Genomic DNA, 102,566 nt, shown 5'->3' with positions numbered 1-102,566 from the left:
AGGGGGAGTGGAAAGGAAGGTAGATGGGAAGTGTGTGTGTGTGTGTGTGTGGGGGGGGGTAACCCTGTGGTTAGTATGTAAAATAAATGAAAACAATTAATAAAAAGTTGAAAAAACAAACAAGTGAGCTCAATAGTTGAAGTGTCTTAACCATAAATCGCAAATCTTCGCTGAGTGTTTTCCTACGACTGGTTCCTATCCCTATTTCAAGAAGGATCGGATATGGGGACAAATGAACAGGTAACAAGACCACTTAGTCTGAGGGACTGAATCTCAAGGCAAAACAATTCATACACGGTTCAGAAAGCCCTGGACAGGGCTTAATGAACACATTTCAATACCTCTATAGCTCAAGTGTTGTGAATAAAACCTCTCTCACACAACTGTGTAAGACCCAGGAAACCAGGTCAGGGAGTTCTGTCTTGACAGAAATGTTCGTTTAGTTTCTTTATGGTTATTATTCTCAAGGTGATGGAAGAAGCCGTTTCTCTCTGCCTTTGTGTCAAGCATTTAGTCTTCTTTCCTATTTCTAAGTTGGCTTGTCTTCTGTCTTAAGTGAAGATACATATCGAAAGACTTGGCAAATTAAATCAACTCTTCTATCCTGAAGGATGCACTGGAAATTCTTGTTTGTTTCTTTTACTTGTGGTAGAGCAGTCTTGTAGCATTCCCAAGAAAGGCCGGAGAGACTTGTTTCAGAAAATAGGTCATCACTGACTTCAAGTCAGAAGGGCAGCAAGACCCTCAGGAACCTCAGAAGGGTAAATTTGCATCTTTCTGCTCCCAGGGAAAGTGAGGGGCATCACAGAAAAGGGGCTAGTCCCTCCTATGAACAGACTCTGAAAGGTACCATGTTCAGAACCAGACTCGCTCATAGAATACTGTTGTCTCCACAGCCTCAACGATAGCCAGGGCAAGTTGCAATGAACTTTCATTTAGAAGAAAAGCAAGACTTTCCAAAAGATGAACATTAAAGCTTTGCTATGATCAATTTGTTTTGGGATCAACAGTCTACAAAAAGTTCTGTGGCTTATGTTCAAATCGCAAGATCCAATCTGGTGTGCATGCAAGGAGGACTTGAATATCATAGGAATGGAGCATGCTGGGAAACGTTTGTTATGTCCAGAATCGGCACACTGTGGTCTTTCTATAACAAACCTAGTAAACACTTGTATAGCTAAACTTCACGGATGAAAAAAAGTCATGATTTATCACTGTTCTCATTAAAATTCATGTCCTGGATAAGTTTTAAACCTTAGCAACTAACCATAATTACATACAAGAACAGTGATCCAATAAAGGAAAGCACATAGAAATCTTATTTTCTTGATTCAGACATAACTAGAAAACTGAGTCATTTTTTATTTAATCTTAAAATCTTTAGTTTGGGAGCTGGAGAGATGGCTCTGTAGTTAAGAGCTGGGACTTGAGTTCTATTCCCAGCACCCAATCACTGCCCAATCACCTCCAACTCCAGGGGACCAGACTCCTCTGTCCTCTGCAGGTACCAGCCCTCACATGCTTATAAACAGACCCGCAGAGACAGATTATTAAAATAATAAATTTTTAAAATAAAGGTTTGCAGGCAACTAGCGAAATGGTTCAGTGGTTAAGAGCACCGGCTGCTCTTCCAGAGGACCAGGGTTTGGTTCCCAGCACACAACAGAAGCTCACAACCATCTGTAACTCTCCTTCCAGGGGGTTCAGTGCCCTCCTCTGGCCTCTGCTGTCACTGTCTGATTGTGATGCACAGACATACATGCAAACACCCATACACTTAAAATACAAATAAAGATCAATTAAAAAGATGTTCTCAGGTTTACTAAATGATTTCTAGCTTGCTATGGCCAAGAAATAAACTTTGTCATGATCTATGACTCTTAAATGCTTATCTTCTTAGACTTTAAATTTCCAGCCATAAATGCTACCTATTTTACTAAACATACTATTACTGATAACACTACTATTTCTAGATACTTAGAACATATTAGTTTAAAATTAACCAAGAAGCTCCATAAGACTTTGCATTTCATTGAAATAGCAAATACTTTAAAAGTAGTTTATTTTTAAAAGTTCAAATTTGTTTGTACAAGGCTTTTGTTTACATAAAGCACAGATAAGCAAAATGCCAAAAGCAAAAAATGTAATCATTTTACAAAGTAAAAAATGTATTAATTTTAAAATCAAAGAGAATTTTATACATGCATATTATATGAAACCCATCCCTCCCTCCAACTTCTCCCATACCCCCAACCCCTCCCTCCCACCTTCATGTACTCTTTTTAATAGCACTGAGTTCACCTAATGCTGCTCTGTGTGTACAGGCCATCTACTGGAGTACAAACAGCCAATGCAGTCTTGAAGCCAACTGGAAAGCTCCCTTACCCAACAGTCATCAATTGGCCAGAGCGTGTCAGCTAGGGCGGGACTTCATAAACCTTCTGCTCATCCTTGTGTAGATATTAAAATTTTAGGTTTTATGAAATGTTCTAATTAAGTAGTGGTAGAGTTCCTAAATTCTTTTCACATTCATTGACCATTTATGGGAGACACTTATGTAGAAAAGGGAGACTCAGCTGTGGAATGGGAAGTTAGAAACCACGGGACTTTGGCCCCAGCTCTAGCAGTAATACATCTGATGCAGTCAATACTATTTCTCTTCAAATGAAGGAGTTGAGCTACAATTGTTTTTTTTTAATATTTATTTATTTATTTATTATGTATACAATATTCTGTCTGTGTGTATGCCTGCAGGCCAGAAGAGGACACCAGACCCCATTACAGATGGTTGTGAGCCACCACGTGGTTGCTGGGAATTGAACTCAGGACCTTTGGAAGAGCAGGCAGTGCTCTTAACCTCTAAGCCATCTCTCCAGCTGTAGGATTAAATTATAAGTTGATTTTGTTGTTTCAAGAAAAAGTTGTATAGCTATGCAATAAGCTTATTATTTGGAATATTTAGTAAAAGTATTTCAAACAGTCATCAGACAGAGAGAACATCTTCCACCAGAGGCTAACAGGGAGTGGGGGAGTATCCTTGGGAGCATGGGTGTACATTTGCTGACTAACTGCATGGACTGGGTTATTCACAGATGTCCTAAACTCATCTTCTTGTAGATGAAATTCTCTGTCCTGCCTGATCCCAAATAAACACACAGAAGCTTATATTCATTATAAACGGTTTGGCCTGTTGCTCAGACTTACTAATTAGCTCTTTCAACTTAAATTAACCTATAATTTTTATCTGTGTTTAGCCACATGACTTAGTACCTTTTCTCAGTAAGGCATTCTCATCTTGCTTCCTCTGCTGGCAACTGCATTTCTGCTTTTTCTCTTCCCAGAATTCTCCTAGTCTGGTTGCGCCCCTCCCATACTTCCTGCCTGGCTACTGGCCAATCAGCGTTTTATTAAACCAATGAGTGACAAATCTTTACAGTGTATAAGAGCATTATCCCACAGCATTTTCTCATGAGGAGGAACATATACTGAGATTACTATTTTCGAGAGGATACATTAAAAACAGATTTCAAATGTTATACCCAAGGGCTGCTCAGCATCCCCACTATGAAGCCTATGTAGGGGACACTCTGTAGAGGAATGCTGTAGCTGATGACTTCCCATTTGTTCTGATTCTGAGTCACATTCGTGTTTAACAATGCTGTTGAGACATATTCCAGATCAAAGTACTGTTGTGAGATTAGTATTCAGGTTAGATTCAAGATACAAAATACACACACACACACACACACACACACACGTGAGATAAACAGGTGCTGATAAGTCACTTACTCTAGACTGGAAGGAAATCCTATCTCATTTATGCAGGAAATTAGTAATTCTAGCAATTTTTTCTTGTCTTTGCCTGGATACATGCAATGATGGAAAACACGTTGACCCCTATCATCTACCCACTACTGTTTTGGATCATTTAAAGAAGTAGAACTTTCTTATCATATATTAATACTTGAGCCTTGCCATAACAACAGTATATCATCTGATATTACTTAGGGTAAAGATAATTATAAGAATAAAGTCTTAAAAACAATGATTCTTCTTCAGATGTGTAGCCAATTTTCCCTCCAAGGTCTTTTCTTCTGGTACACATTTTCTGGTTACTTCATTTTCTTTTGATGGTGTATAGAACACTTAACATTTTATACCCTTACCTTAAATGCTAAGATAAAGAATAATTCAAAACTGGAAAGGAAATCCCACTTTAATGTTCTACAAAACAAGAGCCTGCACCTTCAAATTCCACGCCATGTAATTTACAAACATTCTAAGGATAATGGTCTTGTTCAGGAATGTCACTGCAAGTGTAGAAAAGCCAGAAAAATGACTGGCTCATCTTCATTAGACAATTCATATTCTGAATAGTATTTTGCAAGTCAACTAATTCAATATTCAAATTTTAGACCTACATTTAGAATGAACCAAGAATAACCCAAAGCTTTAGATAATGTAAATGTAGAAATAACTGTTGAGCACAGTAACATAAATGACATTTGCATAAAGGTATGTTTTATGTAATAGTATACGTAAAGAATATTAATTATTCAAATCCATTAAACGTTCAAATGATGTTTCTCTTGAGAGGAGGAAATATTTAACAACTCAAAGGCAGACCAAATGAATGCACTGCTACATATGGTAATTAAGACTACATCTTAAAATAAATGTTCAGTATGTAACAGATTTAAAGGTAGCTTTGAAACATTGTGGCTGTCCTAAATCTTTATTTTTATATTCAAGAAGATGGAACTATTTATGTCATTCCCTTCTATAATGTTTTCTTATTGAAGTATATAATTTTGAAGGTTTCATCTAAGTTTTTCTATTATAAATGAGTACCAAGAGACCAAGGTCTTAAAATATCAATCTTCTTGTAGAAATTATATCACTCTTGAAATCTGTGGCATTTCTTCCCAGATGTTTGAAGACCTCAAGTACCGTCAAAATTATCTCTAGTATGGAGTAGAAACCAATCCCTGGAAGGAAATGTCCTTTATGATAAATTAAGGACAATATTATGTGGTCAAGATATCCCGTAGGTCAAAGACAATGCAAATGATCAAAACAGTTCATGGGATGTTTATGCAAATTAAGAGACCACCTCCTAGGGCTGAAGGGTTGGCTAAGTGATCAAGAACACTTGCTCAGGACCTACGTTTGGTTTCCAACACCCATGACGGCTCACAATCGCTCACAACCCAACCCTCTCTTCTGGATTCTAAGGTCACTGCACATACATCCATGTGGATAAGACACTCATACACAGAAACCTGAAAATTGAGAACTCTCTTCCTCAGCTGGTCCCTTATGCTGCTTGAAGGAGTTAACGCCAATTCTTGGTTACTAGCAAGCTAGCAGAACGCAGCTGTAGTATGCTAGATGCCTACCAGGCCATTGAAATAAAGAACGAACGCAAAATTGATTTGCAGTATAGATATTTAAGATGTTTCAGCTAGTGCTTGTATACTATTTAAGCAGGAATTTGGATTTGCAATAAAGAGAAAGTTGTGAAAATTTAAAGTTACAACTTACATGATTGGCAGAAAGTTTTATGATCTATACATAGAAGTTATTTCATGGCCCATGGATACCAAGTTCTTAAAATCATACAACATAAAGCACCAAATCTGGATGACTGGATTTTCAACTTTCAATTAATGAATATATTGATACTGTACACAATTACTTCTAGCAGTTTTTATGCATAAAACTAAAGTTAAGCAAAAATATTCTCCGGACACAGTGGAGGTAAGTAGATTTGCTCTTGTACACTTGGAAACTAGCGGGCTTGTTTCCTGTTCTGCTGCTGAATAGTATTGTAAATATGTGATCTCTCAGAGAGGACGCTGGGTGTCACAGGGAAAAATAACCCAGAGCTCTGGCACATAAGACTTATTCTAATGTTCACTTGGTGACAGCTCACCGCCACCTTAGTCCAGTTAGTATTAATGCATTATACATACGAAGCATGAAATGTACAAATGGCAGCTGCTTCCCGATTCTTCTCATGGACACTAACATGTCCAGGTGGTCCTCAGGTCTATTAGCACGGAATTCCATTGCTAGACTGGTATATTCCTATTGTAACCTCAATTCAAAGACAGCTATACATCAAACTGAATGATTATTTTTAAATAATAGAAATATCGCTCAGAGTAACTCCCATGACTCTACTATGGTAGGAGACAAGAATGTGAACATGAATGCCATGTATTACCAGTTTCCTCCTAAGCATTTACTCCAAAACAGCAAACACTGGCTCCTCTTTCCCTTGGATACTAAAACAAATTAATATAGCCTGTTGAACACTGCTAATATTTGTTACCCTTCGTTGTTTCACATGCCTGCTCCTGTCAACTAAAGGAAGGGAAAAAATAGCAAATTTAATTAAATTTGCATCTTACAATCAGACTTAACCCCCACCCCCAGTAGTTTAAGTACCCCATACTGAAATTTTTAGAGAACAGCAAATTCCTTAAGGTTGTACTTTTCAACTGACCTGACTTCAGTCCCTAACTTTTTATCAAGAGTACTGACACCTCCAATTGCTGCGATAAGGCCTGAAGTTGTTAAGAGCACCCTTTTAGTATAAAAACTGGCAGTCCTGTCAATGGCGATTTTGCAAAGCACCCAGTTTCTTCTTGATCACTCTGAATACTTTTTATCTTCATCAGCCAGTGAGCACTGTGGGGCAGTGTAATGATAGCCCCCTCATTCAACTTTGAGTCTGAGACTTAACCTTCTTTTGAAGTTCCTGTATTTGAAGAGAGCTGCCACAACTCCCCTTGTTCTCTGGCATTAGTCAAGGTCCATGTTTTAACAGATCTAAAACATATCTTTTCTGTATGTTTGTAATTTTTTTTAAAAAAGTATTTATTATGTATACAATATTCTGTCTGTGTGTATGCCTTCAGGCCAGAAGAGGGCACCAGACCCCATTACGATAGTTGTGAGAGACCATGTGGTTGCTGGGAATTGAACTCAGGACCTTTGGAAGAGCAGGCATTTATCTTAACCTCTGAGCCATCTCTCCAGCCCCGTTTGTAGTATTTTTAGAAAATGGGATGTACTTTCTAGTTGGCTGTCTTCATCTGAGACTTTTGATGTGGCAGTGGTTTCTGGCAGATTTTCAGAAATACACTAGTTATCCCAGTTCCTTCTAACACCTTCTCAGCTAGCCACAGGAGAACAACACTCTGTCCAGTTCCTTACCTTATACACAGAACACTGTCCAACCAGTCCCTCTTCCACTGTGTACTATGAAGACAAACCCATGTCTTAAGGAGCAAGCAGTCTTAAGCTCACAATTATTGCTCAGGGGCAAAAGATGCTCATCTAGCCTTACTGAGGTCCCATGCTCAAGACCAACCTCCACAAAACAAAATGCAGTGGCTCCAGCTCCTTAGTATTAGACTGACGATACCTTTTTATTTTATTTGGTCCTTTAGCTCTTTTGTCACACACATGAAATCACTGCTCATGGGCAGCCTTGGAATTTTATCTTGAAGGGAATGTTTCTAAGCCTTTTCTCATGCTGTGTTCTTACTGCCTTTGCAGTGATGACATCTGAAGATTTCTTTAAAATGGGAGACGCTAAAACCTATTCCATGATACTAGTCTTTAAACAAAAAAAAACAATCATGTATGCAAAATCAGAAAGACATTTGGTAGCCAGAGGGCAGGAAGGGCTGTGCAGTATCAAAAAAATCATTTAACCGTACTAACATTTCAGATGTATGACTTTCAAAGACAGTGATTCTTACCATGTCCTGAGCACAACACACTTCTTCCTGTAGTAGTAGAACACCTTAGCATTGTGGGCAACAGAAATAGACTCTTCATTTATATTGTTCTACATATAAACCACTCTCAAGGCATGCTATAGCCAATTTTTTTTAAAAAAAATTCCCATCTAAACTGCAAATTCATGACTCTGATCTAATGTTGACCACTTGATTCAAACCGACAATGAAAACTACTGGATGCATTTATGTGCTGCCTCTTCCAAATCTGCTCATGGTATGATCCAAGTCACTGTCAAATGCCATTAAAATCTAACGTTTCCAAAGGAAAGACATCTCATATCTTAGTCTCTACAGATTTTTTTAACTCAGAGCCTCACATATGGCAGGGCAAGTACTCTATCAATGAGTTAGAGAGCCCCAGATCCTAAAGATTATCTAGTTAGTAGATACTTCCAAGTCTTTATAGACTATAAAACTATAGCTGAGAATACGTAGGCATTCCTGTGTCCACGTATGTATGTTTTCAACAACTTTGTGCAAAACGTATACCACAAATGCAAATCTATGTGAAGCGAGTCTTCCAGGTCATGCTCAGACACTCATGTTTTACAGGCAATTGCATAATGTATCGGAAGATCTATGTTTGTAAACGATAGGATTCAAGGGTGATGGAGGAAGGTCATTGGCTAATAAAGGCACTGCCCTGGCCCATTTTATTGGTTAGAAGATAGGTGGGAGGAGTAAACAGAACAGAACGCTGGGAGGAAGAGGAAGTGAGCTCACAGTCTCGACAGCTCTCCTCTCGGGAGCAGACGCCTGAGAGAGACGCCATGCCCCGCTCCCCGGATGAAGCTCCTACCCAGGATGGACATAGGCTAGAATCTTCCTGGTAAGCGCACCTTGGGGTGCCATACACAGATGATTAGAAATGGGCTAAATTAATATGTGAGAATTAGCCTAGGAGAGAATGGGCAAAGCAGTGTTTAAAAGAATACAGTGTCCGTGTAATTATTTCGGGGCATAAGCTAAGCCGAGCAGGCGGCCGGGGTGCTGGGGATGCAGCCCCACCACTCTTAAGGGTATCAATTTGATGGTTCACAGGAAAAAAAAACCCTGACATCTGAAAGCTAAGTAAAAATGCTTAAGATTTTCATGAAGTTACAGCAAAGGATAATCATTTCAAAGCCCAAATGAGTCAATTTGTACATTTTATTTCCAAACTGAAATGATAAAATATACCAATTAATTCATCAACAAGTGTTTAATAAAGTACCTGTGGATAAATGGTTGGCTTCGAAGGTAGTGCAAGAAGTTAAGTAAACTTTCAGCTCTTAAGGAAGATTACACTGAAGAAAAACGTCAGCAAAAAACTCCAGAAAACAGAGTTTTATCATGCATGTCACAGGATGCTCAGATCTTTGTATTCAAAAAGTTAAAGGACTCCCTTTTGCAAGTTACTAGCTTCTGTTCCGCAAAGCCAGTCACAGTTCAGCGCTGTTTGTGTGCTAGGGTGTATATCTGCTACACTAGTAGAGGACAAACTACATAGCGAGCTATACAGGGCAAAAGGAACAGAAATAAACATGGGGGAAATAGGAAATGTATAGTGTAGGTCACCTTTTTTGTATGTAGGATGGAATTTTAAATGAATCCTTTCACTTGCATTTGGGTTGACATCTGACATCACCAATTGTAAAAACAAAACAAAAATCTGTCTAATAGGCAACTTTCCTTATTTTTGATGCTTCTGGATAAAAGAAACCATAAAACTGGTATCTGCTTAAAATTGTTGCCTCTGGCTCTTAGTAATTGGATCCAGCAAACAGAACCTTTTCTAAAAAAATATACATTGGGGTTTGCCTGCATGTCTGTGTGAGGTTGCCACATCCCCTGGAACTAGGGTTACAGACAGTTGTGAATTGCCCTGTAGGTGCTGAGAATTGAAAACCAGGTCCCTTGGAAGAGTGGCCAAAGTTCTTAGCTGCTGAGCCATCTCTCCAGTCCCCAAATATTGTATGTATGTCTGTACATATGTATTGTTTTTTATGTATCTGCATGTATACCTGCAGGCCAGAAGAGGACATCAGACCCCATTACAGATGTTTGTGAGCCACTATGTGGTCGCTGAGAATTGAATTCAGGACCTCTCAAAGAGCAGTCAGTGCCTCTAACCTCTCAGTCATCTCTCTAGCCCAATATGGCCTATCCCGATTTGTTAATGAGGCATGTGTAATTGTGCTTTGGCTGATATTTTAGTCACTGAAAATACTTTTCCACTGTGTTTTCTAGTCTACCAGTTGCTGATGGTTATGTAGAAAAAAATCAATTTTATAAATTATTATGGAAAGATGAATTCTTCCTTGTGATATCAAGGATTTGAATCTGGTATAGATCAAACAGTGCAGCGTCTGTTAAGTTTTGGACACTGTAAACTTGTAATATGAAGAGCCATCTTTACTGAGGTGGTACTTTGAATTCTGTAATTTTTTAAAAGTCCTGAGGATTTTATCCATTTTGGCTATCTAAAAAATACTTAGAGAAAGGTGAATTTCATGTTCTTGTATATTCCTGATACATAAACTTAGCATTTTCATAAACATTTACTTTTCAGAGATGATCTAGGCAATGTCAATAAGATTTCATTCATATAAAGAAAGGTCAAAAATAAAAACTAGAAATTAAACCCCATAGCTTTCTCCGTTCTCTCTTGCTCTACTGGTGGTTTCGGCATCCAAACACTTGAAACACGGTATTTTCACTTAGATGTCAAAAAAATAAAATAAAACCAGTAACCTTCAATATGAACTATACAGGCCAGCAGCTGAAAGTAAATTTCATAAAGACAAAATAGGTCTAAAAGTTCTGTCACGGGATTCCTCACCAATTTCTCAGAGAACAAACTTTTTGTTGGGTCCCAAGAGTGCCTCGGGATATTACTTGTAGTGTTGCTCCCACCCATTCAACTTTTCTCCTCTGGTTAATGCTGAGGATGCATTTAAAACCAACAAGGAAAAGGGCCCACTGTGGATCCATTAACCTATTTACTGATAGCTGGAAAAAAAAATCTAAATTTAGTCACACCATTCAGTGTATTTGTGAAACTTCAGGCTTTTATCGATGTTTTTCGTGTTGAAGAAGTCTGACAATTTCAAATCAAAGTCAACACTGCAGTGAGGAGAGCTTTTCTACTTTATTACAAAGAGAAGAAGCCTTTATGTGGTCAGAAAATACAAGATTGATCTTTTTCTCTTCCTATGAAACGCTGCTGTTCAAACAGCCAGAGTGAATTGTCTCAGTTCACGTCTTGAAGTCCCATCACATTCACTTGGGTATGGATGTCCTTGGCTGCTGAAAATCTGGCCCTTTAGTGCACAGGGCGACAAAGTCCCCTGACCAGCAGTTCCAGAATGTCCCATTTTCATATATTGCATCCATGCACACCTCCTAAAAATGAGGTACAGCAGGGCAAACATTTTCCAAAATAGATGTCATATATATAATATATACACATTCGTACATACATACCTTTATTCATGTGATGTCCAAAATTTAAAAAAAATGTACACATTTATTACAAAATCGTAACAAAGACTGGACAGTGTTTTGCTCATTCTGGAAAGATGAAGCTCAGTAACAACACAGCCCTGGAAACCATCCAGAGACCGTGGCAATCTCTTTCTTCTACAGTCATATTCTTGCATTAAGCCTGGCGAAACTGCCTTTCAGAAACAGAAGGGGAAGTAAAATGAAAGAAGCAGCCCTTGCTCATCTTTCCAAATGAAATACGAGAAGGATCTTCACATAAAAATGCACAAACATTTGTTATTTTATTACCAATAGTGCTACAATGAACAATGCAAATTTTGTGGTCTAATTTTGTTGAGTCTTTTGTGGGTTTTCTTTTTTACATTTAAGAAACTAAATGGTAACTTCTGTCAGTGTACTTGCTTGTCTTTATAGACCCAAGTCTGTCTGCTGGCAAAAAGAAAATAAACGAAAAAATTCAGACCCTGCTCAAACTAGAGAAAACAAATTACAAATTTAGTTGTTGGGCAGCACATAATTGGTAAGGCAGGACCTCAAATGGTGACCCTTTACGTAAGCCAATTGCCAGATCCTCAATGAATTAAAACCAGGTTGCCTGAGCCACATCAGTTCTGCGGATCTGTCGAGTACTGTGCTGAGACAGCCATACCCCAGGAAAGGGAAGTCTTTTAGAAGGCTTGCTGAGCAGGGTTGTAGTTGAAGGTGGATGGCAGGTGAGGCCGTTCTTCTAATTTGTCATATTCCAGATGGAACTCCTATAAAAAGAACATCAAAACTTGAGAATTTAAATTATTTCATAAACCTCTTTTAAAAAGCATTATTTAGTGTGTGTTTGTGTATATGAGAGAGAGAGAGAGAGAGAGAGAGAGAGAGAGAGAGAGAGAGAGAGAACACGCAGGAGCAGGAGTGAAGGTCAGAGGACAATTGAGATGTAGGTCTAGGTCTCCCACCTACATGAGGACCAAACTCGGGTAGGCCATCGGTCTCCTTGGCAAGAACTTTTACTTGCTGAGCCAAGTGACTCTCTTATAATTTTTTTTTTTTTGGTCAAGATATATTTACTATAAGAATAAAAAAATAAGGGGCTGGAAAGATGGCTCAGTGGTTAGGAGCACTGCCTGCTCTTCCAGAGGTCCTGAGTTCAATTCCCAGCAACCACATGGTGGCTCACAACTATCTGTATGCAGAGAGAATATTGTATACATAATAAATAAATAAATAAATATTTTTTAAAAAAGAATAAAAAAATAATTCCACATGAGAGTGAACACAGAGACACTAGATCTTTGCCCTCGTAAGTAAAGCAGTCTGAAGAACAGTAGTGCCCTGTGCCTACTGTCTACTGTACGTGAGTATCGACCTGCTGAATATAAAAATCAGTTACTTAGGAATGTGGACTCATCAAAATTCTGTGCAAGTTTGTAATTAAAACTAAAAAAGGAAATTATTATTGCTCTCTTGCAAAAGACCAAAAATTATAGGATGTTTAAATAAAGCCTATTTTAATGAAGTACAAAACAAAACAAAAACCCTAACAGTTTGTTCATGTTTAAAATGAGAAACTTTTCAATTTACCTTGATGACAATTTTTTAAGCAGTTATTCTTTAACCTCATTAAAATCTCAGGAAAACAATGAGCTGAAAACACACATACCTCTAGAACTCCCACTTCATAAAAGTCATAAAAGATAATTTAATGGCCATTTAAAACTAGATGATAGTTTTGGTGTATGATTATCGGAAACCTAACTGATTACTGATTTTAATCGAAGTGTCCAAATCTATTATGGTTTTTATTTTTAATATTTATTTGTGGATAAGGGGGCAAACACATCACAGCGCATACAGATGACACGCTGGCTTTCTACTTCCACTGTGTAGGTCAACTCGGGTCTTCCCGCCCGTTGGCAAGTACCTCTACCCAGGGTCATCTTGCTGCCCCTTCTCTCTCTTCTTTTTTTGTTTTTGAGACAAGGTCTTGCCAGTTTAGGCTGGCTTTGAAACTCCCCACATAGCCCAAGGAGGCTACAAAGTCACAAACACGCCCACCCCAGCCTCCTGAATACTGGGGTTACAAAACCTGGCTTCAAAGGTTTTAAAATTTAAGAATTCACCAGAGATGCAAATATAACTGCATACAAATCCAAATACTTCTGTAACCACAAAAAAGGGGGAGGCTCTAAAATTACTCATTCTATAGCCTGAATCTAACTACCACAAATTATTTTAAAATCTCTCTCAAGTTATTAAACCTCAACCCACATTATTTACTGAGGATTAAACAAGCACCCTTAGCAACCATTGGTTAACTTATCCTATTGTGTCTGGTATCAAACTGACCCCATGATGAATGCTTCCGCTGTTAATTAAATACAATTTGCATTATTTAGTTAAAATAAGACCTTAGGCAACAGTGATCAAGCTTTTCGACACCAAACACATCAGCACACATATAACTGACAACCTACTATGAACCAAAACTAAAGACAGAGCTCATTTTTTTGTAATCTTTGTATGTTTCTTGGGTAAATTGGTATTTTATTATACTGAAGACTAGGATCCAAACTTGGCAGGATCTGTCTTTCCTAGTGTAACACATGAAGGGTTTGTGTGTTTTTAATCCTAGATTCAAAACAAATTTATTTCATTATACGCTTAAAATAACTTTGAAAACATTAAGCGTCTTCACAATTGTTTATAACCAAGGTACACTGTGTGACTTTATCTTTTAAACAGATACTTTCCATAGGACTGAGAAAGGCACAGGGCTATTCACCCACTAGCAAGAAGGAGCAAACGGCAGTCGCCATCCTTAAACTCCTGCCCATGGCTGAAGTTGAGTATCCACATTCACATTAGCACAATTTTCCCAGTTATTCTTTGAAATGAAAATGCATCTGCGTCTAAAATATACTTAGCATAAAAAGCTTACCTGCAATTTTGACAACGACAAGCTCTAAGTTACATTTTACCCATCCATACTAGCAAGATACACTGATTTATTAGTATTTAAAGAGTTTAACCTCATGAATATTATATCCTATTAATATTATAAAAAAGAGACCAGTTTGAACATAGGAAGCATAAATACTTTAATATTTAAAAAATATTTACACACTAACTAGAAATATTATGGGTCAAATCTTGTCTTTCATCAATAACCTTTTATCTGTTATCTGTTTTCCACATATTTTTATTCTTCTTAAAGTAGCTGAACCTTGCATCACTCTTACCTCTTTGCTCTTTAACTACATCTAACTTCAATATCTATAGTGTTTCTTTTACATGTCAATGTGGCCTTATTGGAGGAAGAGTGTCACTGGGAGTGGGCTGAGATCTCAAAGGCCCGCAGAGCACCCTGTGCCTACAGCCTCCATTTGTTCAGTACTTACAGAGACACAGCGCCGCACCATTACCACACTATGTACACATCCTCACAAGTAAGATGCAGTTGTGTGGTATTGACCTCACTATTCCACAAACTCTACAACAAGCCCCGTGGCTGATGTGACAATGTCACATTTATGAACATTTTATAATTTTATGAAGTCTCTTAACAGAATCACTAAAATGTCTTTAATACTAAGCAATCTTATGGAAAGGTCTGAATACATCTGTGAATAGTTATTGTAAACTATACTTCACCATAACCAATTTTCACAAATGCTCATTAATACCTGATAGAAACCAACAATTCTCATTGTTTCCCTTCACGATGGAAGAATTTTGAAGAATATCAATGCAGGCAGCTAACATATTATTTAGAGAGCTTTCTTAGGGAATAACTTAGATACTAACTACCACTTAGAGTTTATTTTCCTACTTCACTAATATTCTTATGAAGTGAAAACAGTTGTTCAACTATATTAGGAGACAGGTAAAACTTAGCAAAATTATTTAACAAGCATATGTCATAAATAATCTTTTATTTTATATAGGAAACATTTTCCTTAAAATAACATTGACCTAAACTGGGAATTATTTCTGCGGAAATAAAAAGCTCTAATATTAATGTTTATGAATATCTTACATTATGAAGAGAAGATGGTTCTCAAAAACTCTTCTTTCTCACTTGATTTCCTAACAAACACACAATCCAAATTTTAGCTATAATTATATAGCTATGTATTGCTTAAGTGCATTCATTTTTGCATGTGGATTTAGAATTCAAATTATTGAGCATAAAGCTTCAAAAATGAATGTAAAAAGCTTCGGTTCTCCTCCAAAGACCTTGTCTCTCTGATAGCATGGCCTTGGACCAGAAACAGCATGCTCTCTAGAATAACTTGGGAGTAAGTATTCATTCTTAGACCCCACCCACAGACCTGACTAGATCACACAGTAGAAGGGAAGGCTCTGCAATTTGTTTAACTAGTTCCCCAGGTAATTCTCATACAAGCTAAAATTGGAGAATCACAATTTAACCAAGAAACAATCAATGGGAAAATTTTCATGTTTGGAAGAATAGCAGTAACCTCCAACAATGATAAAAGTATCAGAACTACTAACACACACATCCACCATGTGCCAAAAGGAAACCCCGTATGAAGGGTATGGATGTGTACGCATAGAATTTCATTCAATCTTCATGATATCCATTTCGAAAAAAAGAACAGAGTTACAGAAAGAAAACTTGTACGAGATCAAAGCAGAAATGGAAGCTAAATTCTATATTTCTGTTATACTGTTTAAGGAGAAAAAAAACCCTATTTTAAAATATACTAATTTAAATACCTCTATTTAACTAAAATTGTAAGAATATAGTCTTTGAAACTAAGACAATATTTTCATTAACTATAGCTGTTGAAATGACCAACATAATCTAAGGACTAAGCACTAACCACATTGACTACCGACACACCGAAAAACAAAAACCAAAATAATTTTTAATCTCTTCTGTATTTTCTATCGGATTCATATTTTTAAATTTCTTTAAGTTTTATAAAAATTATAAAAGTCCAAACTTTTCTATGGTTTATATCTGATAACACTTCAAACTATCTTAAAATGTAAAACATTCTACCAACTTATTATATTGAAAAACAATGACCCCAAAGCAACAACTAAAATATTGCCCAAAGAACTAATTTGTCAGAAATACTATTCTTCTGTTTAGCTTTTGTAGCACTAAGAATCTCCGACGGAAAGAATATTCAAAGACATAGAGTTGGGAGTTCTCTGAAACTAAGTGTGGGTTATATTTACCATAAAAATCTCTTACCAAATTTAATGAATTTTCTATTAGTGAAATGAGTTGTTTCTGGAGACTTCTATGAGGCATGGCAAATATCTGACACATTATTGGAATAGACATACTGTTACATATTAACAAGCAAAGGAAGTTTTTAATGACTACAAATATTCATACATTTTTGCACATGGAAAAAAAATATACCTTAGCTACTTTCCTCCAGTTCAGACAGTCAAAGAAGTAATATGTTCCTCTCTCATATGTATTGGTTTTCATTGTGGGCTCCATGCCTGGTGCTCTGGTAATCCACACTCGTTCTTCTTTGTGGTATCTCCAATCACGGTTAAAACTTCAATTTTTAAAAGAGAAAGATAGTTAATTTTTCCTATGACCCATGTTAAACACTTATACATGTGGTAAACCTTTCTCAGAAAAGTTATATCTAAAGTATATACATATGGAAGCGTCTTTATCTGGCTCTACTATTAAGTATAGATATTCAAATACAGTAAGATAACTTCTTTTGTTCCAAAAGCACATTTTTAGTACAAATAATTTAATTAAGTTGAATAAACTTTATGTAGACAAAATAATTTAAAAGTTATGAGTGATATAATAAAACTTGGGCAGACCAAAGAAAGATAAAATATACTGAATAAATGACAGAAATTGAGGCACACTAAAATAACAGCCTGGTGAACTACCTTAAGTTATTAAGTAAGAAGTCAATTTGAATAGATTACTTAAATTAATCACACAACTTTACAGTCATGATGACAACAGAATAGCCATTTCATAAAGTTTAATTTTTAACTTTAAATCATAAATTGTCAAAATCTCTAAGAGGATATCATCAGAACCCAAGTGATGATCTATAGCACTTAGAAACTGGATAGCAACATCCAAAGGAACAGATGTCCCCTGATGATGGACTTCCAAGTAAATACATGATTTCCTACAAACAGTTTGGTAGCTCACAAACACAAATGACATGACACAAAGCCAAATACAGATATGAGTGATTTGATACATTTATTTATGACTAGATTAAAAGGAATAGGTATTAATCCTCATTTCACAAAAATGAGAGGGAAATAGTGAAAAAAGCAAAAAGTGAATTCTCTCAACTGAGAAATTTTAAACCTGACAATTCAGTATCAACATAGAGGCACAGGCATGCAGTGTCTTGTCTATTTAATAATGAAATGACACATATAAAATAACAAGATTCTGTGTCTATTCATCATAAACATCTGTGGTTCTTCAAGAATCACAACCAAACTCATTCAAAAACTTCAATTCACTAGGCGTGTCACTTCATATAGTTAGAATTAAGTCTGAAATTCTTTTTAGGTTATAGTGATTATACAGCTGCAATATGCTTTCAATGTAAACAAAATTCATTCTACTAAATATAAAAATAATACCCAATCTCTCCTTTATACTTTTGTTGTTCCCCGGTGGTCCAGGGAATGACTAAAGCCTGGAGGTGCTAGGCAAGCACTTCACCACTGAACAACATCCCTGTCAACAACTTCAACTGGGCAAGGAGGAGAATTTTCAGAGAAAACAAAAAGTTGCAACCATCATCATTTTAAACACCTTCAGAACATCTGAGCTATGCCAGGAGAGAAAGTGGTAAGATATTCTGAACATACAGCTCTACTGCAGCTAAGAGTTGTAACACATCTCCTCCATTCATGTAATAGAGATAGAAGAGGAGGTCTTCTCCGTATCGGCCAAGCTTGATTGCAGCCAACTATAAAAGACAAAAAGATTGTTATAAACTGTAAACCAAATGTAAAATTTAATTGTTGCTACTAAAATAGAAATTGGGAGGATAAACAGAAATCTTTACTTAGCACAGACAACTGTCATTTCATAATTATGCTGCCAGGGAGTCAGTTTTCCAGCATTTCTTCATCTAAAGGAATAAAGTTACTTAGTGAACCCTAATCCTAACTCAAAAGAATGAGTGTATATGTAAGTATCCCATGGAGTGCCACCTACACAGACCTGTAAATGCTGAATCTATATGCAGTGATTCACAAACCATTCTGAGATTTCCAGCAATCACAGATGGTAAGTACAAAAACCATGAAGACATTGCTCTATTTTGTGTAAAGGGATGGCTAAAGGATAACCTTTTCGCATTTACCTACAAGGTAGAAAACAGCCTACGTAAGTGCCACAGCTCAAAACCTCACATTAACAAAGTATCCACTAGTCGCTTGGCTTCTGTGCATCATCCCAATGCAGTCTCCCCTATTATGTTCCCATGGCAGTTGTGGATGTAGGGCATTCTCCAGCACTTCTCACACTGCACTAAGATTTTGGAACACTTAGGCAACTGTAGCCTCAGGGCTACAGTTCTGGTGGGGCACAGACAGTATGAAGAGGCTAACTTCAAAAGGGTTTGTGGTTTATCTGGATAGGTTTGTAAAGAAGTAAAAGCTTCCTTAATCATAAAACCAGAGAGTCAGGAGAATAAGGACCAAACTTCCCAAGTCAATTTATTGTCATCAACTATGGTTACTATGGTTATAATTAATAATTGCAGAAAATATCAGTCCTAACAGTGTTTGGTTTTAAAAGCAAATCCCAAAACATTAGTATTGTTAACAAAAACCAGAATTGTTATACATAACTGAATGAGCATACAAAAGCATATCCCAAAGATTGCTACTAGACTATCATGCTGTCTGGCCTGAAAATGATATCAGGAAAGGAGATAAATCCACACTAAGAACAGTATGCTACACTCACCTTATCCCTAATGTGAATGTTCGTTAAATATTCAGATGGAACATGGAAGTCTGTATAATGAAAAAACATTCTCATTAACTGATTCTTAGAAAACGTTTTTTAAAAGATTCTAAACATAAATAGATCCTCCTACCTATGTCCTGAGGCCGACAAGGCGAAGATGCCCAGGGTGATGCAAATTTGGGGTAGAGATTTCTGAACAAGAGGTAAAAAAAAAAAAAAAAAGAAGCCACTTTAAAGAATAAAGCAGTAAAATATATTTATAACTTAATTTTGGTAAAATAAGTTTTAAAAAAGACTTCAAATAAAAACTGAGCATCGTTCCTGGTTCCCTTTCTGGAGTTTCCTGCAACTTTATAGCAGAAAAATGAAAAAGGGTTGCTTCCTTCAGCACTCTATCAACAGGGTACATAGCACAGAAAATTACAATATACTTAGGTACATAATTTAAATGTTCTACTTTCAATTAGCTATAATTAACAATGCTTTTAATTCATTTATACATCCTTCTCCAATATAATTACTTTCCATGTATACCTTATTCAAATGTGTAAGCATTAGGAGCAAGATTTCATACTCACCAGGTATTTGTTTATGTGCATGCCTATTACAGACACCTGGAACTTTCCTAGGTCCTCTGAATACAGTGAGTGAACAAAGACTGCTGACACCATAAAACTTACTTTCGATTTAAGTATATGGTGAATTGGATGCGGGCAAGAATTAACATAATAAATAATTTATTCAGGGAGGGCTTGAAAGTAGGGAAATGGCCGTATAATTAAGCGAGGTGGTCAATTTAAATAAGATTTGACAAATTTAGATTTAAACAAATAAAAAAGAATATGATAGAGATAATCTCAGGTAATTATCTGGTAAACATTGTGCCAGTAAAGGGAAATATGAGAAAAACTAAGAGACATCTGGACACGAGAGGCAGAATAAGAAGACTAGTGAAACCACAATGATGAGCAAAGGAAAGAGCTGCTGAGGTAAAGCAGGGAGAAAGAAGGAACAAGGTGAACAGGGGAGGGCTGCTCTACAGGGAGTTCTTAAATAGAATAAACCTGCAGGTGGTGTTGAGCATAGGAATAGCCTATCCAGAATGATTGCCCTGAGTGCAACATAAAGCTGTATAGAAAGGGGAGAAGGAAATCCAAGACTCCCTGCCTTGTGATCCACTGACAAACTTCCAGGCAACAAGCCAGAAGGGCAGCAATATAGTAAAAATGTAGTGAAAATGTGATTTGATTCCGTATCTATCTAAGGACTGCATCTAAGGGAGAAGGAAGGAGAGAACTAAGATAATGCTAGGTTTCTCCAAGTATAACCGAGACTGAAAAGCATTGACAGTGTGGGCTGGAACCAGATCAGTTAAGAGGTATTTAATTGGTAATGGTACCTAAAGTCTCAAGGACTTCAGGAGAGAAGTCTGGAATGTTCAATTTACATGGCCCTTCAAAGCACAAGATTAGACAAGATCATCAGGAATAAACGAGGACGAATTCAAAGGTCAAGGACTGGCGGTGTCACCAGCATGGGAAATTGAGGGGGATGAGCTAAGGTGACCAGGTGAGAAGAACATCTTCAAGATTAAGAGAAAGAGCATTTCATGGTGCACTTGATTTACTTGCAGAACATAGTTTAGCGGAGTGGTGGGAGCAGAATCCTAACTAAAATGGGTCTAATAGACTGCGAGAAGAAAAATTAGAAAAGTTAAGATGATTCATTTGAGATGTTTTGCTTCAAAAAATAAATTAAAACTGTGACAGTAACTCAGGAGGTTGAATCAAGATAAAAGTGTTTTGATACTAATGGAAAAATAAGAGTTTCCCCATGTGACTAGAAATGGCAAAACAGAAGTTTTGTGAGTTAGATGGAAATACAAGTGCCTGCAATATTACTCAGTGAGAAGCAGGAGGGCTTAAAGAGCCACCCTAAGTTATACCAGCAAGACCGTTTTGGGGTAGAGTGCTTGCCCTACATTTCTATAACCTCGCTTGAGATACTAGCACCAGGGAGAGCAGAAAACGTTAAGATTCACACTCATGAGTTTTCAAAAAGTTTTAAGTAGGAAGCAGGGACCAAATACTCTGGCACAGGTGTGTCAGATTAAGACTAGGGTAGGACCAGGTGGATGCCCTCTTCCATTTGCTTCCACTTTTCTCTGTAAAGTAGAAATTTAGCCAGGACATTATTTGAGAGTTATGGACTGGAGAAAAGATACTAATAGCTTGCAAAAACACAAAACAGTCACATGGGATGTAACAGCAGCAAAAAACAGAACGAACAAACAAACAGTCAAAAGCAAAGAAAAAGTTGTAAATGGACTATGCATATCAGGTATGAGGATGCCTGCAAAGTTAAGAACTCACTTTGAAGCTCCAGAGCACGAGTGTAAAGCACGAGCAGACGATGAACTGTCACTCTTCCACACCATCCAGTACATGGATCAAGAATGAAACAAGCAGACACAACAAGGATAATGGGAAGAGGAAAACAACTGAGAGAAGGCCAAAACAATCAAGAGTCACATAAATCAGATATTACAACTGACCATAAAATGGTGAGAAGGAAGTGGAAGAGGTAAGAACATCAAGGAAGGTAGAAGAATAAATGGATGAAAAATCCCAATAGAATCAAATGACTAAAGAAGTCACAGCACGAGAGAAAAGGGAAATGGTGATGGTTAGAAAGCAGGGCAAAAGTTAACCTTATGAAGAGGCTATAGTTCCCTAATAATGACAAGATCGATGCAACAGATAAGGATTTAGCTTGGGGGTGGGCCCAAATTCCTTGTAGATAGATTCTTATAGAACAGTATTTCTCAGTGACTATGGGCTAATAATAGAAGGAATGACCCCAAGAGTTAAGCAGGCAATAGCAAGTAGTAGCAGATAATAGAATGTGATGATAATAATTAAGTACAAGTTTGAGGCTGTCCAGGGCAGCAAAGGATATGCCTACAATGCTGCCTCGATTATTTTGTCTTAAAAAAGAAAGAGGTAACTTTATGGCGACCACTAAATGCTAGAAGTTTATTTACAAATATGGAAGAAAAAAAACCACTTACTCAGGAGAGTTCAGATTGAGGCCTAATGTTGTTAAGTCACTTCCTAAAGCAAGATGTACCATTCCTGGGTCTGTCTCTGCTGCCCTGATAAATGTTAACAGGCCAATCATTCCAAATTGGTCCGTCACCATCCCTTGAGGAATGTTAGTAACTCGACCTGGTTAAGAAAAACAGTTATTTTTATTTTCTATTAGGGAAAATAGTGAAAATGTACTTTAAAATATCTGACATATTTATAGAGTCCCACCATCAGGTAACACCTGGATCCCCTTTTTCTGCTGATTATTGTTTTGTGTTGTTGAACTTTTATCTCCAGGGAATTTGGGTCCATCTGTACTTGAAGTCGTCTTCCCCGATGTATTCAAATTCTAGTATTGAAAAAAGGTGTGACATTAAAAAGTGCTAACTGTGCAAGTTTAAATTTATCAATATCATGCTAGCTATTCACTATTATATTCAAAAAGGTAGTAATTACCTGTTTTCTACTCAAATATTCTGTTCCCCTAACTGCCTCATGGTAACCAAATAAATACTGTGTCTACACATGACTATAAAAGACAAGAAAGCTAGAGAAAATGGGTTTTTTATTTTTTTTTTAATTTCAGATCATAGATCACAGGGGATGGGGGACACCTTTCTCTCTCACACACTTTAGTTACAGTCAACAAGAGAAGAATCACACAGACCACAGCACTTGAGCCATTACGACAGCCTCTGAGGAAAACTAGGAATGTGCGCACTTCTTAAGTCACAGATGTCCTCTTACCCAACAATCCTCTGGACAGTTTCGCTTAGCAATACCCCAGCACACATACAAAAAAAAAGCTACTTGCAGTGAATGGTAGAAGAAATCAACACCCTTGTTAAATCAGGAAGAAGCTGAGTCGGCTGAATCAACACAGGTATAAAAATGTGTATAAAGATTCTTCAAGGAGAAAACTTACTCAAGAAAAACACAGCTCCTTAGAAGTCTATATTATCAAACTTCATGGGATCCAGCTGACAGGGACTACAATAAAAGTCTAAATTAACTGACAAGTTCAACAGAAATTTGCAAACCTATATGAAATAGGAAAAAAATAGGCTATCTTCTAGTTACAAAGCTTTCCACATTCTTCAGAAGTTAGATTATTACAGTGTTCAAAATCAATAGTTCCGAAGCAGTATCTAGTAAGTAACTGTTAATGGAAGACCAGTCTACAAGGAGAACACTACAATCACATACATGAATCTCCGGTACTTACAGATTTGCTGTCGTCATTACTTGACGTTGGATCTTTATAGCTGGAACCAGGTAATGCTGGAAAGTCTTCATTGTGTATTGAGAAGTCCTGGGATTGCTCATTTGCAGGTTTTGTTACCATTCCAACTATGTAATGAAAATAATCCAGAAAATTATAATTGGATCCATAATATTGTCATACAAATTACATAAAAAGTTAACTTTGTTCATAATGTACCAAGTTTTTTATTAAAGCATGTAAAATGATAATCCAAAAATTAGTATTCAGGATAATAATAAAAAATGAAAATTTTGATTTACTGCTGAAAAAACTCAACATATAAAGCAATATAAGGAAAATAAGTGGTTATCCTGAAATTCTAATCTAATATTCTGTATGTGCTTAAGATAGGATCTGATATTGGTAGGTAATATTAGCCAAAATGTTGGCTTACAGGCTAGCTTAAAATATCTGACTAGATGTCATAAACACGTTAGCTGTCAAAATAAAAATGAACACAATAAAAATTTTAAAAAATGTCAGTATTCTACGTAAAAGTGACTTACAGAGTGAGCACATTGCAACCAATTATAAAACAATTCCACTTTATTTCTCATTTTCTTGGACTCCATGTTACAGATGTAAAACATGCAAGAACTGGGAAATAATCTTCCCACTATGCTTGTCATTAGTCAGGCCCTTATTGGAGAACAAAATCCAGTTTGGGGCTCCACAATTCAAGAAGGAAATGGAGAAACTAGAGATGGTCCAAGGAGAGCAACGGGAATGTTTAAAGGGATGGAAAAAGGACCTATGAGGAAAGGTTAAGAACATTAGCATCTGAACTGAGACTCAAGTAGCCAGGTACTCAACTCCCAGGGCAGGTCACATTTCGTTATTTTGGGAAAACAGAATTGGAAGCTTTAAAATATAAAGCTTTCCCTCTACACATTATTTTTATTCATATTCAGGAAGTACAGAAATTGAAATCCGTGACTGATAATGGAGAAAATATGCCTATTTTTAAAATAACTGACAAATTAACTCATCTAATTACTGTCTTACTGTTGTTCTTTATCAGGTCTCACGCCCTAGAAACAATGTCATAGAAATGTCTAAACTGTTATGTCTAGACTGTTAATGCAGATGATACTCCCCTAACATGTTTTTCAGCACTACTAACAAAATTCTTATCTTACTAGAGACTGTAAAAAAGAGTAATTAGGGATATTAATGATGGTCAAGAATCTATAAAACTAAAAATCTTAAGCACCGGTTCTTGAAAGGGATTTCAATCTTTCCAAGAGGCCATTTGCTAATCACGTCTAGGAGGGTGTGTCACAATGGATGTTGCTGGCATGTGCTAGGCTAAAGCTAGAACTGTACCAAATAGTCTATGCCCTCACACCACCTGCTTTCTGAAGAGAAATCCAGCCCCAGTGTCAACAGTGTGACTCAGAGAAACACCTCAATGCAGTCACTGTTAATCTCCAGGAATATAGCCTCTTGAAAACTGTGGGGTCAACTAACAAAAGCCCAACCACAAAAATAATCACTTATATATAGCAAATTAAAACATGAAGAACAGAAAAAATAACTTCTGAGTACCAATGAAGTCAAACATTTAGGTTACAGTACAAACTTTTAGCAATGAATCATGTTATTGTGGATATATGGGGGAAAAGTTTTCAAATATGAATTCTGACGAAATAACACTAGCCTGATTTGACAACATAAACACATATGACCAACACTGAGACACGCATGTGTGTATACACATGACTATAACCTTCAATTGGCCATCGCTAAAAATCTTGATTACCGTAAGGTGCTCTTCCGGCCAAGGGGTTTATTAATGGGGTGGGGTTACCACTTCCTTCCCTTCTATTTCGGTCTGCTAATGCTGGGAAATCTGAAAGGTCCAATCCTGTCACATTTTCACTGCCATCTAAATGGTAAGAAAGAATAGTCATTAATGATTCTACAAACATTTAAAATGAGATTATAAAAACCAAAATATAATTGAAAACAACAGGTGTCTTCTTCCTTAATAATGCAGAGTGGTGTGATAGATACACAGGTAAGATACTGTGGACTAACTTGTGTCACTGAATTTTCTAATAACTGAGGAAAGCAGTATGTAGTCAGCACCTTAGCATACCCAATTCTAGAGATTTAAAAGATAAAGAGTAGGGTTATACATTATATCTCCCAATAGAAGGGGCAATAAAAACTTAAAGCTTATTAGGGAACAAAAATTAAACTTTTTAGATATAACTGCTTTTTTCATTAAAACTGGATGGATGGGGCTATATCTGGGTTAGTTGGAGATTCAACAGTAAGGTATGGTGATGACATTACCTTCCCGGACAAATGTCCAGACAGACTCTGAGGCAAACAGTAGACAGAGAACCCCTGATACTTCTGTCTTGTACACTATTAGTTTGAGATAAAAATGTGTACATATGTATGTATATGTTAGCTACAGGCAAGGATGGACTATTCCTGTCTCAAGAGCAGGTGGGGAATATAGGAATGAAGAAAACCTAATTTATATTACCTGTTGATACACAGTAGGCGCTCAATAAATATACTGGATAAAGAATTTATTCCTTTTGCATTAGATTGCTACCATTAGAAACAAACATTTAACTGAACTTCCCTATTTTAACCGTTTTTCTCTCAACTTTCAGTGTTCTTAACCTTGCATTCGAATTTTAAATCACTTAATTTTCTATCTACAATTTATCCTGTACTATAATTTTTCTTTAATCTAGGTTTCTCCTTGTTTTATAAGCATGTATAGTTTTGGGGTCATTTTCCAATTAATTTTGATCTTTCTCAAAATATTACAATTATAAGAATCAACTATCATCTATCCTAAGATTAACTGACTTTTTAAAAAAGACTTTTATTAACACACCAAGGTGATAAATTTAAAACTACAAAGGGAAAGGGAAAGTTAAACTACCTCACACAAATTATTAAAAAAAATTGTGAATTTTCCATTAAAAGTACAATATGGATAAAGCAAAAGAAATGAAAATCTTTACTATTTTAATTTATAAAGTAATATCTCTCAAATTATGATTAATTATAATTTTTCTCCAAGTAAAAAATTAACTTTTAATACACATTCTTAAGTCTTCCAATGTCCAATTAAAAATTGACATGTATTAGGTGAGAATATAATTTAACCAGCAATTTATAGTTTCCCAAATGTAAACTTAGAAAAAGTCTTGAAAACAATTTTTCCAGTACAAAACCTAAGAATTTAAAATTTCTAAAACTTTATAGCAGCAAAATAAAACATCATTCCGTTGAAATGTAATAAGTAACCTTTCATAATGATTTCACATTAAGTATGAAAGTGTATACTTTAATACACTTTATTGAGGTATACAACAAAGTTAGTATACCCTAAAATCACCCCAGAAAACTCTAAAATTTAAATGCTTATGATCTTCCGTTCCTTTCAATGGTTTTAACCTTGGTTGATCCACCTCAGCTGTTCAACAAACCACCTCAACACTCAGAAGTCAAAAGCTTAGAGCTCCCACAAATGGAGGCTTCCTGTCAAGTCTCTTCTCATGTCAATGCATGTTCTACCTCACAGACTAGTCTTTCACCTATGTTCCACCCAATAACCTGTTATCTACCCCTCCAGTCATGGCAACACCCCTTTACTTTCTCACTCACAGGGGACAGGGGCAAAGAAACCAGCACCACCACTCCAGAGCTACCTTCTTCTGTCTGAGCAGTTGGGAAAAGGAACCAACAGACTTTAGTTTTTACCAAAAATGAAATTAGTTTGCAGGTAGCTCCATCTTAAATAATACTGGATCAAAATATAAGGGTTCAATGTGAAAGTGTGTATTAAAGCTATTGTAAAATGGCCTCTACAGCAGACTCCTTTCAACCTGAGCCTCTATGATCAGAATGTCCTGCCACCCAACTCAGGCTACACTCCTGTTCTCAGGGTCAGGGCCAAGAATAAGAAGAGTTCTGAAGAAGAAAAAACCAAACAAACCAAGATTCTGAGGCACAAATACAGACTAAATTAGTATTGACTCTTTACATATTAAAAAAATGATGTTATGACACAAAATCCTACATTACAAGACCAGGTCGGGGGAAACACTGACATTGCTCGCTACCGTTTAGCTGATTCCTATCTATCCCTGGCAGTTTTTCACTAAATTCAATTCTACTATTTAAAACAGTCAAATCCTGTTAATGTTTAGAGAACAGTATGTTAAACTGCTTGTATTTCAGAACTCTACTGTACTTTTAGTAGGGTACTAGCTCCAGAATAAGCTTACCTGTTCCATTAAAAATGTTACTTGATAAGGAGTTATTCATTCCAAATGCCTGATTCCTGTTCATTCCAAATCCAGACATACTGGGTACATAGAAAATAATTTTAGATATACAGTAAGAACACTAACTTAGAAATGAAGAAAAACAAAAGTATATACTTTTGGTCTCCTCATATAAAATAACAATGTTTCAAAACCAATGCTAATTTGAGAGCATAATCTTCATTTTTATTTAAAAATTTTTCTGAAACTCTTCAATGAACAAGAAAGAACCAAACAGTTTAAATAAATTAATTTTAAAAACAAAAAAGAAACTTACTTATGAATGTTGAAAAACGAAAATTAAGGGTACCATTTTATGGCCTTAGTGCACTATCTTGCTGGAGAAATTCACCTTTCTCAAAATGCAGGTAGGTTTAGGATCCCTCCCTCACCCCGCCTGAACACTTGCTTTCTCTTCTCTGATTGGTAAAGCTTGCTTTTCAGTGTTAAGTCTTCTCTTCACAACCTCTGTATTTCCCAACTACTCATTTCCACGAGTTCATGTCTTACCCTTTCATTTGACCTGAATTAAACTGACCAATTTTTCAAAAACTGAATTCAGTGTTCTAAAACACATCATTTCATCTCTATATAGCTTAGTTTTCATGTACCTAACAGAAAAAAATTTTCTTAACACTCCCAATTTTAGTGTACAACACAATTTCTGAAAATTACAAATAACCCCTCTTTCTTTTTGTATAAACATAAGCAGGACAAAACAAAGAAACAAACAAAAAAAGGAAGGAAGGAAGAAAGGAAGGAAGGAAGGAAGCAGGGAGGGAGGGAGGGAGGGAGGGAGGGAGGGAGGGAGGAAAGGAGGAAGGAAGGAAGGAAGGAAGGAAGGAAGGAAGGAAGGAAGGAAGGAAGGAACGAACTGCATTTAGAAAAAGGCCAGATAATTAAGAATGTGAGTAAGAATTACTAATGACGGCTGCACACAGAAACTGCTGTCTCTATCATTCAATGATCTTCTGAGAGGTTCCTATGCCGGTGAAAGCACCTCTAAGCAAGTGAAGGTGACAGCTCTAAAGGCTCTGCCTAAATCTGTAAAGCTAGCCACCTTTTGATGAGCTATGCAGTTAGTGGGCCACTATTCCAGGGCAGAGTAGGGGAGTCAAAATAAACAAGTTTTTCCCTGATTGCACTAGAGCTGCTGGTTGTATAGGAACCCCAGCCACGGATTCCGAATCCAAGCGAAGCCATCTCATCTGAGTATCAGTAGCACATATAGGCAGGGATGGAAAGCTCTACTACAGTGACACTTTACAAGCAAAGTATTTTCTGAATAATTAAAATGTGAAAAATAAAAGTAAAACTTTAAATCTAAAAATATATTCACTGAACAAGAATGCAGAAAGATGTAATAAAGTTCAAGCAATATGGTTAAGAATCTATCAAAAGGTAAAAGCTGTAAAACCACGATGCAATAATTTATTAAAAACTTAAGATATGTAGAACCTACATAGACTAACTGGAGATTATGGGCTAAAGTTGAAGAGGATGTGAGCTAGCACCCATTTTAGTGCAGATTTGACAGCAGATAGAAGAAACTGATTAAGATGGATGTGGGAGCACCAACTAAGTGAAGGTTCTTTCTTTCACTCTATAGTTTTTCGTAAAAATTCAGTATAAACATAGTATGACATGTGATTCAAACTTAAATGTTCTTTTGCAAGAAAGTCTTACATTTAAGACCCAACTCTAGTGCTACCCAAACCCTGTAAACATACCAACAAAATGAATCACTGTTCTTATTTGTAAAAAACATGCAATGGATAGCAAGAAATAGAAGGAAACATCCCAGGGTTTTTTTGTTTTGTTTTGTTTTCAAATTCTAGACACAAAATTTAAAAGAGCACTGTTTGGAAATAGTCTTTTATTATGAGCACCCAAAGTACTTTAGCCCAGAAGGTATCTAAGCGATGCATAACTAACGCACGGCAGTAAAAATCAAGTACATTTTCCTCCAGTTATGTTCGTAAACCCAGAACTCTTAGCACCCAAGCACATAAACTTTACTTAATAATGAATGGAATAAACAATAAAGATTTGCCTAGTGACAACCCATGAACATTCCCTTTCTAATACGACCATCAACAGAAAGAATTAATGTGCTTTGTAAAAGAGTAACGTCTTTCTAAGAACATGTTCTGAGTTTAGAAAGGGTTAAGGATTGTGATGGGAAACACATCTTAGCTCACAAATAGACGATAAACACACCTGTGAGACAGGAGCCACAACTTAGAAACAAAGGGCTGGATATGAAAAGGCAAACCTGAAGATACCCCCCAAAGACAATTATATGCAGTATCAATAAACATCTTACCTGTTCACAGTAAAAGGCTGTCGAGAAGGCTGCTGCTTTGGCATACATATTATGCTGGGCGAGCTTCTGTTGGGGCTACCTAACCCTGAACTGCTCATGCTATTTGTCCTGCTAGCAATTCCAATGCCCTGACCAACCTGGGAGTGGTTCATCATATTCCTAGGATTCATAGGCAAAATACCCCTGAAAAAGAAGTCCATACACTAAATAAGCTCTCTACAATCACTCATTATAATTCTCTATAAATAATCAATTGCTTTAACCCCTAGAATTTCAATTACACATTCCAGTTGTATTCCTACTCTTATAGTGGAACTAAAAAAGGTGCCATCATAGATGAGAACTATTGGGACAACAATGATAAAAATTATAAATGCTTTTCATATATATTTAAAATAATTTCATTCAAAATTCCTGTCATCTTATTCTCTTGATGTTAATAATACATATAATCTATGTTATCTGTTTTATTTCACTCTAAGTAAGCAGTAGAGGTGTGGTGAAGGGGCAAGCAAAGAATACAGCTATCTGGGGAGTCATCTTAAATTGAACATAATTGAGGAAGAGGTAGATAGCTTTTGCAAAAGCTCCCCAGGAGGTGATTAAACCTGATCCATTCAGGTGACAACTAGCACACAGCTTCAAGATCAAAGCGCTACACTACATTTATCACTTTGCAATGACATCAAATGAGCGTAAAAACTGTTTTCTTAGTGAAAGGCACTGAACCAGAAAATCAAGTAATTAATTACCGTATTAAAAAATTAAAAGCTTGCTTACTCTACAAAATACATTCTGGAAGTATTCTGGTCCATTAATAAATACCTGCTTGGAGATGGAGGCGTGTGAAGTGACATTGTTGGTACCCCTGTTGTTGGCGTGACGTGGCTCGGTAACTGAGTGCCTTGTGATAAGCTGCGATTTAACTGAGGGGTATTGTTGCTCATCCCCCTCATTGGAAGGCCTAATGCACCTAATAAGAAAATTCAGAAGAAGGAAATTCATTGCCATCAGGAATGAAATTGGTATCCATCTTCTGGAGTTGGCAATCTAGAACACTTTAAAATGATCTAATATTCATCTCACTGCAAATGGACTCTGATTTTCAACAAAAATTCTAGTCTAAAATTTAGTATTTTGATTATCTTTTTGTATTCTTTCCACATTACTATCTTACGATAAGCTATGTTAATTATAACAAATAAGATGTTACATAACACAAACTGTTCTCAGATTCATTAAAAGCATATCTGTGAAACTGGCACATACAAATATGCCTTTAAGAAATTCTGCTATCTTGTGTGTTTTGTTTTAATTTACAATTAATGTACACAGAAAAGACATTCATAGCCGGGCGGTGGTAGCACACACCTTTAATCCCAGCACTTGGGAGGCAGAGACAGGGGGATCTCTTTGAGTTCGAGGCCAGCCTGGTCTATAAGAGCTAGTTCCAAGACAGGCCCCAAAGCTATAGAGAAACCCTGTCTCAAACCCCACCCCCCACAAAAAAGAGGGAAAAGACAATCATTCCCATCTTGTCATAGTATCTTAAATCTTGTATTATTTTTTGCAAATCCACTTGAGAAAATCTATTTAATACATACTTCTTAACATTGCAATTTTTACAAACCCAATATATAATATTTTGTAATTTCTAAAAAATCAATTTGATATAGGTATGATTAAAAAATTGAAGTGATTCAAAAATATTTATTCAACCTATAAGGCTCCTATATTTCTCTAGCACATCTAGGGTCAGATACAGGAACTGACATGTTGCCTGGGTGTACTTTTTAAGACTACTGAGATCTGCAGTTCAGATATAAGATTTAAAAATATTAATCAAATTGGACAAACTTACTTTTTACATGCTTGACACATTATTATTTTCAGATGGTAAAAATATAAATTATTTTGAGATTCAGAATGGAGAGTTAATATTCTATGCATGTTCATCTTCCTCAAAGGCATACAGGATCATTTGTGTTGCCATCCTATCTGTCTATGAAGGCCTCCTCTTTCCTTCATCTTTCTCACCCGCGTGCTTTCAGGGCTTTCTTTTCATCTTGTTGAAAACTGACACACTGGTCAATCAAACTTATTTCAAACTGAAGCTAAATAAAGAAAAAAGGCTGACCAGAAAATAATGACTTTAGTGTTGGGGATTTAAGTTGATATTTTTCCTTACTGTTTCAGTTTTGGGTCTAAGCATTACAAATCTCTTTAGAGTCTGAGTCTATGCCTTTCACATAGTATACTACATATACCATACATACTCTTTCTTAAACACCTCTGTAAAATGTGTCTTTTGGCACAACATTGTTCTCACAGGGACTCCACTAACAGCTACTTGAAACTCTCTGAATCTCTCTAAGCCCCTTGGAAGGGAATAGACCTAGAGTGTCCACTGGCTTGCCACTCTATTTTATTTGTGTCTAGACACTGTTGTGGTGACCTTAATAATGCTACAGCCTACTATCATTTTCTCTAAATCTGGAACAAAATAAGGAAGAAAAGAGATTAAAAATCAGCCTACTCAAGATTCCTCCAGAAGAAACCGTGTTTTCCCTCCCTCAACCGTGCAATTTTCCTATAGGTCCTGTGACTGGCTCCATAATAAACCATCAAAATGGTAATTTTCCTTTCACACATTTCCTGGGTGGCTACCCTGTGGCATATACTACACAATCTGTTAGGGAAACAGCAGTGGGTAAGACAGAAAAGGCTCCTGAACTCAGGTGCTCTCTACACCTAAACAGTGTCTTAAAGTCAGCTCTAGATGAAAATGTCCAACAAGAGTGTATCTGCCAGTTATTCATTGCCAAAGTTATAGGTCTTAAAGATCACCCATTCTCACCTACTCTGTCTACATTTTACAGATAAGAAATCTGATCCTTGGATAAGTTAACTGACTTCTCCAAGGCAACAACACAAGAGAACTAGGACTAGAATTCGGTCGGATCTCTTTAACTCCTATGTTCTTGAACGGCAGTACCATGCTAGGCAGAAACAATGGTGTTCACAATGTGAGTGTCCAATAACACATTTCGTCTTATTTTTTCTTTTCCAGCCTCCTTTTGGATGTGTTTCTAGCTGTGGGATGTCTACCAATCATCTTTGCATCTGCCAATCCTAAATTTTCTATCTCGTCTCTCCTCTCCCATTCTAGTCTCCTTCTTTTTAATACTTGTCCATTCTCCTTTCCTTTTCATTATTCTTACATTGGAATTCATACATCCTCCAAAATTTACTATCCTTTTGGCCTCTTTAAAGAAATCAATAGGTCCTACAAAGACTTCTTTGCTTTACAGTAACTTTCTGTATATGTATTTTTCTGTCTGTTCTGTATAAGAAAAATTTCTAATTTTAGAACTATTTTAAATATTGTACATAATTTGAATACTGGCAGAAAATTCTGGCCAAGAAAACAAGAACAAGTAATGCTTTTTATTTTAACACTGGCCAATTCCAGTTAATTTATAATTAGTGGTGAAGGAAGACAATCTGAAGAAAATATACTTCAATGTTAGCCTCCAAATTTATCTTGGTTAAACACAGCTAATAAATCCAACACATTCATTTTGCTGAAATATCTACAAAAGATGAAAAGAAAAGAATATATACTACGAACTATTATTACCAATTCTTAAATATTTGATAGTTATCCAAAGTTTAACTTAAAAACGGAAGTTCTTTAAAACAATAAAAACACTCAATGAAAGCATACAGGCGTTTATTTTTAGGAGACAAAATACATTATTACTACATTGGAGATACTTGAGTTAAACTAAGACTAACTGAATAGGTACAAACAGAGGGGAGATTTAATCTTCTAATTATAAATAATAACACAGAGTCATCTCCACAATATCAGGGCAAGAATAGAGCATGTAAAAGGAAATCTCAAGTGACTGTTGCTGATGGCATAAAAGAACTTCAAAAGGTGAGAATACAAGCAAGTGTGTTTGAGCTTGCACATAGGTGTCTGGGAGGTGAGAATGAAGTCAATGACCTAACAAACCACTTCTTTTTAAAAAAAAAAAAAAACCAAAAAATTTTATAAGGAAGATATTCTTCTACCCCTATTTTTACACATAGAGAATGAAAAGACAAACGTCAATTGAAAAGGTTATGGTGCTGAATCAACTCTTCTTTCAGGAAGATTCTGGGTATATATTTTAAATAGAGTCCTACCTCTTATTTGGCAAGATATGCTTAACAAATAATGAATTAAAGTCTTCAAGGATTCTTTTTCATAAAACCCTAAGAAAAAGTGATTAAGCATCCCAAGCACTGGTGACAGGCCCAGTCAGTACAGATGTCCCCAAGCGGTAGAAAAAATAAGCTGACTTTTCAAAGTTGCCCCAACATGAGCGTCGTGGGACATACGTGGCCTAATATAAATGTACATAAAGTTTTTAACTAATGAAAAAATGTAAGTATTCCACAAATGATTTCTATTAAAAGAACAGCTTCACAACCAGTACGTTAGGTACTTATAGCAAATTGTTTCATCCACAGAAGTCCCTTTGCTAGAGATATAAACCTGAGTGAAGCCCTGAGCAATCAGTCGCCTTTCATTATACCCAGGTGTCTAGACTTCCGGAAAAGTTCTGTGCCATGCCCAAACTAACAATAGACACAGTGCAAAGCAGAGCTTGACCTCCATGACTCTACCTACAGCCTATGCCGCAGATAATGATTTCATTCTGCTATTTCCTTCATAAAATCCAAAGAATTTACAAACAGAAAAAAAAAACTTCTTAGATCAGCCAAGTTTTACATGAAGAGCTAAAATAAGCCATTAAATTGTTTTCTTAGCATCACAGCAGCTGAGCTGGAGCAATGGCTCAGGGCTAGGATGACATACTGATCTTGGAAAGGACCTAAGTTGGGTTTTGGGCACCCACAATGAGAAGCCTTACAACCACCAGGAATTCTAATTCCAATAGATCCGATGCTCTCTGGTCTCCATAGGCTCACACATGTGGGTGCACACAAACATATATAGAAATAAAACTAAAGTTGAAAAAAATCACAAGCAACAAATCAGAAAGGCATCAATCCAGTTTGTGATTCCTCTCACAATTGACATTACTTGTATGTTCTTATAGTTGTTGCTGACTGTTGTTTCTTCTTTAGAAACTGTAGCTTACTTTAGTTTTGGGGAATTCAGGGGTCACCAGTATAATCTCTACCCTAAACTATCCCAGTCTTTTTAGAAGGGACAGTGTTTCTGGAACCACTGTTCTATAGTATTAAGTATAACCATAATTTAGTCTTTAGAATTCTACCATGACCCCAAAGAAGAAAGGTTTTCCAACATTTCACTGCTTACTCTGTGTATGATTAACAATCATTCTTGAATCCCCCTCTTCTCTTCCAATCCGTCCCTGTAACTTCACTATTCACACTGTTCACTAAGAATGCCTTCCCTTCTCTTGCATACTACAGGGAGGGATATATAACACATATACAGAACAAAGGATTCAGTCAGTCCCTGTGTTTGAATACATATACAGTAACTCAGTAGGCAAGAGATTAGAAAAGTTCTCCTGGAGACTATATGCATGTAATAATGATCACGATTTAAATAGGTAAACAAGATGGTGGCAGGAGTGTTGCAAAATCAGGTGGCTACAGATAGCATGACAATTAAGTCTGAGAGAAGACAAGCTGTATGAAAATGAAGACAGGTGAGCAATGTAAATGTGCTGTCTACAATCCCTGATATTCAGGATGTCTAGGAAACAAGGGGGAGGAAAAAGGAAGAAGAAAAATTACAGATCTGAAGGAGAACCTGCCTTACCCAAACTAAGGAAATACCAGATGAGAAATATGGATGGAACACACTGGTTTCAAAACTAGCTACAAGAAGCTGCTGCGAACCACAGAGAATACTAGCCAGCAGAGCTCCTCAGGACCATTTCCCATGGTGCAGTGACACACATTTCCCAAGGTAAACTTGGTATTCTTCTTCAACCTAAGTTTCCAGTGTCGATTGTGGACACCCATTCACAAAATGATACAGGTCTCAAACCTTATAAAAATGCTAATTTTCTCTTCTCAAACTGCATATAGTAAGTTGTATAAACTTTATTTCCAAATATCCCAAATCTGCCTACTTCTCAGCCACTAGCCAAATTCCTAATTTCTAGAGTCTTGTCTCTTAATCCTTCCCCATTCAGTCCACCTTCTACACAGCAAAGTGATGGTTCAAAATGAAACGGCACCATAAAAACTGTGCTACTACACTTAGAACATATTTAAATTACTATTTTTTATTTTACATTTATTTATTTTGTGTGCGAATATAAGCACGTGTGTAGAGGTCAAAGGGCAACTTGTAATCTGTTTTTATTTCCATCAGGTAAGTTCTCATGTCAACAGGCTTGGTAGCAGTTGCCGTTACACACTGAGCCATCACATTAAGTCATCACGTGGGCTGGATTCTTTAGTTCTTAAATTTTATTTTTTTCATGTATATGGATGTTTAGCCACTTCTGTGCCTGGTTCCCAAGAAGGAACTGGAATCACAGTTACAGATAGTTTTAATGTGTCACATGGGCGATGGGTCCTCTTAAGAGTAGCCAGCGCTTGTCATCTCTGAGCCATCTCTCCAGCCCTCTCTGAATTCTTTAGTGATTTTTACCAGACTTCCTATAATCCAAGATACTCACTCTCTCACTGCTCTCTTCTCATCTAGTAAACTGATTTTCTGGCTCTCCTGTCATTAAATGACTTATTAGATTTTCCATGCTTCCTGTACCCAAAAAGACCCCTCAATATCACTCATTTTAGGGACTATCATCCTCAGTCAGGTGTCCACATTGCATTTTAATCCCTGAGAGACAGAGCTGTCCTTTTGCTCGATTCAGGTAAAGCATGAACCCCTCACTCATCTCATTAGCTTGCCCAAGTTTTGTACTATTCATTACTAGGACTCTGGTAGTTCCTTTGCCTATGTGTTTATTCTGTTTCTTCCCATTAAAGTACTGTGAAAAGTAGGAACTCTATTATTTGTTATAGTCTTGATTAGATCTTGGAATACAACCACATTCAGAGTTGTACTCAGTAAATCCATAATGAATGAGTAAATCCTATCACAATGTCTTCAGTAGGCAGTTCAGTAGATTCTTGGTATCTGCAGATTCAACACTAGTAATTTCTATGCAAATGATTCACTGGGTCATTTCAGGTTTCAAAGACTCTCTTCTTAGCTCATGTTCAGAGCACCACTCTTATAAAGAAGCCTAATTCTGGCTCCATTACTTGTCATCTATATGACCATGCAAGTTCCTTAACACTTCATTGAGTTGGGAAAAGTCATGCACAGTAAATACTGAAATATTAGTGTTCCCTCATATTTTTTGTGCCCATGACAGCTGAAGGAGTCAACAATCTTAACAGTGAAGAAAAATGAGACAATCTAATAAATTGACAGTTTTCACCAGAAAACAGACATAAGGGGGAAAAAGTTATGATACAACTTTGATCTATAATTTGGAAAGTTATGAAAAATTTTGAGGTATATTCTACACAAAAGGGAAGATTATACTTTACTATTATATGAAACCAATTAACAACCAGAAAGTTTGCTATTCCCTACACTGTTTCATACTAGACCTATGTAAGGCCTTATACTATTAGTTGATCTACTTATCTTCCTTGTTATAAATTCAGCAAATATTTACTGTGCTTTCCATAAAACAAAGTACTAATAACACAAAGACAATACACAGTAAGGAACTGCAGCATAGCAGTGTGCCTACACAGAGGAAGGGAGAGTGGTATCATCTATATACATCTCTGGTATCGAGAATGATACTATGTGTATTAGTCACTCAACAAGCATGTTAAACTCAATTCCTAAAGCAACTGCAAGTTACTATTCTGTATTTAACAATGTCAATATCATCAGTTTTAAATCATGTCAATTGTGCTCTCTTGCTCTACAAAGTATACTATGTTTATACATGAGTTTCAGTCACAAGAATTAGATACACTATGTCACCACTCACAAACCAGCAGTCGAAATCCTAGAAAGATTTATTTCTTTCTCAAATAATGGCCTGAGACCTTTCAGAATCCAGACAACTATGTCTATAATACAGCATCAGGACAGTTAGTTATCTAACTGCTATACATAATACACACTTTAGATAATGTTTCCTTTTTCTCCACTCCCAAGATTGTAAATACTTACGCTCCAACTATGCAACTACTTCATTTCAATGCAATGAAGATTTAGCCCATTTCAATCAGTACACAGTTTTACAGAGCCCAGAGACAGGAAGGCTGAAAAATGGCTCAAATCTTATGCACACAATTAGAAGACAAGTGGAGAACATCACGCAACTTGAACATTATATGCTTTCTGCTGCTATAGTTACCAACTGCTGAGCAAAATCTACACGAACCCTCAGGTGAAGTTGTATATTTAGATATGATCATATTATTCTAGAGCCTGAAATCATAAAATCCTCTAGTCCAGTATTTTCTGGATACTTCATAAGCTTATCACATAGTTGTTTCCACCCCAATCTGACAAAGCATACATCCAAGAACTCTTGTTTCCATCCCTAGAGGGTCCTCATCCTGATGTTTAATTTCACTAAGTTTTAGCAATGGAACAGAAAAATTTCATTCCTCACTTCCACTATCTCTAACTTAAAAAAAAAAATCAAGACTAAGCAAAAAGTTGGGAGTATACAGTTCAGTCTTTGCCTAGCATGTGCAAGGCCAAGACTCTATGTCCAGCACCAAAACCTAAACATAAGCCTCAGAACTCCCAGTCCATGTAAGGCACAGGCAGGAGGATCTGAGCTCCTGACTAGAATGGCTGCATAGTAAGACTGTCTCAAAACCTCAGTCACATATACAAACAACAACAAAACCCCAGAGAGAGTTTACATTTGAACAGCACAAATCACTAATAAACCTAGTAAACTACAAATAGAGAGTTAATGGCAGTACTTAATAGACTGAGGTGAGAAAAGAATTCTTAGGTTCTATCACTCTCAGTGTATAATTACAATAAATGCCACAAGGATATTTCTAATCCAGTCCCCTATTAATTCGTTATTTCTCTAACCTTCACTAGTCAGCTCCTCACATTTTAACAAATACAAGGAAACTTTGACCCCTTAAGTCTCACAATGTAGCTTGTGTTCTCTTGTTTCACAGTGTGTTTTCAGACTACCTACTACTTAAATGATGTATTTGGTCCCCTGGGGTCTCTTATTAAAGGAACTGGCAACTAGGCTGTCTTTTGTCACTAACTGTAAATTCCAAATGTGAACCCTGGAAAACAGCTGCACGCTGAGCTAAAACAGTTATCCTAGTATTCATTTTTCAGTAGGCTTTTTTCTAAAACGTCAGTTTAAAATATTCAAAATGCTGCTTCACCAACTTTATTAAATATAACCATTTTATAAATCAAAGTTCAACAAAAAATGTTCATCATACATAGCTTTTTTAAAAATTAGAAAGATATTTTTTCTAAGAAAAATAGATCTGCTTGAGCAGCAATCTTTGTATGTCCTTCATACCAAACAAAGCAAATTAAAGAAAGTTGGAGTCAGTAAATATCTGCCATGCCAAGGACATCACCACCTTCCAAACAGTCCATCCCAAAGCAATGTCACATCTGCGGGTTAAAAAAGCTCTGAGGTCTAGACAGCTGGTTGCAATCACTACTTTGAAATAACCTCACTTTCCCAAACATATCTTTTATCCATTTTCTATCTTCTTTTTACTATGATAAACTATGGGCTTTAAAAAGCAAACAGGCCTATGCAGTTGCTGCACTGAAACAGAAGAAAGCTTTAAACAGCTAGGCATTTCTCCAGGCAGGCTTCCCAACAGGGTAAAAGTCACACCACAAATAAGCTAACAAGAACATGTTTACTACGAGCTATAATATTGCCTCAAGGGGTAGGATTAAACATTTGTTGATAAAAAAAACTCCCCCTTTTCATAGAAGGTTTTAAAATATGTTCTTGCTTAAATACGAAATTTGTATTTACTAATTCTGCATTAGCAAACTGTTGCAGAGCAAAAGAAGAAAACCATGAAAGACCAAAAAAAAAAAAAAGGATGAAAATAATGCTCATCTATACAAAATATGCCACATCCCCCAACTTTGACATTGGTCAACAGGGTGAAAAAGTGGTTTAACACACTGTTTTGACACTTGTCAAAACTTAGGTTCTCCTCCTACAGGGCGAGTTTCAAATCAAACTAATTTTGACTTGAAACTGATTACGACAGTGATCAGATACTTCCCTCTACAGTTTGCTGGTAACTTAGAACACTTTATCCCAGCTCCCACTGACAGCAGCAATAAGAAATAAGCCGATTTTTTAAACTCTAACAAAGATGATAAAATCTTATTAGTATGTAACATTTGGAAATTTAATTTGAAAAAAGTTTTATGATTTTGAGTTTTATAAAATTTTATGTGATGGTAATAACTAACATTTATTGAGCGCTTACTATGCGCCAGGCACTGTGCTAAGCGCTTTAAAAGTATTATAGCACTTTGTAAAATAAAACCTTACAGAATGAAAAGACCCTCAACTATAAGTAAAAATTTAGGTGTTATAATCAGGAAAAACCAAAACAAAAATAAATAAATTAGTATTTTCTACTAAATGAAAACTATTTCTCAAACTGTTGCTAAATGGGCTTACTGCAATAAATAGGCCCAAATCTAAACAAATTAAACAATAAACAAAACCAACCAAAGGCAAAAACCTTTAACTTTCTCTAACTGAAACATAAAAATGACTGCTTTAAACTGTTTAGAAAATTTTCAAGAAACTGCAAGAGAACATACAGATATACATGATGTCAAAGTAAATTGCAACATATCCAAGAAATAACAATTTAGAATTAGTAAGACCCAACATAATGAGGTTTCCTACACAAGTAAAATAAAATTTTGAAAATCAACTATCTTCTGCTAAGCCCTGTAGTAAACCCACAACAGTAGAATTGTCTGTTCTTTAATTTTTTCCTTAAATATAAAGTATCCCAGAATAAGTACAAAATTCTTACTTTGTTGCCCGTATAAACTTGCCCCAAATTGAGACAGCTGACCTGATGTGGATGGTGATGCCAGCATCTAGAAACAAATTAATTACATTAGAGCATAAAGGAAGACAGAGCATTGCAGTTACAAGTCTATACTTCATACCAAAAACCTAAGTCAATTTGACTACCATAACCAGATGAAACCAAACTGTGCAAACAGAAATAATTAGTGCTATGAGTTTTTTTTAAAGTTATATTAATGTATAGCAACACCATTACTTCACTTAAAAAAAGCTAGCCTACTAATGAAAACATAAAGCTAAAATCTCAGTCAACTTTATAAATTTATGTGACACTGAGTTTAGAGTATACATTAAAACAAATTCTAAATTCAAACTATTACCAAAATAGAAAATTTTGTACTTTATAAAAATACATGCTGATTTTTATATTCACACAGCTATATAAGTAGAGAGAAAACATCAGCAAAAGACGAGTAAAAAATACAAACAAAACCACAAATGTGGTATCTGATTTATAAGGTCTCTCATTGGATGATGTGGACTTCTTTGTATTTGCTGGACAATGAATGCACCTGAATTTAATAAAACAACGTTGTACTTTCCCAGAAGAATATAAATTTTTTTTGGAGCGGAGATGGTTTTTTGAGGCAGGGTTTCTCTGTGTAACAGTCTTGGCTGTTCTGGTATCTGCTTTGTAGACTACGCTGGCCTTGAACTCACAGAAATCTGCCTGTCTTTGCCTCTTGAATGCTGGATTAAAGGTGTGTTATACCACTGCCCAGAAGAATATAAATTTAATGGCATGTTACATTTATAAATCATGCTGTTTCTTTTTTTATTTCTTTACAGACAGAAACGCAGGAGTGCCATTTATAAAATAGATATTGAGGTAGAATAATTGAGGACATGTAAGCCAATGTCTCAATATTCCATTTTATACAACCATGGAAACATTTTAATTAAACAAAACATACGCCATGAAATCAATAAATGTATAATCTAGTGGGAAAAGAGAAAAAATTATGCAATTATATTCCAAGGTAGTGCAGCAAAGGCTAACACAAAAGTAGAACATCACTGAAAAAAGACCACTCTGCCCAAAGATAAGGAAATCAGTCCATTTCTGTGGGGTGTTAACACTGGATGAAGAGGCATCTCTTAGACCAGCAACATGCAGGTAGTGCAAGATTAATGTCATAATCAGATAGCATGGTAAGAAATAGTGGTGACTATGTAATAGTGATGAGGAAAGGAGATGACACTTAGTCCTACTGAAGAATATCAAAATGGGAAATAGAATGTTGGGGGCAAGAGCCCAAAGGGTCTTCTTTAATGTCAAACAAGATGGCTGCCAACTATAACAATAAGAAAAAAAGAATGTTAAGCAAGGAAATGACAAGAACAAAGTATGTGCTTTAGGAAGGAAATGAATAAAGAACTGGATGGAACTGGTGAGATGGCAAAGCAGAATAAACGCGGAACTGTAAACAAGGTATTACAGCTTCAGGAGTCACTGTGTTATCTCTGTGCAGCCACAGAGAACAAGGAAGTCCTGGAGTTCCAAAGGAGGAAAACTAAACGCGTAGGTGGAGACGTGGTGCACTGACTCTCAAGTTTACAAACTACACGTGATGGGTGTTATCAGCCAAGGCACAGCAGACCCCGCAGAGGGGTGATTATACACCACTCTAAAATAGCAACCGCTACAACAGAATTAATTTCCTAAAGAGGCAGCAACTCTGTGTGTGTGTGTGTGTGTGTGTGTGTGTGCGCGCGCGCGCGCACAACACACATATTCTTTCTTACATCCAGGCTGTGTATTCTAGACAATTAACATTAAAATTATATAACCTTTATCAATCAACTAGGTCGAAACATGGTCAAATTCTTGTTAGGGACCTATAGTCACTATTGATACCATATTAACTATAAATATTTTATAGACATATTAAAAGTTACTTCCAAGCTGCATGAAAAATTGAATGAGATGTATAATTTTTAGTAAACCTGTAGTTGGCGGCAAAAGGTTTATATAAAATAGTTAAGAATCATGACTTTGTCACCATTATTAGCTATAAAACTGAGAAAAGAATTGTTTTTGAAGATTATATGAGACATTGGCCAATATAACTATACGACTTACAATGAACATAAATATCTTCAAATGCACACCTTAAAATGATATTCTTCTAAAACTGTATGCTTACTGAATACTTAATGCCAAAGAACAGACATTTTAGTGGGCTTTCTCATAAAGCCCAGAAATACGCAGTTAAATTACACGCACACTGGGTTGAGCACTGAAGGAGGAGAAAGTGAGAGGGGCTGAAAATAAATGTAGAGATGCCTTGAGACTCTCCGGCTCGTCATAGTGTGTGACGTTAGACATCACTTCCTACACTGAAAACACTCAAGTTATTAAACAGTGCATTTCAAGAACACAGCAGCTTCATGAAAATAAGAAATGTACCCTGGCAAAGCACCAACTACCATTAAAAGACCACAGAAACTTTATGTATTTTAAGTGCTAAAAGCTAATCATAAAAAATGAATTTCTCAGAAAAAACATAAAACCTTAGACCAAGAAACAGATTACGCTGCAGAATGCAGTATAAGTAGAAATACCCCAGTTTCACAGACTCAAAGACGGTAAAAGGTGGAAAAAGATAAAATGTTATGTTATCTGTAGAATGATGAAACCATCGTCATTCTGGTCTACCATGTTCCCAGTTTAAAAATACACTATGCAACATTCATTTCTCAAGGACTCTACACTGAAGCCAAACAACACAATAAAAACTTGTAGAAGCAACCCAAAGAATAATAATAGCCTTAGTTATTTATTCTAAGTTCTTAAATGGCCCCTTTCCCTGTTCCTAATGGGATCAACACATTAGAACTTTGGTTACTGGCTTCAACCGGGACGCCACTCTGCAAGCCAGGCTGACCTCAGAGTGCAACCCCTCTTTCTTCCATCTCCCGAGGTGGAAAGCTCCAGAACCACATCTTAAAAGTTAATTTCATTAAATAAAATGTAGCTACAAGTGACATCTGTGCCCAGTAACTATCTCCAGAACCACATCTTAAAAGTTATTTTCATTAAATAAAATGTAGGTACAAGTGACATCTGTGACCAGTAACTATCTCCAGCATTAAGTCCTCCATCTCCTTTATGCTTCCTAATGGGGATGACTTCTTGTGCTTACTCTCGCCAATAAATAGATCTGCTATTATTAAACCTAACTTACAAATTAAACAAAGTTTGGTGGTGGAATTAAAATTTTAAAATAAAATTTCTCTAACAAGTATTAAAAATAAGTTTAAAATTATACTTTAAAGTTTGGTCCAATTTACTTAAAAGAATGGTGATAATTTCTCTACTTCCTTTGAGTAAAAAACTATTAGCTTTTGACTGTATCTTATCTACACAAAGGAAAGTATATTCATGCATGTATACACATAGACTAAAAGAAAAATTTAAAATTAATAATCAATGGTTTAAAGAAATGATACCAATGAAATCAAACAGAAACAAAGGAAACAAAGACTAAGAAGAGGCAATACTACTAAAAGGAATAAAAGAAACAAGACAAAAATAAAACTGTTTAAAAAAAATCACAAAACTTGACAGCTTATGAATCAGATACAGTAAAACTAATTTACATATATAATCTTTAAAATGGTAAAATAGTGAATTTTCAATTAAAGAAAAAAAGGATAGTGTGTGTGTGTGTGGTGTGTGTGTGTGTGGTGTGTGTGTGTGTGAGAGAGAGAGAGATAATGAGAATATATCCCTAGAGAGAGACAGAGAGAATGAGAATATATCCCTGGAGAGAGGGAGAGAATATGAGAATATATCCCTGGACAGTTCTAAAGTGCAAAGTTACAGAAAGACACAGGACTGAACTGGTTCTAGCAATTTGACACTCGAGGGGCTCTATATGCACTAATACCTGTCTGTATAGCAAAGGCACTTCCACATAGTCACCCAAATGATCTCTCAAAACAGCATTTTTAATCCTCAAACTTACTTTTAAAACTACATACATGTGCATGCTTGTATACACACACACACACACACACACACACACACCAACAGATTAACTATCCTTCAGTAATTCGAAATTCTAAATCCAAGCTCCCTCCCCACAAAACCACCCAAAAGCTGAAAAATCTGAAAAAAATTACCACAGTCTTGATGTATAAAAAGTTTTAGAACTGGTTGGGGTATTTGGGATTTTAGGTACTTTTAGTCTGAAGTATTCTGGATTAAGAAATACTTAATCCATATGCTAATCTGATGATTAAACATTTTAAAATTATGTTGTAGATAGTGAAACTGGATGCTTCATAGATACGTCATTTTCCCATCATTTTACATTTTAACATTAAAATATTGTTTAAAGATAATGCAATTGTTATTCTATTTTTTTAAAATTCTAGAAATTACCTGACATCTAATTCCAACTACTTTGGAATATACTCTGCTTTATTTGTACTTATACAGTGAGTTCCAAACCAGCCAGAGGCAAACAATGACCTTATCTTTAAAAACAAAAAAACCAAAATCCTGACATACGCACCCAGACCATATTCTATTAAAATGTATAAGATACTTTTAAAGATTTTTAACATTCTATGTGTCAATAAATGTAATTTTCAACAGTATCTACTCCCCTTCTCTTAAATGAATACAGAGCATATATTTTCTAACTACTTCAGATTCTAAGATGGCTCTAACGAGAGAGATAAAATTCTTGCCCCTGCTAAGTTTAAACTCCAGTGGCTTAAACAATAACCAGGCACTTGCAGGCACTGATAAATGCTATACATTTTTCTAATAAAGTTTTAAAATTTTCATCTTTATTGTTTATTTTGTCTGCACATGTGCACATGTTTGGCTGCATATGCCCCAGAGCTCTCAAATGGAGGTCTACCATTTGTGGGAGGTCAGTTCTCTCTGTCCACCATGTGTGTCCAGAGCTCTCAAATGGAGGTCTACCATTTGTGGGAGGTCAGTTCTCTCTGTCCACCATGTGTGTCCAGAGCTCTCAAATGGAGGTCTACCATTTGTGGGAGGTCAGTTCTCTCTGTCCACCATGTGTGTCCAAACTCAGGTCATCAGCCCATGGGCAGTAGGCACTTTACCAGCTCAATCATCTCCATGGCCCTGATACTACAGATTTTTGAAATGCAGAGAATGTAAAAGATAATGGGCTAGTTACATAGTACTGCACCGGTGTTCCAGATGAGAAACTGAGGTGCACAGAGATGGCTTATTTTGCCCTAGGACACAATGCGTAAATCACGTAGCTCAAGTTTAAGCTCATATTAGATTTTCTACAGCTCACATTCAGTCACCAAAGTGATTAAAAACACTTTATGGAAAATGTATCAGCTCTCTTTAGTAGCAGACACAGTCAGTCGGTAAAGGTGCCAGCATGCATGTGAAAAGCAGGCACCCCCATGTATACAAGCCCAGTGTTGTGGTGAAGGAACCCTGAGGTTTGCTGGCCGGCCAGCCCTGCCTAATCTTTAAATCCAGGTGTCTGTGAGAGACTCAAAAAACAAGGTGATGGCTCCTGAGGAATAATGACTGGGGTTGACTGCTGGCCTCCACAAGTAAACACATAAATACACTCCCACCAAAAACAATCCCCTGCCACCACCTGCCCCCCCTCCCAAAAAACCCCAAAAGAGCAATATTCCGCTACTGAGCTACATTCCCAGTCATCCTTTTGAAAGGAGGTGAATATTGGTACTGGAATTAGTACTGCTGCACACTAATGAATACTCTTTCATAAAAAGGGATAGAGAAGACTTTACCCAAGATGTTAAAACACTATGAAGTCAAAGCAACTCAAACTGTTTTAGTCTTAATAGAGACTCAGTAGGATTTTAAAAACATGCTCGGGAGCACTGCAAACTTTTAGATATTAAGGGGATCATCTCACCTGGTCATTAGTAAATATTCTAAAACTCGGAGGTAAGCAAATTACCATCTATGAGCAAAATCCAGCCCACTGCTAAGTTTTGTTGAATGCATGACTGACAGCCATTTTTACATTATGGTTATGGAGCATCCCTCATTCTGCCTCTCAGTCTACACAGCCAAGTTACTACCTGCTTTTTAAGAAAAAGGCTCTCTGACCCATGATCTATAGCATAAATGTAAGTGGATAACACCATAGAGTCAAAACGGTATCTGCCACCTTAAACCAGAATATGTTTCTAATGGGCATAAGTTATAAATCAAGTTATGAGTCAAAATAGGAAAGTCTTAGGGAATGTTCTAAACATACCTAAACCAGAAAACATTAAAAAAAAATCCCTTGGGCTAGGGATATGGCTCAGTGGTAGAGCACTTGTCTAGCATGTACAAGGCCCTGTGTTCAATCCTCAACACACATGAAACAAACAAAAAGCCCCAAAATATTGGAAATTGTTTGCAGACACAATTTAACCTAATTTAAACATTATACAATGTAAACATATATTAAAAGATTACATGGTAATCCTTTAATATGTAAAATTTTTGTTTTGTGTAGTATTTATTTTTAAAGAGAAAATTTGAGGAATCATTTTTAAGAAAAATGATAAATACCTTTGTAATATAAAAACCACAAAGAGAAAATTTTGAGAAGATACTTGTAAAAACAGAACTCAAGAGCACATCAATGTTGAAACATGGAAGATGAAAAACACAAGTATTACAGAATCCACAGAAGGTCAATAGTCATATGAAAAGACACATCACTCTAAATGTATGCACTCACATTTAGAAATGCTTTAATATATATACACTGTTTTGGTCTGAAGTGAACTGTCTGTCAAAGGCTCATATGTTTGAGCCAAATGAAGGCACTGTGAGGAGCCTTGCTAGAGGAAGTGAGGCACTAGGAGCAGGCCTTCAAGTCTTGTAACCAGGTCCCACTTCCTGTTCACTTTGCCTGCTTCCTGGTTGTGGATTGCTGTGATTAGCTGCCAACCCCTACCTTCACCCACTGGCTCCTACAGCTACACCCTCCCTGCCAGGAAGAATGCATCCCCTTGAATTCTGAGTCAGCATAAATCCCCTTCCTTACATTACCTTCCTTAGGCATTCTGTCACAGCAATGAACAAGGTAACATACATCGAAACAATAAACTTCTTTGGTCTATTTGCCAAGACTTATGAGCTGGTATTCTTAAAGGCACAAGGAACGCTAATGACATTAAAAGTTTTTAAACAGATTCCGATGGAATATGTCACCATGTTTCAGAAACTTAAATCATTCTAAGAATTTTGAAGAAAATATCTGAAGTATAAAATTAAAGTCCTAGCAGTAAATTAGTCCTAACATGCTTTGAGTTTTTCTGGTCTATATATCTATACTTTTAAAATTTACATAGTCTGCCTGTACTGTTTGCAGTATCAGAAACAGCAGCAATCTTTGGTACCTGTTATATTGTTATCATCATTTTACAGCTAAGGAAATAAAGGCTTTGAGACATTCCTGCTAGCAGGCAGTCAGGACACAAACCTATTTGTACTGCTTTTGAGTTCAAATTCTTCGCCTATTTTATTACTTCTTAATTTAGTGCCAAAAGTTTCATGAAGGAAAATATTCTGTCACCTCTATATTGTAAGCCCCTGGGTGACATGGATATGCTAATCCTGATTTAAAATCATAGTAGTGATCTTAGAAGACATACATTTCTTGTATAAAGTTATTTTTATATGTATTTTATGGTTTTGCCTGCATGTATGTCTGTACATCACAGGCAAAAGAGGGCACTAGACTTCCTGGAACAGGAGTTAAGTCTGTTGTGAACTGCTATGTGAGTACTAGGAGTAGAAGCGGGGCCTCTCAATGCTCCTAACTGTGAGCATCTCTCTAACCCGGGCAGACATTTCTGTTATTCATTGTCTACATAAGCTCAATTTTGGATTTCTGTTTAAATCTTCACACGTTCTCAACTAAACCCATCATCAGCAGATTTATCCCATTTCCCTAGCACACTCGGCTTTCACTGTATATCCACAGTCAAAATCAATATCACACCCAAACTGTCTGCAACACTAGTGACGGAATGCAAGGCTTCGCTCACTCTAGGCAACTGCTTTACTGCTGAACTCCACTCCTCATTTTTTAACCTATAAAATCAACACTTAAATCATTCAAGTGTAAGTAATAATTCATCATAATTCACATCAAATAGCAAATATCTTTGCAGTTAAGAAACATTAAAAAACTAGGTGACATTACTTCCTAAGGTTTTAAACGGCACACTAACAATAAAGCCAGAGCACATGTAACTTGGAAGGAAAACTGATGATTTGTTTCTAAAACAACAAAATTTTCAAATAAAAATGAGGATATGGGATAACCAAGTCCTAATGTGAACCTAGGCTTTAAATAAAAACAAGGACACATTATAGTTACATACTCAGAACTGAGAGCACTGTTAGGTAAATTAGGGAGTAGCAAATCCATAAAGTATTAAAAAGAAAGAAGAAGCTGAACAGATACAGAGGATCAGAATATTAACTGGCTTGACTAAAAGGTATAATATACAAACTAGATTAAAACGATCTGAACAAATAAACTTATTTTAAAATATCCTACAAATCTGTTACCTTTCATGTGGAATAGATTACTGAGCTATTGGCCTTCCAAAGCACAGATCTCTCTAGTATATAACCTACACAATGGCAAAGACTGTACTATCTGTAGCTGAGGAGAGACTTTTTTTTTACTTGCGGGCTAGAATTACAGTCATAAGATTACACAGTTAGGACAGAGTCTATTGAAACTTGCTATTTTATGTACCTTGAAATCTGTACGAATGTGTTCACTTAACTTTTTATGGGCACTTGCTTTATTCTAAAAATACTTCCTATGAAACAAAAACCCCAGATTTCCTCAAAGTAACATTATTTAGGCCAGGTCTCTGAGAATTTCCTCTAACAACATTATCTAATCTCAGCTTAACCATCACCGGACACTAATGTCTCCCATTACAAGGCAGGGTTTTTATCTTTGTGTCCCTATGGGCTTACAACTATGCTCAGCACAGTCACTAAATCACAGACAATCCCTGGAATTCACATGCTCCTCTTCAGGGATCTAGAAACAGGCACAGGCTGCTGAGGAAACATAGTGTAACTGATAACTTACATCTTTCTCTGACCGATGTGGGAACATAGAAGACTGGCTGTAGTACATGTTCTCATCATGGTAGTCGCTGTCCACCCCCTCTACAAACTTCTTTCTTGAAGCACCAAACATGCTGTTTGTCACCTAAACAAAAATATTACTTTCATCAAGAATAGTATTTTGGAAAAGTCCGGCTTTATTTTCCCCGTATGGAAACAAAATGAGTACTACTATGATGCTGAGACAGAGTCACTAAGTGCTGGGACTGTGAGAAAGATGCAAATCTGACTACATGGTATCAGCTCCCACCCAGGCCCTGAGAGCAAGAAGAAAACAATTCTATTAACTTTTATCAAACTAAATCACTTATTCTTGGGAAAAAAAAACTCACAGCTCAAAATATAAATTTTCCAAAAACAGTTAAGTTTTAAATCTTCACATATATTAATTACAAACATCAGTGTCTGTCAATACATATCCACTTTTAATATTGTTTAAGAGCATTTTTTATTCATCATGGGAAAGGCATTCTAAAATTTTATGCTAAGTCACAACTATCTCATATAAAACAGGATAAACTTAACATGATGGTATACATTTACAATATTTTATTTACTGCTTATTTTTTGGTTTTAAAGTTTTTATAAAAACATTAACAATTATAACTTTACAACAAAACTAGTAAAAACCTGTGCTAATTTTTATGTTTATAAAACTAACAGCTTGCCAACATGAAGTTTTTTGTTTCTATTTTGTTTTTAAATAGGTTCTTACTATGTAGCCTAGAGTGGCCTTGAATTCCTAATCTTTCTACCTCAGAGATCTGGGATTAAGAGAAGGTGTCACTTAGTCTGGCCAATGAGTCATTTAAGGCCATTATGTCTTAACTCGCTCCTGCCAATATTCTGAAGCTTAGAGTAAACCGAAATGCCAACATCAGAGATTTAGAGAGACTTGAATAACATAACTACATTGTTCTAAGTATACTCAAGTCAACTTTAATGTCTTACTTACTCACGGCTACGGCTATTCCTTCAAACAAAAACTAAATAATCTTAGAGAAGAACCACCAAGCATGCCTACCCACCAAGCTTCTAAATACTTTCTAAGCATTCTCTAATAAGGACAAAAACATCCTTTCCTGGGTTTAATTTCAGAAAATGAAGAGTTATAAAAAAATGTAGATCCACTACATTAGAATTTTTACTTGTTTTGCAGACATTAAGAATACAGCTAATTTTATTTATAGGATCTTTGCTGATGAACTCTAATTTTAAGAAAGAATAAACATGGACAAAAGCATGTATATCATACGTAGTTAAATATCTAGGCATCTCCCGTTAAATTTACATACATGAATGAACTCAAAATGATAAAGTAAACTTTGCTTTGAAAATATTTACATAACATTATCATTAAAACCAATTCTAGATTCCTAAAATCCCGAAACTGAAATGAATTATATAGAATAAGTCACCATGTTTAATACCATGCAAATGAAATGAATCCTCTACTGTATTTTCTGAGTGTGGGGGTTGTGCATAGAGGGAGGGAAGTGGGGCAAGAAGGAGAAGGGAAGAGGCGGAGAAATTACATATTAATGAGAATACTAATCATTCTGACATGACTTCAATAACAACAAAATAGCAGTCACTGTTCCCCAAAGGTGAATCCTGACAGGGTTAGGTACAGGGATAATATACTTCTGATCCATGGCAAGATAGAAAGAGGAGAAAGATGTTATTACTTTTCCTTACAGCTAGATTATTGTTAAAGAATGGGCCTTTGTTCTGTACATAATGAGGGACCAGGATAGAAAGATGTTTTGGAATGAGTAGAAATAGTAAAAATGAAAAGAAAACAAGAAATGAAAATAAAAGTAGCAGCAGGAGAATAGCTGTAGAAAAAAAACCCTTAATTAAGAGACCAATCCCTGAGGGGTATGAGGGATTTATCATAGACTGCATTCAATGGTGAGTGTGAGAACTGAAGCCCAAGGTGCCCGAAGGAGCTATACATCAAGTACAACTTTGTAGGCCTGGAGGCCTTTGCGTTTTGCCCATGTGAGATGGAAAAATTGAGAGTTAGTGGTATTTGGGGAAAGTTCAAAGAGTGACATTAATTTACCATGTATGTTTCTAAATGATTCTAGGTTATGCTGTGAAAGAATGGTCTATGTGGGATGGAAGCAGGAAGAGGAGTTAGGAAGGTGGCGAGGAAGGGTGATGGTTTAAGACTAAAAAGGTAGCAGATCTGGTGAGTAAAGTGGCTGGATAAAGGACAAACTCTGAACAAGAGCAGATAAGGATGGGTAGGTGAGAGTGGCATTAAAAAGAAAGTTGTTTACATTCTCTTCCTGCAAAAAATAAAGAGAATCTAGAAATCACATTCTATCAACAAGAGAGTATGTCAGTATTATAATGAAATCCCTAGTTATCACATATAAATGAAAGTCATTTTGTAAATAATTTTTAAAAATAGTTTTTTTGTTTGTTTGTTTTGTTTTGATTTTCAAGACAGGGTTTCTCTGTAGTTTTTGGTGCCTGTCCTGGAACTAGCTCTTGTAGACCAGGCTGGCCTCGAACTCGCGGAGATCTGCCTGCCTCTGCCTCCCGAGTGCTGGGAATAAAGGTGTACGCCACCACCATCCAGCAAAAATAGTTTTTTTTTTAAATTTAAATTAAATGTAAAATTAAGTAACATTCCCTCTTTCAATCAGAAATAAGTATTGTTACATTCTTTGATTAGGGGCTTGCATTGTAAATTGACTGACTCTTGATTCTTCTACCAGCTCATGAGAACAGAAGCATAAACATTACCCTAGGAATAATGTTACATATCAAAATTAATATTTCTCATGGGGGAACATTTAATTGAAAAATTTTCATCATTCTTTTGACTCCATAAGAAGTTATATACTTTTTAAAGCACACAGAAAGGTTAGCTTATACTAATATTCTCTACCAATCTCATTTTTCTTTTTTTTTAAATCACTCTTAGCTGATTTTCTTGTTTATTTTCCTACCATGTACCCTACTATACTCATTTATTTGTGTGTACAAGTGTGGGGGGGGGCCATGTTACACACCATACATGTGAAGGGCAAAGGACAGCTGGGGGGGTGGTTCAGTTTCTCTGCTTCTATGTGGATTCGTGGAACTGAACTCGTCAGACGTGGCAGCAAACACCCTCACCAACTAAGGCATCCTGCTGGCCCAACCTATGCATTCTAATGGGTGAGCTCCAATCTCATTTTTCTAAAAGAATTTTATCTCACAAAGTAGTACAGAGAACTATGCTGGGCAGAATGAAGTATATTAAGCTGGCTTGGATTTCTAATTGTATTATTTTATGACTTATGAAGGCACAATACCAACAACAAATTCCTGCGATATTCTTGGCATTTAAGTACACCAATTCAAAGCCAAGTTCAGTAAATCTGAATAATTACAAAACGTATTTCAAAACTCTCCAGTTTAGATAATCTAACCAACAATTTCAGAGAAGATGTCTAAGGATGGCTGTGATGGAGAAACTAGGCAAGGCTTTAAGGTTTCTAAATAAGGGAAATAAACTAGAGTACTTTATAAATTTAATTAGGAAACATGCACATGGTTTTTACAGAACAGTAAGCAAAGACAGGAAAAGAGAAAAAGTAGGGCACATCACCTATGTATATACCCAAAGAATAGTAATATTTAACAAACAGCACACCTTTCACTGAGATCCCCAGAGGCCAATCTTTCTTGAGAACTAGCATGCTAGCAAATGGGCACAAGCTCAGCCTGAAACATCCTTTCCATGTAAGGAACCCTTACCTACTAACAAATACACAATGATTTCAAAACCTTTCTCACATCGCAACTGAAGGTTCTAGCAGCACATTTAAGCACTGCCAAGCACTTCTACTCCCGAAGTGTAACTTCATCAACAAGAACAGACTTAAACTGATGTGCTAACTCATGTCCTCTTCCACTTCCTCCACACAACCAGTAAGCGCTGCTTTCCCTCGGCTCTTATTCCTCCTGCCATGTGTCTTAGTTTATGTTCTAGAGGCTCACTACATGAACCCCAAGAAAAGTTGTGCTGAATCATGACAAAGCTAGAATAAAAGCTCTAGTCTTGAACAAGCTGACAATCTGATTAAAGACAAATTTGTGAATAAATTTGCAAATTCAAATACAAGATCATTTAATCTGTCCAAGGAGAAGTGAGTGCAGACAAAATTTTGATCAAACAAACAAAAGTGGGAGAACAACAACCTTGGACAAGACAAAACACACACTAAAGGCTCAACAGTGAGAAAAACCTAGAAACAACGGAACATTCAGTACATCTGGGTGTTCTGGCAAACAATAATTCCAATACCTCCCCGACCCTGCAAAAAAAGTCCCCAACCCACCCAAATGAAACAAAACCCTTTCTATACAGCTAACAGAACCGGCTATGGAAGAAATAGTAGGTGAGAAAAGCAGGCCCTTGAGTGCTAAATTAACGGGCAGAGCACAACAAAGGAACAGAGTACAAACCTCTAGGTTGGGTAAAGTAAGCCACTCTTACACTTTACTGAAATCTACGTGATCTCAACAACTAGCCCAAGCCAATCAAGCTCTGAATACTAACTGAAGTATCGACATCACCTCCAGTCACTTACGAGCACAGGCAGTCCAACAGTATCCCGAGAAGTATTCACCAGCCTGTTCCTCGCACTCCTCAAACCTACTTTCCTCCATCCACACAATTTAAGAGATCGTTTATGCTCATGGATCTGCTGATCAAGCTCCTTCAACCACCTGCCCAGATAGATAAGCTTAAAAGCTCCATGTAATATATCTCCCTGACCTCTCCTCACAAAATCCTTCCACCATTTAATTACTGAAACACTTTCAGTTGCTCCAATTCCTTTCCACCTCAGTGCCTTTGTACAAGCTGCTTTCTCACTGTCTTCTTTGAAATTTTAATGCCAATTCTTAATCAGTGAGAGAAAGCAATTTATCATAACTGTAATTGTAAAATGATACTTTTATCACCCTGTATCAGGCAAAGCCAGGTGCTGCACACCTTTAATCTAAGCTTTCTGGAGGCAGACATAAAAGTCAGACAGATCTCTGGGTTTGAGGGGCCAGACTGGTCTATATGGTAAGTTCCTGGGCAGTTGCAGCTACATAGCAAGGTCCCATCTCAAACAAACAATGTGCCATCATTATAATGCTATGAAGCTAACAAACAATTAGCATCCCTTATTTTGTATCTGGGAAAACTCAAGACCAGAAGTTAGGTTATTTGCTCACCGATAAGTACATATAAAGTATAAGTATCTGATAAGTACATAGATAGGCTCTGATCCTAAACTAATAAGGTTTCCCTTTTACACACTATGGTGACCCACAGTCAAACATAAATACAACTTATACATTACTGTGTGTTTTTCTTCATAAAATGTAAAGGGGGTAAGAGTCAACATCATCATCAATAAAAAAGACAGTCCTTATTTTGTGATTGACAACAGAGAAAGTGCGGGCTACTACAACAAAGCTTACTGTATCTGAAAGGTCACTGTAGAAGACAACAGTCTCTACAACACTGATCATACCTATTTTAAAGAAACTTAGATTAATCTTAAGAGTAAAAATGTTTGAACAAACATCCCTGTGTTAACTGCAGAGTAACTGACTGCTGCTGCACATAGTGGTGCATCCCCAACTTCAGGAGCAAAGGAAGGAGGCCTGAATCTGACAAAAAAGGCAAAATAGATCAACCACTGGGCTGAGGCTGGCGTTCAGTTGTAGGACTGATGATCAGCAAGACCTTGGGTCTGACTAATTCCCAGAACTGTGGGACTGGGGGGGGGGGTGAGAAAAATTACTCAAGGGAAACTTCAAGTAGAAAAAAAAAACACAAAAATTAATATATATCAATTTTCCACATTCCAAATGTGAAATTTCTAGAGTAAATTTTACTGTAACCAAACTCTAACTTTTGTTATGAAGCTAATGATTCAAATGTTGTATGATAAATACATAATACTCATAGAAAGTGGAATAAATCTATTATGGCATTCTTTTCTTGGGGATTTTATGTAGTAGTATGGGGTTTCCCTGACAACATGCTGATGCTGGTACCCAGCAGAAAATCAATTAGCTCACAATGGTAATTAAAAGGTATCTGAGCTGGGTACTATGGCTTGTTCCTACAGCGCCAGCAAAGAAGGACAGGCTGAGGCAGGACAGCTTGGGCCCAAGAGTTTATAGCACACCAAACCTACAAAGAGAGGCCTTGTCTCAAAACAAACAAACAAAAAAACAGAAAATAACAAAAACTGTTAGACAAACAGAAAGCACCACAACCACCACCCAAACCCTAGACTGGTTTTAGCATGTTTCACTGTTTCATGGGCACCAAATTTTTTTCTCCTAGCTATGGAGTTTACATTGGCATTGCATTATCAAAGAAAAGCTAAAAGTGTTAAATGGAAGGACAAGTTAGTAGCAGAGAAACTCCTAAATTCAGGATACAAAACAATCCCTTAAACAACAAAGAAATGTCCCACTGCAAGTAGTTGAAGGTGTTTCTCAGAAGGACTGGGGACAAACGGTCTGACATGTTGCTGAAGGATATGTATTTCTACATGGCACTCAGAAAACTAAAGTTTTAGAACTCAGGAAAGAGAGACAAACTACTAAAAAAATTTACATTTGGGAGTCTGTAACGTCAACAAAATACTTTGTATTCCAGTAATCTATGACTCACAGATACCAGAAAAATGTCACCTATACTAGGTGGTATCAAGAATTTGTTTCTCCTGGGTTTAATTTCAGATGTCTTGCTGTATGCTCAAGGGTCATGCATCTCATTGTGTGAATTACAGGAAACAGAAAAGAGTTTAGAAGCCCTGGCTGAACCGTGTGGAGATAACATGCTTTAACTGCATCCTACTTATTTTTGCTAATGGCAAGCCCAGAAGCACAGAATGTCCCAGTCCTCCTGTCACACTTAGAGGAAACATGCTGGAATTTCTCTGTTACCTGCTTACCATCTTAGGGAAGAAGAAAGCACACTTAAAGCTAGTAAAAGCTTAAAACCCGCCACCTCTTCAGACTCACAGGGCAAAAATTGTGGTCTTTGGATTTGCTTTTTTTTTTTCTGAACTTGTGTTTTCTTTACACTAGACTTTTACCTGATAATTTACAAAATAGCGTTATGAAGAAAACACAAAAAAAAAACATTTCTAAACTAACAAAATGACTCACTAGCAAAATGGCCCCATCCACCCTCAAAATATAGATGATAATACCATGTTAAACCCCAGCTTTCCCCACCATATACTTACCTGTGCAACTTCTTTCAACATTTGCTACTCTGGGGATTGGAAAGCTCAGAGCTGGAGGCTGAAGTGAAGAAGGAAAGGTTGGAGGGTGAGCCATGGCACCAGCCCCACACTAGGAGCTCCCCTGAGATATTACAGCAGGGTTGACACCATAGCTCTGAAGTTCAAACTCCAGCAAACGATAAGAAAGGAGTCCAACCAGAACATGATAAACGGTGGGATTCTTCTGCTCTTTGAAAAATAAGGAAATCATGCTATAAAGATCTGAATGTCCAGTTTCAACATTATGACTCCTGTTTATCTCTTCATTATTACCCAACCCCAGAATCACTTTCAGACTATGTTCAAACATGTTACCTTTCCACTCCTTACACACTCTAACACTACGCTCTCATCGTGCTAACGTCAATCAACAGAAGGGAAGCTGGATTATACAGTTCTAACTCCTACAATGGACCAGTAAACTGTTTAAAATGAGAGAACTTTTGGTTTAAGTATTTCTTGTGAAGAAATTAATTCAAGTGTTCTATGTTGAAAAAAAAAACAAATACAACAACAAATAAGGGCCTGTCCATGGGAGATTCACATCAATCAAATCAAATGATAAAATTTTAAAAGTTTAAAGGGAGTGAGGTGGCACACACTTTAGGTAGGAGGGTCACTTGGGAAAAGGCAGTGCTAGGGACTGAGATCAGGGTCTTGCGATGCTAGACAAGTGCTTTCACCTGACCTATACTCACTTCCTAGTCCCTACTCACATTCATAGATGTACTTGTTTAATAATTTAAATGCTAAGTGATTTAGAGATAAATGCATTCCATTATAGCCTATCCTGTGCTAGCTCTATTTCCTTTCTACCACTGTCCTCCTCTCTTACTGTGTTCCTGCTACACTGGCCCCTTGCTGTTCTTCACATACATCAGGTACGTGACCAGTTTAAAGATCTTGGTTCTTGTTAGGTCCTCCAGATACGGTATTCCTCCAGATATATCCAGCTTCACCCATTTCAGCTGTTCAATCATCTCTCTGTCTACTTACATTTCTCTTTTTTTTCAATTGGAGACTTTACCCAGTCCTTCTGTCTTTTGTGACATCAATGTCGTATCATATACACTGGAGAATGTCTCAATTTTGGTTTAGATTTTTGCATAACCAGACTGAAATTATGCATTTCAATGCTGTGTCACCAAAAAAGTGCTCTGCCTTTCTCTAGTTCATTACATGTACTTCATGTATTTCCAATATGAGTGAATATGATGCTATACTTATTCTACATGGCTCTAGCCTTGAACTTGGTTAAGCTGGTACACCCTTGAGTTTTTCCTACTTCTGCCCTTTAAAATAATGATGTTTTCATGTTGGATGAGCCAGGAAAGTTATTACATTGATAAATAAGTGCTTTATTTGCATATGATGGTTGCTTTGTACTGAAAGCAAACAAACCCTGAGGCATGATTAAAAAGCAAACTGCAATCTTATTTGGGACAGACAGGAAGTCAGGCATAGATTTTAGCTTTTATCTTCATAGATTTAGGGTATACAGAAATGACATCATAATGATGACAACATTTAATGAGAGCACACATCCAGACACTGCTGCAGCACTTACTACTCCGGTATTCTACAGCAATTTGCTTTTCTCTCATTCCTTCTTTATTTGTTAAATTGAGTACTTTTACAAGGTCAATCGTCAGAAGATCACACTATTAAATGTGAACTTGTCAATGACGGCACATAATCAGCCCAACATGATAGCAGAAGAATTGAAGGTTCTTCTTCTACCCGTCGCAATTTTAGAGAATTAGCATAGTACTTTTATCCCGGCAGAAAGGTTTTAAAACTTAATAAGCCACATAGTGTCCCACATATGGTCTTTACTTTTTGGAGAAAGAATCAGGTTTTCATTAAAAATTGTAACTTCAAGTAGGAGAATGAATGACAACTGTTTAGGGTCCTATTATATACTGGGAAAAGAATGAGGAAGGAGTGAATTCAAAGGAATGGATGACAACTCGGAATTTATTTACCGATCTGTGTATTTCTTTTTCTTTCTTTCTTTCTTTTTTTTTGGGGGGGGGGATTTTCGAGACAGGGTTTCTCTGTAGCTTTTTGGTTCCTGTCCTGGAATTAGCTCTTGCAGACCAGGCTGGCCTCGAACTCAAAGAGATCCGCCTGCCTCTGCCTCCCGAGTGCTGGGATTAAAGGAGTGCGCCAACACCTCCCAGCCTGTGTATTTCTTTCTAAATGATCTTCTGTAAGTCCTGCTGTGATAGCTTTGTGTTGCATATTATACAGAGTTTTTTACAACAGAAAGCATCTAAGCTTCATGTAAATCTAGTCTCACTATTCAGAATGAGTCATCTATCTTCTCAACTCATTTATCATTTCAGAGAAGGAAACCTTAAAACTGTTCCAACCAAGATGGACTAGTAGTAAGAATCTCTCCTCACACTTTAAAAATGGATAAAATACAGAAGCAAATGGACTGGTAGTTCAAGGCCTACTCAAGCCATACAGAAGGCCCTGTCTCAAAAAATAAATAAATAAATAAATAAATAAAAAGAGGGAAACATATTAACAATAGCTCTCAGGTACGGGGCTCAGTAACTGCCCTTCCTAACTGACTATGCGAGTTTGCCAATGTAACAGAGGAACAGGGAGCCTGGTGGGCAGAGTCCCCAGATCTGAGTATTAGAGCTCAGTCAGCATCATGCATAGAGCCTAAAGGAAGCCAACTGAAAGCTAGGCAGGAAGAAGCTGCACAGGGAAACAGCTAAGGAGAACTGGAGAAGGACCCCAAAGGCTTTAGTGCAGTACTGACCAGCAGAATGGGAAGGTGCCATAAATGGTATGGGGAGTGAACCATCCGAGAAGAACCAAGAAACTGATCCTAAAGACTCTACTGAAATACACATCATTATTGTTCCCAGAAGCCATAGCAGAAAAACACTCTAATTCAAGAGATGAGTAAAGTACTCAGGAAAACACTAGCTTAGTAGTTGAAGAAAATCAGCCCTACCTAAAAGCTACTGTTTCTCTTTAATGAAATTTTTTTCAAAAGGAAAATGGGCAGACAGAGGCAGAGACAAGAGAAAAATCTCATAAGGAGCAAATGATTTCTAAATAATTTAACTCCACCCCCAGGAAACCTCAAGAATTTTAACACAAATATTAAATAATATATAAGACAACAAAATAAAATTACCAAGGACAAAAAATTATGCAAAGGAGCAGTAAAATAAAAGAGTAGATAAAACATATAGGGAAAACTCCGATAACTAACAGAAACGTTCTATTGATTAAAATGACATAGATGGCAGAACTAGGGGACAAAGACAATGACAGCATAATCAAATGCTAAGTGCAAAAGGAGGTAGAAAAGAAATCAGCATGCTAATCAGAACATGGAGACACTGCGGGTCAAAAACCCATTTAACAAAATATGAGAGGGGGAAAAAGAAAAAAAGTTAGAGAAGTAAATCAATAAATGAAGGGAGAGTCTAAGGGCAATTTACATATATGTAATTGAGTCCCATGGAACAAAGCACCGAAAATATTTGAAGAACCAAACCAACAACAACAATCCCCTCCAAAAAAACAAATGACAATTTGATAAAAACTATAAATGAACACAACAACTTCCAAGCACTGGAGTCATGGAGAAAATGATGCCATAATCAAAAGCATATATTTAAGATTATCATCGGTAAGTTCAAGGCCTTACTAAGGTCTACAGAGCTGAGTTCCAGGGCAGCCAGGGCTGTTAGGCAGAGAAATCTTGTCTTGAAAAGATAAAATACAAAAAACAAACAAAAAAGATTTATCATGATAAGACAAAAAGTCTTAATCCTTAATACAGACAAAGAGAAAGATACACATAAACAACTAAAGATAACAATCACAGAAGAAATAAGTCAGGAAATAGTAGCATACCATTTTTAAATTGTTTGATGGGCAGACTGGCTGTGCCAGGATAGATAGGTACACCTAACACTCTCCATCTGCCTTCTTCAGTCCCACGCACTGGGATTACAGGTCTGTGCCACCAGGCCTGGCTAGCATACTATTTTTTAAATTCTTTTTAAAAACTACCAATATTCAATTTCTTACTGAGCAAAAGTGGATTTTAAAAATAAAAGGAAAAAACCGACAGGAATCATAATAGAATTCATCACCACCAGATAGGCATTTAGAAGAAAACCCTTTGGTTTTCTTTTAGTATGAAGGAAATGATACCCCAAACAAAAACATGAAGAAAACAAACAAAGAGGTGAAGTGGGGGAGGAAGGAGGAAAAAAGAGAAAGAGAGTAGAAAATGAAGAAAAAAAGAAAAAAGCCAAAGTATGGGTAATATTGAACAATTGAAAACCATGATTACCCTGCCCCCAGCAATCACTAATAAAATATGTAACAGAGATTTAAGATGTAGGAAGTGAAATTTTAGTCAGACCTAGAAAACAAACATGGATGTATGGAAATACAACAGACCACTGAATCACAAAAGCGCTCTAGGAAATGCCCATCTATCCAATCAGACTCTACTTACTGTTTTAACCATAGTCCAGTAGTATTCTCAGGTGGGAATACATAGACAAACAGTGAAAATTAATAAGCACAAGCATTTCCATAATTAAATATAGTGCTGAACATGGAAAGGAAACAGGAAAACAGAGCACTCCAAAACATTTTTTAGCACATAAATAAATAATTCGTATCACACTAACTACATTCTCCAGTCGCAAAAGGGATTTCAGAAGAAATCAACAGGAAGTAACAAGAAAAGCTTGATGCAAATTTGAGGCCAGCTGGACTACTGAGTGATAACTTGCATAAAAGACAGCACAGGAGAAAGGAGTGAGGGGAGCAGGAAACAGAACGCAATATCCCTGCAACCACTTCTTTACCTCACCCACATGTTATACATAAAATAATCACCACGCCAGCATCCTATTTAATGGTGACAACCTAAAGCTTTCCCTGTACGGTGAGTAACAAGAGAAAGATTACAACTCCTCAACAATTTCTTTACAGAAACTTATCAGAAATACTCATCAATTTAGACAAACCAGGCACAAAATAAAACTAGCTTTTAAATGATTCTTGGTAGGAAAATACAAAAACTACTAATGAGTGTAAGAGTCAAAGTTCTGCAGTGATGGGTATAAAACTCAACTTGAAAAAAATTAGCTATTTTAATACTAAGACCTATATAATATACTCCTTTAATGTACCATTTATAACCACAGATCAAAGTGGTTAGGAGTAAATATGAGTGAATTTAAAGGTCTGTTTAAAAGGTTAGGAATTTGACCTAAAAATATCCTAACACATGAATTTACAGATGGATAGAAAACTATAAAAGGATCATCATCCTCTCCAACCAAAAACAAAGTCAATAATTCCACTCAAACTCTGGGGATTTTCTTAGTTTCAAGTCTTTAAAATATCAAAAATGTGTCAAAAGACTCAGTAAGACCAAGGTTAACAGATAAATATCAAACATAAAGCTATGACAGTTTGAAAACAGAACAGCATTGTACAGCCATGTAACAGATAACGGGGACAGAAAGCCAGCACTGGTTAGCTAGGGCAGGACTGATGGTAAAGGAATATTGGACTTCTAACTCATACCTTATTATGATCCATTTCAGATAGATTTAAACTTAAAGAGGAAAGGCAGAATTTAAAATCTTTAATCTCAATAGGGAAACATGTCTCAAATATAATCTCAATGGATTGTGACATTATCGAATGACCAAATACTGATCATATGGATGAAACTCAAAATTGGTATACTCTCAAACATAATTCTCAAAGACCACTTGGGAGTTGACAATTCAAGAAATCTAGTATAATCGTTTATTTAATAACTTCCCTAGCTTCATACAGTCCCCTCTTTTATTATTTTCATCCAATGTCTGGAAATCCATGGCTTGTTTTCTGGGGGTACCCCTGGCTCTGTTCTCCCTCCCATTTCCGCCTGGACCCTCTTTCCAATGTCTGCCTTACACACTGCACCATTCTGACTCCTTTCTTTTTTTTTTTTTTTTGGAGTCAGGGTTTCTCTGTAGCTTTGAAGCCTGTCCTGGAACTAGCTCTTGTAGACCAGGCTAGCGGGCATTTGACTGCATTCTTTAGAGGTTGAGAACACTTGGACATTCCTCTCACAGGAGGTAACGGGATCTCTTACAGTCATCATAGAATTTGGCAAAAACTACTTTGATTTCCAACTAGTCAATAATACTAACCAAAACATCTGCTGAGTACTGAGTGTTTCTATTCAGTGACTGATCAACATTGAATTGTTCTGTCTTTTTAACTACAAATATAGATAAACTGAGGCTCCCAAGGATATCATCTTCTCAATTTTATTATAAGCATGTCAATGGGTTTTGATTTGGCTGTATAGCTGTTTTAATATGGAACTCAGAAAACTCTAAACACAAATGAAGCTGTAATCACTGATGCTAGCAGAGAAAACTCTGCTTGCTCCTATTATTTTATACGGCTCACGCCGATATTTGTATGAGTAATTTCAAATTTAATAATGAATACTTTCCATATTCACAGTTGAGGCAAATAGCTACTTTTTTTTCTTTCTCTGAAGAAAACAGTATTTTTCATGTAAAGGCTAGGGCCTAAATTCTCAAAAGGAGGATATAGTCCCAAAATAAATACAAGGTATGCCACCAGATACTTTTACATCTTTGAAAACAATAGTATCTGACACCATTCAAATTACCACTGTAAGACATTAGGCCTAACAGATTCACTTAGCAGAATTTTTTGGTCCTAGGGCAAGTTTATAAAACAAACACACACTACATCCCAAGACACTAAGGGTATGCATAAACTATCAGTTTTATTTCAAGGAAACAAGTCCTTCAGAAAACAGATGTCATGGGGCAGTTGAGATGGCTCAGGCGGTAGAGATACTTGCTACAAGGCCTGAGTTCAAAAGCCAACTCCAACAAGTCATCCTCTGACCTCCACCACGTGGTTTTGTATATGTGCACACATGAAACAGAACACAGAAACAAACATAATTAAGAATAATTAAACAAACCTTGATGTCATTTTACGACTTCAGAAGAAAAATGTTTGCATGTAACACAAAGGAAGGCTAGATAATCTAACAGTGAGCCAATCACTGAGGAACTTGGGAGCTCATTTAACCTGGTTATTAGTTGGCCACAGAAACATGGAAAAAAAGAGACAGAAGGTCAAATAAAATACCAAGCTTTACTTTTAAAATTTTAGGTTATAAACTCCAAGTGACTTCAGCTGCTGAAACTGTGACTGTGGCACACACTGCAATATTACATTGCTATTACTATTACTATTATTCTACACCACTTCTGGTAGCAGCTGTAATATGCAAAAGAACCAAATATAGAAAGTCATCATTTTGAGTTTTAGCTCACTCTTTTGCTTTGCATCTCTGTCTAGGGACAACAGTTAGGGCCCTTTGTTGTCAAAATTTTCAAGAGCAAAAAGAAAACTATGACCCAGTTCACTAGATTTAGTCTTTTTATTTTTTAATTAATTTTTTTCATCTGCTTACTGCTGCTTATCTTTACTGTATACCAAATAGTAACAAAGACTAAAGCCTACCTCCATCATTACTCTACCCACTAGGTCTACTGACAAGTTTCTCAACTATTAAGTACTCATTTAAAAACAATTCCCACATATTTTATTCTACCAAGTGTTCTCTATATTTCTTTTCTTTCGTATTTTATATATTTGAAGATGCACAGACAGTAGTAGTAACACATTAGAAGGTACCCCGTACAAGCTAACTGGCACAATTAAGACTCTAAGACATCATCAATTAATTTTAAATGCTGAATTATAAAAATGAAAAGGGTTAATTCCACCAGGCTTGGTGGCACACACCTTTAATCCCCAGCACTTGGGAGGCAGAGGCAGGAGGACCTCTATGAGTTTGAGGACAGCTAGTCTAAAGGGCAAGTTCCAGGACAGCTAGGTCTATAAGGCTACACAGATAGATCCTGTCTAGAAATTCTTTCCATGGCTTAGTTATACTTAGTTGGAGCACAAAATCTTAATCTGTATATAGCAATACCTAAAACTTACCAAGTAGAAATACACCTATCTAACCATTTATGGATTTAGTAATTAGGTTAATTTGTACTTTATATTACACTGGGAAAGTGTCTGGGGTTTAGGTAGGCTGAAAGTTGATTTTTCCTATACAAAACAATGGAATTTAAGGCATAATGTCAAAACGTATGAAAACTACATACATAATAAAAATCAAACTCAAATTAATGATTACTTATGAAATATAAAAAGCAAAAAAATGAGATATGGCAATATCTCCGTAAGTATTACGAGCAAACTGGAAATACACACCTGTTAACAACAACACCACCCTCACATTTGCACTTTTACTCACTAATGAAGACCACACAGCACAGCACTAAGGAAAAAGTTATGAAGGTGAACTTTCACACTGGACTTCTGTGTGTTCCTTCAACAATTTTATGTGGAACAAATTATTTTTATTGCTAAAAGATAAATGAAAGAAGGTTCTATTCAGAGTAAAAACCTTGGAACTACCACTAGCTGATATCTAGCATATTTCCCCATTTCTTCCTTTTAGTTTTTTCACTGTAACTTTACTCAAGCAACATGCTGAACATCTCTAGAACAGGTGCCAAGCTTAGGTACCGGCAGCACCAAAATAAACACATACGGTTCCAGTTTTCAAAAAGCTTATTACATACAGAAGCACTGTCTTGCAATTTTATACAATAATAAAAACCATCTAATATGCAAACTTCACTACAGTAGCCACCAGCAGATGTTTATTTTTAGTATGTAAAATGTGGCTTGCATGGCTGGTAAACTCAAACGTTAATATCATTTAATTTAAATGAGTTTACGCAGCCATTTGTTTCTACTTTCTACAGAACTGAACAGTGAACATACACAGGAAACTTAAGGAAACCAGATGGCTGTTCTGTGCTAATCTACAAGTACATAAGATCTGATAGCATAGTAAAAAAAAAAAAAATTATAGGACATGAGCCCATTACAGGACAGCTTCTAGAAAAATGAAAATCAAATTACTGAGTCATGAATAAGGGTTCCCAATCCATGAGAGATGCAAATAATTAAAGCCTGGGCACAGGATGAGTTAAAGCAGATTTTAATTACTAAACAGACAAACCCAGCAAAGGTAATTAGACAAGTGGCACTGAGGGAATAAAAATCATGTGGAAGATCAGAATGAGGAAGTCAACTAGATGCCATGTTTAGAGCTTGCCTAGGAGAGAAAGCCACTGATGAGCCAGAGCGGTAACTAAGATGGTTTCCTTATGCATGCTCATAGCGATGGGGAGATTAGTGTACACTACAGAAGGTAAAACAGTACAAAAAAAAGATTTTAAAAACCGACATTATGTTCATTTTCTTATGAAAGCTCAATAACCCTTCTAAAAATCAATGAATTATGAACCATTTAAATAAATTGCTTTCCTAACTAATTTATTTATGCAACAAACTTCATCTTCTATATTTAAATATCTAACTGGGCTTATTGACCAAACATACAAAGTAGATACTACCACAAAAATCAGTACTTTAACTCACATGTATCTGAAAGTCATTATAAGGACTATATGGAAATGAGAATTAGAGAAATAATCTTGTTAATCTCAAATACTGGGCTATTATCAGGATGCTTAAAGAATCAAATTCCAAAACCAAAAGCTCTCAAACAAATGAGAAGTTATACAAACACAAAAAGTCTACTTTAACAATGAAAACAACAAAATTTCTATAAAGTAAAGATGTATAAATTCCAATGTGATTTCACTGTAGACTATACAAACTCCTAAGAGCAACTAAAAACAATGTTTACTTTGGTGACTCAATGTTTTGTGATTGCCCAATACGATCTTAATAAATCCATCCTGATGCTAGATACAAAACCATGCTCCCATGCATAGGTTCTTTCCAGGGAGGCTTCAAAACAAAAGAATTTTACAAATCAGACTTAAACAGCTATTTCTAAAGTTGTTTCAATGTACACTGGACAACACTGTATAGCAATAAAAGGCAAACAGGAAAATATATCCAGCTGGCAAAAGCCCAAGAATACATTTTTTAGGCAAGCTTAAAAACTTGTATTATTTGCAAATTATGTGGAATAAAGTACTTTTAGAATAGTATAGGAAGAAATAAGGAATGCTTTTCATGTGCAAAATATAACTGCTTTATTCCTTTTATAAGTATAAATTCTGGAATTTTATATGAATATGGTTCCATGACACAAATTAGCTATAAGGTGTAAAATCAAACAAAATTTCTGTATTAACACTTCGCAGAAAGGAAGTAAGCGCCTCAATGCTGCATAGCAAAGGATCACACCGTTCTTCACATAACTTAACAAACCTAACAAAGATGAAAAGCCCAACAAGTGTGACCCATCTAAATCTTCCACACTGTTGAAGGTGATTTCAAGGCAGTACGAACTAGCTACATACAAGTACAAATAATTAGCAAAGGCCAGTCGGGTCTAGGACAAATCAGAAAAGGAGACTATGGAAGACCTGACTCAGAGTAGTCTCAGCTCACTCTGCTTATTAACATAATAACAATCGGGCCACAGTCTTGATCTCAAGTTAGGTGAAAGCTCTAGGTTAGATACAGAAGCGTTCTTTTACTGGAGATAGTGCTCCAAATCAGAAGCCAAGGCTTTTAATCAAAGGCTCTTGGCTGACATATACAATAAAAACTCACTTTCAATCTTCTCCAGTGTTCACCTGCCTCAAAGCAGGGAAACAAAGAATTAGTTTCTCAGAAACATATGATTAGTGCGAGAGTGAGTGGCTGTCCAAAGCCCGTTTATCACACTGACTCCTGGAGTGAGACGGAACAGAGGGATGGATACTATCTGTACAGGACACCCAACAGCTCACTCTACATGAACTTTACTCAGTATTTAACTATCGGATGAAATAAAACAAGTTTCCATTTAAAACTTAAAACACTATTCTTTAAAAAACAAATCAGTTCAATAACACTATCTTTAAAATTCGCCTTCTTTGAAAGCACAGGAAGAACAGCAATATTACAAGTCCATTCTCTTTTGAGCATCCCGACATAATTATAGGAAGGATGGAAGTGTTAAATCAGTAAGGAAACAAGAATCTGATGTTGTAAGAACAGCAAGTTAGTGACAAATAAGACAGGATCTGGGTCATGATACATTCCTAGATTTCATTTGTATTTCTTCTATAACTTTTCCAATGCTGTCTACGTTTCACTAACACATAGTATACAAAATATAACCCCAGGCTTACATTTCATTCTTTCAGAATCATGGATAAAAATAATACTTTATCAACTACTGTCTTTGAATTCAGCCATAAAATCATATATTATATATCAAATAGTACTAAATTTTGGCATTTACGTCCGAAAACTTGTTCTGGTACTAAATATACATTATAAACATGCTTTACTTTGGAAAATGTTCAGTTATTTCAACCGTCAATTTTATTATATAATTTTCAAACTTACAACAAATTTTGCAGGAGGTGTATCCACTGTAATCAGCTAGTTCCAGTTAAATATTATATGAACACAGTTCAATATAGTCATATGACAAATACAGAAAGAGGAAGGAAAAAGGAAAAAAGTCTTACCTGGTAGTTTCTTTTCTCAGATAATGTATGTCCATCAGTCCTCACCATAGAGTCGTGTCCTTTCCTCACAGTACTGGAGGCAATCAAATACAACTGTCACTCAAGGGTCGTGTCACAGGAAGGACCGCCCACCAGTTCTCCCTCTAGAGTGGAATTATCCAAAAGCCATCAAAATTACTAACATGTAAATACATATAACATTAACAAAAATATTCAACTTAACATACAAAATGCAAAGAGAACCAAAAGTAGCTGTCTTCCATCTAGCCCACCTTTGCTCGAGTATTTAAAGGAGGCGACTGAGCACTAGAGACTGTATAATATAAAAATTTCCGCTCACACCTACCCCCACCATTATGTCAGTCCTCAGACATTACACACAAGGAAAAAAACTTAAAAGTGAAAACAAGTTGATGGAAAAGAAAAAAAAAACAAAACCATTAACCCCTAACATTTCTTTTAGGTACTAAATGATCTCTGGTTATTCTACGAATAGTCAGTTACTTCAGATTCTGTTATTTAACTAGATGCTCCCACCCCAATGCCTATACTTCAATGTTAGTAATGTAAAATATTTACACATTGACTCATATCACCCACAAAGCTTATTTTCACATTGTAAGATGTAAACACATCATATTTTTTAAGACAACTGTTAGGTTAAAAATCCACTCCAATGTTCTATCAATATCAACTCCAGTGATGAAGAGCAAATGCCTGCCTTTCAGCCCCCCTATTCCATACACACTGCAACAGAATTCACTCTTTGGCATGGGAGAGGAGTTAATGATGCTCAGCTCTTAACCTGGGTATACATTCTGCATGTCAGATTTAAAAAAGAAATTGAAACTGAGGTAAGAATTACCACAAATGTTATTTTAAAAATATAATGAAATTCAAAGTTCAAAGATGCAAAGATATGCATATGATATATTTTCAGGACAAGTAGCTTTATATAAAACATTTACTCATATACTACTTAGAAAGTAGTATATATAGCTACTGAACTAATAATGTTACTATCCATTATAATTTTGCATTCAAATTTAAAGCAACTTATATTTACTATCATATGAAATGTACAGTAGGATGAGATAATAAAAACAGCTAATCTATAATCCATAAATAAGGTGAGGACTAGGGAGCTAGCTCCGTGGACAAAGTGTCTGCCTTGCCAGCATCAGGACTGTTTCCATCCGGAGAACCCTGTACCAGTCTGGGGTGGAGGAGGGGCAGACAGGCAGATCCCTGAAGCTCACTGGCCTGCCAACCAACATATCCTAATCAAAGTGCTTCAGGTTCAGTGAGAGAGCAGCTCCAACTGAGGAAGGACACCTTCCACATCCACACACAATTGTATTATACACATACACTAGCACCACACATACAGTCTTTGCATTTTTATATAGTTTTAAATTATAGATATGCATAGACATATGTCTGTGTATAGATTTGTGTTCATGGGAACAGTGCTCAAGAGACCAGAGGAGGGTGTTGGGTACTCTGGAGCAGGAGTTACAGGCAGTTCTGAGCCATGTGATGTGGGTGCTAAGAACCAAACCCAAGTCCTCTGAAAGAGCAGTATGCACTTGTAACCAATGATCCATTTCGCAAGCCCCACAATTTAAAAACAACAAAACCCAAATTAGTATTATTAAAAAGGGCAAATACAAAGTTTTAAATATGTATCCATAACCTCTAAAACACAATTTGTTAAGAGGATAATTTTTAAATGAAAAACTAACATTATTGAACAATGTTCTACAAAGAACTGATAAAATCAATCTACTAGCTCCTATTGCCTACATAAAAAAAAATCATGAGATTGCAGAAGCTATGGTTTTACTCAGTTTTGACCATCATACACAGGATATGCTGGACTGAAATACTTCAAGATGCTCAACTCTATGCAAAAGTGTAAATGTTCACTAGAAACTTTGTATATGCTTTTAGAATAAAGTATGTCTCTCAAAAATAAGTAGTTTTTAAAACTCATTATATAGTTACTGCTATAAATGTTATCATTTAAACTTTTTGCATTTATCATTTAATTTATAGCACGCTTGAGATTGAACAACAGAGCCTTGCAAATGCCGGGTAAGCACTCTACCATGGTGCTATATGCCTGAGTCAGGAATTGGGGTATTTTAAAGGAGAAACTACCAAGCAAACAGATGTCCCATAACAATAATATGACACATATTTGGCTTGGCGGCCACAAAAATAAACAAATAAATTGATAAATTAAGCATATAGCTCCTAAATGGCAATCTTGTTTTAATATTAGGGTATAATAGTATTAATAAAGTTCTTTGATAGGATCTACCTTAATGTATTCATGCTAACTGAATTCAGTGGACAACAGTCTAAAGTTTAAGTGACTATGTTATAGAATAAGAGTGTTTTCCTCTTTGAATATATTGTGTAAAATTCCAGTTAGTACACTTTCATATTACATAAATTTTATCAAGAGATATATTTACATCTAAAAATAACAAGGTAACATTTAATACCTTAATGCCACACAACTTTAACAGCACATACTAATTATACAAAAAATGACAATTAGGAGTAAAATTTTATGAGCTAATAATTTAATAATAAAAATTAACATTTCATCATGACAGATTTTAATATGAAGGGAAATTTTATTTACTTTTTGCTTTCTTCTATATTTATTTCAAGATTCTAACCAGGAATAGGAACTAATATTCTTCTATTAAAGGAGCATTATCTCTTAATAAACAAAAGGAGAAAAAAATTAAAGGTATTTTTTATGTGCTTCTGAGCCAAGTATGAAAAATAAGCATCTGTCACCACTACCTTCACCCTGTTATATTAAATAAAACAAAGAATAATGCAATGCGGTGATAATTCACATAAGGAGAACGAAATGAGGTTCAATAAATGAAGGGGGACATTACATAATGTATCTAAGGTTGTCTGTGGAAAGAAGAAAACAAGCACCCAGGAACAAGCAAGTCATTTTCCCCACGTTTATACATAGTTTTCCCACAAAATCCTACAAATAGTTAAGTTACAAAACTATGTTATTTGCCAAAATACAATGAAATTTTCTATTAAGAAGAGCTATCTTCCATGAAAGGAAACAAAAAGAGAGAAACTAGGTGTATTTATCCCAGCAAACTGTCTGAAACAGCAGTTCTGATGTACGAGCACCAGTCAGTTCAGGGTACTCAGAAAGAACAAATGAAGCGAGTGCTCCCAGACCATTGTAGGAAGGGCTCTGACAATGACAGGATGGCAGAGTGGAAGCCAGAGTTCAAGGTTCTTAACAGTCCAAACAAGTTCCAAGTCAGAAAGAGGAAAGAAACAAGGTAATGAGGATTGGCAAACAGACAGAAGGATACAGAAATGAAGAACTCCAAGGAACTAAACAGAGAATTCCTATTAAGGTTTAAGCTGAGTAATGATTTGTATCTGAATATGAAAATGTCTGCAGAAAAGTATTCTGAAAACTTAGGAATAGTGGAAGCAATCTTCAAAGCTCATGATCAGGTGACTTTGGCTTGTTACGAGACAGGTTGTTTTTAACTTAATTGTTCTGTCTACAGTTTGCTCCTGGCCTTTATCTTTATTCTGTATTCCTCTCTTTATTTCTTACTCCATGGCTTGCTGTGTAGCTTAAAGGAGCTTAAGGGCTCCTGTTGTTTTCTCCTTCTGTTGCCTCTTATTTCTTTTTTTCCTCCCAGATTTTCCCTCCCATTGATTCTCTTTTCCCGGGAGCCCTGCCTGTCCTTTCTTGTCACGTGACAGGTCATTCAAATATGTTTTAGACCAACCAGTTATTCTATATTCTAGATAGGCCAACTATCACAGCTTCACAGAGCTAAACCAATGCAGCAATTCTTTGCATCATTAAAACAAATGTTCCACAGCATAAATAAATATAACACATTTAAAAATGTGATTTCACAGCACAGTGGGTTCCATTTTGAACCCAAAGAAGTTAAGATACCAAAGTTACGACACAACGTCCATGGAGACCTAGCTGCTTACAGTGACGGGAAGTTACCAAAGAGAAAAATGCGTGAGAACTTGCACGCACAGGGCCATTTAAGTCATTTGAAACTGAAGCCCATACATCAGACAAGGGAGCTACAGGATTTGATGATTGTCTCTGCTCTGCTTCAGTCTTGCCTTGGTCCAGTCTTCCCTCACTGTGTCTTTATTTGTCTCTTTTGGAATGTTAATGGGATTTTGTGCCACTGATGTTGGAAAGAGTTAACATGTTTTCAGGTTTTACAAGATGGTGCTGTGAACAGATTATCTTGAGTGCCAGAGGAAACATTACACATTTGGACAGTGTAGGGACCATTGCAGATGAGGATCATTAAATGTCTATCCTTGAAATGACAAAATGGAATTTTTCCATGGTTGACCATGAACCAATAGTGGCTGGGGTCAGAATGAACACATGAAGTTCCTTTCTACAAAATGTTATTAGACTTACAATTTAAATTATGACACTTCAGATATCTGGAAAATGAATACAGAACTGGAGTGAATGGAAAATTATTTAGAAGAACTTCAATAAAAGCCTTTCAGTTCTTTCTAAAAAAAAAAAAAAAGAGCAAAAAGCTCATGATCAGGCAACCAGAGCAGAGAAGGTAATGAAGGAAAGCCCCAGCTAACAAATAAAAGAAGCTTTAGAAAAAGACTGTGGAGGACTGTAAGAAAGCCCCAAACCAAGCTGAACTGCACCCCCAAACAATCCCAACCACAGAACATAAACCAACCCTACCAACTCGCAAAAAAGAATGCAACAGTAAGTATGTGACACTTACCAAAAGCAGGAACACTAGAACTCATAGTAAGTTGAAATAGAGCAAATGAAAGAAAATTCAGCAAGTGGATAAATGGTGGAATTACTAGGTAAAGATGTTAAAGCAGGTATCCTTAAGTATATTCTAGACTTTCAAATATACATGTTAATGCAAGGTTTGCCTGGCAGCAGTACAAATAGCTGACAGAAACTCAGTTTCAAAGTCCAGCAGGACTGATGAGGAGTGGTAAGTAAAGCCGACTTTGTCAAAAAGTAGAACAAAGGCCAGAGCAAGAGACACACTTGAAGACTGGCTCCAGTGAGGGCTACTGCCTCCTCCAAAGTTTCCTCCTCCCCCTCACTATTCACCTTGGATCCACCAGGGTATTAGTTACAGAAGAACCTTCATAAACTGATCATCTCAGGAAATGATATCACGTGGTTCTCAAAGATAGGAGGAAGCTATACTTTACCAACTTCCTAGGATTCCGGAAGCAGTCAGGGTGATCATCAAACAAGGTTTGTCAGCACAAACAAATTTCTTTATGGTTACAATTTCCGTCCCTTTTTCTTGGATGGTTTACAAATCCAGCACTACAAACAGTGCTAAAAGGAAAATTACACACTAAGGATCTTAACCACCCTCGCCCCAAAAACCAGGGAATAAACAATCCCAGACAAATCAAAATCAAGAGGGAAAATACACACTCATGAACACACCACCACTTCAACAACAACAAACAGGAACCAACAATCACTGCTTATTGGTATCTCTCAACATCAATTCTCCCTCAAACTGGGGGGGGGGGGGCACAGACTAACAAAACAGATGTGTAAACATGTTTCAGTCATTCCTCTACTGCATTCAAGAAACACACTATCATCAACGACAGACATCGCCTCTGGGTAAAAGGTTGGGAAAAAAATATTCCAAGCAAATAGATCTAAGAAGAAAGCTTTACTATCTGACAAAATTGACTTCAAACCAAAGCTAATCAAAAGGCACAGGGTAGAACACTACATACTCATCAAATGAAAAATCTGCCAAGAGGCCATTGTAAATCTTAACATCTCTGCACCAAACAAGGGCAACAAGTTCATACAAGAAACATTACTACAGTCTGTGTCACATATGGATCCTTCACACCAATAGCAGGATATCTCAATATCCCACTCTCACTAATAAACAGGTCATCCAGACAAAATCTAAACAGAAATGCTTGAAGTTAACTAACATTATAAACCAAATGAACCTAACAAATATTTTCAGAACATTCACACAAAATTACACTTTCTTCTCAGCACCCCATGGAACTTTCTCCAAAATTTACCACACAAGTCTCAACAGACACAGGAAAACTGAAATAACACCCTGCATCCTACTTGACCAACACCAACTAAATCAACAACAGAAACAACAGGAAGCTTACAAACCCATGGACACTAAACAAGCCACTACTGAATAAACTATTGGCCAAGGAAAGGAACTAAAGTCTTTCTAGAACTGAATGAAAATGAATACACAACATACCCAGGCTTATGAGACACTATAATGGCAGTTCTTAGAGGCAAGTTTACACAGCACACTAAGATGGAAGGAAGAAAAAAAGGAAGAAGAAAGGAAGAGAGGAAAGAAAAAAGGAAGGGAGGGAGGGAGGAAGAAAAGAAAAAACTGGAGAACTCTCATACTAGTAACTTAACAAACTCAGGGATAAAATCAACATATATATATAATCAATTAAGTTCTTTGAGAAAAACCCTTACCCAAATTAAATAAAAGGTGGAGAGTATATCCAAATTAACAAAACTAGAAATGAAAAAGGGGACTTAACAACAGACACCAGGGCTGGAGAGATGGCTCAGAGGTTAAGAGCACTAGCTGCTCTTCCAGAGGTCCCAAGTTCAATTCCCAGCAACCACATGGTGGTTCACAACCATCTGTAATGAGACCTACTGCCCTCTTCTGGCCTGCAGACAAACATGCAGGTAGAACACTGCATATATAATAAGTAAATAAACCTTTGAAAAAATCCAAATAATCATAAGAACATACTTTAATCAGAAAATAAATGAATAACTATCAGAAAATAAATGGATAACCAAATCAGAAAGTAAATGGATAACTATCTCAATGCCCCTTACCAAAGTTAGATCAAAGTCAGCTAAGCGATGTAAACAGACCTATAGCTTCTAGTCAAAGAGAAGCAGACATTATAAGTCTCTCAATCAAAAACATCCAAGGGCTAGATAGTTTTTGGCACAGAATTCAACCAGACTTTCTAAGAATTTTTAATGCCAATACTTCTCAAATTATTCCACAAAATGAAAACAAAAGCAACATTGCCCAATTCATTTTACAAGGCCACAGTCACCCTGATTCTCAAACCACATAAAGCCCAAAAAAAATTATGAACATAGATGCAAAACTGAAAAAGACACTTAGTTATGCCAATAATATATGCTGGAAAAGCAAAAATGTAAAGTTAAACAAATAAATTTTTCTTCACTGGCCTTAATTCACAAAATTGTTAAAGTGACTCAGAAAAGTAGACACTGATAGATGATTTTCCCAATACTACTTTTTCTCCAACTACAGTGCTCAGTAATATTTCAAATAATTGGAAGTTTGGAGGTAGTAGCTAAAATATCTGTAATTTAATCATCACTATACACTCAAAAGTTAAAGGTTGCATTTAATGAGGTTAAATAGTTGAACCAGTTAGCTAAGGTTGGTTTTGTTATTGTTGTTTGCTTGTTTAATTCAGTCAAAGTATATTCTGGATTGGCTATTAATTAGAACCAACTAAAAGATCTGACCAGTTTCACTGAAACCAAATAAAAGCCAAAGTAAATGCATTTAGCCAAATAAAACATAGGTAACTATATTCTAAATGCTTGGCTTCATACCCACAGATAAGTGGAGCTCTCACCTGTCACCAAACAAGTTACCCCCGCCCAAGAAGATAGAAAGCTACAATTAATCAAATGCTGGAAACAACTAGCTGTGGGATGTCCAGAGGCAAAGGATATATTTACAGATTCTGCACAATCCCTACATATGGCTAGGAAAACATAAAGGAAAGAAGGAGAGAGCCAGAGGATGAGGAATTCTGCTGCAAGATTGCATCTTCTAGCTATGATAGGAGAGGTTCATCCTTGGAATCTCAAAGATAGGGCTGCTTAAAGACTGAACTATGACACTACTAGCTGACTTGACATGCTAACATGGATGGGAGAAATCGCATAGAGTCCACCCACAGATGAAGAGCTACCGGCAATTAAAAACCTAAAGTTTGTGAAATTACAGAACTATGATAGTAACAGTGTTTTCCTTAACAGGCTCTAAAAATGGTCGTATGTCAAGCACAGTGACACAAGCCTCTAATCTTCTCAGGAAGATGAGACAGGACAGAGTGCAAGGCCGTGCTTGCTGACAAAGTGAGTCTAGGGCCAGCTTTCATTGCCTTCGGGTAAGAACTTGACAACCGCAACCTGAAGGAGAAAAGGTAGTCTGCTTACAAACCGAGGCTGCAGTTCATCTTGGCAGGGAAGCCACAGTGGCGGGAGCTTGAGAGAACTGGTCACATTCATCCACAAGACAGTGAACTGTAAGGCATGCATGCTACTACTGCTCAGTTCTTTCTCTGATCTTTTTGTTTGTTTTGTTGTTGTTCTTGTTTGGGGTTTTCCAAGACAGGGTTTCTCTTTGTAACAGCCCAGGCTATCCTGAACTCACAGATACCTGCCAGCCTCTGCCTCCCACGTACTGGGATTAAAGCCCAGCTGCTTTCTGTTCTTACACAGCCCAAAATTATTGCTAGAGGAAATTGCCACCCACAGTGGATTGGTCTCCCACCTCAATTAACATAATAATTAAGACAATCTGTCCTGGGTATGCTCAGATGAGGCTAGAAAGAGGACTCGGGTTAAAAGCACAGGCTCCTCCTCTAGAGGATTCTAGCTTGATTCCCAGTACCCACATGGTGTTTCACAAATGTGCTGAGGTCCACCTCCCAAAGGACTTATTCTGTTACCTTGACAGAACTCACCATGAACAACTAAGATGGTGTATACATATCAAGAACCTTGTATTGAAAAGCCAAGTTTCCTTGCTATCACTAATTTATAGTTTGATTACAGGTATAAATGTTTCCAAAACCTGATTTGATAACTAGTAGTATACACAAAAAACACCAGCAGACAAAAAGAAACTCCTGAATTTTAATAGGAGCATATCACAATTAGACTGGCAAAACTGCCAAAATAACTACAAATATTTTCTGAATATTTTAATAATTCATATTTCAAAGGTCAATTATTAATATAAAATGGAAAGTTCCTTTTACTGACAAAGAAAAACAAAAGCTAACCAACAATATTCCCTTTAAACTAGTTTATTCTCTGGTCATCATAATTTAATGTTTCATAACTTTAGATTTTGTATCTCTGTACTGGTACCTTTCCTGATACCCTTCTTTTAATCTGACTATAAATAATTCTATCACAAACATTTGGTAGCTCAACACCCAGATTTATGTGTTTTACAGGCAAAGCAATGCAAGATACTCAAACTGTCTCTGACTAATGGTCAAATAAAATGCAATACAACAAAGAGGTCCTATTGAACTTACATAACACCATCAACACTTTCTGAGCCTCATGCTTGTAAACAGGATGGGAATGGAAAACAGAGGAGAGAGAGGATCCTCTGTCGCCTCCCTGCGATTTAGAGCTGCTTTAAGTGTAAACAAACTGCACTGCACAGCACAAGTGAATGAGAAGAAAACTAAGAACTTAGCAGATACTCTTACAACTGGGGTGATCAGTTCAAAGAAAAGCAACTGTTAAAAATAAATAACATGAGGATTAATCTCTATTAACAGTACAGAAGTCATCTGAAGGGTCCTTCACAGCAACAGCTTTGGCTGGACAATAGAAATAAAAACAGCATTAGAAAATAATTTCACAAGCAAATGGAGATAAAATAGAGGCATCTTTCACAAAGAGTTCTGTCATAAAAGCAAGCAAAATAAAGAATGGCTGCAAGAATATCTAAAGTGGAGTTTATAAGACACAGACACACACACACACACACACACACACACACAAATAATATAATGTATGTGGTACTCTGAATGAAGGAGTCCCCCATAGGCTCATATATGTAACCACTTGGTCCCCATTTGATGGTACTGTGGTAATTTCAGAGGTGTGGCCTTATTGGAGGAAGTATGTCACTGTAGCCAGGCTCAGAAAGTTTAAAGTCTTGTCATTTCCAGTTCACCCTCTGCTTTGTGCTCACAAGAAGGGAGTGAGCTCTGAGCCTCCTGCTCTAGGCACCAGGTCTGCTACTTCTGGCATGCCTCCTCTCCATATGAACTCTTGTCCCCTGGTCATGGTGTTTTATCACAGCAACAAAAACACATGGGGGAAAAAATGATAAAGAGGATAGATTCCAGGTGATTTTTAGTAAATGTGGGTGCAATATCTAAGAGACTGGACTTAGGCACAGGGTATATTGATGCAAGAAAGTTATTAAGTAGTAGATTTAAATAAGATGGCATTTATTGGATATTATTATTATCCTGCAAATCTCCAGGCATTATGTTTGTCTACCTAAATGCAAAGCAAAGTCATCAACTCAAAGCATGGATATAAAAGAAGAAGATGTCAGAGGTTTAAGGCAGGAGAAAAAAACGTAAACTAATTCTGAGAGTCAAGAGCTAGGAGGAAATAGAGTATGCAGAAGTGTCAGTCTGTATACTAAGGAGCCACTTAGGAAGCTAGTCTTAAGACAGGCAACTGCAGGGAAGAAGGAACAGGGCAAGCAGCGGACTGAACCAAAGCCAGAAATGTAATGAGCATGAGAGGAAAGAGGATTAAGAGTGCAGGTAGAAGTGATAATGACATGTGGAGGAAGAAAGAAGAAAAAAAGAGAAGAAAGGAAGAAGGATGAGGGAAGAGGAGCAGGATGAGGCCGCCCCATCCTTGTCCCGACCTTCTCCAACTTAGTGTCACTGCACTTGTTGCTGTTTTCCGACGACTTCACCTCAGTTTTTCAATGCCAAGCACCTTAACACTGACATTTGTCTTCACAAAGGCCTTCACTGACCACCCAACTGTCTGAATTTTGTTCACATTTGTCTGTCTGTCAGCCCTTGGTATCTAAGTCCTCAAAAAGAGGCTATTATGCTTATCACTCTTATCTTCAGTGCCTAAAACAGTGACACACAACATAAATACTTTACTGAATTAATGAACCACAAAATACACTGAATGCTTTACTGACTTCAACTGCATGAAAACACCCTTTTAAAATACAAATCTCTATTCCCCTTGACATTCTCATGTAGGACTAGACCTTTTGGGATGACTAGACTTTCTATGAATCACACCTTTGAAGTTTTCCAAATCAATTCAGTTTAAGGATGAAACGTTCAAGGTATTAAATAGCAGACTCTTTCCACTTTTGTCAAGATTCTGACAGTTGTCTTCCAGGTTGGCTCCCCAATGTCCCTCTGACCTCAGGAATACTATGGTTGTTCCTATTTTCTAATTTCCCCATATCATTTAAGAGTAAATAATCAATATAATCCAACAAAGTGACCATGTTACTAAAGACATAAAAGAAAATTACACCTTCATTTTACTAACCCACTAACTGAATTGTAGTATTTACTTAATTGAAAATACAAGTAACACGCCCACAGCTCTATCTGTCTGCACCTGGGATTTTTGTCACCACTAATTCATTTCATTTTCCTCAACTATCATTTATACCATTATCAGTCTAAACATTACCATGTAGCATTATACTTTGTGTTAATAAGCATGAAACTGAATATGCAATCATTATTTTTAAAACCGATATTCTAACATACTTGGTACTTTCAGAAGCGTTTATTTTGCGCACATGAAGTATTACTTTGAGAAAGAGTGTACATGTTTCAAGCAAGAGCCATTCATGAAACCAAGTCTCTAGATTAGAATAAGAAATCTGGAGAAAAAAAAAAACAGAGCACATTTCATTTAAATATCTTGTTTTAAAGATTTAAAAAAGAAATGATAATTTGGGGGAGTCTTATACATACAGCTAATTAGTGGCAGCCAGGTATAATAGAATCAAAGATTTTTGCCTCAAAACTCAGACTAAATCTTTGATGTGACCTGGCTAAAAGAAAGCACAAAAGATAATACACCTCCTTCTTTAGGAGGGACTAGGTCTGTAGCCTAGAACTCTGGAGGCAGGCTAGGCTGGCTGGTGCACCTGTCTCTACCTTCTCAGCACTGTATTAACAAACCTCATCACTACACCTGGCTGTTCTTAATGTGGTTTTAACCACATTCAGGTCTTTAAGCACCTCACCAACTGAGCCCAAGACATACAGACTTCTATGTAACTAACAGAGATTCAAGCTGACAGAATAGTAACCTTGAAAGTGGAACTAACACAACCACGTTTACACTTGATTATTTCAATACTCCTACCTCTCAGATATAACAGGTCACATAAACAGAAACCAGACAGAGGAGAGAGAAGCCCATCACCACAGAAACAAGAGAGATTAATATTCAAAGAACACTATAATTTAAAAAATTACTTTTGGGCATGTGCTGAGGATTTTATCAAGACTGTAGGCATAACAAGTGTTCTACCTCCCAACTAAACCACCAGCCACGATGACAGGTTCTTTAAAAACAAACTGGTCTATCGGGTGTCAAGTGGCTAGTTAGAGGTTAGCAGCTGGTAAAACCAAGGCCTGAACTGCAGAGCTCTCTCTCTCTCAGGACTACTCAGACTGCAATCCGAGTCACACCTGTGACCTGAGGAAAAGTGACATTCTGAACTTCCCTAAAGGTCATCAGATATCTACCAAAACCTTTTAAGATTACTTACTGCTGGAGGCTTTCTGATAAAAACAAATCCAAACAGGCCTGACAATCATGTGGGCTGAACAAAGTTCCTGGGGAAAGTTGTTTGTACTAAAGACTTGAAAAACAGTATGTGGGCTATCTAAAATGTACAAGGGACAATGTCCCTTCTGGTCAGTGTCCACTCCTACCCTTTGGAGTTTGCTCCCATTCACTCTGTATGTATGTGCCATCTTCTCTCCGTGGTGATCACAAGGACCAGGAAGCCGGGGGGGGGGGGGGTGTCCAGAAAATCTGGCCACATTATTATATATGTCATTTTAAAAAATGATATATATTGAAGAACTGAATTCACACGAAAGATATATTCTGATGAATCTATAGCTTTAGTAAACAAATTTACAAAAGCAAAATGTATGTACTATAACTCCTAGAGAAATCTCTAAAAGACCAAACAAACAAATATACGTAGGAACATAAAGGGTAAGTACAACGAAAGACAGAATAAACAGATCAAGAATTAAAAGCACAAAAGTTGTGAAATACAGGTAAACTATTATTTAATGGAAATTTATAATTTTAAGTGTTTATATTTAAAAGAGAGATGGAGCCAACCACCAAAGATTACACCTTCCAAAACTACTAAGAGGGTAAAATGAATCCAAAGCGAGGATAAGGGGAGGAAAAAAAAGAAGGGGACGTGCAAGGAAGGAAGGAAGGAAGGAAGGCAGGCAGGCAGGCAGGCCGGCTGGCCGGCCGAATGAAGAAAAAGTACCAATCTAGAGCTTTAAGTAGAAAAAAAAATGACTAACAATGCACTTTAAGCAGACTAATAAACCGTAACTATCACTTTCAGGAATGCAGAAAAACGCATAATTACTGAGCCCCTAGGCATGAAAAGGATAAGAAATAGAGGGACAACTCTCACAAATGGAAATTTAGATGACTGTGATGTTGAGGCCACCCTAACCCACTCTGATAAAAACCCAAGCAGCTGTGCATCTGCTAGAATAAGGTAATTGCATATGAAGAACAGCCATCATCAGTGTGTAATATAGTTAGTTGCACACAACGTAGTCCAGAAAAGAAACCAGGAGGCAATACTTCATTTTCATCACGCTTACACCAAAACCAAATGCATTAAATGATGATGAAAAATTCAAATACCAATGCTCCTCTGGATTATATACACAAAAAATTCAACAAAATGTCTGCAAATAAAATTCAACAAAATGCCTAGAAGCCATTCTGAGAAAACAGGTTCACTTTATATTTAAATTTGAATTAATGAAAAAAATTACTAGAAAAAAATCTTCAAAGGAAAAAAATGGTTATCTCGGGACTGTTCTAAGGTATAGCAAAACAAAACAAAAACAAAAACAGCCATACTTCAGATAATCCACTACGCCTCAATAACAACAGTAAGAATCTTAGTATGTATGTACCTTGACTTCCCTCCCTCTGTAAACTAAGCTGACCATGAAAGATCTACTCTGGGTAGAGGGAAATCAAGGAGAAAGGGCTCACTCTCCCTTGTCCTGGGTATAGTACTTCCCCAGGAGAGACAACAAAATTTCGTATACCTGCCTCTTCACCAGCTTTCAATGGTCTTGATAAATACAAAGAGGCTTGGCTTTATACACTCTCGGCCTTCAACCCATCCCATTCCTATCACAGAGGCCATATAGGCTGTATACTGGCCCAGATTCTAGAACATTAAAGTTTCTAGAAACTCCCCTCAAAACACAATTGGTTTACCAAAGAAAACGGGGGAAGACAACTAAGAAGAGCCTTATTGGGTTCTAAAGAACATCAAAGGCAAGAATGGGGGCCCAATCTTTAATCAGACAGTAGGAACAGACAAGATCTACACTCTGGGCCTATCAAATGGAACAGCATCATTAGCAGCACTAGTGAAGATGGATACCTGAGTGCCATACCAAGACAACCTAGGAGAGCTACAAGTGAAAGACACATTGTTAAGAAATCATTGTCATCTTAGGGTAACTACATCTACACCTTTAAGGCTTCATCCTCCAGAGTATGACATCAAATACTTCCCAATGCAAAGCACATAAAAATTCATTAAAACAGCACAGAGAAGCCACTGCACCAGCTGTAACCAGAAAGAGGATCAGTGTGTGCAGATACTGCAGAGCACTAAATGTCGGCCCTCCGCAGATTACAACACACGGGGTAAAGCGCAGCCCACAGCATCAGAATTAACAGACTTCCAAATAACCAGTTGTTTAAGGGAAGCATTAAAGACTTAAAATTAGGAACGATAACAATAGCCCATCATTTTAAAAAGATCTTAGCCAGGCCTAGTGGGAGACTTCTGATTCCAGTTTTGTTTGGTTTTGGATGGAAAAAGATTCCTAATTTTCCTTTTCTTTTGTCACATTATAATTACAGCATTTGCCCCTTCACTTTCATCCCTCCAAACATTCCCATACATCTCTTTGCTCTTTCAAATTCAAGGCCTCTTCTTTCATTGCTACTTTGTGCATATATGTGTATGTATATATACATATGTCTATTTTCCTAAATGCAATCTCAGTCTCTAGAGAAGCAATGTTTCAGTGTTTCAGTCAATTGCCAAGGGTGACGACCATGAACTCATTGTCTAGTCTAGAAAGTCTTGAGTCTATTACCAAAAAAAAAAAGAAAAGAAAAGAAAAGAAAAGAAAGAAAGAAAAGAAACTTTTCTTTGTAATAGACTAGAGACCACTACTACAGAAAGCTACAACCAGTCAAAACGACAAGTTGTGAAGTCCAGATGTATCCAATGGATACATCTAAAAAATACTCTGCCTAAGGTTTCAGGAACATTGTAGAATGGGGAAGGAAAGATTATAGGAGCCATAGGAGCAGGGAGTTTGCTGTGAGAATGTGTCTTCTAGCAATGTTAAAGCTATACCCATAAAATTTCACCAGCGTGGCTGAACAAGGGCTACAATAGTAGACATGCCAAAGTGGTTGGCAGGAAAGCCCTTGAGGTCTCAACCCTGCACCAAGAACTGCAGGCAACTAAGAATGCCGAGAGTGAAACAGTCTTCTCCAGGAAGACCACACTAATTGGTTTCCATACTGGAAGCAGCCAACTCAACAGTATCTGGGCAATTTTAATAATCCATTTCAAATAATGTATACAATAACTTAGGCAACAAGAGACTAACAATGACATGAAACAGCTAGAGCCGACAAACTTCTATGAAATAACCAACAAACGGCAAAACATGCGCTCTTCAGGACAATTTCAGACTGGATCATAATTAAGTCTTAAATTGAAAAAGAATAAAATTATAAAATAGGCTACACAAGTGTAGTGGAATGAAATTAAAATAACAACAGGAAATTTGCAAAAATTCCACAAGTCTGTGCAAGTTAAACAACACCCTTCAAAATACTAACTTGTAAAAGGACGAGGGCAGAAAACAAAACTGAACATTCTGAAGGAATAAAAAGCACAAGATTCCGAAATTTAGATGATATAAATGAAGTGACACTTGAAGGGAATTTTTTGGTTGTAAAGGCCTACATTTTTAAAAAGATATCCGAAGGCTAGGGCCATATATAGTTCAGTGGTACAGAACTCGACGTGGGGAAGAAAAAAAGAAAAGCAAGAAACAAAGGGAGGGAGAAAGGAGGAGGGAAGGAAAGAAGAAGGTGAGAGAAAGAGGGGGCATCGATTTCCAATTAATTAACTACCTAAATTTCTACCTCAAGAAACTGGGGTGGGGGGGGGGACAACAAACTATACCAAACAGAGAAAAATAAAAATGATAGAATAACTGAGGAACAAAGAAATCTTAAGGTTGGATATAGGGAGAAGTAACCAAAACTAGCAAACTTTAAGCTAACCAAGAAAAAGAAAAATGAAACTGGCATAAAGAGATAGATCATAATAACATAATTACATTAAGAGAAGGATAAAGAAATAACAGGTTCATGTAACGAACTATGAAACTAGAGAAAATGAACAAATTCCTAAGACATCAGGCTATCAAAACTGACAGAAGAAATAAAACAATTGAAACAAGACCCATAACAAGTAAAGAGACTGCATTAATAGAAAAGTTTCAACAGGGAAAAAAGGTGCATGACCAGGAGACTTGAGTGATGAAATTCTCAAATATTTAAAAGAAAAAGAATCACAAACTAATCCAAAACAAATAACCACCCAGTGGTCAGCATTAACAAGTTAAGACCACCAAAAACATCACAAGAAATGCAACTGTAACTAACAAAATGAGGAAATGAAACCCAGCAACATATAAAATTTGATCCCTAGGACCTCCATGGTAGGAGAACGGACTCCTGTAAACTGTCCTCTAATCCGCATGTGGGCCCCAAGGCACATGTGTGCCCACAGAAACAGACAAACAAACAAACGTAATGTATGTCTTCCAAGTTATGGTTTTACAAAAGGGCACTGTCAGAAGCATAATGAATGGTGAAATAGTCAATATTTCCTTCTAAGAGCAGGACCAAAACAAGGTTGTCTACTCTTGTCACTAGACAGAACCACTAGGCAACAATGAAATAGCAAGTGTTCAGTCCGGAGAGGAGGTGATATTGCCTCTAGCTGCAGACCACATTATCGACTCTATGGAAAATCCTAAGGCAGTCACTAGATTAATGATTTTACAGCAGTTTCACAGTAGTTTGGATTTCAATAATCTTTACTGTATCTTATCAAATGGTTAAATGAGGAAGTTCAATGACACAGTACAAGGTATATAAATAAATCAATATGTAAGAATCACATTTCCATGCAGTAATAATGAAACACCCAAAAAAGAAGTTAAGAAAGCAACTCCGTTTCCCAAGCAAAGAGATTAAAGAACTTAAGTTTAAGGAACAAAATTTATACACTGAAAGCTGCAAAAAATTATGGAAAAAATTAAAAGAACTATATAAACAAAGTCACTCCATGTTCAAAGATCAGAAGAAAAGTGGCAATATAGCTCAATGATCAACAAATTAAACAAAATCATTATTAAAAATTCCTGCTGGCTTCTTGGCAAAACTAAACAAGTTAATCCTAAGAGTCAAATGAAAATTCAAGGGACATATAGTGATCAAAACAATTTGGAAAAAAGAGCAAAGCTGGAAGTTTCATTTCCTGTTTCAAGCTTGTAGCATGTAATCAAAACATACTAGCCTAGACTACAACAATAAAACAAACAGATGGTCCTTAGCGCGGTTTACAAGCCCGTCCTCACTGGTCCTTTCTTTTCCCAGTACTATTTTATTTTAGCACTGCCTTCCTTTCCACTACATTTCAGTAACAGTCTTGCGATTTTTTTTTAAAATAAGACATCTAGTATATTCCTGTAACAGGGTTATCCGTTCTGTGTTGCTGCCCCTTCCCAAAAGGCCTTTCCCTGGGACAAACACGGGCGTGTTTACCCATTCACTCACTCTAAGAAGAGACATACCGACTGGTCTTTCTACGTCCCCCCCGCCCGCCCTTTACACCTCTGACTTCTTTGTCTCCATCACCTGATCACCAACTGCTACAATATATGCTATCACAGGTATATTTTCTTCAAACAGTGCCTGACACTTAAAAGGAGTTAGTCGTATTTATCAAATGAATTGATGAACTAAAAGCATAAACTACGCAACAGTAATTAAAACTCACTTATTCTGACCTACCCTTACAAAGCAAGCCACTCATCTCAAACACAACCAGATATCAAACTACTTTTAAGCCTTCCAAACACTCTAAGCTTAGTAAGCAAACAGGTTCTGATTTTAGTGTCTAGTATCTTCCCAACATTTTGAATTAATAATTGATACAGCACATTATTCAAAAGTTCTCTTGAAACTTCGACCCTGTTAAGTTTACCCAGTTAAAATCACTTGACCAATCTTGAACAGTATTTCTGCATAAAACTTCACATATACTTTGTGTGATATTAAATATTATTTAGCTCCCTCTCTTGAACCATTGAATGATACTCAGCAGGGTACCAGGGCTAGGACTATAGCCTAGTATTATAGCTTTGTCTTTATTCTTATCGATGAGAATGAAGAACACAAACAGAAAAAGGAATACAGTTTTCTTAAGGGACATAAAATTTTAAAATTTTTCAGAAAATTAAAAAATATGAATCTAAAAATTATCATTCACAATTTTAGAGTAATTTTATACAACCATATTCAGTAGACAATTCACACATAGTATGATATAAATTGGCAAAACTGATGTAAGGGGAAAAAAATCTTAAGGAAGATATTAAAAGCTTTGTTAAAACATCTTTCATACAGTCAACAAGCTCCTTTTGGGCCTTCTGAGGTTTCAAACATACATTAGCACACAAGACTGATTTGGGCTGTGGTGTACAGCTCCACAGCAGAGTGCCTGCTAGCATGTGGAAAGCCCTTGATTTGACCCCAGCAGTGCAAACACCTACACTAAGCTAAGCAGATTTGGTCCCTAAACCCATGATGCAGAGGTACACTGAGAGGCAAAAAATGCAAAGGCAATGACTAATTGCATGTTAGGCATCTCTAATGAAAAGAAATCCAAAACCTGAAATTCTCTAAAATCTGAAAATTTTTGAATGCTTACATGATGCCCAAAAAAAAAAGTTTTTTTCAAATTTTAGAGAATGTTTTGATTTTAGGTTTTTCCAATACAAGAGGCTCAACTGCTCAAGTCTATATAAATATTCCAAAATATAAAATAGCAAGCACTTCCAAACCCCAGCACAAATAAGAAGGTATATGCACTGAACAGGTGAGAGCTAAGGGGAAAAGAGATTTATTTAAGAGAACTATTTGCTAGTTATAATCTATTCTTAAGGTTTAATGCACACACTCACACAACAGGGTATGTTTTCTAAATGTTACACATACATTATTCCTCTGAATTCTACAGGAAGGATCTTTAGAATTTGAAAATTAAGTAGACTAAAGTCAGTTACACTTAAGAATTGGAGCTACTCTAACTCTCCAGTTCATGTTCATATATTACATTACAGGAAGGCTTTCTAAATAAATGCTCAAATACCCAAGGAAGAGTGAAACTGAATTTTCACAAGTTATAAAAGTGAAAATTGAAACTAAATGTTGGGTAATTAAAAAAAGCATCAAGTCAGTTTTGCTTTGGCCATTAGTAATCATGATTGGGTGGATGGTGCCTCTGCATGTCTTCAATCCCAGCACTTGGGAGGCAGAGGCAGGCAGATCACAGTGAGTTTGAGGCCAAGCTGGTCTACAGCTCCAGGCCAGCCAGGGCAGTTACACGAGAAACCCTGTCTCTAAACCCGGTACCCCACACAAAAAGGACTCATGATTGGGCGAAGTATTACGTAACATTAGAAAGCGCTCATGATCTTAAAGAGTTTTTGTTGTGTTTATTAAGTTTCAAAGATCCAAATTTCTCTACAAAAATGATGCATTTTCATTTTTGCCTTTTTGGTAACTTCTAACACCATTTCAAAAGAAAATGTATCTTTCAAAAAAGGGCAGCATTGACTATCTCTGGAAGGTGTTTCCCTTCTTCTGAAATATATTCCTTAATCCTCCAAATTGTCTATATAACCCTGTGTTACTTAACCAGGCAGGAAAAATAAGACTGTAGTAACCATTCACACTTGGTGGTAACAAACAATACTTATTCCACTACACAGCACACTCATCCACACTGTACACATGGGAGTGATTTTAATTTTCCTCTTTTCCTAATTTTGTCATGATTATCTTTTACAGTGTGCCCCTTCTTTAGCATTGACCTCAGTTTATTTATAGCATGTAAAAATTTTAATAAACAATACATAATAGTATCAATTCACATTGCTGCAATGACACACATTTGCCCACAAAATCTGAACTTAGGATAGCTATCTTACCGATTTATCCTTAAAAGTAAACCACATAACTCTTGAATCGACATAAAAACAGTTCAAATGATTAACTTGAAAGCTAGAAATTAAGATTTATTCTTTTCCTGAATCATCTTAAATTTATGAGGAAAGATACAATTTTTAAAACAGCATTTAACGATGCCAGAGAAGCAAAAATACTAGTATAGTCACTACATTTTCTATAATGCCTGACATTTTAACATAGACATTATTTGTCCTAGGCTGGCATATACAATTAAAGATAAATGCCTTAATAATATACTGTGGGACAAAAGTTATCTAAAAAATTAATTCTCTAGTTAATGTCCATGAATTAAACAAAAAGTCTTTTCAGCTTTAAAAAAACGCACGCCTTTAATCCCAGCACTCGGGAGGCAGAGGCAGGCGGATCTCTGTGAGTTTGAGACCAGCCTGGTCTACAGAACTAGTTCCAGGACAGGCTCCAAAGCCACAGAGAAACCTTGTCTCGAAAAACCAAAAAAAAAAAAAAAAAAAATGCACTCAATAATCTTAAACTGGACTGGGCAGATAAACAAATACATGACGCTAAGGCACCCGTAGGTCCTGGTTATTAGCAAAACTATCAAAATTATCAAAAGGTCCATCTTGACCAGAATTTACAGGTAAAAGTATACTTTCTACGTTTTACAAATATAGCTTATAAATAACTTTTAGATGTCTTTTATTTTAAATTTTCCGTCTTTTTAGGCAAAAAAAAATGATGAGATTCCAGTTTCTAAAGTTTTAATATTTCTTTTTATAACAAGGTAATATGAAAAATCAGAAACCCTAACAAGCATGTGAAATAACTAGATTTCATCAGGACAAAAAACAAAAAAGCATTCATTGCCCTTTTTTTCAACTCTCGGCCATCATTTTGCAGATTCTGTGATTCACTCTCTACTAAAGCTATTTGGTGCTATTCTGTTTTCCTTATATGGTATTTATTTTTAATACTCCAAAGCTCTCAGTACCCAAAAGAAATTCTCGACTGAAGACTAAAACTCAGTATCAGTTATTCAGATGGATTACACAGACAAGGAATGTATACAGTGCTGTATACAATGCTTTCAAACCACTGAAAGCTTTTTTAAAGGGGAAAAAAAAACGAGCACAAGAAAACATCCGTGGCAATAATAATAAGGTACACAAATACAGTTACAAAAAAATTGTAATAACCCAAAGGATACTCGGAATGTGTACTTCTCAAGATGAAGGAAAGCTTAAGTCAAATAACATTACATACAAAGTACCAGTACTTTAGCGTGCAAAAACACGCAACAGAGTTAAGTGGCTTACTAAGATGATCACTGCTAAATAGCCTCTCCAATAACCTTCAAATTCCCCTCTCCCAAAGTCCATAAGCCAGACATTTAGATAAAGTTCATAAACAGCAAAGCTGCAAATGAATACAACAGCATCACAGAATAACATGCACGTCACTCACACATCTTTAAAGAAAATTTTCAGTACAACTCATCGTTATCACCTTACTTTCAAAATGCTTTAGCTAACCAAAGTCCCTTCCTTTCACAGTAGCCATCAGCAATACAGGGAGGCAACACACTACTGTCAAACAGAGGCTTCCTAATACAAATTGATCTGCCCCAGCACAGTTAAAAAAACTCACAGAGCCAAGGCTAGATTCCTGTCTTCTAAATGTGGAATCTTTCCAAATTTTATTTCTTCACTTAAAATGGATATGTATATATTGTCTCCTGACCTATTAGCGCTATCCATACCAACAATATTTAGGGAACCCCTTTCTCGGTGTGCTAATACTCTTCTGTTGTTGTTCTTTATTAGTATTTTTTAGATTAGCATACAAAGTGATGAATTTCATTGTGGGATTTTCATATATGACTGTTGTACTTTCCTTCTCATTCAGAGCCTTCCCCCATGGCTCTTCCATTCCCCTCCAACAAGACATGTTTACAGGCCTAGTGCGTGCTCTGCAGTGTGCAAAGTGCCTCTGAGATAACAATGCTAAATTAATGATGTTTCCTCAAATACTGCACATCTTACTTCATCCAGCTTCATCTAAACAAAATTCCTAGTAGGAAAACAAACATGTAAAAACCATAAAAGTAAGACTGTATTCTATGTGTTTACACTTAAGGACCTGATACAGAGTTACATTCTGAATTGTAGCTAGTTCTTACCTGCTTCAGAAATATCTTCAATGTAACAAGTACTTTCAACAAGAGACAAACACAGCACAAACTTCCAGTCCTTTCCTCAGTCTATGAGGTAATTCCCTTAAAAAATTAGAAAACTGAAATTGGAAGAGGCTGAGCAATAATACAATAGTTGAATCAGAGTAGTGACTTTAACTCAGGATGACTAGTCCTAAAGATTTTTGAAAACCCACTTAAAATGCTGTCAAATAAGAACATTCAAATTTTGTTCCCCCAAACTTAGTATGTACTCTCCATTTACATAAAAAATTTGAATTACAGCTTTGGCTTATATGTATCACAAGCAAATTCTCCAAAAAATAGAAACTACCAAGTTTAAAAATCTTTCACAAAACCTTACTAACAGTAACACAAAATGCTTAATTTGTCCAACAGAGATAATCTAATCCTTCAATACTGACAATTACACCATGGACTTTGAGATTTTAATTGTCAGATATAGAATCTAAGACTGCCTGAAACAGACATCTGGCTATTTTAAAGGGGATGGGGAAAGATATTTAAAATTTGGCTAGTGACTCCATAGTTCCAATATTAAGAATTAAAAAAAGAAAAGACCTCTTATGTGATGGCTACATCACCTCCTTAATTAACCTGTATGTGATCCCAGAAACCATGAAACCCTATGAAGGATCACCTTGTCTTCTCCTCCATTTTCTGAAGGCCAACTCACCCTAGACAAGCATCATTTCTCTCAAACAACTTAATTAACAAGGCTGTTCTCTCTACCCTACAATGTTCCTAAAGAATGCACCACAAAGTCAGGCAGTGGTGGCACACGCCTTTAATCCCAGCACTCCGGAGGCAGAGGCAGGCGGATCTCTGTGAGTTTGAGGCCAGCCTGGTCTACAAGAGCTAGTTCCAGGACAGGAACCAAAAGCTACAGAGAAACCCTGTCTCGAAAATTCAAATAAAAAAAAAAAAGAATGCACCACAAAAACTTAAATCATGAGAAATTACTCAGTGCAAACATAATAGTATGGAGCACAATGTAACAGTTACTGAACTACACTACACAAGAGGGGCCTTATTAACCACAAAAACACCACCAAACTCTAAGGAATGCCAATGACCAATTACCACAAAACCAAAAACCTATACATGCTTTCATTATTCTAAGGAGATGCAAATCAGGTCATTTATATTTGTTCTCCAATATAACTTTCTACAGTGCGGACAGACCAATTCTGTCAGATCTAGAAAACATTTTCAAAGCCTCGTAATGAAAAACAAGCCAATCCCCACATGGCCTGCTGAAACTTACTAAAGCTTACAGGATCTACTCTTACATCCATTAAAAGACAGGATCACATGTCTTAACCACTCTTTCCTGGTTAGCGTGCACATTGTTTATGCAAAACGCATGTATTGATCATGAAATATGGAGCTTTCTTCAAAGCATGCAAAACTTGATCCACCTCAAGGCATTCTACTCATCCCTCCTTGTACATCTTTCACCCATATTCTTACATAGCTTTCTCCTCTTAGACTTCCTGTCCAAATGATACCCTCACAAAACCAAGGCCCTCTCTCAACGCTATATAATTTCATTTCAGCCAACGCCAGTCAAGTGCTGCTCCCTTCACAAGTTCAACATTCTAAAGTGACTTATTTTATTTCTCCTAATACTAATCAGGACATTAGCTTATAGGTAGACACTTACGTTGATCCCTAACATACACCCAGCACTGATAATGTCTAACAGTGAGCAAACACTCAACTAAATCTCTAAGAATTGGTTGAAAACACCTGGAATGTCAATCCAGAAAAAAAAAATTTAAATTTTCAATTTCTATCTAAATTACTTCTTTTAAAAAGTAAAAAAGATCTATGAATTTTACATCTACAGAAACAAAGGTAAAGTCTTAACTCCTTCAAAACACAAAATCTAAGGACTGGAAGCAACCCAGGAGATTATGAAGGTCAGTGCTTCTCAACTATGCTCAAATACTTTCGCGTTTCACAGAACTCCTGATACACGGGTCACCATTCTTTACACATATGCATCTATTTGAAAACATGACTACCCCTCCAACACACGCACGCACGCACGCACGCACGCACGCACTAACCATCTCATACTGAATTTGAACACTTTGGAGGCTGCTAACTCAACTGCATGGTAAGCCGGTTACCGTAGACCTCAAGGTTTTGCCTGGCATGCCTAAGAATACACCTTGAACTTCTCCTAAGACAATACAAATCAGAATGGTTATAGCTTATTTAATTTCTCACTAGACATGCTCACTCACACAAAAAAATCGTAAAAGCTATGCCCTCAAAGCACTACTCTGTGAATACAAAATTAAGGCAGAGTTCAAGGCAAATCATCAGCAAATCATCTCTCAGAACTATGCATTAGGGAAATGTATAAAATGTGTCATCAAAGACTGATTTCTGCCTATTCTCATTTTAATATTATTACTTATAGGTTTTCAGTGTTTCTAATTTTTAAAAACATGAGTGGCTGCTGAATATGTCTGGACATCCAGCTTCAAACAGAAATTTGCTGCCACTCTCAAACTTCTCTCTCAAGTGAATAAAATATCCTACATTTACAAGGTGACCAGAAAAAAAAAAAAAACGAAACAAACCATCCACTTATACCTACTTAACTTGATAAATCGTATTTTTTCTAGAGTAATACTAAAAATAAATAAAAGATGAGGCTGAGTCTAGATTGATGAAAAAGACCTTCGTAATTCCCTATTTCTACTACTAATCTAAACAGGCTGACTATTCTGTCTCTATAAATGCCAATGTTAAAATTTTAACTACTTTTAACTTTAACATCAAGGTGACAACCATACAAAACTACAATACTGGGAATGTACATCCAAACTGTACAAGTATTTTTAAAGTACAAGGCAGTAATGCCAAACAAACCAGATCTTTTTAATGACATGGTAAACTTCATACAATTTTACTGATCTATGAAAGTGAAAAAACTTAAAATCTGTATGCGGGAAAATCATAATTAACAAAGTAAAAAGACATAAAAGCTCATTCCTGGCAGCTATGACACAAAACCAAATGCTCCTCTCCCAAAACATTATTACATAATCAGTCATAACATTTTGTCCAGATGCTTATACACAATGGAGCTATATTTCTAAATCTGATATATAAATGGAAAATGGCTTCTCAGTATGTTTGGTGAAGAAAAGGCAGGCCTATTCAATGCTACCCAAACTACCCAAATATACAACTAAGCTTGTTGACCATTCCTTGGCACACTGAAATTTATTGAGTAGAGGCTTATTTTCTTTTTCTTTTTTTTTCCTCTTTGAGTGAGGGTCTCAATGTATAACCCTAGCTGATTTGGAACTTGCTACACAGACCAGGCTGGCCTCAGGACATCAGCCTACCTCTCCTGGGATTAAAGGTGTGTAACACCACACCTAGCCAAGTGAAAACCTATTTTCACATTAATATGCTTTAATCAAGCAAAAACAAAAGAGAGCATCCTCAGTATTAGAACAAATTCTTTTTAAAAATATGCACCCTTTGGATCTTTAGCAGCTCAAGTCTCTGGAAGACACACACTTAAATAAGCACACTGTAAGAAAAGATTTCTCTAATCAAGCATGAGCATGTCCATTAAATGCAGCCCAGGAATCATTTATCCTCCTTGTTTTCGGTATTTGTAAATTGAACAAAAAAACCTGGCTCTCAGCTTTAAGGGTCTCTCATTCAAACCCTAAGAGGCTAAATTAGTTCTCAAATTTCAGCCTCTCAGAAATGCATAGTGGTCCCCATCTGTAATCCCAAAGTAAGTTGCAGAACAACCAGGGCTACATAGTGAGACCCAGTATCAAAAATGTAAAACAAATACCTTTACAGATTTTAGAAAAGTAAAATAACCTATACAGCATGTTAACATTTATTTCTACATCAAAATATTAAAAATTCGAGTGACCAGTAATTTGGTCAAGAAGAACAATTCTAGCTGAAATTTGCTAGATGTATTTTAAAAATCAGATTTAAAGATATACTAAAGCATCTCACCTAACCTCCCTAAGAACTATGATATTCAAACTAGATAATTACACGATCAATGCTCACTGGTATGTGCCAAGGTTTGGGTTTGATTCTCAGCATATCAAAAACAAAACAAAGACTAGGGAATTCTGCCTCTGTAAGGAACTTTGGGTCAGGCATTAGAGAGGAAAAGGTAGGAGAAAAACAAACAAAAAGAATCCAACATCAAACAGCTTAAATCTAGTAGGTCATGCCTAAGTATCATAAATACAATTACCTTCCAAATACTACATGTTACCTTCCACAAATGCCTGTGGCCATGCAAAGTCCAGCTAGAAATACCTAATACCGGCTCAGTATCAATACTGTACTAACACAACAGTATCAATGTTGTACTACCATTTTTTCCAAAATTCCACACAAACCCTACAGACAATTCTCAAGTTAGTTACCTACTTTCTAACAGGTAAAGCCGTAAATTAAGAATAAAAAAGGAAGGCTCTAAAGAAAGAAGCAAAAAATGAGGAAACAGAAGATATCTACCCATCTTTCCAAATGTGTTGTTGCTCTTGCTTTGTAGACTGGGAAACAAATCACTGACAACTGCTAATCCAGCCACTGTTTTGCCTGAAGCATGTTCCTTGAGAATCTGCTCACTACTACATAAAGTACCAGATATGTAAATGTAATCAAGACAAGAGTCCTTTATTGCTAGGACTCAGACCTGTGGACGTTATGGTGGGAGAGAGAGAAGAAAGGTAAATGAAGATCCATGGTGGCACACAAGGACTGTGGAGTCAAGAAAGAGTTCATGAAGAAAATGACAGGAGTTGTAAGTGTACCAAGCAACAGAGAAGTGACACTTAACCATTCCCCCCGCTCCCCCCCACACACAAACACATGCTTATAAAAAATTTCCATCAGAGTTGGGGCAAAAACACACAATCTAAATGGACCCAGACCCTGAGTTTGATCATGTACAAAATATTTAAGTGTCTAGCAAAGAAAAAATGTTCTGTTCTTTTCTAGACAGTTTGGTTCTCATTTGCATACTGTATTAGTCATGCACCCATATCAAGGTTCAGATGATGTAAACCATTTTATCACTTCTTAATGGAGCAGCATCCCTCCCTTATGAGTTACACACAAGGCATCTGCATCTTCATTTCAGAGAAAGAGCTGTCAGAAAACAGAGTAAGAATTCTATTTCTAAGCCAGGCACTCACTGGGGAGACAGAGGCAGGCGGATCTCTGTGAGTTCAAGGCCAGCCTGGTCTACACAGAGAGCCTGGGCTACACAGAGAAACCCTATCGTGAAAATCAAAACCAAACAAAAAATAAAGAATTCCATTTCTAAAAAAAAAAAAATCCCTGATAATGATGAATAAGCTATACCAGCATGATTTGTCCTAAAATCTGAAATTTTTAAGTAGAAATCAAAGAACACACAGAAAGAAAGATACTACCACTTAAAGTTCAAAAAACTGATCCAAGGTAAAAATTATAAAATATTTTTGTAACCTTAAGCCCTTATAGTTTCTTTTCAAACGTAAATTATTTTATACTAGATATTAACTTGAGCACAGTATTTTCCCATACTGAAAATGTTACAATAAAGTCAATTCCTCCAAATATCAAAGGTAAAAATCATTCTTAGAGGTCAGGAAGGCCAGTCACCTGAATCAGCAAGAACTACTTCTATCCTAACCTAGGTATTCTGATCCACTGCTATATACTACCACGCGAATTACAGTACAGCTTATTAATTCTGAAACTGCCCCTGAAACTGCCCGCCCACCTGGGACGTTGCCTTATTGTGTTTCGTGGTTACAAAATCCACTAGAGGGGCTGCAGAAACGGCTCAGCAGGCAAGAGCACTTGCTGTTCTTCCAGAGGACCTGAGTTCAGTTCCTAGGCTCCATGTCAGAAGGGTCACAGCTAACTCAGGCTCCAGGGGTCTGAAGCCTCTGCAGTCACTTGCACTCACACGCACACTACCCACACGGCAAGTTCACACACCTACACAAAATTTAAACTATTTGACGTCCAGGTAAGAAAATCATTTCCAGGGCTGGAGCAATGGCTCAGGTTAAGAGCACTGGTTGCTTGCTGTTCCAGAGGTCCTGGGTTCAATTCCCAACAACCACAATGGTGGCTCACAACCATCTGTAATGAGATATAGTGCCCTCTTCTGGCCTGCAGATATACATGCAGGCAGACACTGTATACAATTTTTTAAAAAAAGTATTTTCCTAAAACTGTCACTATTTGTGTAAGTTTTCCTCTAATATCCACTCAAACAAGCACATGGAATCTACAGTCTGCTTTTAAATGTGTGCTCTCAAAATGAACTCTCTACAGTAAAACTTCAAGTTTCTTATTATATGTAGTTATTTATTTGTGTGGATACCTACTGAAGCCAACTTGGGGGAGTTGATTCTCTTGTTCCACCGTGGAGATCTCTGGAATCAAACTCAGGTCATCAGGCTTGGTGACAAATGCCTTTATCCAATGAACTACGTCATTCATTTCACAATTAAAATTTTAATCAAAAGATACTACTACTACTTAACATCACTTCAAAAGAGCACAAAATTATAGTTACTTATACTGATTATTACTATCTGCTCAGGTTTACTTACATACAAAGGCCAAATTTTCTTATGAAGCAAATTTGCCAATAAAAAAGGAAATAACTACCATCCCATGGAGTGTGAAAAAACCTTCTATAACGGTCCATTAAAGTATTGCTAATATCAGTACCTGCTTAAGAAATACAGAGCAGGGTTACCAGTGTACTTAATTTACCAATAATAGGGTACATTTACTTCTGAAGTTTTAAGTGAACCTGAGGTATATCTGAGAAACCAAAAAGTAAATTAAGTACCCACCCTTATATAGGGAAAATAGAAGCACTTATTTCTTTTAGGGAGCATAACATTTTGAGTTTATTTCGTTTTCCAGATCGGACAGTTCTCAAATGAACGGGACACAAACCCCTCAAAGGCACAATTTCCTTCACTTTTCATCATACAAGCATTTGAGAAGCGAGTTTTTAAAGGCTGTATTTACTGTTACATTAATGTTCACATGACTCAGTCTCTAGGATCTGCTAAGGTTACAGATATCTCTAGACTCTATCATTAGAACCACAGTGCTCTGCCGACACGCTCACCACCCTAACGTCTGTATTAATAAAGCATTAACCGGAATGCAAAAAAATATGTGAAATACTTTCTTTTTATTTCTGGTCTACTTACAAAAAAAATCACTTTAAAAATATGAAAAGGTTCCACTTTAATTAAGGATCTTGCAAAGTCAGCCAAAGTAAAAAGTGGAAGAAACTGTCTCTTCTGTGCATTTCCAACTTTCCCTTTGGATTTAAGATAACAACAAAAACTAAGTAAGAAAGTACAGCACACAATCCTAATCAATGATCTTGAACCATTAAGAAACCTATCAACGACATAAGACCTGAACACAGGCAAATATTTTTGTGTAGACAGCCATTTCAGTGTATTGGATTTTTAACAACACTTCCAACCTGGCGAAAAATTATCTTACAAAATTGCAAAAGATAAATCCAGTGATGTTTGGAAAGAGATTGTTGTCAAATATACCAAGCATTCCCAAATATAAACTTCTTATGAAAGTATACACTTTTAAATGTCTATTCCACTCTCTCCACATAAATCACCCCCACTTATTTTTGGGAAGAGAAATCATTAGGGACACAATTCCCTAGCTCTAAAATTTCTCACTATGGAGAAGAATAGAAAATGTATTCAGTTTTGAACACTAAATATGCCTGCCTTCCCTTGTGAACAGATTTGGTTAAGTCAGTATCATACTTACTACCATTTGCCAAGAATCTAAGAATCATATTGCTGTATTTTATTAGGAGCTGTCCAGATGATTAAAGAGAATTCTTGGATCAAGAATTTTATGAAAATGAAGCAAAAACACTCTAAGCACTTGGTTTTCCAGATGTTGAAAAGTGGCGATGTCCCCTAGGATTTCCAAGAAAGTGGTACCCGTACAGAGAAATTCTTCGGCGGTAATAACGTACTAACAAGGGCTCAAAGTAAATGCAAATGACAAAAACTTCGAAATCATTTTACAAAAGAAAATTACAAGTAGCTTTTTATACGGGCCTACGGATAACAAGAGTTCTGAACTCTCCTGGACAAACAGTACCTCAATTAAGAACTACCAGGTTTCTTTTAACCCGACTTATTTCTTTGATGAAACTTTGATGTTAAGACCTAAGACAGCAAAAGGTGGAGAGGAGAGGCCCCGGCGGAAGTAGAAACCAGGGCTTGCAACTTCACAGACAGAAGTGTCTCGGGGTTCCTCCGCCACCCCAGGACCATCCGAACTCAAGTCTCTACACCACCAGGGAAGCTTCCCTCTCCGCGAACGGTGACAGAAGCAGCACCGGAGTTGCTCTCCTCCTCCTCCTCCTCCCTCCACCTTGCTGGGGCCTTCGGTGTCTCAGGGCCTGGAGGCTCCTGAGGCCCGTTAGCCGGTCCGATGTCCCCATCGTTCGCAAACAAAAACACACAAGTGGCGGATGCTGCGCGTGTACTGCGAGAACGGGGGAAGAGTCAAGGACCGGCAGCTGCTGGGAACGTGGCAGAGCCGTCGAAGGCGGCCGGGGCTCCTCGGATGCTGCCCGGCGCTGCCGCCTTCACGTCCACCCCAGGAAGCAGCAGGGCGGCGGGGACCGCTCTGCGCCGGCGGGAGCCGGGGGAGACGAGTGCGGGGAAAGCCCCGCCGCGGCCAGGCAGGCGGGCGGGCGGGCGGGCGGGCAGCCGGGACCGGGCCTAGAGGCTCCGGAGCTGCCGCTGCGGCGGCGGCGGCCCGAGCACGGCGACGCTTTACGTCCTGTCCACCCCGCCACACACCCCCTCCCTCCTCCAGCGCCGCCACCCCCCTCCCCGCCCGCTCCGCTCTCCCTCTCTCGATTGGAGCCGAGACAAAAGCAACGGGAAGCGGCGGGCCGGGACGCTACCCGCGGACCCCGGGCGCGACCGGACTAGCCCCGAGGCCTTCCCCCGCCTTGCGGGGGCCCTCAATCCGCCTCCCCCGCCGCGCGCCCCGCTGCCAGACTTCCGAAAATTTGCCAAAAACTCACCGCATGAATTTTCTTGTCCCGCGGATCCAAGATGGCGACGTATCCACCGCGGAGGCTGCTGGGAGCAAGACCTTTACCCTCTGACCCCCGCCGTGACCCCCGTCGCTCCGACTTCACTCTAGGCGGCGGCAGAAGGTGGCGAGCAATGCTCGCCGGATGGACCGGGTGCTTCTCGGCACGCCGGGCGACGGTGAGAAGCTCAGCGCTCCCCGGGAGCCTTCCCCGGGGTTCCGCCGGCTCCGGCCGAGGTGCGGCGCTCTCCGGCGCCGGTTCCGGAGAGCGAGAGGAGGGCGGCGCTCTACGGCCTCGACCGTCTCCCCGAGCCACACCGCCGCCACGCCGGCCCGGAGCCGCGGCCTGGGGTCCGAGCGCGGCCTTGGGTGCAGGGGCGGGGAATGGTGAGGCGGCGTGGGTCCGCCCACCAGGGGACGCGCAGCGTGTTTGTGTTTGTGTTTTTGTCGGACACCCCGCCCCCGAGCACCTCCTGCGGTCCGTCCCCGGGGCCGTTACTACCTTGCCGGCGCGGTGATCGCGGGGCTCGGCTCCTCCCGCCTTCCCGCAGCCTGCGGTGCCCCCGCCGCACGTCGCCGTCACGTCCTGGGAAGTGAGTTCCCCGGCGCCGAAACCCGGGCGTCTACTCGCCTCCCCCCCTTCCCCGACCCCCTCCTTTTTCTGCTGCTTGGTTTTTGTTTTGTTTTGTTTTTGACGTGTTCCGGTCTAAACCTGGTGAGAGGAAGTAAAGGGAGCCTGTTTTTAAAGCACTACCGGGTGTACTTAATCTAACCGAGCAATGTTTATGGTCCTTAATTTAGTTCCCGCCCGGCGCGCCCTTGGTCAACCGTAGTGACCAGCTGGCCCGTCCCCCTGACTGCTTGGAAATACTATGGCTGTAGTGAAAACTTCGGGGGAAAGAACGTTTTGCTCTCCAAAACAGGACTGTCCCTGAAACTGAAATTCGTTTTCTTTGCCATATAGTACTCTTCCTTTATTGCTGTGAACATCCGTAAACTTGGTGTTTTATAATTACTAAAACTTGGTAAACGCCTCTGTGGATTTCAAGTTCTTAGTTTCATAATGTATTGTTATTCCTATTATTGTTTGAGTTATTGATTTTATGAATGTGGATTACTGTTTGAAGTAAATAAAATATCTGCTGTTTGTTTTATAACATTTCCTTCTTCCTGCCCCCAATCAATCACTACAGCTTCGATTTATCCTAGAAAGCTACAGGCAAGGAACAAGAAGAAATAAAAGCCTACTG

General features: G+C 37.0%; 1 protein-coding gene across 9 annotated transcripts; it reads right to left on the bottom strand.

Moving 5' to 3' along the window:
* Nucleotides 1–10,928: 10,928 nt before the first annotated feature.
* On the bottom strand, nt 10,929–101,937 carry Cnot2 (CCR4-NOT transcription complex subunit 2). Of its 9 annotated transcripts, XM_041666408.1 has the most exons (17): nt 101,306–101,411; nt 69,452–69,594; nt 57,774–57,831; nt 50,465–50,587; nt 41,305–41,371; nt 31,069–31,216; nt 30,244–30,426; nt 27,879–27,958; nt 25,379–25,504; nt 23,578–23,702; nt 22,581–22,701; nt 22,334–22,490; nt 19,394–19,455; nt 19,261–19,310; nt 18,153–18,253; nt 16,699–16,843; nt 10,929–12,058 (listed from the first exon to the last, which is right to left on the bottom strand). In XM_041666408.1, exons 3-17 carry the CDS (start codon nt 57,792–57,794, stop codon nt 11,972–11,974), a joined length of 1,596 nt encoding a protein of 531 aa, XP_041522342.1. In that variant the 5' UTR covers nt 57,795–57,831; nt 69,452–69,594; nt 101,306–101,411; the 3' UTR covers nt 10,929–11,971. The 9 variants fall into 9 exon arrangements, with proteins under 9 accessions (XP_041522342.1, XP_041522331.1, XP_041522313.1 ...); XM_041666397.1 differs by lacking the exons at nt 57,774–57,831; nt 101,306–101,411 and adding an exon at nt 101,819–101,937; XM_041666379.1 differs by lacking the exon at nt 57,774–57,831.
* Nucleotides 101,938–102,566: the final 629 nt, after the last annotated feature.

The sequence above is a fragment of the Microtus oregoni genome, unplaced genomic scaffold (assembly GCF_018167655.1).
Source record: "Microtus oregoni isolate MIOR12 unplaced genomic scaffold, Mior012 000001F_ref0000356, whole genome shotgun sequence".
NCBI lineage: Eukaryota > Metazoa > Chordata > Mammalia > Rodentia > Cricetidae > Microtus > Microtus oregoni.
The sequence above is the reverse complement of the archived record's forward strand: the minus strand, read 5'-3'. Positions and strand labels throughout refer to the sequence as shown.

What these genes read in the sequence shown, in the direction of transcription:
- Cnot2 (XM_041666369.1), bottom strand. An exon ending in ACGCCTCCATCTCCAAGCAG is followed by an intron (nt 30,427 to 31,068) that starts GTATTTATTAAT and finishes CTTCTTTTTCAG; the next exon opens with GGGTATTTTGCCTATGAATC. An exon ending in CAGCCTTTTACTGTGAACAG is followed by an intron (nt 27,959 to 30,243) that starts GTAAGATGTTTA and finishes CTATGTACCCAG; the next exon opens with TATGTCTGGATTTGGAATGA.